This window comes from Culex pipiens, chromosome 3, assembly GCF_016801865.2.
Source record: "Culex pipiens pallens isolate TS chromosome 3, TS_CPP_V2, whole genome shotgun sequence".
Classification (NCBI taxonomy): domain Eukaryota; kingdom Metazoa; phylum Arthropoda; class Insecta; order Diptera; family Culicidae; genus Culex; species Culex pipiens.
In genome coordinates, this window is record NC_068939.1 from 24,831,999 (window position 1) to 24,976,177 (window position 144,179).

Below are 144,179 nucleotides of genomic sequence, written 5' to 3' on the forward strand. Positions count from 1 at the left end.
AGGCACCATTTTCCATTTTTGCTGAGTTGCTGAGATGTCCCACAAACATAAATGGCATCACTCTCATCAACTGGTTCTCTGCCCGTTTGCAGGCCTCCCAGACGCGGGTTGTTACAAAATCAGGTTACTTCGATGGTTTGGTTTATTTTCTTTCTACATCACGCACACACTTACGTGGAGTTTTCTTTATAGCTAACGTGTGGAGAAGATTTTCCACGATTTTCATCGCCTTAGGAGGTATGAACATTTGTTCGAGATGAGACAATAATTTTTACTATTTTTTTTTATTCTGTACACTTAAAACTAACTTTTTGCAATTCCGTCATGAAACTACTTACTTTTCCTGTCATTCTGAAACGACGAAATAGCCTACTTTTCTGTACCAAAAATAACAGAATCAAACAGCAACACTTTTCAAAATAAATGTTGAAAAGTTCTACTTTTCAGCATTTGTTTCGAAAAGTAACACTTTTCAACATTTTTTTTTTGCTCTAACGGTTTAATTACAAAATACATGAACATTTGACTTATAATTTCACTCAATGGGTGTTTTTCTGAAATGCAAAATAGTAGTTTATGCAACAAGTTGCAAAAAGAGGATTTTTTCAGCACGAGTCGTACATTTATCCAACGAGGTTCACCGAGTTGGATAAATACGAAGAGTGCTGAAAAAATCAAGTTTTGCAACGAGTTTCATACAACACTTTTTGCAATTCCAAAAAACACACACTGAGTGAAATTTTATGTCAAATTTTCATGTATTTTATCAATAAATCGTTGAAATGAAAAAAATGTTGAAAAGTGTTACTTTTCGAAACAAGTGCTGAAAAGTTCAACTTTTCAGCACCCATTTGAGTAGAACTTTTCAGCACTTATTCTGAAAAGTGATGCTATTCGATTCTGTTATTTTTGGTACAGAAAAGTAGGCTATTTCATCGTTCAAGAATGACAGGAAAAGTAAGTAGTTTCACGATGGAATTGCAAAAAAAAATGTTTTATGGAACTCGCTGCAAAACTTCATTTTTTCAGCACTCATCTTATTTATCCAGCTCGGTGAACCTCGTTGGATAAATGTACGACTCGTGCTGAAAAAATCCCCTTTTTGCAACTTGTTGCATAACCTACTATTAAAAAACATCAATCATTGAAAGACTCAATCTTAATCACTTTCGAAAGCTATTTGATTTTTCCGAATGAACTCTTTTTCGGTGTCAAGTTTCAGTCATTTTGCCATGTCCACTTAGGTTGACGACTGCTAGAACAGTCAGCAAGGTTTTTGTCTCATGCCGCTCAACGTTAGATTTATGGTGATAGGAGCTATTTTAATTGCATTTAAATTGTCACAATCTCTGTCCGTCCTGATCATATTGACTTCTGTGCGGCAGCCACATGGTTGACAACCGTAGTAAAAACTGAGTTTATTTTGATTTTTCTTCTGTAATTTGTAATTTTGTAATTTGTAATTTGTTGTTTTATTGGTTACGATAGCCTGTTAGTATAAACTGTGCATCAGGTCAAGGATTTCTGTTGGTTTTGAATTCTTTGAAGAGTAGCTTTTGCTTCCTTCGGCATTGTTTTTAGTCCTGGTTCTTCGTATTTTCGATGAGCACGCATAGAGAAGCCTAAACTATTCTAAATTAAAAAAGTTCGAATTTAAGTCCACTCACCCTAACCAAATCACCAAACGAGAAAAAAAACTCAGTATCTGCTTGACGTTGGCCACGCGATAAGTGCGCTGCTAATTAAGATATAATACGAAAACACGTGTTTGTCATTCTGTCTCGCCAAAGCGAACTCGTTTTGTGTGCCGGCATGCCAAGTCTGCGAGCACAAGCCAAAAAGGTTAGGCACAGGTTTATCTCCGATTTCAACGCCAACAACTTGGCCGGCCGAGAGAGCACTTAATGAAAAGTGAAGCGAGTAATTTTAATTTGATTTTCAACGCGCTGCCTCTTTTTTTCTGTTGTAGTTTTGTTTTTGTGTGTGTTGTGGTTGACGAAGTTCCCACCCGGGTGTCCCCACGTCGCGATCCGATTTGTCAAACGTCGCCCCGCAGGACCAGGCCAGAGCAGAGGAGCAAAAGATTTATTTGATAGCAGATCGCGTGCCAAGTCGCAAATAAACACCCGAGTTTTACTTTAAAGCCAGAAGGCACAGAGTAACCAGTAGAGTAAAGGGAAAACGACTAACAGTACTAGCGTGATAATGGTTATTTATTGGCGTAGTGTCGTAAAGCTGGGTGACACATGGTGGATTTCATTCATAAAAAGCTGGCGAAGTTGATTGTAGTATCTCTTGTTTTTGAAAGTTATTAGTAACATAATTATTGACTTTTGTATTTGAGCAATTATTTTCTCAACTGTTGCAACTTGTTTTCCTTAAATCAAGCTGATCAATTTTACAGGGCAATAAAAGCTTATTTGAGATTATTCAACATTGCATTATTTTCTTTTTTCTTTTTGCATTACAAATCAGACATTACAGTTCAGAGATATGTTTAGTCGAAAAAATACCAATCATGTAATAATTAAAAATAGCTCATTTATCCCAAAATAAACTATTTTGTGTGTCATATTAATCTGGATGATGAATAGAGAGAATGCGTAACGTGATTTTCGAATGATCCCAATTTGTTTACATATACAAAGTAGGAGACTGTCCAAACACAAGCTTGACTTTTTTCTTACTGGTAAATGAGCTGTTTTATAATAACTAGTATTATCAGTATGTTTTATTATGTTTAGTTTTTTTTACAGTTTTTGCTGGAAAATTATCGCGTTCCGATCGTTTAGAATAGATTTTTTTACGGGTGACGAAAAACTGCGGTGAGAGTGTCATTCTGCGGCTTCGCAGATACATTCTGGAATCCTGCCGCTCTTCCTGGTCTAGCGAAAAAACATCGCTAATTCTAGTGAAGCTGTTCTAACAAACAGAGAAAATTTTCACTAATCCAGGGTTTCAAACGGAGTCTTACAATAAAGACAGCTTCCGAATGGATAAAACCGCATCGACTCCATAAACAACTTCCATTCATAATTTTAAAAAATGACGATCCCGCCTTCAACTTTCTTAAGATTTCTTGACTTCAACTACAGGTCCTCAAAAGCTATACATTTTTCATTATTGCAACAAAAAAAAATTAAGGATCGATAACAATACTCTCTACTTTCGGCGAACAGTAAATTAGTTCCACTTTGACAGTTAAAAATTGAGGCCGTTTTGCGAACCACTATTCAGCACCCAGATATAAATGTAACAATGTTAACACTGGACAGCCCAACGCATGTCCAACTTATGTTGTGGATATAAATGTGCTTCTTTAAGAATTTTAAAGCATTAAAATTTGTTTTTTGACATATATCAGCATTAATTTGGCTTATCAGGGAAAATTGTTGAAATTTTAGCTAACAGGACCGCAACATGCAAAATTTGTCTGTTTAATTAACTTGGCCTTTACTTTACTTATATTCATGAACTTAAACATGAAAAAAATATCAAATTTCATTATTTCTCATCAAAACCTGGAACACATCAGGCCAAAAGTAACGAATTAAGACAAATTTTTAAGCTAAATTTTTTTTCATAATATTTTGATTTTTTTTTGTTGATTTCGGTTAAAACAAGATAAGAACAAAACAATTAGTACACCAATATCCAAATTTGTTGTTCTAAATTCTCCTGTATCCGATTTTCCCACGTTGGCGGTAGTGACTTAAATATAATTTGTTAAATATGTTTATTGTAAAACATGATATTCAAAACTTATTTAAAAAAATGTACATTGACTGGTACCATTTTATTTGTTTTGGTTTCTTGTTTTTTTTTTATACACAGGTTCAAAGCATTTTTTAGGCCCTTGTGGTCATGCCATATTGAAAAATAACAAAATAACTATATTAACTTATTGATTTTTATCGCAATGGTATAAAAAATGTGTTTCTTTTTAAATCCAAATTACAACAAGGAAGAAAATCAATTTTTAATGTTTAACAAGCTATCAAAAAACTGCTGTCCTTGTTCAGATTGAAATGTAGATTTAAACCAATCAACAGTATTGAGCGGATTTTATGATTTTAGGCCTGTAAACATAACACATAAAATGAAAATAAGGAAAAAATCAAAACCCGGGGAAAATGGACGCCCCGAAAATAATACTTGGGTCGGTCGTGTTTTTTTTTTAAATTGCCAATCTAAAGATGATCTTTGATATAAAAATGTTATTTTCTAGAACATCAATTATTTTGTAATTTTTTTCAAGTTATCACAATTCAAACCACAGTAAACAGATGAGATAGTTTTCAAGAAACGCGCAATACTCATCAGTTCACCCCCTAGCGGGCACTAGCAACACTGCTGCTATCGAAAAGTGTCTCGGCTGTTGCGTTGGTTGACGTTTGAGTCCGCTTTTAGCAAAACGGCGCTGGGGGTCACATGATGGTAGGAAGAAAATGAAATTGAAAAACCAAGCATTGGTTTGATTTTAACCCGTCCGGATGTCTGAGCAAAAAATCTTATAATTAGTTTTTCCGATAACGCAAAAATCAATTTCCTGTCAATATTTTGAATAAGGTATTGACATATTGGTACAAATATATGTAAAGAGGTCATACTGGTCAAGTTCAATTTTCATCGTTCTAAAAGAAAACTTTTGTGAAATTTTCTGTTGTCGCAATAAAAAAACCAAGCATAATATTTGAAAAAAATCCAAATAAGAATTTTTGCTACTTATATTTTATGGCTTGATTTTAGAATTATTAATGATTCTAAATAAAAACCATAAAAAACTAAAAGGAAAGTTTTTAACATTGAAAGTGAACCAATAGTTTCAGAGATATCGTTAGTTGAATTATAAGAGGAACTGAGAAAAATTATATTTCACAATACATATTTTAAATTTCAGAGGCTGTATGCAACCAGCAGTCCGATTCTATCCACCAAAAATCCTGCGCATGCTTAATTTTTAGGAAAAGTGTGAATTTAAGAAAATATATTTTTATTTATTTTTTGCATACAATCCCAAAATCGTGGTGAACCACACAAAATCTCCATTTAAACTTTGAAAAATATCCCTTTGGCCGAGTCTAAATAATTTTGAAAATTCAAGCGCATCTGTTTTGACCACCAATTCGTCACCGTCGTGCTAACTTGTAGTACATGCATTTTTGGCCAAATTGAGTTAAGAACGCCATTTTGTGCATCTCACAATGCCACATCTTTTGACCTTCACAGATCCCCAAAAATCGATTTCAATCCTGAGATATTCAATAAAAACCAAAAAAACTCCATGCATTAATGTCGCTCTTCATATGAAAGAAGTTTCAATCTTGTCGTGCTATCTTGTCACACCCTGAAAATTGATGTAAGTGCGATAAAAGGCCAAAGGGATTTCAGGTCAGGATGCGTTTGACGCACGTACAAGCTAGACTACCGTAAACATTTGTAATTATAACTTGGGACTCCTGCAACCTACTTCAACCAAACTTCGGGACAATGCACAGAATGGTCAGCCAAACAAAACGTGTTTGTTATTGTTTACATTGCGTGCTCTAGTTTTCGTTTATTCAAGGTCAAACATTAAAACGCGTTTTTCTCGGAACGTCAAAATGGCGGGTGCGACAAGATAGCACGACGACGTCGAATTGAGGTCCTTTCGATATTCCATGATGGTAGGGTGGTAGGACCCCTTTAATTTTTCCCGATTTTTACTTAGACACGTTTTCAGTGATTTGTAGCTTGAAACCATGGGAAATAAAATGTGGTGTCAATTGGGCTTTTATGTAAAATTGGACGACCGACTTGATGGCGTTCTCAAAATAAAAAAAATTAAAAAGAAGATTAAGAATCGCAGCCATTTCCCGTTACTCAACTGACAAAAATTTATTTTTCAAATCTGCAATAACCCATAGAGATTTTTCTTCATTTAGTAGAACATAATTTTTCAATTTAAAGTTACGTGTTAAAATTTGTAAGGGTTACTTTCAGTGTTTACCATTTTCACAAAATTGTAGAAAATATAAAAACAAAAAATTTCAACAAGTTTGCGACAAAGAAGTTTTTAGAAAAAGTTATGATTTTGTCCTGTTTTTAGAAGTTTAACCCCTAAAACTCAATCGTGTGCTATTAAAAGTATTTTGACAGCTTTTAGTGCCATGTTTTTACTCAATGTTTTGATCTTTTTTAATGGTGATCAAATACAAAGTAAGGCTTTGGTTATCCGCCTATCCAGATATTCTGATAACCGGATAATTAACCGTGCGAATATTCCCGAACAGACGGTAATAACTAAATACATGCCATTTTTATAACAAATACTGTTAAAATAACAAAAAGTGTTATGGAACATTCTTGCAAAATCCATTTTTGCATAAGAGTTCAATAACAGTTTATGTTATCATAACAAAATTTGTTATCGGTCTGATATGGATTGAAAGCCAGAACAACTTCTGAGTAACATTTTTTGTTATGGAAGAATACCTCAAACTTTTATTGGTATGATCGGATTAGTTGTTAAAATAACAAAAAAGAATAACAAAGATTTGTTCGAAGAATAACTAAAAATGTAATAAGTCTGTTAATACAATAACAATCCAATAACAAAAAAATCATAACGGCGAATAACAAATCTTGCTACACATAAATAACATAAAATGTTATTGGCCTAGTATTTTTAAAATATAAAAAAATGTAATTCCCAAGTTATTTCCGTCTGCTCGGGTTCGTTATCCGGATCATCGGATATCTGGATAATTATCCGCCGTATCCGAATATTTTTGAGCAATACTCCACCAAAACCGAAAATGGATTTGATTTCTATTTTTTGAATAGGCTCAATTTTTTGGCGGTCTTCCTATGACCAAAGAAACCATTATGTGTCATTGTTTGACCCATACAAGTAAAAGTAAATCTTTCCCAGTTTCTGAGGGGAACACCCTTGAAGAGTATCGGTGCCGGCATTTACAAAGCGGATTCAGTGGCAGTTTTTAACTCAACTAATGTTAACATGTTAAGGTTAACATTCCATAGGTCACCTTCCTATGGTGGTTGGTCCGAGCAGGGATTTGGACCCCGATCTACCGCTTACGAGGCGAAAGAGTTACCACTAGGCTACGTGACTCGTCACAAGAGGGGGCAGTATAGAGGGGAGAATTTCGAATGAAAAAAAAGTAAACTCTCAGAAGTATTTGAATTTAGCTTTTATTTTATTTCATGGGACCATTTTTTCATATTTCAATTATTTGTTTACGTGTCTAAATTTTTGTGTTTATTTTTCACCACTATAACTACCGATGCTTAAAACTAAAAAATCTAACCGAATAAGTTTATGTTTAAGTACTGCGAAATTAAGCTACTAATACTATTTTTTTATTTACACTGGGATTTTTGTCTGAAAGTTTTTTCTTTATTCCGTAAATATGGAATTGTTTAATTTTGATTTACCTTCAGTTTTATTCGCTCAAAATCTTACATTATGTACAATTTCTGTGGTCGCATTAAACTGTTTGTGCTATTTACAAGCTGCGGATTAAATTATTTTATTTGTAATGTTTAACTAATTAGTACTTGTGTCGACTTTCTTAGTCTGAACATTTCGTAGCTTCCACCACTTCTCTTTTTTCACTGGAGATCATTTGTGCTTAATTTTTGTGAGTTTCTTAATAGTTTGTTTATACTTTATTGTTAAACTTATCTAAGCGGGTTTACTATACCAATAGGAAACATTGTCACCATTTTGTGTGTTGCTTTCTTCTTCACATCTTTTCACCTTCTACACTATCTAACTAGCTTAATTCTAGAAAATAAAAAAAAACAACTTTCGCATAACTCTCACTATTACACCATCGTGGTCATGCCTTTGGTGATGTTCTCCAGATGCTCCTTGGCCTTGATGCGCAACGTGGCGATCGAGTTGGTCCTCATGTCGGTCGAGTGATGGTTCACGGTCATGTTGAGGGCGGCCGTTGTCGTCGTCGGACCATCCTTGCCGCCGCCACCACCACTGACCGCCTCCAGCGGACTTGAGCAGGCATCCACCTGCTGATGGAACTGACCAGCAGCGGTGGCCCCCGGCGACAGTGTCGTGTTGGACGAGGACGACGTCGACGACGAGTTGGGACTTAGCCCTGGCTGGTGGCCGTTGGCGTTAGCGTTGCTGCTACTTAAGCTTGGCGGCGATCTTAAACCAGGTGGCGTTAGTGAGAGATTTTGGGGTGATGGTGATGTTATGGGTATATTTACAGAGGCGAGCTGAGGGGCGCCGCCGGGAGATTGGGACGGAATTCCCCCGCCACTGGCGCCACCGAGCGGAGAATGTCGCGCGTTTGATCCCTGGTTGGAGTGCTGGTTCGGCGCCGCCGTTGGTGGGGGAGGTTGGGGAGCGGGTGGTGCCACCGTATGGTGCGGCCCCATCGAAAGGTTCTGGGCGTGGTTCAGGTGGTTGTTGGTGTGGTGGGGCGGAGACAGACGCATCTGGTTGTGGGCGCCCATTTGGTGGTGGTGCGGCGACATCGCGGACATGCCCTGGGGCGAGATTCGTAGGTTTTGGGGCCCGTTTGGGTGGCCCAGGCCCAGCTGGGTCATGCCCAGGTTGGACGGATTGAGGCTCAGCGGGGGCGTCAGGTAGCTCGGGTAGACGCCCTGGGGGTGCGAGAGGAAACCTGGAAGGAGAGGAAAGAGAGGTGAGGTTAGTAAAGATGAGATTTTTTTTTTATATTTAAAATATGTTTTTTTTAATTACAAAACATTTGAAAAATATAATATTTTTGAAAACTCATTGAAAATAATTTCATAACCTTGAATCAGGAGGAAGGATGTGAAAAATCCAACTTGAAATGTCTCTAATATGGATTTTTCAACCTCTTCAAATATTAGGCTTAATTTCATAATTCATGGAAGGATTGAAGGATCTTGAAATTTCATAAATGTTTCTTTTTTAAAAACATTGAAAATCTGACGAATTGTTGTCGAGTTATCATCTACTGAAAAACACACTTAGAAACAACTAATTTAACATATTTTATTCTCTGCAAAGCTGTATCTCAACATCTAATTCAGGGTGGCCACATCGGGAAAACTGGAAAACCGGGAAAAAGTCAGGAATTTGATTTCAACGGGGAGATTCGACTGACAAACTGGAAAAATGTTGTATATGTTTAGTCAAAATTTGAAAAATACTTCTCTTAAATGGATATAATCTGTTTTTTTTTTCTTTACAAAAATATTATTTTATTAATTCAAAATGAATAATTCGGGGACATTGGTTTGAAATGTGTAGCAGACTCGAGCTAATTGGCTTTGAATATTTTTTTCTGTTGAGAATTCCATAATATTTTTGTGAAATTGGTTTTAAAAGTTTTAAAATAAATTTCTAATAAGATGTAGGTTGTCTGATCAAGCTTGTGTATCAAAATTAGATTCAAATTCAAAAATGTACGTAACAACATGATTTTTTATTCAATTAGCACAGTGAACCACCGAATGAATTCTTACTTTTTGTTTAGAAAATGCATTTCAATATAAATTTATAAACTGTTTAAGAGTATCATATATGTTATTTTATTTTATATAATTGATATTTTGATTGATGATAAATTCTTAAAAAGTATTTGCAAACATTTGTTCAAATCAATAAGATTTGATAAAAAAAAGTCGTTCTTGATATAAAATTTTTGGTATTTTAAATATTTCAAAAAAGTTTTTCTTAGGATATTTGTTTTTAAGGTACCGATTTTTTTTAATATTTTAATAGCATTTTTGTATGGATACCTGTAATTTGAAAACACAATTGGTGGCCACTATGATATTATTGTTCAATTTTAAAGGGACAAAAACATTTTTTTGGGCTATTCGAAATAAATGTTTAAAAAAAAAGTTTCAAAGGATATTTAATAAAAACAAAAATATTCCATGAATTAGGCTTAAAATGGCTTTGATTCGGTTTTAAATAAAAAACTGAAGCTAAACATTTTTTTGTGTGATTTTGATTTTATTCAAAAATCATAAAATCTGAACATCCATATGGCTTTGAAATTTCGGGTTTTTATCCCTTAAAACATGTGAAAAAAATATCAAAATTTAAAGAAAGAGGTTTTAAGATTTTTTTGTGAAAAAGTTAGTTTTAAAAATCGTCAAAAATGGTGCCTATTTTTTTCAAATGCCTAAACTCATTCAACTTTGTCGAAGACACCAAATCGATAAGAAAGTTCTTTCACAGGATAGGGTTTGGAGAAATTGTTATTTTTTTGAGTCTACGGCCGAATTTCATCTTAAACAGAAGTAAATTTACACCATCAAATTTTAAATCATATGGATTTGTAAATTAAAATGACACAAAATTGATAAGAATAGAATTGAAATGCTGGTTCATTGAAAAAAAAGATTGAAATAAAAAAAATATTTTTTTGCAATTCCGTCGTGAAACTACTTACTTTTCCTGTCATTCTTGAACGACGAAATAGCCTACTTTTCTGTACCAAAAATAACAGTAACACAAACAAAATGTAACACAAATAAAAATAAATGCTGAAAAGTTCTACTTTTCAGCACTCAAATGGGTGCTTAAAAGTTGATCTTTTCAGCACTTGTTTCGAAAAGTAACACTTTTCAACTTTTTTTTGATTTAAAAGATTTATTGACAAAATACAAGAAAATTTGACATAAAATTTCACTCAGTGTGTGTTTTTTGGAATTGCAAAAAATGTTGTATGGAAGGAACTCGTTGCAAAACATGATTTTTTCAGCACTCTTCGTATTTATCCAACTCGGTGAACCTCGTTGGATAAATGTATGACTCGTGTTGAAAAAATCCTCTTTCTGCAACTACTATTGTAAATCGCTAAAAAGTCTATCGAAATAGAGAGAAAATCGATTAAAAATAAATTTTGAATGAATTAAATTTATGGTGTAAATTTAACGCTTTTGAATGTAATTTTACCTAAATTATAGGTGGACAAAAATGTAATTTTGCACTCTTTTGTAACACTAACCTGTCTAAATTATAGGTGGACAAAAATGCAATTTTGCACTCTTTTGTAACACAAAACCTGTCTATTTTTTGTTTCTCTTCATATTACTAATAATGTGTGCTAACGTTTAATTTTCTGTATGTTTTTTGTCCCAGGCAGTTTTTGAAGACAAAGATACAAAGAAAAGGAAAAAAACAGGTTAAAAAAATACAGAATATATATATATATATAAAATCCAAAATAAACTTTGAGAATTTGAATTTACTATTGAATTTACTAATCAAGTGGAAATTTCTTGAAATATTTTACTCAATAAATTAAGTTGTTAAAGCTAATTATCTCATTACTAAAGTGGTACAAGACCTGGAAACAAGCAATTGTTTTTTTTTTTGAGAAAATTAAAACAAAAATCAAAACACATCAGATTACTCACCGGGCAGCGCGGACAGCAGCGGCGGCGACAGCCACGGGTCCACCGGCAGGTTCGCTCCGTTGCAGGACAGCCGGTGGGGCAGCTGGCTAAAGTGGGACAGCCCCAGCCGCAGGCTTTCCGACTTTTCCTGGCGGCGCCACTTGGCCCGTCGGTTCTGGAACCACACCTGCAAGTAGGAGGAGAGCATGGAAAAAATAACTTAATTATTTTTCATTATTTTTTGTCGCAGAACGTTTAATTGCATTTCATAGAGCCCCGGACGAGACCTCCCTCCCTCCCTCGAAGCTCCTTTTCCAGGTCAGAGCTTTAACGGAAGTGGGAAAAGGAACGTTTTTGCTTCGTTGAGCAGAAAAAGAAAAAAGAAGAAAAAAAATCGCGGGCGCGAAGAAAACATTTAATTTTCATCTCATAATTTTTAATTAAAAAATGAAGAGCGCGACGCTCGTTGGAAATAATCAACGAAGGAGAAAAGATTAAAATGCAATTAGCCTTGTATTGTGTTGGTGGTGAGAGGAGTCCATTTTTGCTCTCCATTTTGTAGGTTAATGGTAGTACAGGACCAATTAGATCTCATCACAGTGAGCCATGAGCAATCACGAGCGCGCGCTCTCTCTCTCGCTCGGTGAGTGCTCTCACTTGAAGCGAGTTGAGAGAAATCTTCTCTCATCGCAGCAGGTGACGATAAAATCTTCGTGACGAGATGCGTTCTTCTTCTCCTTCACCAGCACGGACGTCGCCGCCTACTTTTATGCAAATTAAAAGCGTAATTAATTTCTGAATTAAATAATTAATTTAACCATTAAGTTTGCTTTTTCTTTTCAATTTCGCTCCGTCGCGACGGAAAACGGAAGCCACGGCGGCGGCGCCTCGAAGAGAAGCTTCAAGATTTTTCCGCGGAAATGCTCGCGTGAGTGTGACGCTGCTTTGGAGATGAGAAAAATGAAAACGCGATGGGAGGCACTTGATTTTCAATTAGTGCCTCGACGGATAATTGAATTTTCCTCTGCCCTCGATGGGGTAGTGAAAAAGGGGAATGGGATTTTCTATTAGGCGAATTAGAAGGTTTTTTTTTTGAGACAGGAAACTTTTCAATTCCGCAGCAATATTTTCATCATTGTTTTGAACAAAGACTCCTAAAATACAAAATGGTTTCGTCAATTTTGAAGCGCCCATCTGGGACCATCAGCGTCCAGAACGGAATGAAAAATCAATTTTGGCGTGGGAAAAAAAGGTTGCGTTGTCCATCATAAAGGACATGGCCAGCGTTGATCCGCGACGAAAATGGACGATGCTGGAAACAGTTTTGTTGAGGGGAGACAACAAAAAAAGTGGAGTGAGGGAGCAAAAATGGTTGGGCTTCCTTGATTGCTTTGTTTCAGCGTTGTCCTCAAAGTGGTGGAGAACGGTGGGTTTGAATGGATTTTTTAATATTAAAAAAGTTTTTTGAACATGGGACAAGTATTTAATTCTTACTTTTCTTCAAAAAATATTTAAAAAAAACACAAATTAAATCAAGAATATTTTTTTAAAGGATAAAACACATTTGTTTAACATTTTCAAATGTTGGTCCATATTTCTACAATTCAAAACAGTTTAATTTTTCATTTTTTTACATTAAGAATCGGACTGTTAGTTTCAAGATATCGCTAATAAAAACAAACGTAATTAGCCCTCGTTTTTCATATTTCAAAATTGTAAATACTGTGCAGAATCGATTATCCGAAGTTTTGATTATCCGAAGTTCGATTATCCAATCGAATCATGGCAAAACATTTTTTTCAAACTTTTTTGTTTTCTTACATTTAACACCAAATTCGAGTTCTGCGACCCCAATTTAGTCAAATTTGTATATTTGATTGCCTATTAAATAAAAAAAACGTATTTTTTCAATGTTTCAGCACCGCCAATTTGGCCGCCATCATGGATTTAAAAATTACAAATCATTTTAGAGTAGCGTAAACAGCGTTTCACTTTGCCCAGACTGAGTAGCCAATCAAGCTTAAAATAAAAAAAATAGAGTAGTTTATGGTTAACTTAAGCTCAACAATCAAAAATTGGACAAACATATTTTTTTCGTGATTCGATTATCCGAAGTGAAATTTTTCCAAAGTCTTCGAGTCGAGTCTGGACTGTATTGTGAACTTTTCAGTCTTTTCAATAACAAATATTCCGGCAACGCTGAGAAAATCAAAAAGCAAAATCTAGGGAGTTTTTTCAACTTTTAAATTTGTTTTTTAAAATATGGATAAACGTGGGTCCTTCATTCATAAATTTAAAAAAATTGGTTTTGTTCAAAAAAGTTACTTTAAAATGGCTTATTTGATAACGGCGACCTTTATTTAAATTTCACTCAAGTACTTTTTGATTGTAAATTTGATTTTTTCTATTAAATTAACTTTTTTTTACTTATTTACGATTTTTTTAACTTCACTTTATTTTCAAAAAATCATTACTTGGTCCATATTTTTTAAATTTAAATTATTCAAAATCTGTATGTGAAAAATATAAAATAAAAAAATCATTTATTCATCTTTAGAGTTCTGCTGCTATCAAAAAATATCTAAATATTAATAAGTCTATGAGCATTTTTTTCTTAAACTTTTACATTTTTTATCGATCTGTGGTCCCAAATAAAAATTTTGTAAAAAAATACAAAAAAAAAAACAAGCACTATACAATCAGAAAAGTATACAATTGCTTTTTTTTCATCATGTTTTTTTTTTGAAAATTCATGTTATAGTCAATTCAAATTTGCCCCCTTGTTTTCAAGGAAAATTTTAAAGCATTCGGAACAGACGAAAACTTTAAATATTTATTGCAATGGCCTTAAAAATAGAAAAAAAAATTCATTGGAAAAAACATAGTTCAAAATACATCTAAGAGTTTTTTTTATCAAGTTTTGAGAAAGATAAATAATTATAGACTTTTCAAAAATAAAATGAAAATGTGCAACTCTTTCATGCGTCAAAATGTTGAGAATTCTTTGTTATGTTTTCTTTTTTTTTAGCTTTGGTATCTACAAATTTATCCTAAATTTGTGTTTCATGTTTTTTGTAACAAACATTTAATTTTTTATAATTGAAATCAAAGAAGATCAATTCAAAGCAAATGTAATTTATTAAACTTTTATTTTGTTTTTTTAGGTACTTTTTATGATCTAATCAATATTTAAAATGATCAAAACATTATAAAATATTCTTGATATTTACAAGAAAATATCAATTTTTAGTCATAAAATATTGTTTGCCTTCTAAAGGGAATTATTTGGAAGGGTTTGAGGTGGAAAACTTAATTGTTGACTGCTAATAAATCATTTAATTTTCCTCAATTTAAAATCAATGGTGAGAAGTCTTATCAACAGCAACTTATTTAAAGAGATCAATGTCGATTGTAATTTCAAAAAATCGAAGCGGATTTTTGGATGAAGATTATTGACACTCAGTGAGAAATTCAAAAATGATTTTTTTTCTCTCTTCACTCATGCCCAAAATATCGGTAAAAATAGCAAAAATAATAATTTCAAAGTTATCTTCAATTTCACTACAACAACAGGCAACAGACGTAAATCGTTGAATTTGTTTATCAAAATCTTTCATTCTCTACTCACTAGTGCCATCTAGTTGTGAAATGCAAACGTCAAATGCGTTGAAATAAGCTGTGGTGAATTCAAATTTGCAGTGGTGAGATTTCGCATTCATAGTGACCGGTAATTGTATGATTAATGGAGTTTAAAAAAATATTTACGTGTGTTTGTCTGAGCTACTACATTTAGAGGTGAAATGACAAACGTTGACAAATGTTCGATCACATTTCTTGATTTATCGCTATTTGTAAACAAAGCGAATTAAATTGTTGCCATTTTGACGAAATTGTGTACAGAGTCAAATCGAGGAAAACAATCAGATTATTTGAGGCAAATAGGGTATTTTAACCATTAGTGGACCCCTAGTAGAGCCGAAGCACATTTTTCACAAATTTTCATTATTTTAAGCACTTTTTCATAACCCTTTGTTCAAAACAATGAAAACTGACGTCTTTTGAACGTTTTTGACTATTTGTTTCATCAGTTATTTGTTTTTGATCAGAAAAAAAGCCATTTGAAAAAAAAAATTTGCCTTGTTATGGACCCCCATTTCCTATAGCGCTCCGATTGTGGACCCGGGTCCACTATAGGCAAACTGTTATTTTGATACCAAATTTAACCGATATTTGATGTTTTGATGCATGGTGTAGGCCTAATGATAGATATAATGAATAAAAGATGGATCAAATTAAACCTTATTCCAAACCTTTTTGGAAACTTTCAAAGGTTCTTAAGAAACCTCAAAAACCCATCCCTTCTTTAAAAGATGGTGATAATATTCTATTAACTAATGGGGAAAAAGCTCAAAAACTTGCTCAGCAGTTTGAGAGTGCTCATAATTTCAACTTGAATGTTTTGAGTCCTATTGAAAATCAAATTTCAATAGAATTTCAGAATATTGTTGAACAAGAATTTTCATCAGATGAAGTTTTTAATACGGATCTGAATGAAATAAAATCTATTATCAAAAAATTTAAAAATATGAAAGCCCCTGGTGAGGATGGCATTTTTTACATTTTAATTAAAAAATTACCAGAAGCAACTTTAAGTTGCTTGGTCAACATTTTCAACAAATGTTTTGATTTGGCATATTTTCCCAGTAGTTGGAAAAATGCCAAAGTAATTCCGATTTTGAAACCGGATAAAAATCCTGCTGAAGCCTCAAGCTATCGGCCCATTAGTTTGCTTTCATCTATTAGTAAATTATTCGAAAGAATAATTCTTAATAGAATGATGACGCACATTAATGAAAATTCAATTTTCGCTGATGAGCAGTTTGGATTTCGCCTTGGGCATTCAACTACTCATCAGTTGTTGAGAGTTTCAAATTTAATTCGAAGCAACAAATCTGAGGGATATTCTACTGGCGCTGCTCTTCTAGACATAGAAAAAGCATTTGACAGTGTTTGGCATAAAGGTTTGATTGCGAAATTGAAAAGGTTTAATTTTCCGATTTATATCGTGAAAATTATTCAAAATTATTTGACGGATCGTACTCTGCAGGTATGTTATCAGAATAGCAAATCTGATCAACTACCTGTACGTGCTGGCGTCCCTCAAGGAAGCATTTTGGGTCCAATTTTATACAATATTTTTACTTCTGACTTGCCTGATTTGCCCCCAGGATGTCAGAAATCACTTTTTGCTGATGACACAAGCATCTCCGCCAAAGGCAGAAGCCTTCGTGTCATCACAAGAAGATTACAAAAAAGCTTGGATATTTTCAATTCTTATTTGAAAGAATGGAAAATTACTCCAAATGCTGCAAAAACTCAACTTATTATTTTCCCTCACAAACCAAGGGCTGATTTTCTTAAACCAAAAAGTCATCACATTATAAAGATGAATGAGGTAAATTTAAAGTGGGAGGATCAAGTGAAATATCTTGGACTTGGTTTTGACAAAAACCTTACTTACAAGGATCACATTGAAAGTATCCAGGTTAAATGTAACAAATATATTAAATGTTTGTATCCACTTATAAACAGGAATTCTAGACTTTGTCTCAAGAATAAACTGTTAATTTATAAACAAATTTTCAGACCTGCCATGCTTTATGCTGTGCCGATCTGGACAAGCTGTTGCTTAACAAGGAAGAAAAAACTTCAGAGGATTCAGAACAAAATTCTGAAAATGATTCTGAAACTTCCTCCCTGGTTCAGCACCAGTGAACTTCATCAATTAGCCGAAGTTGACACTTTGGATGTTATGTCCAATAAGATAATTGATGCATTTCGACAAAAATCATTGCAGTCTTCAGCTGCATTGATCCGCTCTTTATATAGTTTATAAGTTAGTTTTAAGGTATCCCTTTTCCCTTTTGTACATGTAGGACCTCCTACATTTGAAATCACTGAATAGCGAAAGCTACAATATTTCATGAATAAATGAAAGTTGCTAGTATTTAAAACTGAGGTGAAAAGTCATCGTTTGTGATTGGACACTCAATAATATTTTAACTGAATGAATGTACATGGAAAAAAAAAATTTGAATAAATATAAATTAAAAAAAAAAAATAAATAAAAGATGGATTTTGCTCACTTTTCATAATAAACAAATATGTTTTGTTAACAAATTTGGCTTTAAACAACAAAAAACCTAACAGACATTTAAACACATTTATTTCCGAAAAGATCAGTGAAAACGTTTCAAAACCACTATAAACATAAAAATAATTAAAAAAGTAATCTTGATGCATTTTTTTCCATATTAATTACATAAATGGTTGACCGAAACTAACTAATAGATTTGTTCACAGTTGCTGATAAAACCACGCACGTTTATTTAAAAAAAATGTTTTTTAATTGATTTATTATTATCCTATATCATTTCAAACTGCAATTATGATGCTTCAGTTAAGTACAATTAACTATAGTTTTGATTAATTATAAATTCTTACGGCTTCAGCATTTTTGGTACTTTCAACATGAAAACAGCTATATTTAGACTCATAATTGAAAAAAATGCGTTTAGGTTGATAACAACAAGCATTTATTGTATGTTTTAGGGAAACTTTTGCTTGAATACACATTTTCTTCATTTTTGAAGGTTAAATTAACAGGGGTCCACTTTTGGAAAAGTTTGGATTTCGTTGTCCTATATTGGACCCCCCTAATTTTTGCTCGAAAATGAGCAGTTCTTTGCTTTATTTTAGTAAAATTAGATTATTTCGACCTGCTGAAGTTGAATAAGCAGTCGAAAAATGATTGGATAGTTAATTCAATCATAAAATATCAATGCAGTTTCGTTGTGAAAATGCTAGTGGCCATGGCTGATTTCAGATGTCGAACTCAAAACACTTGTTTTGGTGAAAAGGACAATGCAATGTCAGTAAACATTGTTTTAAATGATGCTTAACATGCCAAATAAATGATTTGTAGACAACAGCTTGAAATTGTGATTTTATTGAATTTTTTATCAAAAACCCTTCAGAGGGTCCACTATAGGAAAGGGGTCCACTAATGGATAACGTACCCTACAAAAAAATCATCTTAAATTTGAAAAAAAATTAAGCCGAAAAAAATTGCCTAATTACAAAAGTGATTTTTTTTTAAAACTATTTTGAAACTATTGTTTTGAAAACACACTGTTCAAGAGACCACCAGTTTTTTTCAACCTCCAAAAAATCCGCCTGACCATCACCGGACACCATCACCCACGACGAAGAAAATAATAAAATCGACCGAAATTGAACGGGAATGGTTTCCTTTCAGCGGCGCTGACCTGTACCCCGAGGTCAGGAAAAAAGCGGGACTTTCCCATCCGTTGTCGTCGTTCGTGTGTAATGAATTTTCGTTCAGCGATTTTTTTTTTCTTCTCCAAACTGATGGAGGAGGCCTTTATGTTTTCCCGTGGCCAAGCCCGGCCACGCTTGATGCAATAAACATCAAACTGATGACGACGACTAAAAGCTCTCTGGCCCAGGTCAACGTCGCGAAAGGACCCACCACATAGAAAAAAAAAACGAGTGGCGATTTTTTTCCCTCAGTGTGTCGTCGCCCTCGCACAGAGGGAAAAACAAGAGTTTTCCAATCATGAAGGAACGCTCTGACGGTGCTGGGGACACGAAAAAAGAGGCGCCTTAATTGAAACCATGGCATGAAATAACTGTTTTAATTGAATTTGCCCGCAAACTGTCGAGGATTCATTTTATCCCCCCAACCCCCTCCCCTTCGTTGACGAGGAGGACGACGACGACGAGGTCGGTTGCCAAAATGGAAAATAGAAAGGACTCTCGATAAAACGAGAAACGATTGAATGGGTGAGTTGCTGTGTGTGTGAGAGAGAGAGGAGATTTGTTTGTTTGTTGCATGTGTTGGAGGGAGAAGGGTGGTGGCGCAGGGGGTCTTTGGGGTTTGAATTTTAATTAATTTTGAAACATTTGATTTCGGTTCGTTAGAACGGGTTGCAGTGCGAGACGATTCTTTCATTTTTGTGACGAAAAATTGGATTCGAGCTGTGGCTTTGATATTTTATTTGACAAATTGAAACTGAGCCTCGTTTGACTTTAGAGAAGACTTTGAACTTTAACCCTTGATTGTAGGGGTGCCTACATTTTTTGATTGAATGAACTTCATGGAGGCTTGCATGTGAATGATAAAGATATTTGTTATACTAAATTCAAAACGTTTTAATTTTTCTATTATCTTAAAACATGTTTACTTTACCAAAAATTGTATGTTTATTTGATAATTTTTTTCAACAATTTGAAAATGAATCAAAATTTTAACTGTAAAACAATTGTTTATATAACATACAAGAAAAACTAATATGAAAAAAGTATAAGGGTAAGAAAGTATCAATAATAGTTTTCGCAACGAGTCACAAAATAATGATTTTTCAGTACGAGTCTAATAATCATCCCAAAAAGGATTTGGTGAGTTAAATAAAAACAACGAGTGCAAACAAAAATCCTGGTTTTGTAAAATTTCAGTTTTTAGATGATGATCATTAAAAAAAAACTCGGAAAAAATTTGGAGGACAATGAAAGACATCTCAAAATAATTAAAAAAGGAAGGGGAAGCATGAAATAAATTAATTTTGAAAAAAAAGTTGTTTTAATTTCTTTTTATCGAAATTTTGAATTCACATTTTCAATGTATTAAATATTTACAATCTGTTTCAATTTTCGATGTTCAAATGTTCAAAATGGGCAGAAAATTCAAATTCTGTCAAAATCTGGGATAGATAATAATTAATCTCTACTCCCGCTGACTCTTGAAAATCTGGCATTCCCAGATTTATCTGGAAACCTGGCAAACCTTGCTTAAGAAGGACAGGAAAAGAAAGAAGTTTTACACCGAAGCTGCAAACATTCCACAGATAAAAAGTTGAATTTTGAAGTGTTGAAAATTTGGTTGGGTTAATATTACCTCTTTTTTAGTAAATTTAGCCTTAAAAAATGTGTAAAAATGTAAAACTGATTAAAATTCGCCAGTTTAAGGGTACACAGCAACGAAGGAAGTTGTTGCCTTCTTATTCCAAAATTGTCAAACTTACGGACCCAATCCTGCAACAACGTGATTGTAAAAATAGTCAAACTTTGTTGTAAATTACTTTGTGGGCAGTACATTAGGGGATGAATATCAAAATATTTTGACAGTACCCTTAGTTTTGAACATACTAAAATGTCTGTAACAGAAATCTGGGTGCAAAAGCTCTGGTTGATGTGCACCGTTAATGTATAATATATTTCTGTTGAACCAAAATCTGTTACAATTCTCAAATTATTATTAAGATATTTTTTTTCTTCGTTATAAAAGTTTCAAAATTTGAAAGGCAAGATAAATTCAACTAAGTTTTGATCACTTATGATATTAAAAATTGTCTTGAATTTCGCAAATTGACTTTTCATTGAATTTTTTACCTATATGAAATTTGTCCCTCGATTCCTTATGTCCAAATAAGTAATTGTGCATCATGACTTTCTTTATACAGAACTCCATACAAATTTGAGGGCTGTCCAATGTAAAGTGCTCTGCAAACCAAATGAAAAAATTCGAAAAACTATATCTCGAGAAGGGATTATCTGATTGATGTGATGTCTTCGGCTACACTCAAAAAAACATTACTTTAAAAAAACATTTAAATACACAAAACTCAATTTTGACAAACTTAATTCGGTTTTGTTTATATTCTTTTTTTCTTCATATTTTAGTACCCGAAAAGTGGCAACTTTTTAGCAACAAATTAAGACAATGTTTTGCTTTCAGCCAAGTTATATAAACATTTTTTTTTAATGTGTTTTTAGGATAGTATGAAAAATGCTCATAAAAAACAATTAAAATCAAAATTGTAAAATTGAATTGATAATCTATAAGCTATTTTGAAAAAGGGCACAGTTTTACATTTTGCCAGTTTTAAGTAAATTATTTTACAAAAGCCTTTATAAATTTAAAAAAAGTTTCATAACAAATTTTGAAAAGTCTTATAGAACTTTGAAAAAATAAATATTCGAAAAGCTAGCATTGCAAAGAATGAATATGAATTGGCCATTGTTATCCGAGCATTCGTTGGTGAAGGTTGTCTGAATCAACATGACTCGTCGCGTCCCGGCGCAAAACGCCGGCAATATTGCCCTACCTGCGGCTCAAGCAGGCAAAAAAGTGGGAATTTCCAAAAGGAAGGTTGAGGCCTCAACTGATGGCCAAAAACCGGGGATTTCCAAAAGGAAGGTGCTTTTGGAAGTGACATCGAACAGCAAAAAGACGAAAAAGAGCGACGGTACTGTACCGATGGATGAGGAGGAGGAGAACTCTTCGTCCCACGAGGAGCAGCTATTGAAGAACAACAAGTTCGCTGGACTGCCTGACGAGGACCAGGTAGCGGAAGCAAAGGAGAATGAAGTGAAACAGCGAAAGGAGAAACTGCCTCCTTTTTATGTGCGGCAATCAGCAGCAACGATCGACTTTCGAGCGGGGCTGGTTGAACTCATCAAGTCTGGGAAAGTCCTAGGCAACATTCGTCTGTGTCAGGACGGATTTAAGGTGCTGGTGCAATCCAGGCAGCACTATCAACTGGTCAAGGATTACTTGACCGAAAACGAGGCGGAGTACTTTACCCATGATGTCGCCATGGATAAGCCGTACAAAATCGTCGTCAGAGGTCTGTACGACATGCCAGTGGAGGAATTAGCTGCCGAGCTAAAAGTTTTGAAACTGGATGTGTTGGCCGTGCACAAAATGAGCCGACGCAACAAAGACATCAAGTACCGTGACCAGCTCTACCTGCTGCATTTGGCTAAGGGATCGACGACGCTTCCTGAGCTGAAGGCAATCCGAGCGGTTTTCAACATTATCGTGTCGTGGGAGCGATACCGACCAGTGCATCGTGACGTCACACAATGCTTCAATTGCCTGGGTTTCGGGCACGGAGGTAAGAACTGCCACCTGAAGCGTCGTTGCGCCAAATGTGGTACCGATGCGCACATCACATCCCAGTGCATCCAAGATTCGCTGGTGAAGTGCCTCAACTGCAACGGTGAGCACTCGTCAACCGACCGAAAGTGCCCCAAGAGAGCTGAGTTCGTGAAAATTCGGCAGCAAGCATCGACGAAGAATCAGCCTCAGCGTCGTAGAACTCCTTCAGCCCTGGTGGAGGAAAATTTTCCACCTCTTCAACCGCGACGCCAGGTCCCAAACTTGGCACCGTTGCCGTTGGATCCCAGGAAGAGAGCTGAGGTGAATCATCCACGGCCGGGTTCCAGCCAGGAGCCGAGACCGCCACCACCGGGCTTCAGCCAGGAGCCAAGACCAACCCAAGAACCAGCAGTTGAGGAAAATGGTAATGATCTTTACACCTCAACCGAACTCCTCAATATTTTCAAACAGATGTCCGCTGCACTGCGTGGATGCAAAACCAAGACCCAGCAGATTGAAGTGCTGACCTCGTTCGTCATCCAGTATGGATCGTAGGTCCCTCAAGCTGCTGAATTGGAACGCTTGCTCCATTAGGAGGAAGAATTTAGAGCTGGTGGATTTTCTTCGCGAGAAGGAGATCGACGTAGCTGCCATCACGGAAACTCATCTGAAGCCCGGTGAAAAAGTTTATCTGCAAAACTACAAGATTGCGACGCAGCTCGACAGGACCACGTCTGGAGGAGGAGGTGTGCTTGTCGCTGTTCATCGTGATCTCAAGCCACGCCGGCTGCCACACTTTAAGCTGGACATCATCGAGGCCGTTGGAGTGGAAATTCCCACTTCGGTTGGCCCAGTACTCTTCATTGCTGCATACTGTCCACGTCAGGTGAATGCCAGAGATGGTTCAGCAGCAAAACTGAAGAGCGATATCCAGAAGCTGACACGGCGGAGCGCAAAGTACATCATCGCTGGTGACCTCAACGCGAAGCATGAAGTTTGGGGCAACAGCAGGAGGAATCGGAACGGAGTGATTCTGCACAACGATCTGCAAAACGGATACTACAACGTTGTGAGTCCGGATCGTCCAACGAGGGTGGCTCGGTCTGGGAATCACTCAATCATCGACTTCTTCATTACCAATATGGCTGAGAACGTGGCTCATCCTGAGGTGTTTGAAGAGTTGAGTTCTGATCACTATCCGGTGGTTGTGGAGGTTGGAGCATCCGTTACTCCGCAGCGGCAACCAACCCGGAAAGATTACCACAACGTTGACTGGCAGCAGTTTCAGCAAGTGGTCGACAGCAACATCGACTATGATCAACACCCGGAAACTTCTGCCGATATTGATCGTTCGCTGGAGGTGATCCAGCAGGCTATCAACCAAGCAGAGGCTGCCAACGTTCGAGAGGTTCCTGTTAATTTTAAGGTAACTGATATTGACGTAGATACTAAACACTTGATTAGACTTAGGAATGTTTATAGGAGACAATATCAACGGACTGGGGACTATGACAAAAAGATTTCAGTGAACAATTTGAACAAAATCATACAAGACCGACTTGACAATATCAGAAATCAAGAATTTTCAAAACATGTAAGCCAGCTTGGGAATTATTCAAAACCATTTTGGAAACTTTCAAAAGTTCTTAAAAACAAACCAAAGCCTATTCCTCCTCTTATTGTTGAGGATTCTCCTTTGATTACATCCGAGGAAAAGGCAAATGCACTTGGGCTTCATTTTGTTAGTTCACATAATCTTGGCGCTTCCATGACCAGCCGTAAAGAAACATCAGTTGCCAATAGTATTTCAACAATCAATGACTCTACCTTTGAATTTCCTGCAGATTCCCATGTTTCTGGTGAGGAAGTCAAAGTTGCAGTTAAACAAATGAAAAATATGAAAGCTCCAGGCTTTGATAACATTTTTAATCTGGTGTTGAAAAAACAGAGTGATCAGTTCTTTCAACATCTAGCCAATATTTTCAATAAATGTTTGCAACTTGGTTACTTCCCCACCAATTGGAAGCTGGGCAAAGTCATACCAATTTTGAAGCCTCAAAAAGATCCAACATCGCCAACAAGTTATCGCCCCATTAGTCTTTTGAGTAGTCTGTCCAAACTCTTTGAGAAGGTCATCTATTCAAGGCTTTTGGATTTTACCAACGATAATAATATAATTTTGAACGAGCAGTTTGGCTTCCGAAAGGGACATAATACTGCTCATCAGCTTACGAGAGTAACCAAAATCATCAAGCAGAACAAGCTTGAGTCTAAATCAACTGCTATGGCTTTGTTGGATGTTGAGAAGGCTTTTGACAATGTTTGGCATGATGGTTTGATACATAAACTATATTTATACGGTTTTCCAATGTATCTTATCAAAATTATCCAGCACTATCTTTCGGAGAGATCGTTCAAGGTTTTTCTGAATGGGATTGCTTCTGGATTATTCAACATTGATGCTGGGGTTCCCCAAGGAAGTATTCTTGGCCCACTTCTGTACAATATTTTTACATCTGATTTGCCTACTCTTCCTGGTAATGGTGTGTTGTCACTTTTTGCTGATGACACTGCCGTTATTTATAAGGGTAAAATAACCAGATATTTAGTTGGCCGTCTTCAGAAGGGTCTTGACGTTCTTTCCGAATACTTTGGCGACTGGAAAATTCGCATAAATGCAGCCAAAACTCAAACCATCATTTTTCCACTTTCCAAATCGGCCAGATTTGTCCCAAAGGATGATGTTTTGATTAAAATGAATGATGTTTCGATACCCTGGTCAAAGGAAGTTGTCTATTTAGGTCTCATACTTGACTCGAAACTTTTGTTTCGGCAGCATGTAGATAAAATATTGAACAAGTGCAGCATTCTCATCAGGTGTTTGTATCCTTTAATTAACAGAAAATCAAAGCTATCTTTGAAAAATAAGTTAGCAGTTTACAAACAAATAATTTACCCCGTTATTGAGTATGCAGTACCTGTTTGGGAGTGTTGCGCTAGAACTCATAAATTGAAGCTCCAGCGTGTCCAAAACAAGGTACTCAAAATGGTTTTGAATGTTCCTGGCTGGACAAGATCAAGTGAGGTTCATGAATTAGCAGAAGTTAAAATGTTGGATCAGAAGATTCAAGAAAAATGTTTGAAATTCAGGGAAAAATGTGCTATATCTGAATACCCCTTGATTCAAGGATTGGTTTAGTTTATGGTAAGATTAAGTTAGTTTTAGGTTAGGTTATGTTTTCTTAACATTTTTTTTTCCCTCATTGTACCTAGTGTTACAAAAATGATAAATCATATACTTTTAAAGTTATAAAAATGAACAGTGTTTAAATCACGAAAAGCAAACTAAAGCTGAAGAGCCACAGCTGACCACTTATTATGTAAACCAAATGTAATTATTATAAGAAAGATTCAATAAAGTATATTTAATTCAAAAAAAAAAAAAAAATATGAATTGGCCCTAAATATTAAATCTACGTTATATTAGAAACCACTGCTTTTGCACCTAGAATTTTGTTAAAGACATTTTAGTATTTTCAAAACTACGGGAACTATCGATATATTTTTTATTCATCCCCTAAGATATTATTTCCATAAGGATTTACAACAAAATTTGTAATTTTTTTAAACAAATTATTTCAAAATTGGGTCCGTAAATTCAACAATTTTGGAATAAGAAGACAACAACTTCCTTGGTTGCTGTGTACCCTTAAAAAGTGAACTTTTCTCAACCTTTTGAATAAAATATTTTCAGATTTTTTAAACAAGACTAAAGAAGGTATTAGACTATGACAAACAAACAAACTAGCACTTTTTCTGTTTGATAATTTACCAAATTCGCAAACAAAGCTAAATGTATGCAGGTTGACAATTCTGCAAACAAACTGTCAAATTGCACAAAAGTACGAGTATGTTTATTTGTTTGTATGCCATAGTCTAACACCTCCTTGACATTTAAGTAGGGCAAAATACGATTTAAGCACTTTATTTTTCATGAATTCCAAATACTCGTTATTTCAAAGATACCAAAATGTTTCTCGAACTTATAGGTTTTCTTTATTTATCAGAAAAATTTACGAATTCCTATACTTATCTTTGTTTTTGTTTTCTGGAAATTGTGTTCGTCCGATTTTGAATTATTCTTTAGTAAAAATGAAAATGCCAATGATTAAAATATTTATTTCAAAATAAAGCAGCCAATTTGTTTAAAGTCACTTTGTAATGATATTTTAACTGTCAGAATTGATTAGTGCGCTGACCACGGGGACGCGCTGTCTTGTGTTTTTGCATGCTTATTTTCATTTCTTTTGTGTCGCTGTTTGTGTGCTTGGGTGAGTGGTTATTATAATTGAATAATGACATCAAAAGTGCAGTGCTTCTGGGAACGCGCAGTCCTGTTTTTTCGCGATAATTTTCGTCTTAAATGATCGTAAAAATTTATTCCAACTGGCAGTTTTAGTATTAACTCATCAAACTATCGATTTTATGAAGAGTAAAGCGTCATTTATTTACTATTTTTGAAATTTGCTCGCGTTATCTAAATTGTAAAAACAGTAAAAATATACTGATAAGTCCAGCCCATAGCACTACTGCTCGGCTGGCACGCGTTCGATTAAAAAAAAACTTTTTAAATAATCAATTTTCTATCTTTCCGCAGCCGGCTGCCTAAGATTTAAAATTTTCAACCAATAAACAAAATGCTCATGGTCACATCACTGCCACTCGTGAATCCTGACCTCATACCCATCTACTAACCCCCTCAAAACTCATGTGATACTTTGTCGGAGATGCAGTCGATTGGGCGGTCTCTATCACTCAAGTATCGGACTAACATTCCCATCCACTTCCCCGTGACCCTACCACTGGTCGTGGCCGGCGCCGGTATTGATCAGCATGATAGGGGCCTTTGAGAAGTTGCGAAGCGAGGAAAGATAGCTCCCACTTATCTTCCACGGCTCGTGGATGTAACTTCTGGAGGTCCTGGTCAATAACGGAGTAGCAACTGCGGGTGGGCACCTATGCTTATGCTTATGCTTATATTTTAACTGTCAGAATCCGTAGGTAATATCCATTTTTTAATCTATTTTTTGTCCTTTATTATTGTTCATTATTTTTATGACTCGTACACGAAGTAAATTTATTTATTATTTTGCAAAAAAGGCCGTAATATTGAATATTTGGCCCTTTTGAAATAATAGTCTTGATTTAAATTTTTTGAATGTTTCATATTTTAACATTGTAAAACGGACCATTAGCTCCTGAGATATCGACGTTAGAAAATGGTGGGTTGTTTGGATGAGACTTGGAAAACATCAATTTTCATATTTTTAAACCTTTGTTTGGCAATATTTCAGCTGCTAAGGGTCGTATCAACAAAGTTCAAAACAGCAAAACATAGAGAATTTTCTCAGCTCTTCAAAAATATTTTTTTCAAGGGTGGGCAAACATGTGCACTAATTTAAAAAAACTTAAAAACTGCGAATATTTTCAAAAAAGCGGCCTTAACACGAAAACGGTGCCTCTTATCAAAATTTCACTTCGGTACTTTTTGATTGCAAATTTGATTTTACATCGAAAAATGAAGTTTCAATTTTTTTGCGACCAATATTCCGATTTTTTTTTTAAATCAGTATTGATTTAAAAAATCATAACTCGGTCAAAGATTATTTGCACAACCTGGAAATTTCTGAAAAGTTGGCATTCGATGTAGTCTAAAACATATCAAAAAAATAAAAACATTAAAAAAAAGTGTTTTTTTTTTGCAAATCAAGTTTTAGTGACAAGAAGCCAAAAAAAAAAAATTACCAATTTTGTTTTAGCCCGTATCATTTTTTTTTCAGTGTAGTCCGTATCCATACCTACAACTTTGCCGAAGACACCAAATCGATCAAAAAATTCATTCAAAAGATACAGATTTTTGAATTTTCACATATCATTTTTGTATGGACAGCTGCCAAATTTGTATGGAAAATTATACGGACAAACTAAAGATGCAAAATGGCTTCATTGGGCATACCGAAGACACCAAAAAAAGTTTCAGTCGGATTAAAAACTACAAAAATAAAAACTCTAAAAAAAGACCGATTTCGTAGAGAATTGCTCAAGTAACAAGTTGAGCAGTAAATAAAGTTGAAAATATTTTTTTAATTTTAATTTTGACTTAAAAAATAGAATTACGATTTTTCACTTATTGAACCATTAAAACTAATATCTTGCTGGTTCATTTTCATTTAAGTTTTCGTTATAGTTTCAGATAAATTTCCTTGCACCAAAATAATGACTCACTCTATTTTAAGAGCTTCTCCCTCTAATCACCACCTTCACAACCACCACCAAAATTGCTCTTCAATTAGTGCACACCACTCTACCCTCGAACCACCAATCAGGCAGCCACTGACTGGTTTTCGAGTCAATATAAAGTGCGTAAGTGGTCGAGAGGGTCACCCATAAAGGGGAGAGGGTCAACTCAACTGCCACTTAAGAGTCCCCATAAAGGGGCCACGACAAATTCTCCCCAAATTGAAAGATATCAATTAGGGTGCCCCCCACAAACGCGTACAGGGTGATTTTCCAATCACAATTACCTCACTTCCACGCGATGTGGTGCGACTTTTCCGGAAAGTTTTTCGGAAATCAGACGGAAAGCGATTTGAAACGACTCGACCCATTATCGACCCAACAATTATAGCTCAATTCCGTCAATGTTTTTTTTTTTCGGGTGCCAAGTTAATTTGTTTCTTTGCACCTTGTTTCGTCTCTCAATTTTCCTTTTCGAAGAAGGGACACGGAAAACTTTGCCCTAAGAAGTTTTGTGCAATTTTAATTTACTTTTGCGCCGCCAGGTGGTGCGCAGCACCGTAAAGGAGAAGGGGAGGTTCAAGCCGTGGCGTGACTTTTCTTCGGGCGCGGTGACTTTTGGTTGATTTCAATTACTTTGCGACGTCTTTAACCCCTTGATTGGTGCAATTTTTTGTGTTTTGAGAAGGGAGGGAGTTGGGGGCTTGATGGCTTAATCAAATTGAGCTTGGGTCGCGAGACTGTGGAGCTGTGGTGACGAGAATGAAATTACTTTTGCAACACATTTTGGACACCCTTTGCAAGGGGTGGGGTTTGTTTGTAATTTGGAGAACAGAGAATGGTGAAGGGAGACATTACGTGATAGTCGCTAATAAAATTAAGTTTTTGATTAACGAAAAAAGTTTTGGTGGGAAAGGTGCCAAAATGTATTTTTCAAATATTTTAGCTAAAATTACCTAAGAATCCGAAGAATGTAATTTGACAAGAGAAACACGTCAACTCAAAATGATTTACAACTAAGTTCTCCAAATTTAGTTCAAATGAAATTCTAATGTTACACCAACTCAGATCCCTTCCGATTGGACTCCCCAGTCCTTTCCCCGACCATCTCATCAGTTTTCGATGATGCTTCAGCAAAGCTATTCTCCTTTTCACCACACCAGTCAGTCAGTCCCAGCATCCCAGGAAAACTCTGATTTCATTTAATTAAAGTTCTGTGTAAATACCGATCGCAAAGTTTTAATTACATTTGCATAATAGTTTACCCGAGACTAAAACCACCCACCAAACACACACTAACTCCAACGCAGCACACTCAAACCCAGTGCTTATTTAGTCGCTCTCTCTACCGTGTGTTTTGCCAGTGCCGGGATTAGAACGCACTTGGCAGGGCCTTTTGCCAAATCGGATGGAAATTAAATCAAAACGCAACTCTCTGACTAACACCGGTTGCGGTGGTTTTCTCGAGTTCCAACCGTAGTTCGATGTGTTTACCAGGGGGTTTTAGAATATATATTTTAATTAAGGTTTGCGCAGGAGAGAGCCAAAAAATAACACATCAGATTTGCCGGGGCGCTTCCTTTGATTCCGCAACGAACGTCGTCGTGCAATCAAAATCGACGACCATTAGGCAAATTTTAATTCAATCTCGACGCTAAAACTAATAAACGTGGGGCCGTTTTCCGCTGAGCTGAACTCTGTGCGAGCAAATTTGCATACCGACGAACGACGACGCGACTGTTTAGATAGTTTAGAGCCGGAAAACTATCAGAAAACTGAATTTATTCGGGCTGTTTTTATAAGCGTGGAAAGCGTGGTCCCTGGAGTGACCGCAGTACAGCCAGCAAATTCATTCAGGTCGTTGACGATGGACGATGGCAGCGCAAATCGAAATGTCGAAAATCAATTAAAACTCGGTGCACGCACAATCGCCGTTGTGGTCACAATCGAATTACGGAGGAAAATTGGAGTTTGAAATTTTGGGATTTGGGAAGATTTTGCGGTTTTGTGAGTCGAGGAGGGAAGGTTGTTTTTGGAGGTTTTTCGAATTTTTTTCAAGGATTAGTTTTTTCAAATGGTTTGTAAATCAAATTGAAAAAAATATCTTCTCAATATTAATTTCAAGACGTCATAAAAAATATCATTTAAAGCTGTTGATGAGACCAAAAAGATCAAAAAATTATTAAGTTCAATAACTATGTTTTGCAATCTAAACCTGTTTTTAAGGAGTATTTAAGAAAAACTACTTTTATTTAACTTTTTGTCACTAAAACTTGATTTGCAAAAAAACACTATTTTTAATTTTTTTATTTTTTGATATGTTTTAGAGGACATAAATGCAAACTTTTCAGAAATTTCCAGGTCATGCAAAAAATTATTGAGCGAGTTATGAATTTTTGAATCAATACTGATTTTTTCAAAAAATCGAAATATTGGTCGCAAAAAATTTTCAACTTCATTTTTAGATGTAAAATCAAATTTGCAATCAAAAAGTATTGTAGTAAAATTTTGATAAAGTGCACCGTTTTCAAGTTAAATCCATATTTAGGTGACTTTTTTGAAAAAAGTCGCAGTTTTTCATTTTTTAACATTAGTGTACATGTTTGCACACTTTGATTTTTTTTTTGAAAAGCTGAGAAAATTCTCTATATTTTACTTCTTCGGACTTTGTTGATTCGACCCATATTTGCTGAGATATTGCCATGCAAAGGTTAAAAAACAGGAAAATTGATGTTTTATAAGTCTCACCCAAACAACCCACCATTTTTCAATGTCGATATCTCAGCAACTAATGGTCCGATTTTCAATGTTAAATAATGAAACATTCGTGAAATTTTCCGATCTTTTCGAAAACAATTTTTTCAAAATTAAATTTTAAAATCGTGACTTACATTTCAAAAGGGCGAAAATTTTAAAATCATGACTTACATTTCAAAAGGGCGTAATATTAAATGTTTGGCCCTTTTGAAATGTTAGTCTTGATTTGAAAATTTTGAAAATATTGTTTTCGAAAAGATCGGAAAATCTTACTAATGAGGGGTGGGGGGATTTCAAACATGCTAACTAAGATTATAAACGTGCGAACCGAAAATGCATTTTAACTGGTTTTCAGTTGATTAAACTTTCATTTTCATAAAAAAATTGAAGTGTTTTGAAAAAAAAAAATTTTTGCCCTTGATTATTCAGGCCGACTTTAAGCTTTTGAATTTCATAAAAAATAAAAGAAAACAATTAAAAAGAAGACGATTAAAAAGAAAAAAAAATAAAATTCATGCCACATGAGAAAGAAAACAAAAATAAATTTTAAAACAGTTAAAATTTTCGTAAAACTTTGACTTTGATAGGATTGCGATTTTTCCGCAAAATGAAAAGTACAGTTAAAATACGTACGGAATAGTTTAGAATCATACTGACCGTGGTACAGAAGTGTTCAAAGTACCTCAAAAAGAACTTTTCATGAAATTTTGAAAAGTTTTAAAAGTTAGTTAACTATAGTTAGGAATATGTTGATGAAAGTCATTATTTGAAACTTCTCAAAGTGTCATGATTTTCTCAATGAACATGATTTTGAATCGAAAAATGGAATGCATTTTCGGATTCTTTGGAGAATTTTCCACTAGGAGAAGAACAACACAAAAAATCTCAAAAATGTACAGGCAATTTCAGTTGAACAAATTTCATGTAAAATGTGAAAACTTGTGCTTCGAATTCGGAATAAAATTCAGTAAAAATCGATAATTTTATAAACAAAACTAGGTTTAACAAATTTCAGGCAAATTTCCGACTTTTTACCAATTTTACCAGAAATTTATATGTATTTTGTAGAAAAGTTTATAAACTTAGTTAATTAATTATAAACATTGATTTTTTTTAAACTATATCAGCTACTTTAGTGATGGTAAATTTAACGTACAAATAAAGTTTGAAAATCTTAAATAAGATTTTAACAAGAAAAAATATGACTATCAAAGTCACCCCGGAATTTTAACAAAGAATTTTTACGTAACTATTTTTCTAAACACTAATGAAAAAACTATTTTTTCCAAAATAGTACATGAACTTTGTGTAGCCTACCCCAGTACATGGTTTAAAAATAATAATCTTGAGAAAAAATTTACCCTATGGAAAATATTCCTAAAACAAATTGAAATCCTATCAAAGTCACCCCAGTTTACGGTAACTTAATTTTAAATCTTTCTTTAACAAAATCTAAATATTTACAAAATCATACCAGAAAATTATTAATCGAGTTTCCTTTATAATTTTCTGAATATTGATATTGAAATTAATTTTGATTTAATCAATTGCCATTATTTTTATGTTTTCAATTTCATTTCAATGCAAAATCCAGTTTATAAGAATTAATGCTTTACCTCTCATGTTATGCGAATTTTTTGAATAGACAAAAAAAAAAACAAGAATTGAAAAACATATATGTACTGTCTTGATTGATTTAGTTGATCATTTAAAAATATTCTATCAAATAATCCATAGCCAAACTCAAGCTGGATGACTGCAAATATTTTTAAATATTTCAAAAAAGTGACAACATGAAATAATAAAACAAATTTAACTGGTCGAAATTAAACTGTTTTATATTTTATTTTTGTGTAGTGTTATCTTGTTCATGAAACTTATGCAAAAAAATATTTAGTTAACTCCTTTGACATTATTACACAGCTTCAATCACGGGTTAGTTTGCAATTGGCCTAATTTTCTCTTAAATAAGCTGAATTCTAGATTAAATATTCTAAAGGTCCTATCTGCAATATTCAAAAGGTCCCATCTGCATCTGTTGTTTTGAAAATTTAATCTAGAATTTTCATTATTCATGAGTAGTGAGCAGTTAAAGAACGTACAAATGAACAATTTAATGCATTATTGTAATTGTTTGATCATATCGATTTCACTCTTAAATAGATTAAAATAATGAAAGGCTTATTACATTTTAAGTCATGTTCTCAAAACAAAATGAGGGCAATTGAATTGAAAATTTAACAAACGATGACAAAACTTTTCTAAAAAATAGAAAAAAAGGTCAAGCCGGTTTACTGGAAGATCCCGACATTTACTGAGTTTTTGACAAAAAATCACAAATTCCCGGATTTTCGTGGATTGTAGTATGTTCCCGAATTGAGTGGGGACCTAGAAATATGGTTTTTGCAATTCCGTCGAGAAACTACTTACTTTTCCTGTCATTCTTGAACGACGAAATAGCCTACTTTTCTGTACCAAAAATAACAGAATCGAATAGCAACACTTTTCAAAATAAATGCTGAAAAGTTCTACTTTTCAGCACTGAAATGGATGCTGAAAAGTTGAACTTTTCAGCACTTGTTTCGAAAAGTAACACTTTTCAACATTTTTTTGATTTAAACGATTTATTGACAAAATACATGAAAGTTCGACTTAAAATTTCACTCAATGGGTGTTTTTCGAAATTGCAAAAAATGTTGTATGGAACTCGTTGCAAAACTTGATTTTTTCAGCACTCGTCGTATTTATCCAACTCGGTGAACCTCGTTGGATAAATGTACGACTCGTGTTGAAAAAATCATCTTTTTGCAACTTGTTGCATAAACTACTATTAGTAAATTACTTTTAAAAGTTTGGTTTTTAACATGTTAGACTATCTTTACAAAAAAGTATCAAAAAAGCCGTGGGTGACCTTCAAATTTTACTGATTATCCTTAAAATTAAAAATCTCGTTGAAAACAAAAAAACTGTTTTTTTCTGTGTATAAATATTATCTATTATATTCAAACGAGTTCGTAACATTTCGTATAGCATTGTATTTTACCACTTCTGGACATAATGCACATTTTATTCTCGAGAGAAATTGGCATCATAAACATAAAAGAATAACATGTCAACTAAGGTTATCGATATCAGCTCCGATGAGGCATGAAATTCGTCTATGTTTAGTTCTTCAAACTCCCAAAACCATTCGTAATAGGATCAATCATGCTAAACATGATAATATTAATGTATGTTTGCAACAACCAAAAAATCATGGTTAAACTCTACTCAACTTTTCCTTCAACTTCTCTGAGTCAGTAAAAGTGAGTTGATCAACTGGAATTGCTCTTCAAAATGCTGCATTCATACTGCCTCCCAAACAAAGTTTCCCAAAACAACAGGTCAAAATAAACAATTTCGCACAATAAAAAAATCCCTCTTTTCAAAGAAGTTTCCAAAACACTTTCTCACCAAAAGACGTCCATTTGCATGTGACAGCCTGATTCCAGTGTTTGTCCTTCTGAGCGCCGTCGCCGACGTCGTCGGCACCTTCTAGTCTCTAATTACGGCCGACATCAGAAATCAAAAAGGTGAACCGCCGCAGCGCCCCTCTTAATCTCCATCAAAATTGACTGTTTAATCTGGCACTGGCCACGAAAACTGCAAGGCTTTCTTCGATTTTCGTTCGGGGAAAAATCAACAGAAAAACAACGTTCTTTGTCTCTGTTCTTCTTTTATGTCAAGTCCCTAAACGGTGCCGCCGCCGCCTCCAGGGCATTTGGTGACATTTTTGAACTTTTTTTTTTCTTTCTTCTTGTTGTTGTGTGTTTGCTTCATGCTCAGTTGTCCCGGGGGCACACGTGGCCCGACTCACTTTCCGCCCCGAAAACAAGTCAATCTTTTGTGTACACACGTGCCAAGTGTTTAATTAACCCTCGTAATAACTATTTGATACGGAATCAATTCGCGGGTGTCGCCGGTCGCAATATGCTACCGTTCGTCGGAGGCTAATTTGGGCCCGTTTGACGGGACAAACTACGACGGCTGCGACGCCAATTTTCCTCGATTTCCCACCGAGTCAGAGAGAGAGAGAGAGTGACAAAGAGCAAGAACCAGCTAATAAGGATCGACCTCCGCTGGGAAACTGCTGCTCTAATTGCATTGTTTGCCCTTCCATCTAGTCGTGCCCATGTGTGTGTGTGTTGGCGAAAAACGGTTACACTGTGTCCTGTCAGTCCCTGTGTTGGGTCTGGGAAAGAAGGGATGCTGTGCTCGGCGGGGGGCTGGCAGGGTGACCACCCTCGGGGGATGAAAGGTGAAACCGAACGCATGCGCCTTCCGGGGATCGCCGTCAGGGCTGGGATGATGGTATTGGTACAGCAGGACTTCTGGATAAGGATATCGGGCTTATTGAAGATGTACGCAATCGGGGAGATTCTTCTGGGAGTTGGGGAGAAAAGGACGCCATTTGTAGTGGGGGTTCTGCCCCTGATGGATAGGAAGCAGATAATTGAAGTCATGTTGTGGTGAGAGTGGATTTGCTAGTTTTGCCGGGAAAAGACATGGTGTGACAGGAGTAATTAGAAATAGATTGGTTTTAATTCAACGTTATGGTAATGGTTTAAATTGAGCTGTATAGCAGCGTGTAATTTTCTGTAATCTTGTTTATTGACTTTAGTTGAAAAATGTCTCACAATATATATGTTTTTGCAAGTTTCATTGGTTTTATTTATCACAATTTTTAGAAATCAAATTGCACAAATTTCATTTTAAAAATACACTTTCTTTGTATTTGTAGATCAATTTTACATGAAATTGGGGAGAAATCTGATAATAATATCATTTGCTCACTATTTATCACAAATTTGAAATCGTTCACTTTTGATCAATTGGACTTTTGAAATTTTGTATAGGGTAATTCTCCGCCAACTCACACAGCAGTTGCCCCGACCCCTCTTCGATTTGCGTGAAACTTTGTCCTAAGGGGTAACTTTTGTCCCTGATCACGAATCCGAGGTCCGTTTTTTGATATCTCGTGACGGAGGGGCGGTACGACCCCTTCAATTTTTGAACATGCGAAAAAAGAGGTGTTTTTCAATAATTTGCAGCCTGAAATGGTGATGAGATAGAAATTTGGTGTCAAAGGGACTTTTGTGTAAAATTAGACGCCCGATTTGATGGCGTACTCAGAATTCCGAAAAAACATATTTTTCATCGAAAAAAACACTAAAAAAGATTCAAAAATTCTCCCATTTTCCGTTACTCGACTGTAAAAAATTTTGTAACATGTCATTTTATGGGAAATTTAATGTACTTTTTGAATCTACATTGTCCCAGAAGGGTCATTTTTTCATTTAGAACAAAATTTTTCATTTTAAAATTTCGTGTTTTTTCTAACTTTGCAGGGTTATTTTTTAGAATAAAACAATGTTCTACAAAGTTGTAGAGCAGACAATTACAAAAATTTTGATATACAGACATAAGGGGTTTGCTTATAAACATCACGAGTTATCGCGATTTTACGAAAAAAAGTTTTGAAAAAGTTGGTCGTCATCGATCATGGCCATTCATGGTCACCCGCGACAGACACGGACGACGAAACAAAGAGAAACGCAAAAATTAACTTTTTCAAAACTTTTTTTCGTAAAATCGCGATAACTCGTGATGTTTATAAGCAAACCCCTTATGTCTATACATCAAAATTTTTGTAATTGTCTGCTCTACAACTTTGTAGAACATTGTTACACTCTAAAAAATAACCCTGCAAAGTTAGAAAAAACACGAAATTTTAAAATGAAAAATTTTGTTCTAAATGAAAAAATGACCCTTCTGGGACAATGTAGATTCGAAAAGTACATTAAATTTCCCATAAAATGACATGTTCCAAAATTTTTTACAGTCGAGTAACGGAAAATGGGAGAATTTTTAAAACTTTTTTAGTGTTTTTTTCGATGAAAAATACGTTTTTTCGGAATTCTGAGTACGCCATCAAATCGGGCGTCTAATTTTACATAAAAGTCCCTTTGACACCAAATTTCTATCTCATCACCGTTTCAGGCTGCAAATTATTGAAAAACACCTCTTTTTTCGCATGTTCAAAAATGGAAGGGGTCGTACCGCTCCTCCGTCACGAGATATCAAAAAACGGACCTCAGATTCGTGATCAGGGACAAAAGTTACCCCTTAGGACAAAGTTTCACGAAAATCGAAGAGGGGTCGGGGCAACTTTTCCCGATTTCGTGTGAGTTGGTAGAGAATTACCCTATAGCGAAAGATTTGAAAAAAAAAAAAACATATGCTTGACATTGACCATATTATTTTTTGGTTTACAAATAAACATAAAAATGATAACAGCTTGTATTTAGTAGATAAATACTAGTGAATTGGTTAAATTTTACTGTCATTCAACCACTTACATTTGATGTTTCAATAAAGAGCAATACATACCATACCAATCAGCTTAGAACACCATACGCGGTGCCCGTGCTGTATCAAGAAGGTTGTTCCATGTTGCTCGGTTCTGGGCTGCAGCTCGCCAGTCTCCTAGGTTGCAGATCTTTCTTAGGTCCGCCTCGATCTGATTTCCCCATCGTGCACGCTGTGCTCCTGCTCTTCGGCCTGTGCCGCCATCGGGTCGCGCGCGGTCAAAGAGCATCCTGACAGGATGGTCTTCGTCCATCCTCGCGACATGGCCGGCCCACCTGAGCCTCCCGATTCTCGCCAGGGTAACGATTGTCGGTTCTCCCAGCAGCGCGTGCAGTTCGTGGTTCATGCGCCTTCGCCACTCGTTCTGAGCTGTACGTACTCCACCGTAGATCGTTCGCAGCACCTTCCGTTCGAAAACTCCAAGGGCTCGTTCGTCCTCTTGCCGCAGCGTCCAGGTCTCATGGCCATAGAGGGCAACCGGTCTAATCAGTGTCTTGTACAGGGTCAGCTTCGTGGCGCGTTGCACTCGATCAGATGTCAAGGTTTTCCGTAATCCAAAGTAGGCGCGATTCGCGGAGTGGATACGAGTCCGGATCTCTAAGCTGGTGTCGTTGTCGGCCGTTACCAGCGATCCCAAGTACACGAATTCGCTCACCTCCTCCAGCACATCACCATCCACAGCTAAAGGGGTGAGTCTTGGGGGGTCAACGTCCTTTGAGCCCCTCCCTTTCATGTACTTTGTTTTCGTCGTATTCATGGCCAATCCAATCCGTCTTGCTTGCGTCTTTAAGGCGGTGTAAACCCTTTTCACCGTCTCTAGGTCTCTTGCTATAATGTCAATGTCGTCCGCATAAGCAAGAAGTTGGACTGTCCTGTTGCAAATCGTGCCTCTCGTGTCTATACCCGCTCTTCGCACAACTCCCTCAAGTCCGATGTTAAACAGCGCATTGGATAAGCCGTCACCTTGTCGTAACCCTTGGTGCGATTGGAAGGGGTCCGCTAGCTCCCCTGCCACTCGCACGTGACACATCACACGATCCAAGGTAGCCTTGATCAGCCGAGTCAGTTTGTCCGGAAATCCGTTCTCGTGCATGATCTGCCATAGCTGTTCGCGGTCGACTGTATCGTACGCTGCCTTGAAATCGATGAAGATGTGATGTGTGGGCACGTTGTACTCACGGCATTTCTCGAGGATCTGCCGGAGCGAGAAAATTTGGTCCGTGGTGGCCCGAGCGCCAGTAAACCCCGCTTGATAGGGGCCCACGAACCTCCGTGCGTACGGTGTCAGCAGACGGCAGAGGATCTGGGAGAGGATTTTATAGGCCGCGTTGATAAGCGTGATGGCGCGGTAGTTGCCGCAGTCCAGCTTATCGCCCTTTTTGTAGATGGGACACACGACACCATCCATCCATTCTTCTGGTAGTTTCTCCTCCCTCCAGATCTTAGAAATCACCAAGTGGATCGCCCTCGCCAACTGCTCTCCTCCATATTTGAAGAGCTCACCGGGTAACCGATCTTTACCGGCGGCCCTGTTGTTCTTCAGCTGCCTGATCTCCTTCTTCACCGTCTCCAGATCAGGTGCCGGGAACTGTTGGTCAGCAGCGGGCGGTCCAAGTTGGGTTTCAAAGCCGTCTCCATGCGCTACATCGCCGTTGAGGTGCTCGTTGAAGAACTGCTGCCACCTGTTCAACACCTCGCCTTTGTCCATAAGAAGGTTTCCCTCGGCGTCCCGACAAGTGTTGGCTTGCGGCGCATAGCCTTTGCGGGACCGGTTAACCTTCTCGTAGAACTTTCGCGTCTCGTTCTGCCGGAACAGCTGCTCCATTTCGGCGCGATCGCGATCTTCCAGCTGGCGCTTCTTGAGCTTGAAGACCGTTCTCTGCTGTTTCAGCGCTTGTTTGTATCTGGCCACGTTCTCATCAGTTGCGGCTCTCAGCTTCACCGCGTAAGCTGCTTTCTTCTCGTCAAGTAGCCGCTGGCACTCCTCGTCGAACCAGCGCTGCTTTCCAACTCGGACCGTACTACCTAGCGCGGCTTCAGCGGCACTGCCGATGGCCGAGCAAATTCTGCTCCATCCATCGTTGAGCGAGGCAGCGCCGAGTTCCTCCTCCGTTGGCAGGCTCGCTTCCAGCTGCTGCACGTAGTGCTGAGCCGCAGCCGTGTCCTGCAGCCGCTCGGTGTTGAACGGCGGTGGGAGCCGGCTCCGTCGTCGGTGGTACGTCGTCGACAGTTTTGAGTGCATGCTTGCACCCACCAGGTAGTGGTCCGAGTGGATGTCCGCACCGCGGTACGTGCGGATGTTCCGTATGTCCGAGAAGAATCGGCCGTCGATGAGGACGTGGTCGATTTGTGTTTTTGTTCGTTGGTTAGGCGATGTCCAGGTGACTTTGTGGATGTCTTTCCGGGGGAAGAATGTGCTCCGTACCACCATACCGCGGGAGGCTGCGAAGTTGATGCACCGCTGGCCGTTGTCGTTGGTGACGGTGTGCAGGCTGTTCGGCCCGATCACCGGCTTGTACATCTCCTCCCTTCCTATGCGGGCGTTCATATCTCCGATGACGATCTTGACGTCCCTCTGCGGGCAGCTGTCGAACTTCTGCTCCAGCTTCGCGTAGAACGCTTCCTTCTCGGCATCGGATGATTCCTCGTGTGGGCAATGTACGTTGAAGATGTGATAGTTGAAGAAACGGCCTTTAATCCTCAACCTACACATCCGGTCGTCGATCGGCTCCCAATCTATCACACGACTCCGCATCTTGCCCAACACTATGAAGCCGGTTCCCAGCTTGTTTTCGGCTCCGCCGCTCTGGTACATGGTGAGCTCCAAAGCATCATCCTCCCACATCTTCGCTCCCTTCCAGCACATCTCCTGCAGTGCTACAACATCGAAGTTGCGGGGTTTGAGCTCGTTCAACAGAGCGTACTCATACCCATCGAAACGTAGCGATCTGCAGTTCCATGTTCCGAGTTTCCAATCGGTGTCCTTTTCGTGCCTAGGTCTATGCCGTTTGTTCCGGATCCTTATTCCTTCTTGATTGTTCGTAATGATTTTGGTTTCGGTATGCAGCCGGATTGGGGCTGCGATACCTAGTCTCGGGGTGGGGCTGCCACCTTGAAGCTACCGAGACCCAGCTCCGGTTTTCTCTCGACACCGTAACAGGGGCCTTTCTCACGAGGCCTAACGGCATAGCTACACCCTCCGAAGAGGATGGAGCCCCCCTTCCCTGTCAGCATACTACCAGAGTTCCCACCGGGGTTGGTTACCCGATCTCTCCAATGGTTACTAGTATCCCGGCTAGCGCCGCGGGGAGGCCAGGGTATCGGAGTTACTGGACAAGAGGCTAAAGGACCGCTTGGTGGGTCTATTTTATTCCTGCGGTACTCGAAGTACCTATGGTACGCCATGTCCAGTCGTTCGCTAACTAAAGAGCAATTATCTACCAAAACCGGAAATGGATTTTATTTGTATTTTTTGATTTGGTTCAAACTTTGTGGGGGCCTTCCCTATGACCAAAGAAGCTATTTTGTTTCATTGGTTGACCCATACAAGTCTCCATACAATTTTGGCAGCTGTCCATATAAAATGGTACGTAAATATTCGAATATCTGTAACTTTTGAATGAATTTTCTGATCAATTTGGTTTCTTCGGCAAAGTTTTAGGTATTTTTGAGGACTATTGAGAAATAATAGGTACACGGAAACAAAAATTTGACGATTTTTCAATAAACATTTTTTTCACTAAAACTCAATTTCCCAAAATACGTATTTTTTGATTTTCGAGATTTTTTGATATGGGTAATTTTCTACCCATTTTCTGTAAAAATATTTGGAACATGTCATTTTATGGGAAATTTAATGTACTTTTCGAATCTACATTGACCCAGAAGGGTCATTTTTTCATTTAGAACAAAATTTTTCATTTTAAAATTTCATGTTTTTTCTAACTTTGCAGGGTTATTTTTTAGAGTGTAACAATGTTCTACAAAGTTGTAGAGTAGACAATTACAAAAATTTCGATATATAGACATAAGGGGTTTGCGTATAAACATCACGAGTTATCGCGATTTTACGAAAAAAAGTTTTGAAAAAGTTACTTTTTGCGTTTCTCTTTGTTTCGTCGTCCGTGTCTGTAGCGGGTGACCATGAACGGCCATGATCGATGACGACCAACTTTTTCAAAACTTTTTTTCGTAAAATCACGATAACTCGTGATGTTTATAAGCAAACCCCTTATGTCTACATATCAAAATTTTTGTAATTGTCTGCTCTACAACTTTGTAGAACATTGTTACACTCTAAAAAATAACCCAGCAAAGTTAGAAAAAACACGAAATTTTAAAATAAAAAATTTTGTTCTAAATGAAAAAATTACCCGTCTGGGTCAATGTGGATTCAAAAAGTACATTAAATTTCCCATAAAATGACATGTTCCAAATTTTTTTACAGTCAAGTAACGGAAAATGGGAGAATTTTTAAATTTTTTTAGTGTTGTTTTTCGATGAAAAATGCGTTTTTTCGGAATTCTGAGTACGCCATCAAATTGGGCGTCTAATTTTACATAAAAGTCTCTTTGACACCAAATTTCTATCTCATCACCGTTTCAGGCTGCAAATTATTGAAAAACACCTCTTTTTTCACATGTTCAAAAATGGAAGGGGTCGTACCGCCCCTCCGTCACGAGATATCAAAAAGCGGACCTCAGATTCGTGATCAGGGACAAAAGTTACCCCTTAGGACAAAGTTTTACGCAAATCGAAGAGGGGTCGAGGCAATTGCTGTGTGAGTTGGCGGAGAATTACCCATGTAAATTTGCTCAAAACTTTTCAGAACATTCTTTGGGCCCAAAAAATCAACACTTTTTTTTATATGGGCATTAAATTGGTCCCATTCAAGGTAGGGTTGCTCCAAAAATTAGAAATTTCGAAAAAAAAATCAAAAACTTTATCTTTAAATAATTACTGATCTTTGTCGTTTCTACTGTTTTTTGCTCTTCTGTACGCAAATGCAAATGCATTTTAAAGATTCATATGGCATTTTGACATGTGATTTTTTATCGTTTTACAAGCTATTTTTTTCATAAAAGCTCAACTAATACCTTGGTGGCCAAATTCATATTAAAAATTTGAAAAATTGTGGTTGATAAAAAGATCATGTGATTTTCCATGTGAAATTTGCCCTTGGCCGTGAAATTTTGTGAATACCGCGAAATGCCGCGAAATAAGCAATTATTACTGTTAAATTGCTCCCCAACATTTTTTTTGCACAAAACTTGAGGATTTTTTCTTTGAATTAATTGATTATAAATGTTATATTTTATTCAATTGTGGTTTAAAATACAATAGATGAAAACGAATTTGTTAAGCATGTTTAGTTGTTTTACAATTTTTCGGATTTATAATAAAAATGTGAAAAAATCAATTGCAAATGGAATTGCTCCTAAACTTTTTCTAAAATACCGTCATCGTCACCCCTGATTGGGTCTAGGGGGTGAGATTGGGTCAGATAAATTCCAGCATTTTTGTATGACCCAATCGTAGGATGATGACAGTTTTCAAATTTCGCTTTTTTTAAATCATTTAAAATAATGCAAAATAATATTGAGCAATTCCAGCTCAAATCAGGATTTTTTCTGGTACTTTTGAACCCGACTCTCTACGATTTCAATGTTATCCTAGGCCTATATAAGCCATTTTTGTGTATATGGAGCCAATTGTACTCGAAAATAACATTTGAGAAGGGCGTAAGTTATTTAAATATTTTTCTATCTATGTGATTTTTTGGTTTTTAAGTTTGAAAGTCAAATTTTAAGGTGAAGTCACAAATCTTATTATCATTTTAAGATATCCTTCAAACATCAAAAGTTTACAAAAGAATCTAATTATCATGCTTTTATTTAATTGCCCTCCGATACAGTTTCCACCGCTCTAATCCGATCCACTTCAACTCCGTCAATGCGACGGGTATTTCCTCAAAATCCGAAACACCCGTTTATCCGCCACGTGTTATTTGCCGTCGGCACGGATTACATCCTGAGCGGGCCCTAACCTCCGAAAAAAAAGCGCAGCAAAAACGAGAAAAACCCCGAGAGGGTCGTCGACGGAAAAAGTTATTTCGTCTCGATTTTGTTTGTTTTTATTTTTCCAACCGACGAGGAGGGGAGGCGGAAGGGGGATCAAATTGAAATTTATTCTCTCCTTCAGCGTTGACGTCGGAATCGTTCGGGGAAGTCTGCAAATAGACCGTCGGCAAAGAGAGCAACCGCGTCACGGACCGTCGGAGTTCAAAGCGGAGGCCCCGGGCGGCGGCGGCGTCGTGACGCCGCGAGGAGGCCCACTTCCTTGTCCTTGGTGATTGCGTTTAATTTAACGAATAATTTGACAATTATGAGGCACTTTACACGGTTCGATTGACGGTTCATATTAAATTCATGGAGCGATTAATCTTGCTTCTTCATAAAAGCAGAATTTATTGATTCGCAGGATTAGGAATGATTTATGCAGGATGAATGCCTCAAGATGCCGGAAAGGTTGTTCAAAAGACAAATTACCAAACAATTAAAGCCACATCAGGGCTCTAGGCTTTGCACCCTATAATACGTTCCGTTTCGCCCATCAAAAACAGTTTGCAAATTCTCACCGTTCCAAGTGGATTCCCCTATTTTATCGACGGCGCACGATGATGTCGACAAAAAACAACCCTCAAAAACGGGGACACACAACCCAAGTCATTTATTTATAAACATAACCTCACTCGCCCCGCAAATGGTTCGGAATCGAAGATTGATGGACGGCGAGGGGTTCGACCGGAACAATAAGGGATAACTACGGGGCCGTAATTCGAGCCGTCAAAGGTCGAACGGGCGCCCGAGGGATCAGCATCGAACTGTCATCGACCGGCTTGCTCGGTTCACACCTTGCCGCGCCAAACATCTTGTGTTTGTTTAGGATGCTGGAAGGTTTCGGCGATGACAGTAATTGAACGCGGACCACGTGGCGGCGCCACCGTCGCTTGATGTCACCGACGAGTCGTCCGAGCAGCCTCGGGTTACTTGGACTAATCAGTTGGCGCAAAACATGTGCGCGCGATTCTCGACCATGTTATGCCGACTGACAGCTTGAGGAACTCTTGAGCTCGAGTACTTTAACGCACCCGTCAATTGTACAGCCGGTTAAACCCTTAACATAAAGTAAAAAACGCGCACTTTTTACCCTCTTATTCAAGGCCCCGTTGTCTATCACAAAGAGCCCATTTTTTCGGGAAACACTTTTCAAACTCATTGTACCGTAATTACCTGAATCAAGTCGGTAATAACAATAATGTATTAGAGAAGGATGAAGAGTGCAAGAGAAATCCTTTTTTTGCCCCGAAACTCCTTGTTGTCCTAATCAACACGGGTTGATCTTTATTGTTGTTCCATTATTGGGTAACAAAAAAAAGCAGCAAACACAGAAATCCATTAGGAAGTGCATTAGGGATTTGAGGGTTTTTTCGTCTACTATCTTGGAAGGATAATACGGTCCCGCAAGACGGGTTTCCTTCTTTGGGACAGAACATCCGGCCAAATGTGACAAATAGTAACACCTTGAGGGCTATTGTTCGCGTGGAGTGAGAAAAAGGAGTCCCATTCCGGCTTTGTTGAGGAATCAGAAGGGAAATTGTTCAAGGTGATATCGATATCGGTTCAGGTAATCTGTTGCTTCAAGAGTGAACAATGATTTGGAGAACATTATTCCTTTAGGGTTTATGAAGAAATTTCCATTATCTAATATAATCAGTTGATATTACAAAGAAACAAATTCAATCCATTTTCAATACCCGAAGTTCGCGTAAAAAAATAGCCCTATCAATTATTGAGATCCTGAAAGTGATCTGGAAATTTGTGATCCAAAATACTGGATAATATAGATTTGCTCCAGTAAAGATGAAATAAATTTCGTAATTTAAGTGGTAATCAACCACTTGAGTTTAACTTTGTTGACCATGGATTGATCTGAAATAGATCTCAAAAATTTCAAAAGCCGGAATCGGATTTGCTGCAAAAGCTAAGTCCCTTCGGAAAATTGGGGGTTTGAATAATACAGTGTGGACTGTGAATATTATCAATAGGATCACAAATTTTGAATTTAGGAACCAGGAAGCGATGCAAAACGTAAAAGTTAGGGAGAAAAAAAATTAAACTCAACTCGTTGTTTGTGGACTGTTGTAACGGAGATTGATCACAAATATAATAATAATGAGCAAAACCATGACCAAAACAGCAGTTCTGAATCTCCTTATGGGTCTTGACCCAATTACCGGGGTTACCAAATTCCCGAAAAACCAGTAATTTTCATCGAATTTCCCAGGAATTCCGTGGAAATTTGTCATTTTTCTGATTCTGGTATTAATAAGGATATGTTATAAAATTATATAGAATAGCAACTTAAACGGTCAAATAAGTGTGAACAATTAATACCTTCACTGTAAAAAAATAACCTCAAGAAAATACTTAAATTATTTAAATTCAAAAGCTGTCTTTTAGTTCGTACAAAATGTAAAAAGAAAAAATCAAAAGTATTTTTGGTCAAGAAGTATTCTTTTCTAATCACATTGTGACAGTAAATGAAATGAATCCATGCTTCAAAACCATAAAATTACTTTTAAATATGTCTGTTCAAAGTTTGAGAGGATTTGATAAAGAATAATATTTACACATTGGATCGAAATGAAAAAAAAAAATCATGCAGAAAGTATGTTTTTCCTGGGCAAATCCATTTTTCCGGTTTAGATAAGCATTGACTTTACCTTAAAAATCTGCTTTTTCACATTGAAATACAAATTCTATGAAATCATATAATACTAAGTTGGTTTTTATTCAAATGATTTTTAATAAAAGCAATAAAAGGAGCTTAGATTTTTTTATATATATATTTCAATCTCTTACGTCTTTGGTAGCCTTAGTGCTCTATAAATTTTCATCATTTTTTGGCAAACAAAAACGGCAAAAAAACTAAATTTTGATCTTTACGGGAAGAGGTTCTATATTTTAGAATGAAATAACAACAATTTTCGTTCGAAATCTTACCAAAATTATAGTAGTTTATTTTCATTCCATAATATTGGCAACAAACCCAACAAATAAACAAAATCTATTTCCAGTTGTTAATGCTTCAGTCATTAATCTTATTTGCAATAGCATGTCATGGTTTCAGAAGAACTGATAAGTGCAATAAGAACACTAAATTTATTGTATCACATGTATGTATTGTCTGTGATTGTATGCATTTAAATTAAAAAAAAAGTAACAAAAAGTTTAGAAAATTTATACTTCTGCTTGAATTTCAGGAATTTGTAAATTTCCCGGGAAACGGAAATTATTGTTTTTCGGGAAATCCTCGAATTTTTTTCCTGGGACAGGAAATTGGACGTTCTAGTCTCGACTATACCCAGGTGACTGTATTTGAAAACTGTGACGAATTAAAACAAAAAATCTTTTTTTTTAATTCAAAATAAATAATTTAATAGCAACCAACTGTACGGATTTTCGACCCTCCTAGTGGATTTATAGCCGGCAGGTTTTACTGGTATAGGCAATAAGGATTTGTATGGAATTTTTTGATTAAAGTGATAACTTTTGATTGATTTGCAACTCTTATTTTTTAATTCTTTTAAAACAAATGAGATTAACAGAAAACAAGTTTAAATTGATTAACTAAGCAGGTTTTTTGAAGTTCAGTGGGTTGAGATGAGTTTCTAGATGATTAAAAGAAATTATTCGTAAAAGACAATCACGGACGAACGGACATGACTCCAGGAACAAATTTTCTTAAAATTTCTGAAGCAAACTATCACTTGCGCCATCTACATTCAAGTTGGCGAAGTAGCATCGCGCAATTACGCATGATTTCTCAAAATGTCTTATGCAATAATTATTTAAAACATTTAGCATTGGTATGGTGGTAGTAACAGTTATTTTGACATTAAATTTGTCTATATGATTCTATGTAATTTATCATGGATACTAAAATTGCCAAAAAAAATTAATATAAATTCATACGACCATTTCAAAAAGTGCCCATGAATTTGCATCATCAGCTGGCGTTGTTTACGTTTTAAACCATGAGGCGCAAAGATTTTGACATAAGCGATCTCGCTTGCGCAGGTTTTCGCCAAGAAGAAGTAAAAGAAAACCTGCTTCACTTTTGAAACCCCGTGTCATGTCCGTTCGTCCGTGAGACAATTTCGTAAGGGACCATCCGTGAACCACGTGGACGCTTTAGTTTTTTTAGTCAACCCCCCGGTTTAAAATCTGCCATAAATTCGACGTTGTATACATCTCTTCAAGCAAGTATTAGACTATGACAAACAAACTCGCACTTTTTGACAGTTTGACAATTTACCTGCATATGTTTGCAGCAACGTACAATTTGCGAGTTTGCAGTACCGTAATCTGGGGTGAATCGGGACTACAGTCTGAATAGGGACAGCAGTTTTTAGAGCACTTAAAGCTTTTAAATTTGGAAATGGATGTATACATTTTGTTGGTCTGAGTCTGTTCTAACCGAAACCAACCAGAAAAATCAAAATATTGTGCTCCAACATGGTTAAAACTGCTGTCCCAATTCGCCCCATGTGTCCCGATTGACCCCAGTTTACGGTAAGTTAGTTTGCGAGTTTGGTTAACTGTCAAGACTTTTGGTATGGGAAAAGGGTCGGTACTGTTTTTTTTTTATTTTTGGCCCTTTTGCAGAATCTACTATCAAATTTATCAACCGCCTAAAAACAATGATCGTTGAACCAGCTGCCCGTCAACCAGCTCACAACAGTTCCATTCACGTGTCTCGCTGACATCACAATATTTTTGCAGCAACTCTCCTTTCCAGCAGTGCTGCCGCCTCGTGACATTGCGCTTTCGAAAAACAATGCCTGCTTGGTTTGAGCGAGGGCGTTGCTGCACACAACAACTTGACGTTTATCCAGCTAATTTGTTAATCACGCAACAAAAGGCGAAAGGGGTTTCGGCACCGGGAGCCCCCTAATTAACGGACATTCCCGCACCGAAACCTACGCCTCTCGTGACGCGAACAATACCCGAGGAGTTTAAAGAGTCCCGAGCGCGCATTGTTGCTTCGGCGGATTTATTCGGAAGAGGTCCAGAAGAGGTCTCTGTTGAAAAGCAAAACAAAAGCGTTGAAACTAATAGCGCACTCTCCGTTCCGTTCGAACCCGAGGGGGGGGAGAGGTCCGGAGCTTGGGGTCCCGGCCAGCTGGTGCGCGAGCGCAGAATCCGCGTGTTGTGCCGGGGCGCGCGCGGTCTTCTTTAATCTCGGCCTCGCGGTCTGCTGCCCCGCGCGGGCCTCCAACCTCCGCGGAGGTCCACGATCCCTGCGCCAGAAGGAAATCATATCAGAAATTATATTGATTACCCTCCTCCCGAAGAGGCAGGCTAGACGAGGGGCGCACATCGCAAGAAGGGGGCTCTCCATAAATTATCATCTTTTTTAATCGATTTCTCTCTCTGTGTGTGTGTGCCTCGCGAGGGGAAACACTTTTGCGCGAACACGTGGATAAAAGAACACGTTTTATGGTAATTTTAAATTGCTGCTAATTACACCTAGAACGAAGGTGAGCACCTCTTCTGCACTATCCCTTTGGAACCTGCGGCATGGTTGAGGGAAGGGGAAACCGGGACGGGGTACAAAATTACCCCCGGGAGGAGAAATAGAACCATCTGCTGTTTCCTGTTTTGATTCCAGCAGCAGTTGGCGAGCTCTCTCGCTTTTGTTTTAACGCGCTCGCGCGCACACCTGAAAAAGTTAATAACCTTGAACTGTCAAATTTGAGGGGGGCGCGCGCAGTGCGCAGTGCTGCCAGTTCGACCAAAATTACGCTCGGTGACGCGTCATCCTAACCTCAAAATTGAAATTGTACCAGTAAATCGTTTTTTAATTAACCCTTTGGGAATTTTTCACAATTGGATACTAAAGCCCTATGTAAATTTTTATGTACAACGGTAAAAAACACGATTAAAAACCATTTCTGATCACTTTTTTTTCATTTTAATGCAAAATTTTTTTTTGACAGGACAACATTTTTTCTATGGATCAACTATGGTCCCCTTGGAACGAGCTGTCAAGTAGGAGCTTTTCTGTCAAGAAGGACCGCGAGGTTAATTTTTCAAAATTTATTTAAAAATCAATTTTAAACTCTTTGTGGTCGTACAAAGGGTCATTGTACTCAGAAAAATAAGCTTTATCGCTGTAAACAATAATATCAGCAATCTAAGCTTCATTTTAGGACCCAATTTCCGATCCGATGTGCGTGGGGTGGGGGTTGCGGTGGCGAACGGACGCGCACCACGGCTTTATTACGAGTTAATAGAAGTCTGTGGTAGCCGGAGCGACTAGTCGTGTGGTGGTCGTGTGCTGCTGCCAGATTGATTCCCCTCGGTCCCGGAACGCGTAAGGGGTAAAAAGTGAGGGTGGTGGAAGCGCAAGTCGACCGTGAAGTTGTTGCGTTTTAGGCGGGAAATGTTTGCCGGAGGGGTGGTGCGGCGGAATAAAAAAGTGAGCAATAAAGAAACGGATGGACGGAAGTGATTTTGAACGAGGGGGATCGCTGGAGTGGGTGTTGGAATTAAACGCATTTGGGATTGTCGATTAAAAGACAGTGCCCTTTTGTGGGTGGGTCTCGTGGCGCAGGGGTAGCGGCTTCGGCTGCCGATCCCGATGATGCTATGAGACGCGGGTTCGTTTCCCGCCTTATCCACTGAGCTTCTATCGGATGGTGAAGTAAAACGTCGGTCCCGGTTTCTCCTGTCTCGTCAGAGGCGCTGGAGCAGAAATCCCACGTTAGAGGAAGGCCATGCCCCGGGGGGCGTAGTGCCAATAGTTTCGTCCTTTTGTGAATTTATGGAGCATACATGCAAAAAGAAACGTTCTTCAAATGCTGCCATGGGTGACTGTTACCTTTCTCATACTTAAATATATTTTATTCAAAAAATTTTAATTTTTCTCCTCCAACATAACCAGCTCAACGCCGAATTATGTCACATGTCACTGCCACACCTGTCAATTAGTAAGAAATATTCTTCTTTCCCATTCATCGAACAGTCGCCAATTAGCGGAACCAACTCATCTCGTCACTGATTTGGACCAACTGCCGCGCAAAAATAGCCTTTCCCCCCTAGAGATGTCCCAGCCCAGACCACAACCGCCACAACCTCATTAGTAGCACCTTAATTGCTCGACTAATCCAATAATTAATCTAATAATTTGTCGCAATTAGTCGCCCGAGCAGAGCAGGGCGAAAAATCGATTCCCGGCAGATTCCGGGAAAAAGTGTCGTGGGCGGGGATCAAACAAAATGGCGCCACGTTCAACTTTGGCTCCTTCAAGGAGATTAAAGATGAATGGCGAGAGCAGGTCGACCGCCCGCCGTGCGGGTGCTTATTTTCCCTTTCAGACAGCAATCAAAACATTTATTATGAATGTCGGCTGACTGAACTTTTCCCCCAACCTTGTTCGAAAAAAAAAAAAAAAAACTTGTCGCTTTTATATTGGATTTAAGGGGAAGCCTCCCCGGAGGAATGGCAAGATCTTTGTAACCCTAACGAAGCCAGATTGGCTGCTGGATGGCGCGGCTTGGGATCGGAGAAAATGCTTTCCCGGTACGACCTGCCGCTCGCTCTGGTGGTGACAGTTTCGTTAAAAAGAAAATTGGCTCTACCGACGATGTCGTCGGGATGCTGGAGAGGTTGAGGTTTCTTGGAAGGAAAGTTGGGTAAAAATTGTTGGGAGATTATTTGCATTCCTTGATTTTGGGAGCCCTGAGTACACCCAAATGAAGGACGTCTGACAACCGATGTCACAACCCATTAAGTTCTTGTTTAGTCACAATTCAAAGAACTTGGCATTGATTCTTAGCAGAGATTTTTTTTATTCAAACATAAGTCCAAAATTATAAATTTAGCTCAGTAATTTTCTAGCACCTACTTTAATGTTTAGGCGGGGCCAAACAATGACAAGTTTCTTCAGAATTCTGCCACTAGGTTCCCTGCCATTAACAAATGAATCATTGCAAGCGAGAGCTATCACCTTCCGATACCCGGGACTTAGATAATGTGTATCAGCATAATCCGAGTCTAATACAAAATATACTTTCTCATAATTTCGCTACCGGCCACAGGTTTTGGATTGGAAACACACATTGTTCCGTGTAAAAAAAGGATCTCCAGCTACCGGTTCGGTCACTTTCAAGACCCCGAGTGTCTCAAGGATAGCTCTGTCCGGATCTGCGGCACACAAAACAGTATCACATTACATGTTCGTATGAGATTCCTTCAAAAAAGCAGAGAAACCGCCGCCGCCTCGCCGGTGTGTGTATCTCACACATTCAATTCGGCACCGTCTTTAATCTTTATACACTGCCGGGGCAACGGCATGAATGGCTCGAAAGCATGAATGGAAAGGGGTTTTAATTGAATTACACAATTCAAATTAGCGCATGATCCTCTCGGCGCAACAATAATAATAATAACGCAGAAAGTGGATGAATGAAAACTGGCTCTCCGATTCAACTGTTGACGATTTGATTTGAAGTAATTGCATAATTGGCGGTTTCTTTTGAGGCACGAAACTTGTGCGAGTTCTTCCCCGAAAAAAAAAATCTCAAAGAAATAAAAGAAATCTGTTTTCCTTTGAGGGTACGATAAACAACATCAAAACTATTTATTTCCAGCAAATTTCGATTACCGTCAATAAACGAAGTCGGGCTTCACCGCGCCCACATTAATATTCATCAATTTGCTTTCGAAACCGAAAAGAAAAGACCAAAACTATCATCATATGTGAACGACTTGGAATAAACCCCGACATAAAACAACCGTTTTACGGCGTACCTGAACGAACCCCGTCGTCGTCGCACCATGTTCCGATAATAATCTTAATTCATAAATTGGCCCATTTTTTGCGTTTTTCCCTCAGGTTTTCCCGAAAAAAATATAAAATAACAAGCCCTATACGGTCGGCCACATATGATCACGGCACGCACGTGGTTCGTGCGTGGGGCCATCTCCTTTCGACAAGGACTCCAATTTGAATAAATCGCTCAAATTTATACGCGTTTTATTGTGTTATGAAAGGAAAACGGCGACTTGCGCCCCAACCCGCCGGGAAACGCATATCGGGAATTTATACTCGCATTAAATATGGAAATTCATAAAGATAATGTGCGTGGAAGGACGGTTAACTTTTGTGTTGTTTGGTAGCCACGATTTGCCTTTCTTTCTAATCTAAAAATGTTGCCACCATAATGAGCAAGTTGCTTTTTTAGTGTTATGGTGGTTTCACGCACAATCAAGATAGTGTTTTTTGCCAATCAAGTTTTAGTGACAAAAAGTTAAATAAAAAATCACCAACAAAATTTTTACCGTGTATCATTTTTTTTCAGTGTAGTCTATATCCATACCTACAACTTTGCCCAAGACACCAAATCGATGAAGAAATTCCTTCAAAAGATACAGATTTTTGAATTTTCATACGTCATTTTTGTATGGCCAGCTGCCAAATTTGTATGGAAAATTATATGGACAAACCAATGATGCAAAATGGCTTCTTTGGGCATACCGAAGGCACCAAAAAAGTTTCAGTCGGATTAAAAAATACAAAAATTAAAATTTAAAGAAAAAAGACCGATTTTGTAGAGAATTGCTCACCTGAGAATCCACATTCTTGGTTCCAACGCATTTGTTGTAAAGATGAGTTTAAATAGCCTAACCTATCGTAAATTTTTCCTTCAAACTCTCGGGTATGAGCCAAGAAAGAGCAGCAGGAAGTCCAAGCAGGTTTGAAAATCAAGCAATTTAATTTAATCACAACCTATTTTGGGAGGCACTTGATTAGAAGCTAAATTTTTGAACTGGTCTGTAGAATGGAATGATAAAAGAAGGCATATTTTTTGTAAACTGAGGAAATTAAAAAGCAGCGAAAATATGGGAAAGTTTAGTTTGTGTCAAACTTGAATTGTGCTGATATAGATTCCAAATTTCAGGAGATAGACAGGGATTCGATCCATGAACCTTTTAGTAATAAGAAATATTTGATCTATCGTGTCTCAAAATTCAAAAATCTACAATCAATGATCAAGGAAATTTAGATAACTTAACAAGGAGTAAGACAATTTTGTCTAAATTTTCTTGACATTTAAATGTAAAATATTTTTATTTCAAGAAATTCGACGACCGCCCACCAAAACTTTCGTTTGATTAACATTAAACATAATTCAGCGTTGTTCATTTTTTTTTATAAAATATTTATTCAGTCATTTGTAAAAGCTAATTACATGATGAATTCTAGATTTCATTTTCCAAGTGAAAATTAAGGGAATCTACATCAATCTGATTATTACATTGATTAATAAAGTTGATGTAATTGATGAAAAGTTTCATCACTTTGTGTTTCACATCTCGTCGTAATCTTCGTAGTTCTGGTTGAGCAAGGCTGTTGAAGCTGGTGGTGCCATTCATCCCCACCGCTGCAAGGTGGCGTTGGAGCGTTCTCCACGCACCGGCCACTCTGGAACAAGTGCTGAATTTGTGTTGTAGATCTTCTCGTTGCGCACCACAGTGTGCGCAGTTCGGTGTGTTGACGATGTTCATCCGATGGAGCAGCTCCCCGTGAGTGGTTTTCTTGTTCACCAGTAGGAAGTACCAGCTTCTCTCAGCTGATTTTAATTTCTTGGAGTTGATGTTGCGCCATATCAGCTTCCAGTCCAGGGTAGGATCGCTCGACATGACTTTTGGTGTTGCCACTTGCTGAAGGAGGTTCGTGTGAACACCCGTCGCAGTGGCGTTGTTGATCAGCTGTTCCGGCAGGTAGGCAATCTCCTGGCAGACTACCTTGAGACATGGGCAGTCAGTTGGTATCCTGTGCAGGTCCGGAGGGTTCTGGATGCGCTGCATGAAGGTCTTGTAGAACGGTGTGCTGTTGCTCTCCTGTAGGTGTCTGTTGGTCAGCAGTGCTCGACATTTGAAGTAAGGCAAGTGGAGCTTGAGACCGCCTCCCTCGATGGGGAGCGCCAGTTGATGCATTGGCACCCTTGCCTGGTGGCCGTGCCACAGGTAGCTGCCCATAATGGAGGTAATCTTGGCGATGTGAACTTTGTAGGGTGCAAGTACCGAGGAGAGATACCACATCGTCGATGTGAAGAAAACGTTCAGTAGCGTGACTTTTTGATGCAGTGTTAAACTGCGCATCCTGTGAAGCCAGATCAGCTGTCCCATTTTTGTGATCAAGGTGTCCCAGTTCTTGTTGATCATCTGGCGTAGAGAGTTCAGGTAGATCACTCCGAGGACCTTAACCGATTCGCTCGATTGTATCCACGGCAGCGCAAGTCTGTTTCGATCGTTTATGTGACCCACATCGATGGCCGTCGTCTTCCGTAGGTTGAGCATCGCACCGGAGCATCCTTCGAAGTCACGAAAGAGACCCCTAACTTGCTCAGCTTTGTCAGCGTTGGTGGTGATCATGCTGATGTCGTCGGCGTAGGCGACGACAAGATCGTGAGGTCCGTCACAGATACGCTCCATTCTCGCTAGCAGTGGATGCAGGTAGATAGCAAACAAGTGCATTGCGAGAGGGTCACCCTGTCTAACCGATCTCTGGATAGGAAAGGCAGCAGAGAGGTGTCCGTTGATGAGAATCCGAGAGGTGGAGCGCTCTCCGATCCTCTCTAGCAGATTCACCAAATCGGGGTTGAGACCAAGCGAGTTCATTGTGTGATAGAGGAAACCTCTATCAACACGGTCAAAGGCACTGGAGAGGTCGAACGATACCAACTTCCCAGAGAGTCGTTGGCTGCGTAGTTGTGCGATGCGGTCTTTGAGCGAGAGAGTTGCTTGGTAGATGTTTCTGTCTCCGTTCGAGCATTTCTGGACAGGGCTGATTATGTCGTGTTCGCGCAAAACACGATCGACTCTCGCTTTCAGGATTCTGGCCAGCAACTTGTAGTCGTAGTTGAGCAGCGATATAGGGCGGTATGCAGTGATGGAGTTTCCAGCTTGTTTTTTCTTCACCAGGACGATCACACCGTTCACGAACTCTTCGGGGATGTCACCACGAAGCGCCTCGTTCAGCAGCAGATTCAGCTCTCGGTGAATGATGTCGAATGTGCGTACGTAGAACTCTTTGGGAAGACCGTCGGACCCTGGGGACTTCTTCGATGAGCTGGATTTGATCGCCTCGTAAATTTCCGCTGTTGTGATTTCCTCCATGCAGGCATGATTAGAGATGCTGTCTGGTGGAACCACCCTAGCGCAGTCGAATTCGGGATTTGCTCGCGTCTCTCCTTCTGCGTACAGGTTTCGGTAGTAGTTGACCACGTGCTCTTGGATCTCATCTGAACTCTCCAGAGAGGCGCCAGCGTCGTTCGCCATGCTCTCGATGATCGTGCGTTTCCTCGTTCTCTCTCCAAGCTGGAAGGTTGACAACGGCTCGCCAGCTACGTGAGTATCGTTGATACGCACAAACAGCTGAGTGAACTGCTTCTGTAGTAGAAGCAATTGGGACTTGATGCGGTTGATGGAGGTCAGCATGTCTGGATTGTGCAGGTACGCGCGATACGCCTGGTGAAGCTGCGCGTAGAGATGCTGCTGTTTTCGAGTGAAGTCATCAAACGCCTCCTTAGACTTCCATCTAAAGAAGGACTTCATTTTTGGTTTCGCGAGGCGCAGCCACCACTGCATCCAGGAGTTGTAGCTACGGCGTTGTCGCGTCCAATAGTTCCATTTTTGTTGAAACTCCTCGATCGTTTCGTCTGTCAAGACGTACGGCCGGAGTGACCAGAAACCCATACCATGCGCTCGACCTTGGTTCGGTAAGCACAGGCGGGTTGTCAGCGACATGTGGTTTGTGAATGAGCAGGCACTCACGTAGGCTGTACGCAGCTGATCCCGCAGGTTCGAGCTCACGTACACACGATCAATGCGAGAGGCCGAGTTGTGTGTTATGTAAGTGTGTTCGACCCGAGTCCCATGTAGTGCTTCCCATACATCCTTCAGTCGAGTCTGTTGGACAGTGTTTTTGAGAGCAAGGCTGTGGTTTCCCTCTCCCGTAGCGTCTCTTGCGTTGATCACCGAGTTAAAGTCCCCGGCTAAGATAGTGTAGTTGGTTTGGTGTCGCAAGAAGTGAGCTAGTGTGGTGTTAAAGAAGGTCTCCCTGTGTGTACGTTGTTGGCTTCCAGAGGGCGCGTACACATTCACCAGTGTAACCGACCCTTGCAGGCGTAGGGCGATTACTCTGGAGTCCACGCTCTTTTCAACGTTCGTGTACTTGATGTGGTGTTTGAGAGCCACTGCTGTGCCCCTCCGATTGTGATCAACATTGCTTATGACTGTGTACCCAGGGATAATAAGCTCGTCGCTGTACACTTCTTGCAGGAAGAGTATGTCGAGATCGTGTGTGCGTGTGAAGTTGTGTAGGGCGTTAATTTTGTTTTGATTGGAGATAGTGTTGATGTTAAGTGTACCAATATTAAAGCTTTGATAATCCATTGTGTTAAGGGGAAATTAGGGGTGTGTTGGTGTTTACGTGCTGGTCTTTGGTTTCTTCGGGGGACGGCCTCTCGGACGCTTACCCGATGCAGATGACGTAGAAGATCCATCGGATTCCTCTGCGCCGTCACCGTCTTGTGGAAGTGTGAGTGGTGTCTTGAACACGCATAGTTGGTCGCCGTCGCGGATTATGGTCTCCTGCAGGATCGGTGTCGTCTTCTGGAGCATATCAGCGAGGCCGCTGCCGCCGCCGCTGCTCCCGCCGTCTTGAATGATGATCCCGGGCTTCGCAGCAGAACCGCTGCCTCCGCCACTGCTATCATCTCCTTCGGTGGTCATCTCGAAGTTCTCTGCATCGGTGTGTGTGTTGTCGCCATCACAGTCCATGCCGGTGTTGTCCTCAACGAGAACTGCCGGCACGAAACGGGGTGAAGGTTTGGTCATGAGGGCATCAGCGTAGGACGACTTGCCGGTTGGTTTCTTGGCATCTTTGAGGCGCTCGTTGACGCTCACTTTCTGCAACAACAGCTTCTTGTTCTGCGTACAGGGGATGCCACTGTGACTGTATTCGCCGCAGTGACGACAGGTGGTCTGTTGCCCGATGTAGGTGACGTATGTGTGTTGGCCCTCGATCGAGATGAATGACTTGATTTGGTGCTTCAAGATCATCTTCACCTCGCGAACGCCCGTCTTGAGTCCTGCGAGCTCATATTTCTCCTCCCACACCAGCTCGCGCACGGACAGGATCTCGCCATACGCAGACATGAATTTTTTGACCTGATCGTTGGTGATCTCTTCGGGTAGGTCGTGTAGGCGGACGTCAACGGCCCCATCTTCCATCTGGATTTTGATGGTGTACTTCTTCCCATCAATCTCGAACGCGTGCTTGTTGTTGTGCTGCAGGACAGTTTGCTGGGCTGTGGCGAGGTCCACACACTTCACAAACACACACCAAAAGTAGTGGTTGACTTGGAGACGTTCGATCTTTTCTTTGGGAATGCCCAAGGTCGTCTTGACGAAGTGATGGATTTCTTCAAAACGCGGTTTTTTCGGAAGACTAGCGAAGTCGATTTTGAACGTGTTTACGCGGCGTATTGTCGAGCTCATCTTGCTAGATGTAGCAGGTCGGTGCTTTTGCAATAAACTTAGCCCGTAGGTACGGGACAGCAAAAACCAAGCCGATTACAGTCTTTTGGAACGCACTTTTTTCTAAAGACTGTACAATGCGTCTGCTCTCTCTGAGAGGTGAACGCTGACTAATTTTAAATGTATTGTAAATAAACATAATTTGCTCTCTTTTCATAAATGTAATAAAAGGAAGATTCTATTTGGATGGACTTTAATTTTCATAATTATCTTTTATTTACATTAACATTGTCGAAGACTCCCAATCGAATAGAAAGATCCTGACGAAAAAAAACTCAACATTGAATAGAGTTTTGTTTAGACCAAGGGCATCATTGATTTTTGGACATTTCAAACGTTACTTCTTAGTCATTATAAATAAGATAAAGATTTTTCGTTTAGCAATGTCTAACAAAATTACATAAACAAAGCTTTAATCATTTTAGTGACTTTTTAAGAGGGTTGTTAGTGGATAAATTGAAGGAAACATTACATACTTTTTTAAAAATCTCATGGAATTACGTCTTATTTTAGGACATAATTAATCTGGGAAAGTTCTCTAACCTATAATCAAATCATAATCATGAAACAAAATTATCGAAAAAACAGGTATTCAAGTGAAGGGCTACAAAATTCGAACCGAACTCACAACCAGGAAGGTGCTGTGTCCTATCCCTCGCCTAAACCAGACCAAAATCCATGATAAAGCTGTCAGACCAAATCTGTCAGACCAAGACTGTCAGACCAAAGAGCAAAAAGTAAACAATCTTGGTCTTCGACGTAGGTGCACACAAATCAAGAAAAGAAAATTTGAAAAAGAATTTTAATTTTCCAATTCAATAACTGGTTTTGGGCTGCAAAATTTAATGTACGCCAGAAAATGTTAAAACAGTGCGGCGTCCTGTACACCGACAATTAAATGAGCAGTTAGACGCTTTATTCTTTCACTTTAATTTTTGATCGCGTTTTCGGTTTACACCTGAACAATCTTAAAATTATTTATGCGAATTTGTGATTCCTCTCGTTCAATCATTCCCTTGCTCACAACACAACATTAATCACCTCGGTGAGTGACCATCGCAGTGTGCGTGGAAGAATCGCCACAAACACTGCAAACGCAAGACCACGTTCATCAGCAGCGCCCTCTCTAATTAGCTGACCATCGCGGGTGCGAGAAGCCATTTTCTTCCCAGCACCATCATCATCTTTGTTTCAGCAGAGAGGCTTCAGATCCCAAGAAGAAATTATGCTATTTGGATTTTTTTGTTCAGTTTTCATGATTTAAACATATTTCAACAAAATTTGACACATTTTTAACATTTTCTATTCGCATTTCAAATTCCCAAAAAACGTGATGAAATCACATAACCACGTTTGAAAGTTAACTCAATTAATTTTTAATCCAACTTTAATTTCCTAAACAATACACCGCGACCGGCGCAAGCAACCCCACAATTACCCTCACGTCACGTGAAAAAGTGCAACTTTCCTGCACCTTGCACCAGCAATAAAACAGCAAAAAAAACATGTTGCATACATGCAGGAGGAGAAAGCGTGCTGAGAGCACGCGCAAAAAAGGGAAATTTAAATACCAAAACATAATTACGAAAATTGAAAAATGCAATATAAATACATTATTTTCCACTTTCGTCCTCCTCCTCCTCCTCCTCCTCCTCCTCCTCGTCGCTCTCCTGCCCCTGTGCCTTGTTCCAGATAAACAACATTGCACTAACAAGCGCCATGCATCAGCCAACCTGAAATGCACTTGTCTGGGTTGGGTTGGGTGGCGGAAAAAGGGTGTTTGCAGTTGCACGGAAAGTTTTTACGGGCACTGAGAAAAAAATCATTGGATATTTTTTTCACATTAAATTAAAATTAATACGATGTAAATTTTGAAAAAAAAAGTTGGTTTAAATTACGGAAAAACTTGTTTTAACAGTGCCACTCAAAACTTTCAAGTGCAGTTCCAGAGTCAGAAAATTGCACTTGACGATGATGGCTGAAAAACCGAAGCACGTCTCCTCCTGATGGTTCTTCGTGGTCGCCCCGCGTGAGATTGTTATTTACTGGCACCTTTTTCCACTTTTGACACAGTTTTATGGGAGTTTTGCACTGTGGCCTGGTTGTTTGTCACTTGTTTTTGGCTTTGTGAGTGCGGGTTGAAGGTGTTTGGGCGCAGGGGTGGTTATAATTATAATTTATAATTTAATTCGTGAAAATGACACAATAATTAAATATACATAAACAATAATCACGACTGACAGCGGCTCACCTCACGCTACTAATTCGTTGGTGCAGTGAAGCCTTTTCATTGGTGGTTTTAACAACTAGGGGCTCGTGTATGTTTGTTTTCAAACATAATATTTTGGATTTTTTTTTCTTTTTCGACTCCCAAATCTTTATTTAAGATCATTTGTATCTAGAAGACGCTTGTCAGAGTATTTGTTTTATTTGGGTTTTTAAAATCTAAAGCTTGATGTTCATCGTGAAAATAAAAAAAAACTTGACACGAAACATGAGTCAGCCTAAACATTATTTAAATTTTATGCAAAATTAAGTAATATTCTTCAACAAAAAAAAAAAATAACTTCAGACAGTGAAAATCTATTTATCATTAATCCATTACGAGTTAAATGTTAGAATAATCGTAACAATTTGTTTAACTTCAAGGAGGTTTCAATATCTGTATTTGAATTAAATATCAACAGAGCAAAATAAGTTAAGGGTTTTTAGATACAGTTTAAATAAAAATTAACACAACAATCAGACTCAAACTTCGATCCAAAGATTTTTACACGATCTTTAAATTGATGAGATAAATATATGAGAACAATTTAGGACCAAAATGTAATATTTTGAAAATCTATATCTTGAGAAGCAAATTTCTGATCAATATGGAGTCTCTAGCAAAGTTGGAATTTATAGGACATTTTAAATAAAATGGGTACACGGACAAATAAACACGAACAAGTTACTAAGCTTTTTAGCACTGAAAGTAAAATTCCCAGAACTATGTATTGTTAAACTTTATTTTGTTAAATATTTATAAGGGCATTCAAAAATATACTTTTTAAATGAAGAACACAAATTTTTTTTAAAGTAATTTATCATCACTTCAATTAAAGTTTCTTAAACACGGTTTTAGAATATCCGATTTTTTTTTTTCATTCATTAAAATATCTTTAAACTAGAAAATTTTCACGAAAAAATAGGCTTTTTGGATATAATCAAATATGTTACCTATTAAAATTGAAAAACAAAACAACTTTCTAGTTTGCAACATACAATTCAGAATCGAAAATCACTTTAGATTTTTTAAAGGGAATATGGAGAATTTCCAGCAATCTAAAAAAAAAATCACAAAGGAAAAAATATGTACAAAGAGCTGAAAAAAATTCAGCAATTTTGTTTTGGCTTTAATGATCCGAGTGTTGATTTTTTTTTAAATTTATATTTATGAAATATATGTTTTTCTCGTTGTCACCCAATAAGGCCTGTCTTTTTTTTCATCTAGTGATATTTTTTATCACAAATGACCTTAAAATTTTAATTAAAAGTCATTGATTTTGAAAGGGCTACAGAAAAGTAAAACTAGATTTTAAAAATAACCTTATTTGTAAGTAACAGAACGACAAATTTTACAAAAGATTCATTTTTCAACATTGGAAATCAAATCAACAGTTTTCTAAGATATAAATCAACTTCTCTACACAGTAAAAAATAAATGATTCTATTCCTTCTGGGAAGGGGTAAATTTTTAATGTCAAAAAAAAATGTGTAAATTTATCTCTTAAAATGTGAGTTTTTACCACTTTTCTAATGTTTTGTCCTTTTTCAGTCGTATTTGAGGGTAAATTAAATCATTAAAGAGGTAATATTTAACCTTCAACATTACACCTTTCAAATTTACACGTTTTTGTGCAAAAAAAAAAAACAATTAAAAAATGTAAAATTAAAACATTTTTAGAGGTAAAAATTTTTTGTACACATTTTTTGTGTCATAAATGACGAACTCATTACAAAACGTAATTTGACCATTTTTTTTCAGTGTGGTTGTAAAAGAAATCAATTAGAGAGAACCAGTTTGTCTATCAAATCACATGTATTTCATGCTATTAAAAAAAGTGAAAATTTGTAAAATTGAAAATTTCATGGATTAATATCTCATCATATTTGTGTAATTTTTCTTTAAAATAATGTGTCAAAAGGAAAAAATATAATGTTGGCGCAAGAGGTGGACAAACCCGCTCTGTTTTAGGAGCCACTCATTTTCGTTCGCTCATTAAAAAGAGCCGCTCTTATTAACGGCTCTTTCGCTCTTTATCAATTTTTGGATGAAAAGGTTTTTTTAAGAATCGTATGATTTCATAAGTTATTTCACATTGGACTTTTACAAATTATTTGACTAACTAAAACTTACTAAAAATGAAAACGAGAAGATGCCCTTAAAAACCATAGGTCTTGGCGGTCTCTATGTCAAGATTTCTACTCGAACCTAAACATTCGAGTAATTGAATGGTATCCAAACATAAATCGAGGTTGTTGGAAAAATTGCTATAAGTTTTAAAATTGTGTTTATTTCTGCAAGAATTGAGCTAATGTCGATAATTTATTTGAAAAAAACATTCTGTGAACTCTTTTCTATGTTCTGATTTAATCGATAAAGTCTATAAACGATTTATATCAAACAGATTAATTTTTATACAAAATCTCTTAACTATTCAGTAGATTTTTGGTAGTATTTTACAAAATATGCAATTGAAAATGCTAAAATTTGTATTCCGGAAATACTTAAATGTACAATTAGTTGCAAAGTGAAAAGTTTTTTTCATGTTGTTTTAAAAATCATTTACTTTTGGGATTAATTTTTATAAGCATTGAAATATTTGAAACTGCATTTTAAATTCACAAAACCAAATATAATATTTTTTTTTGTTGATTTTTGTGGAAATTCAATAAATGATATTTATAACAAAAATCATGCCATCTTGAGCCGGTCCTCTCAAAAGACCGAAGTTTCTTTTTTGTGAGGCACGGTTCTTTCGCTCTTTTCAGTGAACCGGCTCTTTGAGCGGCTCGCTCTTTTTTGCCCACCTCTAGTTGACACTGATCAATTCTTGATGTAAAATTACACATTTTATTAATTATAAATCTTTCAAGCATGATTTTGTGTCAAAAAATGTTAGATTTAAATGAGAAACTGGTGAAGCTTTCATAAGTTTATGTCAAATTTCACTTTATCTTATATATTCAAACTTCCTAATTTTTTTTTTGCTGTGTCAGAGTCAGAGTGCCATTTCCTAAATTCCATTTTCAATTTTTTGTGTTTTTTTTTCTAGATTGCATTTGCAAACAAAAAAAATCGTTGAAAGACCCCTCGTCACATCTGCACCACAACACCCCGATCAGAATTCGTGTCGTCAGCTTCGGTCAAGCAATTAGACCGTCGGTCTTGTTAAAACAAAGTTTCACGATACACGACAGCAAAAAAAAAGTAAAGTAACATGAACCACTTTTTAAGATAACCCTTAGCTCACCCCAAGTGCTCAACCAAAAGTTTTTTTTTACTGGCCTTTCAGCACTTCCATGCTTAGAGGCAGTTTAACGGGCACTTTGATAGGACTGCTTTATTTTCTTTTTTTTGCACCAGCTGGCGACCTTATGTACGGCGAGAGAGATACCCATCTCCAAATGGGTCACATTAGTTGAAATAATTAAATTAATTAGTGTCGCCGCCAGTTTGCGTGCTGCGTAATTCACCTCCCACCACCACCACCACCTTCCTTCCTGGCACCTGTAATTGTACTTAAACAGGTGTGAGTCAGTTGAACGCGGGTTGAGGTGCGGGGGTTTGATATGTTTATATTGCGATATACCATGACCCTTATGGCACAGCTTTTTGAGGGGTGGTGAAAATAAGCGTGCACGGAAGCAGTTTATTATTTTATCAAAACTATATTCTAACTAGAGCGCGCGCACAAACACACGTGACTAGTGGTGGTGCCTTAAAAGCGGTTTTGAGGCAATTTCTAGTCAATTGTGGAATAATGAAATCATCATTCACTATCATTCAAAATCACTCAGACAGTTTTTCCAATCAATTTCCCCCTTCAAACAGAGACTGGTAGGGAAGAAAGCAGCTGCTCACTTGGGCCCGGAACGAGGTCGAAGCTAATTACCCTGAACCCTTTTTCACGCCCCGATTGGACTGAACAGACGACCATAAAACATCACTCATCCTTCAGTTCATGCGGACGAAAGAGGGAAAAAAAGGGTGAACCCAAATCGAATCATCGCTGCTGATCCTTAATAATCATGTGAGAAAACATGTGTTCGATGGCAATTACTGTCGAAACAATCAAACCGCTTTGAGTCCTTGAGCAGCACTAGACGAGCTGTGTTGATGTTGTTACAGTTAGGTGGGATTATTTTGGAAAAATGTTTTATTATTATATTTTTACCAAAGTCTCATCACTCTACAACTTCTACAACAGTTCAACCAAGACCCTCAAACCGCACAAAATCGGCGGCAAGCTTCAAGCGTAATTTAATCTCAATCTCGTGCTTGGAATCCTTTTCGTCCTTCCTGGATCCAAATCGTGAAAAAATCGTCGAGTTTCCTCCCCCTCGTGGAGCATTCTCGGAGTTCCTCTTCGCACTAAATCGCATTTGGGATCGATCTCTTCCCTATGTAGGAAGACCGTATTATTGTCGAAGATTCCTCGAGCGAGTAAAGAATCCTTCCGCAAATTTGCGCGCAGACCACACCGCGCCACGATTTACGCGTTATTCAATTTCCCGCCAAGGGTCTGCGGAGGTTTACACTTTTCTTCAGAAAAAAAAGAAAATGGGGTTTTCTCGAATAATCAATAAATTCTAAAAAAAATGTCAAAATCCTTGACATTTAGACCAGATATTCCAAATGAAGTTTTTTTTTCATGCAACTGAGTGTTTGCCGAGCAAAAAAGTCTTTGAACCGAATTGGGCGGGGTTGGCACGACGGTAAACATCTTTTCTCCGGTAAAAGCAATCAAAATGAAATTGTGGTGAACTTTGCTGTGCGTTTCATGAGGGTGACCACAGCGTTTGTTTTTGATCTGTGTGATTGAACTTGAGGAAAATATAGTTTGTAGACAGGAAGTTTATATGATCAATATAAAAAGCTTTCAATTATATAAAAAATAGCAAATCAATATATCCAAAGCAGGAAAGTAAAAGTAAAATGGTATCTGTAAATTAATCTAAAAATTAAGCACCAAAAGGGTTAAAATATTGATCTATTCACTTAAAAATTGAAAAACAAAAGCAATTCTGTTGATGACTTTTTTCATCTCTTGAAATTTCCAGAAACTTATCGGCAATTTGCTTAATTTTGAAATTTTTGGTTCTTGTAACAATCGAGCAATTTTCCCAAGAATGAGAAAAAAATTTGCAGATTTTTTGGGGTAAAATTAATTATTTTTTTTGGACACAAAATCTGTCACCATTTCCTGATGAATATTACCATCATTTTTTTCTGTGTAACTTTTTCATGTTCAAGGAAGACATTTTGCATAAATTTTTCGTCAATTCTTACATTTTTCGCAGTTGACAATACAAAAAGGCTTTTAAAATATACAATTTCTGTATCTTGAGAACGGATGTTCTGATCAATTCTGTGTCCCCTGCAAAGTTATACATTTAAAGCAAAAAAAAAATACAATGAAATAAGTCATTTTTTAATTCTAACTTACACTCATTATTTAAAAAAAAATCATTTTTGGATGTTTTAGATCACAAAAAATTAGTTATGAAACAATTTGGTCAAATTTCATTTGACAGTGTTGCAATTTTTTCAAAAATAATGTAATTTATTAATAACTTGGATAAAAGAACCTTTCTTGATGTTATTTTAAGATGCATCATAAAATTTTTAATCAAATATTACTTTCCATTCAATATGCCACCTTTTATTTCGATAAAATGAGGATTTTTTAACATGTAAAATTTTCAGAAAGTTAGAGAATGTTCTTCAAATTTGCTTAAAATACATTGGACAATTGAACCAATGCACAGTGGGCGAAATGGAACCCAAAATCGGACTTAATTGAACGCGGCTGGTTTCCTGGTATGAAAAATAGTGTTTCTTATGTAAAAAAATCCGGGAAATCGATTGGTGATGGTTTCATCCACCGCACAAAACGGCAAAGGGTCCATTTTGCCCCAATTACCCATTTTTTACATTTTTTCTTGAAAATCGGTCTGTATTTAGAGCGGAGGCTTTAAGCGGCCATCCAAAATGCACTTAACTTATGTGAAAATGTCCCAGGAATCCAGTAAAAATAACCACTTGCACCGCAAAAATCATCTAGGGTCCATTTAACCCAAATTCCGCTATAAAAGCATTTTTGGCCATTTTCAAATGTTAGGTCAGATTTTACAAATCTGAAAATATTTTTTTCGTAAAGATCAGACAATTTGACATAAGAATGACGATTTGCACTTGATAGTTAAATACATTTATTTTGATATAGGAATTAAGCTAAATAAAAAGATTGAAGAATCAGTTTTGGCCCAATTTCCCAAACGCAGAATAAACTGCCTTTTACATAATTTTTATTTTTATCAACATAAATGTGTTAAACTATCAAGTGCAAATCGTCATTCTTATGTAAAATTGTCTGATCTTTACGATAAAATTATTTTCAGATTTGTAAAATCTGACCTAACATTTGAAAATGGCCAAAAAATGCTTTTATAGCGGAATTTGGGTTAAATGGACCCTAGATGATTTTTGCGGTGAAGTGGTTATTTTTACTGGATTCCTGGGACATTTTCACATAAGTTAAGTGCATTTTGGATGGCCGCTTAAAGCCTCCGCTCTAAATACAGACCGATTTTCAAGAAAAAATGTAAAAAAATGGGCCTTTGGGGCAAAATGGACCCTTTGCCGTTTTGTGCGGTGGATGAAACCATCACCAATCGATTTCCCGGATTTTTTTACATAAGAAACACTATTTTTCATACCAGGGAACCAGCCGCGTTCAATTAAGTCCGATTTTGGGTTCCATTTCGCCCACTGTGCAATGGTTGCTGAGATACAGCCTCTTAAAGAAAATCAAATAAGAAAAAATATTTTTTATGCGCCACAAAAATAGCGACGATTTTTTAAGTGACGATAAGGCTGGTACAAATTTTATTTAAAGTATTCAAAATTGGCCCAAAACATCAGGGGGCAAATGTATTATTTTTAAGTTAAAATTATCAATGGAAATTTAAGTGCAATCTACTCAAATATTTTAAGCATGTTTGGGTAAATTAAAAAAAAATTGAATTTCAGTGAAATTTCGATGTCCAAAACTGTTATTTTTTTTATTTAACTAATGATTGAAAAGCAACTGAACTAGGGTTAAATGCATTTCAAAAAAACTTTTTTCATTCAAATGTCGAAACAATGGCTTGTTATTAAATTTGTTATGAAAGCCAAAAATGATATTTTTTTATAAATTGTTAATTTCGGATTTCAATGTTTTGTATGAAAAGTCGAAATTAGAAATGGGTTAAATTTTTCTGAGAAGTTCTAAACGATATCTACAACTTTGAACAAGACACCAAATTGATCAGAAAAAGCGGTCATAAGATAGTGATTTTTGTACATTTAAAAAGCCTTTTTGTATGGACAGCTGCCAAAATTGTACGAAGTTGTCTGTCGAAATGAAATGCTTTTGCTTAGTAAGAATTGTACGGAATAATATAAAATTATATAAATGAAATATTTCTTATTTTATATATGATACAACATCATAAAATAAAATCCAAAATTTTGTAAATTTTTAGTTTTAATGTTTCAAATCAAATTGCAAATAATGAAAAAAATAATTATTCACTGAAATATTTAAATATTTTAAATTAAGGATTAAATTGCCAAAAAATCCTATGTTTGTGATAAATCTTAAAAATTTTGTTGTTATTATAATTGAAAAGGTTTTTTTTCAAATCTAAAAGTAACTCAAGATAAAGCTTTCATCATACTAATGCAAACAATTTTCAATTTAATTTCACTTTTTCCTTAAATAAATGCAAAAAAAGTTTTGAAACTTTTATACATTAAAGTTATCTTTAAATAATTGAAAATTAATTTTTATGATTTGTTTTTTAGAAAGTATTTGTTTGTAACGTACAACGAATAAAATGGAAATTAACCAAACTTGTTTTAAAATTTCTGTATCAGATACAGTGATTTCTTTTATTTTTAATGAGTGATTTTACCCAGCAAAAAAAAATTAAGTTTCACGGCGTGCCAATTACAAAACATAAGAATTTCACGGCAACTTTGCAATGCTCTAAACTCTGCTCAAAATAATCGTACAAATTTGTTATTTAAGCGTAGTTAAAAATAGAAAGATGTCTTAAAAAAATAACAGTAGTTTAAGATGCCAAATAAAACCCTCTGACACAATTATTTATTTAAGAAAAAAAATTGTATTGGTATTGGTTGAATTTGTGATACAGCTAGTTTAATTCTACAGAGATTTTAGAAAATTTAAGCTGCTAAAATATCTTCCAAATTGCTTATCAAAGGTACAATCAGTAAAAATGCACGTTAAAATTTTGTTTGATTTCATAAATTTCAGAAATATAGAAATTTGAGTTATCCAAAAAATAATAAATAGGCGAAACACTTTTTTTAATTTTGTTGATATACTTGAAAATTAACTTATATTTTAGCAATGTCTTAGCTAAAATATAAGTTAATTTGTATTGCATTTTCTATTTCAATAACTTAATTTATAGAGCAATTCTCTTAGATTTCGAGAGAATTGCTCTATAATCACTCTCTATAATCAAACAACTTTTTAATCTTTATTTTAATAAATTGACTAAGTTCAAATTTATTTGAGAGTTTTTAAATTATTGTGTTGAATTACTTTATTTTACATTTTTATTGGAATTTTGTAGAATAAAGAAATTTTGCTTGAAATAAACATTTTCTTTATGCATTTTGTAAAATAATATAGTTAACAATTTCTTTAAAAATTATTGTAAATCTGCCATGCATTTTTTTTAATTTGGAAACTTCTTCCAAAATGCTTGTTAAAATTTTTGTGAAGCGAAGCAAACATCAAAGCTTAAATTCACTGAGAAGCAATTTGTCATTTGACTAAATCATATTCTGCAGCATTTCACGAAATTTGCCAAATGTTAAGGCATGGGGAAATTTCCCGTTTTACACGGTTTCCAAGAATTTGATTGCCAGAAAAATTTAAAAAAATATGCAAACTGAATCAATCAAGTTTTAAAAATAACCAAAAAGATCCCCCATGGTTCCAAAAAATATTCCCACGATAAATTGATCCGCTCCATCCCCCAAATCTCCTGTAATCTTCCCAGCACCACCACCGGCAAATCCAACCCATGAAACCTGAGCGAGAGAGAGCGCGCGCGTACACGTGACAGTGACAGTTTGGCTAATTGTAATCCCCGGTTCGATAGACAAATTCCTTTCCCCCCCATCGTTTGGCCACATGGCGCACAAAAGAAAGGTCGAAATCGTCTTCTTGTTTCGTTTCTTTGACCTCCCTCTTCTGGAGGGACTGGGAACCTGTTTGACAGGCGGATTAAGATACGGTCCTCCCCATGTCGAACGGAAATGCCATTATCAATCACGCACGCGACTCCAATCGAACCACACTAATTAGGTGTCTGATGTCGGGGGTTTTCACACCCCATTTATTCCCACAGATTTTTGTTGTTTTTTTAAAGGAATAATTTTGGAAGAAGATTTGTTTTTTGAAAGTTGCACAAATGTTTCAAAAAACATGTTTACAACACATGTGCAACAAAAAAAACTTCCTCATTTTAACTAAACAGCCTGTCAGTGGTGAACCCAAATTAATTTGTTACACTGTGTGCCCCCTCGCAAGGAAGGGGGGGGGGGCACCTCGAAACCATTTTACAGGTGTCAAATTTCTCGTTATAGTTTATAGTTGCGCCCTGGTGGAAGGTGCCATTAAAGTGCCAAAATGCACGGAATGTGCCAAATCGTGTTGTTGATTTGTGGCGTTTGGTGTCTGGAGCTTGCATGTCCCGATGACATTTGTCACAAACGACGACTCGTCACAGGGCGACGCGAATTGATGGGTTGGTTTTCGGGGGCGAAATTTAAATGACTTTTTGAAAAGTTTCTCCCCCCGAAACTAACTAGAGCAAATCACCGGGGGTGCCTACACGGACGCGGCTAGTGTTAGTCAGATGATTTGATTTTGCAATGGGTTAAAAAACTAAAAACGGGTGGGGAAATTGAATTATGGCTTCACACGGCAGTAACTTTATAGTTGAACGGAATGTGGTTTTGGGAAAATTGGAATCGTTGGCATTCAATTATTTGGTGGAATGAGCATAGGGCAATACAACTGGAACGAAAATGGAAGTTGTATCGTTTAGGGAAAACGATTCGTGTGATTGAGTAATGTTTATTGATATTAATATCTGTTTAAAATATTCACAACAAACATGCCACAATTTGAAGTCACGGCTTTCACTGAATGCATGCCGATCAAACAAGCCAAACAATGCCCAATGACATCTGGTTTTGGCCATCATGATCTGAATGAGTCATTGGAATCAGGGTTTCAGCATAAATCTAGGTTTGAAACAATTTATACTTTTTTATAATTTCGTAGCCGGCCTTAAATTTAAATTCCTTTACATGCAATCGTATAAAGTTATTAATTTTTTTTGACAAATTAGGTTTTCTATTACCAATTTACTCAAAATCTATAAAATAGCACGTGTGACCATCATTTTATTGCGTGCACGACCTGCCCTCAAACACGTTGGTTTCGAATTTCCAATTTCGCAAAGTGAGCAAACTGCGATTTTCTGATTTGCGAGCAAAACACGAAACATGATGCACTTGGTGCCCGCACACACGTGTGCGACGGGGGGTGGGAGATGGAAACAATATTGACATGAAATCAATACATGCAACATATATCACTGCGTGGCTAAAGTTCGTATGCTCGGATTCGAGCCAATAACGTTCGAAAAAGTACACGAAAGGTGTACCCCCTGTGGGTGACCTTTTGCGAGCTTCGCGTTCGCGGAAAATCAATATCAATATTGGCTAACTTTTGAAAAAGGGACGAAATTGTATCAAATTTAGTCAAACTAGAAAAATCTAATAATTCAATAAAGTTGCCCAACTCAACAAAAGTCAATTCCACTCAAACAGACGATTATGAAGTCGAGAGAATTCAAAAAAAAAGAGAAAATTAGGCTGCCAAATTGAATTACGTTAAACGACAACAACTTCAAAACATTGTGTCAGTTTATTTTAAAAAGATGAAAAAAGAGGGTGAGATTGCATTGGTCGAAATATGGTGACAGATGTAAACACGGTATTTACGTGGCGGGGAAAGTGACGAATCTGACGGTCGTGATTTTTGCTCGAGGTAATGTGCTCAAAATCAATTACGGCAGACCTTTTTTGGTCGGGGTGTTTTGCGTGGACAGTGGGATTGGTTGAAGAATCAAGATTAAATGTGTGTTTAAACAAACAAGAGCAATTTTCCGATATTTTCAAATAGATTTTTTCCTCTTTGCTTACATTAAATAATCCTTTTTGTACATCCTTTTTTCGAATAGTTTTTGATTTTTAATAAAAAAAATCATTTAAATTCTTTATTTTGTAAAAGCCTAGTTAAGCAAAGATAAAAAAGTGAAAAACCCAGAAATCACTACGGTATTATTTTAACCATACTGCTTTTAAAATAGGTTAGAGACGTTTTTACGAATCCAGAACAGACAATATTAATGCTTAAATTTCATTTTGAAAGTCACGAGGCAAAAATAGAACCAATTAAATCTCTGTGTTCTTCATTATATAAAGTAATATTAGTTGTTAAACTGCTATTTGACAAAAAAAAAAGAAAATTATTTTACCATTACTAATTTCTAATTTATAACAACTTACAAACACATATTTTCAAGTTCAAGGTTATAAAATTTTTCAAATGTTGATTAACGGTGCACATCAACCAGGGCTTTTGCACCAAGATTTTTGTTAAAGAAATTTTAGTATCTTTAAAATTACGGGAACTTACGATATATTTTGTTATTTATCCCCTAAATTACTCTACAAAAGAGTTGATAAATCCTTCTAAATTTTCTGCAAGTATTTTTTTAAGTCGGTTGTCATGTTTGGATTTTGATGTCTTTGAAAAATTGTGATACGAAAACTGACCCTAAAATTTGATTTTTTATCGGTCACACCTTCGACACTTTCTCTGACCCTGGCTAAATCAGGGATACAAAACTTAAAAACCTTGCCGGTCCCATTTTTTTTTTTTTTTTTTTGGAAAACATGATATGAGATTGTAAATGGTTTTGCAGAGCCATTGTTTAGAAATTTCAGTATGTTTAAGGCCTGAATGAATTAAACAAAAAGTTGTATAGGCCAAAGTAAAAAACAATATCATTTCCCATACGAAAAAGTAAACTTTAATCCAAGCAATCGTTTCAACCGAATTGTAACTCTCTTGGACCCAAATGAATGGTAACAATGAGTTATTCTTTTGAGGAAAAATAGCTTCAAGATTGAAAAATCTGGCCTGAGTTTTGGAAAGGTCGTATCAAATAGTAAAATGCCGTTTCAATCACATGTGGATCAAATAGCATAATGTCTAGAAATAATTTAATCGATTTCCCTGAAAAACTTCGCATAATTCACATAAAAATTAGTTTTAGAAAAAAAAATAAAAAAATAACAGCGAAATTTAATAAGTTTTCACACGTCAAAAGTTTTGCTTTTTTTCATAAAGAGCATTTTGGGAACCCAAAAATGTAAAAAATATATTTAAAAAATAATTTACTGTTTTAATTAAATATTTTTTTGGATCCAAGCTAGAACCTTCCTAATTTCTAAATAAAAATACGTGTCTGACAACTTTATGTTGCAATTTTTTTAATATTGCTTGAAATTTTAACCAATGAACAGAAACTTGAGATATATTTTGTTTTAGCTTGTACAATAAGAACGTTTCAAATATTTTTGAAAGTTTATGACGACATTAACCCCCTTTAAAATCGGTCCATCAAATCTGAAAGCCAATTTTTTTAAGATTCAAAATTATAATGGAAATCAACTGAAAATAGTTGGAATTGGGTGTAAGACAAATGGCCGAATGTCAAAAGGTCGAATGTCAAAAGGTCGAAAGTGGAAAAAAGGTTGAAAGTGGACAAAAGGTCAAATTGACAAAACGTCGTAAGGACAAAATGTCGAATGTGGAAAAAGTGAAAAAAATTCTGGAGTATACTAGCGATTTTTTTTTTTCAAATAGAATAAATGTTTTTAAACATGTGTGGACATACAACCTTCTATCGGATGAGGAAGTAAAATGACGGTCCCGGCCTTGGTTGTTAGGCCGTTAAGTCATTCCAGGTGTTGGAGTCGTCTCCATGCCATAAGTACAAACAACACACCAAACCAAGCCTACTCCGGTGGAATCGCTGGCGGCGGTTGGACTCGCAATCCAAAGGTCGTCAGTTTAAACACTGGGGTGGAAGGTTCCTTGGAGTAGAAAGAGGTTTGGGTGCTCTCCCCATTCAAGCCTTCGGACTCCTAGGTTCGAGCAGAAACTTGCAATAGAGACCACAAAAGACCCGGGGGTCGTTAATGTGGATGGTTTGATTTTTTTGGACATACAAACTTCTTTCTATTTTTTTCCATTTTTTAAAATGATGAATAGTTTTTTCGAAAAACATGCTTCTAAAGTATTGTGTTAGTTTTCCATTAATTAACAATTATTAATTTCTTTATTTCTTAAAAAATAGTCCTTCATCTCAAATATTTGAAGATTTTTTTAAATTCTATAAAGAAAACTAATCTTCAAAAGAAAACGGGAAGGTTGTATTTTTAGTGTTTTTCAATTTTTAAAAACACTTATTTACAGTTATTTAAATAGGTCAATGATTAGGCCATAGAAAATATTTATCAAAGTGTTTATCACTTCCATTAATAAGTGCCTTGAAAACTCAAAAGCCAAAATCAAATTTAATAATTGTATCAAAAGTATTAATGATTGAAGGTTTAAAAAACTATCGACCTTTTCACCTTTCGACGTTTGGTCAGTTCGGCTTTTGTCTATTTTTGAACTTTTGTCCATTCGACCTTTTGGCATTCGACCTTTTGTCATACATTAGATAACAATATTATAAAATGTTGGACTCTTTTCAAAATATTTTGAAATTTTGAAAAATTGAATGAATAATTGCAAAAAATTTGATAATTTTATTCTAAACCAAATAATTCTGTCCTTTTTCACCCCCTAAAAACACCCACCGTGCAGTCCAACCCAGCGTGCAGTAATCGAAATCGGCAACTCTCGTAACAAAATATTAATAACTTCCACCGTCCGGAGCCCCGCGGCTAAACGCCAAGTTTACATCTCCAATCAACCGGTGACTTCTCGGCCGGATTGACTGGTCCCGAGATAAATGTAGGGTAAAACGGTTACTTTGATCACCTCTCCGTCAGGACGGGCGCGCCCGCGCCACCTACTACGATGTGCTCGACCTGCCGTCATTTAGAGTCATCAAGGGGGTGGAGAGGGTTGCCACAGCAGGTTCGGAGTTTGTTAATCGTATTCATATGATGGTAAATTGAAAACTCAATTACGACCATCTGAAAAACGTTCCTCCTTCCTCGTTTGGCGTTGGGTTTGAACGATAAAGTTGGGTCGAGGTGACCCGAGCAGGAGGTGATTTTGAAATGGGAGCAAAATTTGTTTTTTAAACAGAAAAGTCGATCAATATTAGAAGTGATTTTTCACATTATTCAAAAAATATATTTTTGATAAACAATGTTTGTTCTCATCTGCAATTTACGAAGAATTCCATTCTAAAATTTGAAAAAAATCCTCTAACTCAGCCCAACAAACAACCCCGTTCGGGTCGTACTCGAAGTTCATGTTGCTTCTACGAGGGTGAGTACTTGCAAGAGGGGGTTCTACATGAGCTGTGACTGACTGTTATTAAGTGTGGTCTGAAGAGGATAATTTACCCTCTTCACTGTGCGATACGGCGCGGATGATCAGTTTTGCGAGGGTGTGAGCGTGTGTCTGTGCGTGTGTGCGTTACGCACATACACGAACGGCAAAACAAACAAACCACCCTTTCGAGAGGAGGGCGAACGCCCTCGTGCAGCATCATCATTTCTCGGTTGTGACGTTCGGAAACGCCCTCCACTCTGACACACGCACACGCACTAATACCAACTGATGTGATCTTACATGAGTGTGCGTTTGTATTTTGTTGACGAGGCGAAGATTATAATTACTATTAATTTCGATTTAAATTATCTCTGGCCGGCCTATTCCAGATGACAGGAAATGAGGTTTGATCAGCGTTGATTGAATTCCTGGTCGGCGACATCGTCGTCGTCGTCGTCGACGACGTTGCGGGTGGTGGTGATGGTGACATCAACCGTTTCACGATGAACCCGGAAAGGATAGACGGATAGGCGCTTTGTGATGCAAGAGTAGAGCCGATTTTGCGAAATCAATCGAGCTTGGCGTGTGTGTTGAGAATATTTTGATAATGTGTATTACAACAATCTTGATCAACAACAAAAAATTAAATAGATTTTTTTTTCGGAAAAATATTTTTTTATAATTTACCGTATTCCAAATTACTCAAATATTCAAAATATGCAATAAACGATGCAAATTTTGAACGCTTTTTTCTCTTTATTATTTTTTTTTAAATACTGAAATTTTCACAAAATACCGTATTTTTTCGAAAACGCTTCAGGCCGTTGCAAATATTTTTCAAAGTTTATGTCCCTCGGCTCTGACCAAAGTCGAGGGGAGGGCAAAAAAATATAAAAATTGAAATTACAAGCCTAGGTTTCAACATTTGGATGAAAAAAGTGTTTTCAAATGCTTTTTACAGGCGTTCAGTTGCTTTCCAATCATTAGTTTTGAAAAAATCGAGGTATTGACGGAATTTTTTTTCCCCAAAAAATAAAAAATTGTGGGACTTGTAAAATTTAAAATGTTTTCAAAGGAGTTCAAACATGCTAAATATGATTAAAAACGCGGGAAAATGCATTTTTACTGGTTTTTAGTAGGTTAAACTTTAATTATAATTACAATTTTGAAGTTTTTTGAAAAAATATTTTTTGCCCCCTGATTTTTCAGGCCAACTTTGAAGGGGGGCGACATAAACTTTGAAAAATATTTGCAACGGCCTAAATTTTCACAAAATATCTTGAATATATTCTTGAATATATTTTTACTGGTTTTTAGTTGGTTAAACTTTAATTTTCATTATCATTTCGTCAGTTGTGTGCTATCTTGTGACAACGACCATTTAGTACATTTCGAGAAAATCGATTTTTAAAGTTTGGTAAATAATTTCAAAATTATGAATTATAGAGCCAAACTTTTTGAAACAATCGGTTCGTATACTATCGCTTAACAAACGCTCCAATTTGTTTACACCAGTTAAAAGATACAGTAAATTATGTAATCAAAAATCTGAAAAGCACGTGTCACAAATGTGTTTCGAAAGTAAAATTGTACTACGTGTCACAAGTGTGCACAGAATTCCCATAAAAAACTAAAGTATGCTTAAATCAATAGATTAACCGACTTAATCAGTATATTTTCCAAAACAAAGGATTGCATTGCCTTCAGAAAATGTGTATCAACATAAATTTGTGAAAAACAAGAAAATTTTTCCACATTTTCCAACACCATGTATGACGTGTCACAAGTGTGCACGAACATTTTGATGATAAATTGGTCTATGTCACAAGTGTGTATTGCGATATCCGGGAAACGGAAGCGAGTTTCCAAAATCGGGTTAAAGCATCTTGTAGTGTTTGTTAAGTATAGCAAAACGTCATCATTAACTCATTTTCGACCAAAATGGTCTATGTCACAAGATAGCACACAGCTGACGATTTTGAAGTTTTTCGAAAAAATATTTTTTTAGCCCCCTGATTTTTCAGGCCAACTTTGAAAGGGGGGGGCGACATAAACTTTGAAAAATATTTGCAACGGCCTAAATTTTCACAAAATATCTTGAATATATTCAAAAATCTAAAATATGCAATATGGGTTTTAAACGAAGTGAAATTTTGTATGATTTTTTCTCATTATTAGAGTTTTTAAAAATACTAAAATATTCACCATTTTTTAAACATACTCATTTTTTTTAATTTGCAATTGTTTTTCATGTTACTAGATTTTTTTTTGCAAAATATAAACAAAATTTTCACAAATTACCATTTTTTTTGAAAATACATATACAAATACAATATGGGTATTAAAAGAAGCGAAATTGTTCATGCTTAATGAATACATTTAAATTGTGTATGCTACCCCGAGCAGACGGTAATAACAACATTCATGCCATTTCAATAGCAAATATTGTTAAAATAACAGAAAGTGTTATGGAATCTTCTTGAAAAATCCATTTTTGCATAAGGTTTAAATAACAGTTTATGTTATCATCACAAAATTTGTTATTGGTCTGATATTGGTTGAAAGCTAAAACAACTTTGGAATAACATTTTTTGCTATGGAAGAATACTTTCAACTGTTATTGGGATTAGTTGTTAAAATAGCAAAAAATAATAACAAAGATTTGTTCGAAAAATAACAAAAAAAAATCATTACAACAAATAACAAATCTTGTTATAAAAAAAATTTTTATTGGCATAGTATTTTCAAATAACAAAAAATGTTATTCCCAAGTTATTTCCGTCTGCTCGGGACGTCGTTTGATACCCATATTGCAAATTTTTAAAAGTTGAGTATTTTGTTTTTTTTGCAAAAATTTTAGTATTTTACAATAAAAAACTTGAATAAAATGAAAAAGCATACAAAATTTCGCATCGCAAATTAAGTAAGTTTGAGTACTTTCGAAAAATACGGTACTTTGTGAAAATTCATCTATTTTCAAAAAAACATCTATTGGTGTGAAAAATCAAACCAAATTTCGCTTCGTTTGATACCTTTTGCATATAGTTTAGTAAAAAACAAAAGAAAAATTCGCTTTGTTTTATATTCATATCACATATTTTGATAATTTTAGGTTTTTCAAAAAATACGGTATTTCGTGAAAAGTTTTTTATTTTACATTAAAAGCTTAAATAAAGTGAACAGCATACAATATTTCGCTTCGTTTGATTTTCATAATTTGTTATATTGCAAATAATGAAAATTTGAGTACTTTCGAAAAAACGGCATTTTGTGTATTTAAAAAAAACCCTATTGATGTGAAAAATCCAACCAAATTTCGCTTCGTTCGCTCCGTAATATGAGTATATTTTGAAAATTTGAGTGTTTTTGGAAAAATACGGTAATTTGTGAATTTGTGGAATTCGAAAATTTTCATAATTTACCGTTGATTTTTTTTTGAAAGTACTCAAATATTCAAAATATGCAATATGGGTATCAAACGAAGTGAAATTTTGTATGCTTTTTTCTCATTATAAGAGTTTTTTGAAATACTAAATATCTCACAAAAACAAAATCGAAAATACTCAATTTTTTAAAATTTGCAATTGTGGTATCAAACGAATCGAAATTTCGTATGCTTTTGCATTTAATCTGTTTTCCAATATTACCGAATTTTTTTTTGCAATATGGTATTAAACGAAGCGAAATTGTGCATTTTTCTCTTTTCTAGAGTTTTTTTAAATACTGAAATTTTTACAGAATTTAGTGTTTAACAAAATCTAATAAAGTGAAAAAGCATGCAAAATTTCAGCAAGCTTAGCACAAGAGAGCACAGAGGCATTATTACATTTGGGAACAAGTAGGGGAACTATTCCCTATTTTCAGCCTATTTCTGTTATCGGCCTATCAGCACTTTGATAACAAATTACAGCTTTCATAAAGTGTTTTCGACTGTTCCAAAGTAAAAAAAAGCTCAAATAAAAGTGAGCAAGCAACATTCCAATGTTGATACATCTGAAAATGTTGATTTAATAGCGGAAAACGGCAAAAGTGATGAGAATTGGTCGAATGGCTTAGAGTGATTAAAATGGGTATTTTTCGCCTACATCTTTTAAAAAATTGACAATTTACGTCTTGTACAGTGTCTCAAATTTTTCAGTCTAAAATGAGGTAATATAACATCATTATAGAGGCAACATTTAACCTCAAAATTTATATCTTCCAATTTTATTTTTTTACCGTGTACGTTCAAATTAAAGAAATACTTTTGTTAAAATTTCATGTTCAATATAATATATAAAATTCCATTGAAAATCAAAATTTTCTAAAACCAAAACCCAGTCTCACAAAAGTCACACACTCACCCATGAATTGCAATCAAGTATGTAAATCCAAACAAACTATATTGAGAGCATCAAACCCCATTCTCCCTCCCCCAAAGCACAATAGCCTCATTTATCCTTTTCCCACCATATAAATAACCAAACATTTTGCCCACACGTCGCGTTACTGCAACTCACTCCCCTTTTCTGACTTGTAACCCCCTTATATGAAGAAGAAAAAAGCATAGTTGGCACGAGAAAAAGAGCATTTTTTGTGTCTACTTGGAGCATTCCTAAATCGAGGTTCTCCTAGGGTTACCAGTTTTGAAGTTGGTTGGTTTTGTAAAGCTTTCAATTCAAGTAATTTTGGTCACCCTACCCTCGGAATCTCACATATGTGACTGCTCATATGTGAATTTCGTTAGTCTTTTCGTGCGAAACTTCCCCCAAACCCTCCTTGAACAAACAAGAAAGCGAAAAAAAAATCAATAACTTGGCACACAATCCCCGTGCCGCATTTTCCAAATATCTCCCCCCGAAAAAACGAAACTATTGGCACTACGCCCCCCGGGGCATGGCCTTCCTCTAACGTGGGATTTCTGCTCCAGCGCCTCTGACGAGACAGGAGAAACCGGGACCGACGTTTTACTTCACCATCCGATAGAAGCTCAGTGGATAAGGCGGGAATCGAACCCGCGTCTCATAGCATCATCGGGATCGGCAGCCGAAGCCGCTACCCCTGCGCCACGAGACCCAAACCCCACAAAAAAGAATGTAACTGGGCGACTTACCTGTACGCGCACTTCCGGCAGGTTCACCTTCATCGCGAGCTCCTCCCGCGAGTACACGTCCGGGTAGTGGCTCTTCTCGAAGGCTCGCTCCAGCTCGTGCAGCTGGTAGGTGGTGAAGGTGGTCCGGTTGCGGCGGTGCTTCTTCTTCGAGCAGCCGTCCTCGCCGCCTAGTGGAAAATACAAAGAAAAATTTTGAGTTCCTCTACAAAACCCACACCGAGAAGACCAGAAGTCTCACCTTCATCATCACTTCCGGAGCCCATCTTTTCACCCTGCTCGCTGGACGTGGTCTGGTTCATCTCCTCACTGGACGCGTAATTAATACCACCATTATTACCACCGCCACCACCGCCTCCGTCATCGCCCAGCTTGTCCTGCCCATCCGACTGGTGTTGACTTCCAGGAGTGCCGGAGTTTCCCCCTCCCAGCCGGTACTCATCTCCACCGGCTGACGAGGCTTGTTGAGGAGCAGGTTGTTGTTGCTGATGAGGATGCTGCTGCTGCTGTTGATGGGCGTTGAGTTGCTGTTGCTGCTGCTGCTGCTGATGATGATGGTGCAGGGCCACTTGCTGATGGAGTTGCTGCTGCTGCTGTTGGTGGTGATGTTGCTGAAGTTGCTGTTCAGCGTCGTAGACCGCGGCTTGCCGTGCCCGCAAATCATCATAGCTCTTCATGTAATCAAACCCAGCGGCCTTAATGGACTGCTTGTCCACCGAGTCATGGCCACCGCCCAATTTGCTGTACTTGCTCATGGACCCCTCAACCTGATCGCCACCGGAACTACCTCCGTCCAACAAATGATCCTCATTGTCCGAGTACTTGCGCTTCAGCGAACCCCCCGAGTTGGCCGCCGTTGGCGAAGCCAAATCCTCCTCATAATCGTTCACAGTCGTACTGCTGCCGTCCTCACTCCCCGGACCCCCTCCAAACTTGGCATTCCCATACCCCCCTAACCGGTAATTCCGATCGATAAAGTACTTGTTGTTCTCCTTGAGCGACTTCATGTACTCCAACTCCGCGGCCGCCGCCACATGCGAAGGCAGCTGGTGTTGCTGGTGGTGTCCACCGCCGCCCTGTCCGCCCATCGGCAGTCCCGCCGGATGTTGGTGCGGCCCGAGATGATGGTGGTGCATTCCACCTCCAACGCCGGAGTCCAGCGAGGCCGCAAAGTCCAGGCTCTTCATGTGGTTCTGGTAGTTGGTGGCCAGCTGCTGGAACTTGTCCGTTGGCGAAGGGCTGCCCAGATACTGGCCGGCCGCCGCCGCCAGCGATTTCGCCATCATTTGCTGCTGGTCGCAGACTTTTATTTGGCCGAGCGGGGACGCGCTCAGGTCGGTGGCGTCGCTGGAGTCACCTGGGGGGAGGGAGAGAGGGATGGTTCAATTTGTTAGTTTGTGATTGATAAGGTTAAGTTGGGTGATTAATTTCTAAGAATCCAGTTAGTCAAAGCCTTTCGTTATTTAATTTAGTTAGTTTGAGGAAGGTACAATGTCATGCTGTTAGTCCACAGGATTTAGAACTTTGAAGATAATAATCGTATATTTTATAACAATGTATGAAAAACAGGTCGAAAATGTTTTGTCTCTAAATTGAGCTTAATTTCTCAGTGTCCGATGAAAACAGCAGCAGACGCATTTTTCTTGTGGTTTTTAAATAATCAAACAAGAGTTCATTTTGAATTGTTACAAAAGAACGTGAAATTCTTTAAATATGAGTGAATTCTGGCTCAATCCTCAAATTTTTGAAAGCCGAAAAATGTGCATTTTACTTCAACCTGATTTAAATAATTTTAAAGAAAATAAAAATAAGATTCTCCAAATCCCATTTCATTCCTAAGATCACAATAAATTGAAAACTCATAAGGCTTCATCCATAAAGTACGTCACGCTAAAATCAGTCAAAATTTACCCCCCTCCCCCCCTTTGTCACGCTTTCCCTATACTTATAACACGCAATGTCACACTTTCTCAGACCCGCAAAAAATTACAGAAACAAGAATACATTTGCGAAAGCCAATGAAATGCTTCAAAATATGGTCAAATTCAGACTTGTTTACATTAAAATATTTGCAAAAACTAACCAAAAAAATAAAGACAATTATTTTTAACTAGCTTAGTTTTAGAACACATTTTAAAAAATATAAAAACTATGTTATTAACGTTCATGTGTGGAATAATAGAAAAGCTCTCAAAAAAATACTTGAACATGAATAAATTAATAAGAAGAAACTTATACGTTGCTATAAAAAACAATTAATGATAAGACAAAAAATATTCTTTTAAATGATTTTATAATTATTGAAATTCGTTTGGATTCCGATTTTTACTTTTAACAATTTTTTCAAGGAACGCTACTAGTTGAAAGAATTGAAAACCTTATAAAATATTAAAGAATCAGAAATTAATTATGTAACGTCATGATTCGAAATCCGGACACTTAGTACCATATTATTTTTGTTATAGCTGGCAAAAAATCATGTAATAAGTTGGAAATGTAGAAATATCATTAGGATTTAGTATAAATAGTCAGTTTTAAGAGAATGCATGCAAAATATGTCTTTTCTAACAATTTTTCATCAGAATTTGAAAATTAAAATGGCTTGTTCCGAAACAACTTGTCTAGATAACTTTTAATTAGGGGAGCGGTGCCATGTTTGGGTGAAGTCAAGTTGTGTGTGTTGAGAAAGATTTTTCTATTGTTTCGGCTTAATTGAGAATGTTTGTGTGAGTGTATCTGTTTATATTTTATTAATGTTATTGCTTTGTTACAAAATGATTTCAGCTTACAGATACATAAAAAATCGAGAATGGACTTTGGGAGCGTTTCGTTGCGCGTACAAATTATTCAAACATTGCCGTCGCAAGGTTGGTTTCAGTTTGTCGCGTTTCATTGGCCGGGAAATCTGTTTCATCATTATTGCTCTCAAATAAAAAATTGAATACGAATTGCAACGCGTTTACGTCGGATCGATTTTGTTTCATCTCGCGATTTAATTTCTCGCATAATTGCAATATAGCTAATTAAATCCGAAAAACAAACAAAGAATACAAAATCACTCTTTAAATTAATACGGTGTTGGCTTTATCTTTCCACAGCCGGCTGTCTAAGATTGAGCCATCTCTTGATTAATCAAACAACAGATAAACGGGAATCTTGGAACTTTAAAAAAACGCTTAGTTGCATGTTCAATTTGTTAAGGTTTATTTTTCTTCGCTAACTCTTCTTATATTTCTCTCAAAAATATTATCTTATCGCAACTTCAGGAAAAAGTCAACATATTGAAAAATCTCGAGCATCCCAATTTCGAACGCGTAATAATTAAAAACCTTAAATCAACCAAATTTGCGAAACCGACCCTAAAACGAACCACACATTAAAATGTTGATATTTCAGCATATAATTCATTAACAAATAACATATTGATTTTTACTATGGATTAAAACACCACAAATGAACACATGATAAATCCTATTTTTGCCCTTTACAGCCGGCTGTAAAAGTTTAATGGAAGAAAAGTAACATCGATGCAAACCTTGCCAAATTACAAACAATTAAATTCTTTTCTAACTAACCCGCAATACCTCTCGAGGTGTATCCTAGGGTTTACCTTATCCTACTAACATTGAGTCCAAAACCTCCCTACAAACATCTATACCCCTAAGGTGTCGTAGGGATCCTTGCGCACTTTAGATAGGTGTTTACTAACGTTCCTTCCGTTCCCCAAAGGATAGCTTGGACCCGGCGAGGACCCCCTTATGCCCTGGGCTGTATTACACACTCATCAAAAGATGAAGACATGGTATCTCCCGTGTTGGATTATTGTTCCGGATGAGGGTCTAACACAACCAGACCAAACAGTGGGATAAGCGTTGTGGAGCCATCCGTGGATAGGGCGTCCTAAAATGCTAATGCTAATGCTAATGCTAATGCTAATTTGAAAATTAAAATGGCTTGTTGTGCTTCGAATCCCGGACACTGTTAAAAGCTGATTCGAAATCCGGACACTTTTGCTTAGAATTCCGGACACTCGATTTTGCTTATGAATCGCACAAATTTGGACTGAAATGTTAGTGAATGGCATTCTTTAGGTCTCAAATAAGCTGTTAACATCAAAACAATCGATAGTTTATATAAAAAATGGCTAGAATTTAAGAAAATCAAAAACATAAATTTCTGCTTTGCCTTCCCGGTGCTTCGGACGCCTATGAAATATTTCCGTTGAAATATTTCGCATTTTTGGTAAACTTATAATTTTATTTAATTTAATTGTTTTGGCATTAACTACAACGTTCAAAAAAACTTTAAATGAAAGTTGATGTTAGAATTCATCAAATAACACAGTTTTGACATTCATAATGCGAACTTATATCCAAATAATTGAAAAAAAAAAGTTGAAGTGTCCGGGTTTCGAAGCGTCCGGGAATTCGAATCATGACGTTATTTAAAAAATCTTTAAAATTCTTTCCCAAATCTCTTTCAAGAACTGCTCTTGTTTGATACAAAAACATACAACATTGTTAAATAATAATAAAATATATTTAAATTACAATCGATCAAAACGGTAACACGAAAGAATGGAAATCTAACAAAAATTGCAGAAACAAGAATAAATTCTTTTGGAATAATATAAAATTATTTTACTTTGTTCGAATTTTAATATTATTACTGTTTATTGTAAAAAATTTCTCATGTTCAAAAAATGGAATAAATTACAAATTATTAAAAAACTTATTTAAAATTTAAATTATTTGTAAATAATATTTAAAATAACTTTGTTTTTTACAACTTTTCCAAACATTTTGAAGAACTGTTGAAAATATATTTAAAAAAAATATTGAAATTTGCTTGATTAGATACTTTTTTTTATTTTTATTTTTATATTTGACGTTTGTCTTTTTGATTTTTGTTCGCTGCATTTCAAACCATTTTTCTCTTTTTTGAATTAAACACTTTCTACTTCCTAGTTAGATAAATTTAAATTTTATGTCAAGTTTTTCCCCCCTTCAAACATTTTTTTAAAAAATCAGGGGAAAAGCATTATGCAATGCAATGTAAAATTTAAGTTAACAAAACTCTTACAACTGATTGCAAACTTTTGAAAATACATTGTGTATCGTTTTTCATAAAATTTTGAACACTTTAAGACTTTTTCAAATTGTATTTTGAAGTTTCGGATTACAAATCAGAAAAAAGACATAAAACATCAGAAAAAAATCTAATGCAAACCTTGGACGTTTTTAAACAAGGTTACGTCCTTTTTAAAAAATACCACAGAAATGTATTTCCTTAAATATATTGATATTTTGATTTTTTTTTGGAAAATGCATAACTGTAATAATATTTTAAACATTTTGTGATTATTCTAGCTTGCCCCGGGGGGCGTAGTGCCAATAGTTTCGTTAGCTTATTTATTTAAATTTGGGCACTTAATTTTATTTTTTTGTTTTAGGCCAGCCTTCACCAGATCAAGAGTCTAGCCCTAGGTTTTGAATTTTTTCCAATGCAATGAATAATAAAAGCTCAAGAAAATTTTAATATATTTTTTTATTGTTTCGTCATTATGTGTTGCCAGATTTCCCTTAAAAGAAAACCCGTAACAACTTAATCTATTCAATTTCAATTAGATGACTGCGGAATTTTTGGAGTATTTTTGGAACTACACGAATAATGTTACTGAGAAATTCTGAATGACTGTAGAAATCTAAAAAATGTTTTACCAAAAAATATTTGTAAAATACTAGAACTCTCGAGACTTACTCCAGAATTAGTAAGAAATTCCGGAATTACAGAATTATTGAAACTCTGTGTCCACGTGGGTTTAAAAAAAATTAAAGAGTTTTTATCGGATTTTTGATTTTCTTAATAAATTATTGAAATTTCAATCATTAACATGTTGGCTTCTCATAGCGTTGACAACATTTAAGAAAACTCAATCCAATGCTTTTATAAAAATTATCAACATTTTCCGAACACGGATCAAGAACCAAATTTAGCTCGTAACAAATTTATGTTGATACCCCCAACAATTTCCCTCCCCCAAGTCCCCACACCGGCACGATAAAATTACATTTCCACACTATTTCCGCGGCATTTCCACGGCATTTCGCGTAAACAAGTTGGTAATTAATTTGTCAAAATTTTATCAACCCCGACCCCTCCACCCCGTTTCGGGAACCGGGTCGTAAAAGCAACCGGGGCTTTTCCCCAAATCTAAGGCTATTTCACGCTAATAAATAACCGCCGAAAATTATAAGGCCGCCTCGGCCACAAACACCAACCGTAGTCTGCCTGCAGGAAGGCGAAAGTTTTTAATCACTAAAATGTTCCTTTCTCATTTCTTTGCTGCGGTGGCTTCTAGGAAGGAAAATTTCCCGTTCCGTGGTGGGGGGGGGGAAGGAAAAACTTTTTCGTTCTTCCATTTGAACACGCGATTTTCTCCCCCAGCGTGAAGGGCACAAATTATGACTAATTTGAGGTTTATTATATGTTTTGTAACACATGAGTTCCACTTTGCTTCTGCAGGTTGTTGGAAAATCGCTGCTGCCCACGTTTTGTGGAGTGAAAATGGCAAGCAAATTGCAAGACACCCTCTTTCCTTGGTTCTAAACTTGCACACGTCCCTAATTAGGTAGTCAAGCCCTGTGAAATAGTAATTGGGACTAATTTTCGGTTAGTAAAACTTTGAGCTCAGTGTGGATCGAGAACTGGAACAAATTGCCGCGCCTTTTTATAGCTCAGACTTGCACTAATTCAATTATTGTAATAGCCCTCATTTGAAAGTCCACTCGCAGCTTGAATCACTCTCACTTGATAAAGTTTTATTACGAGTCGGCTTAACTCAACGGTCATGAAACATCAAAACCAGAAAAAAATATGAATAAATCAACCCCCTCCCAGCAGCAGCAACCCCCGAAATACTCACAAAACGAACATCGATTTAATGAGTCGAAAGCAAACAACTGGACACAGAGTGGAAAAAAATATAATAATTTCAATTTGTTTCTCGCGCGCTCGGCGATCACTTCACACATAATTAATAATAAAAATTATAATTTCGTTGATTTTGATTAATGCAGCCGTCGTCGTCGCAGCCCGCGCTGGCCTTATCGCGCCAGCAGAGCAAACGAGTTGCGATCGCGATAGGGGTTGAACGAGGGCAGGGCGGGTTGAATTAATTTGGAAAACCCTTAAATTCTTATCACTATTTTAAGTGCTGAAAAGTTTAACACACGGACGCCAAGCTAAAGCGGCAAAGCAAATGTATCACTTAGTTATATTTTTATATATGTTTGCAATTTGCTAAAATTTTGGTATTCCGTTGTGAAATTACATTCTTTTCACGTCAAAAGTACTAAATTGCAGAAAAAGTATTCAACTCGTTGCAAAACTTGATTTTCAGCACTCGGCATGTTTATCTTACTCGGTAAACCTCGCTTACGACTCTTGCTGAGATGATTTTTTTACTTGTTGAAAAGTCTAATATTTTGAAAAAAAAAAAAACAATTTGAATTTAGAATTCGATTGTAATTTAATAACTATTCATAGCGTCTCTTTTTTAAATTTTGGGTAGCTCGGGTAAACAAATAAAAGTTGATTTGATGGAAAAAATGCAAAAACTGCCTAAAGAGGTAGTCATAATTAGAACTGTAGAAACAATTTAGCTCATTTAATTGAATATTTGATTTCTTCGATTATCGATTACCGACGAACGATATTTTTTTAAATAAATCGAGAATGAGATGTACTCAAATTTCAACAATGTATTGTTTGTCATGTTTTTTTAATTTTATTTTCATCACTTTGGATATCAAACGATGCAATCTTTTAGTATGCATTTTAACTTTATGATCGTTTTGTAAAAAAAATCACCAAATACCGTATTTCATGAAAAAATTTTTTTTTTGCAAAATGATGTTTTTAAAAAAGCGACATTCTGTTTGGACTTTAACTTTATTTGAGTATCAATTGAAGAAAAAAGTTATTTTGTGAAATTTTAGCATTTTAATGAAATGCAGAATTCTGTAAAAAATCGAGTATTTATGAAATTTTGATATTTATATTGATACTAATAAAAATTGAAATATATTTATAAAATATGGAACTATGCGAAAATTGCATTTTTTTACAAAGAAAAAATAAATTGATTAAAACTATTAACGTTAAATCATCGTTACCGAATCTCGATCATTTTATCATGTTGATGTTGACATATTAGCAAAAATATGAATTTTGCGAAATTAATATCAACGAGAAAAATGTCATCAAAAATTGTTTCGGCAAGCAAAAATTCAAAGAGATGATGGGAAATTTTGGAGGGAGAGCAATTCCCTACCAAAACCGGGAATGGGTTTTATTTGTATTTTTTGATTTGGCTCAAACTTTGTGGGGACCTTCCCTATGACCAAAGAAGCTTTTTTTGTTATTGGTCCACCCATACAAGTCTCCATACAATTTTGGCAACTGTCCATACAAAAACGGTACGTAAATATTCAAACAGCTGTAACTTTTGAGTGAATTTTCTGATCAATTTGGTGACTTCGGCAAAGTTCGGTATTGATGAGGACTATTGAAAAAAATAGGTATATGGAAAACATTGTCGATTTTTTAATTATCTTTTTTTAACAAAAACTCAATTTGCCGAAATACGTACTTTTTGATTTTCAAGATTTTTTTATATGTTTTGGGGGACAAAATCTGCATTTTTTGAGCCATAGAGAAGAATGATCAAAAAATCTGCTGCCGGGTTATGATTTTTTGAAAAAACAGTTAGGCTGGTACAAATATTTTTAAAAGTTTTTGTCACCCCCCCCCCCCCACCCCCTTCAAAACTGGCCCGAAAAATCAGGGGGCAAAAAAAATATTTTTACAATAAACTTCAAAATTTCAATGAAAATTCAAGGGCAACCAGCTGAAATCAAATTAAAATACATTCTCCTGCGTTCAAAATCATTTTTAGCATGTTTGGGTTTATTTAAAAATCTTAAGATTTTTTGAAAATTTTCGATGCAAAATTTTTTTTTTCATTACAATTTTTGTTTTTGTCAGATCTTAGATTTTTTGAAAACTAAAAAACAACTGAACTAGTGTAAAATGCATTTTAAAACACTTTTTTTCGTTTAAATGTGAAGACTATGGCTTGTTATTTAAAATTTTATATTTTTTTGCCCCCCCTTGACCTCGGCCAGGGCCGAGGGACAAAAACTTTTTTAAATATTTGCATCGGCCTTATTTTGAAAAAAAAACCGAAATTTCATACGTAACAAAATTTAACATGATTTTTTTTTATGTTAAATTGAATTTACAATCGCAAAGTACTTTACAGATTTTTTGATAAAGGGCTCCGTTTCTTTGGTCATAGGGAAGGCCCTCACAAAGTTTGAGCCAAATAAAAAAATACAAAATATAAAAATAGCTGAAATCGGCCGATTTCGAAGAGAATTGCTCAGGAGGCTAATTTTTTTTAAATATTTTAAGGAAATGATTGGCATTTTTGAAACAACTTACCTTTTTACCCAGGCTTATATCCTTTAATTTACTTTTTTACTAATAAATCATTCGAACGAGGTATACAAATCTAATTTTCCTGGGTTTTGAATACCCCGAGATTGTCAATCAAAATAAATAAGACACTTAACATTATCACTATTTTTATTTGTTTAATAATTTTTTTATAGATAATTACAGAAATGCTTAATTTTTAGAATGCTTTAAATAATAAAAAATATCAAACAAATAAAATGATTTCCAGTCAACGTAAAATGTCAAATAACTGAGGAAATCGAAAATATTTTGCAAAATTATCCTTCAGTCACTACCGCCCACTGGTGCTTGAGGGAAATTTTTTAAATACAAAATTATAAAAAAAAATATTTCATATAACATTTTTTTCTAAAATTTTCCATAATTAGCTAAGTTAAAGCTCAAAATATGCCAAATAAAAATTTAAAATGTTTAAAATTCTTCTCGATCACTAAGTATTCAACTTTTCATTTTTTCACAACCAAATCTAAATTTTCACGCCAAAATCTGTATTATAAATTGTTTTTCAATTTCGGGAAACCCTGATATTTTTTTTTAAATCCCAGTTTTTTGGGAATTTTGTGCCGAGATGGACGCGCAATCATTTTTTTTTTAAATGTTGAATTTTAACAATATGTTTGGGTTGCGATGCTTTTTTATTGAACTTTTAATACCTTTACAGTATTAAATCATGTTTGAAAGATCGGAAATCTAAACTGATCTTTTTTGGCACATCCATATTTATCATGGCTTTTATTTCTTATTTTTATTTGTTATTTTTAAAATAACAAGTTATGATCAATTTATTGTAAAAATATTTTAAAGTTTATTTTAAGTAAATTTGCAGCAAATAGAGTTTTGCCTTCCTCACGTTACTGAGGAAAGGCTATAAAATCACTCGAAAAATGAACTTCTCAATTAGACCTCCAAGACCCACCTTCATATACACCTATCGACTCAGAATCAAATTCTGAGCAAATGTCTGTGTGTGTGGTGGGATGTTGACCAAAAAATTGTCACTCGATTATCTCGACATTGGCTGAACCGATTTTGTCCGTTTTGGCGTCATTCGAACCGTCTTGGGGTCCCATAAGTCGCTATTAAAAATTATGTGGTTTAGTTAAGTACATCAAAAGTTATGCTAAAAAAACGATTTTAGCAAAAGTCCCGAAGATTGTAAAAAGGGTGGTTTTTGTAAGAAAACCCGTCCTGCTATACATTTTCAGAAAGGTATTTAAAAGACCGTTCCAACCCGTCTAAGACATTGAAGATCTAACAAATCTATCAAAAGTTATAAGCACTTAAGTGTTATTTATACGCTTTTAAGAGGCCGGATCTCAGATATGCTGATGAAAACGTTGAAGATCTGACAACCCTATCAAAATTTATAAGCACTTAAGTGTTATTTACGCACTTTTTGCATTTTGGATAGCACCCTTTAAATGTGAGGAAGGCGCCAACCACCTAAGGGTGGATTAAGTATCGTTTTTTTTTTATTTGCATGACTGAGGTAATTTTTATTGCATTTTGTCTTAAATATTTCCTTTTAACGCAAAAAATTGCTTCAAAGCAATTAATGAAGTCTTGTTTTCTTTAAAACTATAAGTTGCAGAAAAAAACATATTCAAGTACAAAAATTGATGTTCTACTTTATGATAAATTTCTGAGAGACGTAAAGACACAGTCAATCTTAATTTAAAATATGTGTTAACTGGGCAAACTGATCAAATGGTTTTAATTTGTGCAACATAATGTAAAAACTATTTTTGCTTTGAATATTTAAACAAACAGCTTTAACAATATAGATTTAACATCCAATTAACTTTACAATGAAATCTGGATCCTTTGGCGATTTGTGGTTTCCAAGAAATCAGATTGAAAAAGTGTTTTCATTTTTTTTTTTGTTAAAAAAGGCATCATTTAGTTAGGACAAAAATACATTATTGCTTGTTTTTTTTTATCGAACTCAGCCTATTGAATATAGGTCTTATCAAATACATGTTAAGTGTAATCACATGAAATTATTTTTTCACCTACCTTTCTACAAACAGTTTTTGGTGATAAAGTAAAATGAAGATCTTTTGTGTTAAAAAAGCAAGCTGGGTAATTCTCCGCCAACTCACACAGCAGTTTTACCGACCCCTCTTCGATTTGCGTGAAACTCTGTCCTTAGGGGTAACTTTTGTCCCTGATCACAAAACCGAGGTCCGACCCCTTTCATTTTTGAACATGCGAAAAAAGAGGTGTTTTTCAGTAATTTGCAGCCTGAAACGATGATGAGATAGAAATTTGGTGTCAAAGGGACTTTTATATAAAATTAGTCGCTCGATTTGATGGCGTACTCAGAATTCCGAAAAATAAACGTATTTTTCATCGAAAAAAAAAACACTTCAAAAAGTTTTAAAAACTCTGCCATTTTCCGTTACTCAACTGTAATTTTTTTCTTAAACATGTTATTTTCAGGGAAATTTAATGTTCTTTTGGAATCTACATTGACCCAGAAGGATTATTTTTTCATTTAGAACAAAAATTTTCATGTTAAAATTTCGTGTTTCTTCTAACTTTGCAGGGTTGTTTTTAAGAGTGTAACAATGTTCTACAAAGTTGTAGAGCAGAGAATAATTGTGTAATTATTGCAAAAAAATGATTTATAAGCATAAGGGGTTTGTTGATGAACATTACGAGTTATCGTGATTTTACGAAAAAAAAGTTGAAAAAAAATGAAAGGGGTCGTACCGCCCCTCCGTCACAAGATATCAAAAATGGACCTCAGATTCGTGATCAGGGACAAAAGATACCCTTTAGGACAAAGTTTCACACAAATCGAAGAGGGGTCGGGGCTACTTTTCCCGATTTTGTGTGAGTTGGTAGAAAATTACCCATTTAAACATTTAAAAATATTTCAGTCTTAAATTGCCAACAAAAAAAAAAACGGTTATTTTTTAGCCTAGACTGTAAAAATTCCTCAACACCCCTCTTCAGGTGGCGGTGACCACTCGAGTGGGCGAAATCACGGAAAGCAAGTCAAATAAAAATATCCTCCAAAAACAATCAACCCCACCACCACCACTTCACTTTGCTTTCCGAGAGGGTGGTGGTCAATTAATCTTTTAATTACGAGCGCCAAATTAATAGAATCGTCATAATTGTATGCATATCGGTCAAGATCTGCCCACCTCCCCTCTGAGTCCTGACCGCCCAAGCAAGTGGTTAGGGTGAAGGCTAAATTAATTCATCGACGGGGCTGATTTGATAGCGATCTAAGAGTTGACGGTTGTGTTTGGTGGAACTCAGTCAGCTGGGAAATGTGCGCTGGAACGGAACCATTTGGCTGGTCAGCTTTATTAGATCATGTCGACAAATTTGTTTTCGGGAAATTAATCGATTAGTGGGGATTACGGGGTGGCGAAGGTTAACTATGGATCTTGATTTGAGTAGAGGTAATTTTTTTGATAGAATTTATGCTTTTTTTGGAAAATATCAGGGGAAATATCACATAAGCAACAATGTATCCGGCAAAGTAAAACCACTCATAAACCAAAACATTAAAGAAGAAAGGCCTTCTGCAAAACAAGAATAGGCAAAAAACTTTGCATGTCAACGCGTCATAAGGCTACGGCGTGGAAATTGTTTGCGCTTAACTTTAATAGCTCTACTTCCACCACACTGTAATTCTGCCTGCACGTGTATGGGAGTTCCACCCCACTTCGTCACCTCATTTCGTCCGGGGGGAAAAACAGCCACCAAGAAAGCCGACACGAATAATGAAAACTTGTTGTAACGCTGAGGCCCGTCTGCCATCACAAACAACTCTGGGCTGTGGAGGGGTCGTCCGGGTCTTCCGGTTCTTGCACTCACTCTAGTTGGTAACAGTCGCAAGGGAAATTCTAATCTAAATTGTGCTCAAATTCAATTTAATTGAGAGTGATTTACTGCTCATGAAATCAGTTGTCGCCGTTAATTTCTGAAATGCACACCACCGGGTAAACAGGGTGGCAGTACAATTTCTTTTTTAAACTTAATGTTTGGATGGTTGAAAAATAAATTATTCAGCTAATCAAATCAATTTATTATTTTAAAATATAAAAATCCCAACTAAATTCGCCACCCTGTCCCGCGAGGACCCTCAATTCCAGGACCTGCCACCCCACAGCAGTTGCGCCGCCGTCTGTCCACCGACTTGGCCCGCACTAATGGCTTTCAAATGATGGTGCGTGTGTGTGTGTGTTCGCACGATAATGCGCGCGGTCCCTTAACAGTATCAGGTGACTCCATTAGTCAAGTCATTAGCGGAGTTGAGTTTGTAACACGAAGAGAGCGAGCCAAACTCCGATCGATCCAAGCTTCAGCAACGGTTCCCACAGTCTTATCTTGATCGACTGTCAATATCGCTAACACCCGACCAGATCCGAAGACACGTAACTTGGAACCTTTGGGAAATCTAGGACTGGGAGATCAAATTAGGAGAGAAAAAAAACGCTCCGCTCGCGTCAGATTATCAAGTGGAAATACGAGCGCGCCGAGCGAAGGGCCGAAATTATTAAATTATCACCCCCTAAATGGAATCGGTCGGAATCAGTCTGGGAGTTACGTCAACAAACTGACGCGCGAGAGTTGCGACAGGAACATGTGCTGTTTCCATGAACTGGGAAACATGGTTGATGCTCGAACATTTGATGTAATCCTCTTGTTTTCGATGATGAGATTAGGATTATGTTTTGCCTTTTTCTATATTGAAGATTTCTTGTGGAGCCCACGCAAGATGTCTTTTACTTGGAATTGGAATCAAATCTAGATTATTACAGGCGTCTGCATAATTGATTTGTGGTGGATTAGACTCTGGAGACTATTAAAATAAACTCTCCTAGAACATAAATTTATACATATTGTTAAAATCTCTATGAATTTAAGAAAATATCAAATGATTTCTAGCTCAATACATTAAAAAATGCTTATAAGAAAAGTCAGATTACCAAAATATTTTTAATAATTTGATGTATCCTAGATCATGAAAAAGCAAAACATCGGGAAGTTATTTACGTTTCATTTTCTACTGACAAAGGAGAATAGTAGTTTATGCAACAAGATGCAAAAAGCATATTATTTCAACCCTAGTCATATATATCTGTTCCTCGGAAAGAAATCCCGGATTAACTCTGTGTTGTTGATTTCGACAGCATGGAAATGTTGTAGAATTTAAAAACACCGAGTTATCTTATGTTAAAAATAAATAAAGTCGATTTTTTTTTATATAATTTGCAAACTAAATTTTTATTTTTATCCTGGAATCGAACTTCCTCACTTTAATTTGTAAAGATTTCAAGAAAAAAATTAAATCTCATTTTAAAAGGAAAACAAGTAAACCATTGACTTAAAAAAACATGTACTTTTCATGATTTTTCACATTTTATTACCTAGGATTTGACTAAAACCAATGTTTTCAAATCAATCTTATCACCATTAAATCAATCTTTAAAATTTAAATAGAGCTTCATATTAAAAAATAAAATAAAAACATAGGGCGTCTAATTTTCCCGGGTTTTAAATTTCCCGCAAAACGGGAAACATATTTTTTGAATATAGGTAATTCCCGGGATCTCGGAAAATTTTGTTTTTCATTATATTTGTTTTGTTTTTCAAGCTTAAAATCATAGAAATCTCTTCAATCTAATTAAGGACAGCAGGATTTAAATACCAAAAATGAAACAAAATAATGTTTTTTGTTTTATTTTTTTGTGTTTTGGATTTAAAATGAACCACAATTTTTAATCCAATGTTATTGAATTTTAATGAGTCCCTTATTTAATATATTTTCCCCTCTGTTTTTTGTTATCTTGAAAATCTTGAAATGTTTCTATGGAAGTAATTTAAAAAGAAAACACAAAAAATCAAATTTTTGATAAGTTTACAACTTCATGTTTAATATTTTTTTAATTTTCCCTGATATTCTAAATTTATGCTGCCAAAAACAAATTTTCATGCTTTTAAATTCTAAACGATTACTACGTATTCAATTATTCATATATTTTCACAATCAAATCTGAATTTCCAAACCAAATTTTTGTTTTTAATTTCGGGAATTCCAGGGACAAAATATGAAAATTCCCGGAATTCGAAAACTCCCGGTTTTGAAAAAATCCCGGGATATTTGTCGCGGTAATTCCCGATATGGACGCCTTTCTCTAGAATTCTGCAATTTTTCGGAGCTTTTAATTATTTTTGCATATTCCATATGCCAAAAGAAGCCATTTTGCAGTTTTTCCGTAAAAGGCTCCAAACAATTTCACGGAATGTTTCGACAAAATAGGAATGCTCATGTTCTAAAATTTTCAATATCAGAAGAGATTTTTTGATCGATTTGGTATCTTCGAAAAAGTTGTTGGTTATGTTTAAGGCTACCAACTGTACGATTTTTTTCCTTACCATACGCATTTTCAAACCTTTTCGCGGATTTTCAACAGGCCGGAATTTTGTAGGGAATTTTACGCATAATACGGATTTGTACGGAATTTTAACAACTATTTAATAATTAAATTGCTTTTTTGATTTGGTCGAAGCTTTTGTTAACTAGAATTTTTTATTTTTCTGTGGGTTTGGCTTAAAAAGGGAGAGTTTTCCCGGGTTTTCTCAATGCAATCTTGATTATCAATTATTATAAAAAATATAAAAATTGAAATTACAAGCCTAGGTTTCAACATTTGGATGAAAAAAGTGTTTTAAAATGCATTTTACAGGCGTACAGTTGCTTTCCAATCATTAGTTTTGAAAATATCGAGGAATTGACGGGATTGTTTTTCGCAAAGAAAAACTTTTCGTGGGACTGTACATTGGTATTTTATGAGCAATTCTCTACGAAATCGGTCTTTTTTCTTCTATTTTAATTTTTGTATTTTTTAATCCGGCTGAAACTTTTTTGGTGCCTTCGGTATGCCCAAAGAAGCCATTTTGCATCATTAGTTTGTCCATATAATTTTCCATACAAATTCGGCAGCTGTCCATACAAAAATGATGTATGAAAATTCAAAAATCTGTATCTTTTGAAGGAATTTTTTGATCGATTTGGTGTCTTCGGCAAAGTTGTAGGTATGGATACGGACTACACTGGAAAAAATAATACACGGTAAAAAAAAATTTGGTGATTTTTTTATTTAACTTTTTATCACTAAAACTTGATTTACAAAAAAACACTATTTTTAATTTTTTTTATTTTTTGATATGTTTTAGAAGACATAAAATGCCAACTTTTCAGAAATTTCCAGGTTGTGCAAAAAATCACTGACCGAGTTATGAATTTTTTAATCAATACTGATTTTTTCAAAAAATCGAAATTTTGGTCGTAAAAATTTTTCAACTTCATTTTTCGATGTAAAATCAAATTTGCAATCAAAAAGTACTTTACTAAAATTTTGATAAAGTGCACCGTTTTCAAGTTATAGCCATATTTAAGTGACTTTTTTGAAAATAGTCGCAGTTTTTCATTTTTTTAAATTAGTGCACATGTTTGCCCAGTTTTGAAAAAAATATTTTTGAAAAGCTGAGAAAATTCTCTATATTTTGCTTATTCGGACTATGTTGATACGACCTTTAGTTGCTGAGATATTGCAATGCAAAGGTTTAAAAACAGGAAAATTGATGTTTTCTAAGTTTCACCCAAACAACCCACCATTTTCTATCGTCAATATCTCAGCAACTAATGGTCCGATTTTCAATGTTAATATATGAAACAATTGTGAAATTTTCCGATCTTTTCGAAAAAAATATTTTTGGAATTTTCAAATCAAGACAAACATTTTAAAAGGGCGTAATATTGAATGTTTGGCCTTTGTGAAATGTTAATCTTGATTTGAAAATTCCAAAAATATTTTTTTCGAAGAGATCGGAAAATTTCACAAATGTTTCATATATTAACATTGAAAATCGGACCATTAGTTGCTGAGATATTGACGATAGAAAATGGTGGGTTGTTTGGGTGAAACTTAGAAAACATCAATTTTCCTGTTTTTAAACCTTTGCATTGCAATATCTCAGCAACTAAAGGTCGTATCAACAAAGTCCAAATAAGCAAAATATAGAGAATTTTCTCAGCTTTTCAAAAATATTTTTTTCAAAACTGGGCAAACATGTGCACTAATTTAAAAAAATGAAAAACTGCGACTATTTTCAAAAAAGTCACTTAAATATGGCTATAACTTGAAAACGGTGCACTTTATCAAAATTTCAGTAAAGTACTTTTTGATTGCAAATTTGATTTTACATCGAAAAATGAAGTTGAAAAATTTTTACGACCAAAATTTCGATTTTTTGAAAAAATCAGTATTGATTAAAAAATTCATAACTCGGTCAGTGATTTTTTGCACAACCTGGAAATTTCTGAAAAGTTGGCATTTTATGCCTTCTAAAACATATCAAAAAATAAAAAAAATTAAAAATAGTGTTTTTTTGTAAATCAAGTTTTAGTGATAAAAAGTTAAATAAAAAAATCACCAAATTTTTTTTACCGTGTATTATTTTTTTCTAGTGTAGTCCGTATCCATACCTACAACTTTGCCGAAGACACCAAATCGATCAAAAAATTCCTTCAAAAGATACAGATTTTTGAATTTTCATACATCATTTTTGTATGGACAGCTGCCGAATTTGTATGGAAAATTATATGGACAAACTAATGATGCAAAATGGCTTCTTTGGGCATACCGAAGGCACCAAAAAAGTTTCAGTCGGATTAAAAAATACAAAAAAAAATCGAATGACCGAAATCCTAGAGAACTGCTCTTATGAAAATTTAAAATGTTTTTCAAGGGAGTTCAAACATGCTAATTATGGTTATAAACTCGGGAAAAAGCATTTTAGTTGGTTTTCAGTTGATAAAACTTTAATTTTCATTAAAATTTTGAAGTTTTTCGAAAAAGTATTTTTTTTGCCCCTCGATTTTTCAGGCCAAGCAATATTTGAAATTTTTAAAATGGGGGACTAACACGATCATTTTCGCTATAGGATATTGTAAAAAATGATTCCAAAGAAAAACGTTGTTGGAAGAAAATGTTATTGTTGAAAAAATCGATCATTTACACGGAGAAAATTTTTTTTTCCAAAATCGTGAGCAAGCGTTTATGAAAATTGGAACCACAAACAAAGTGTTCAAATCCTATGGTACGATTTCCAAAAACGTTCGTGGTTCTCATTTTCATGAACGCTTTTTTACGATTTTGGGAACTCATTTTTCTCCGTGTAGCACCACAAAATATTACAACTCACTTTTAGATGCAAAATAAAGTCTGTATTTTTTTATAAAGGGCCCATCCATAAACCACGTGGACACTTTTTGGAAAATCGAAATTAGACAAATTTGATCAAACTTGAAAAAAACATTGATATCCATTATATCCATAATTTGCAAGTGATAAAAAGGAAAAAGTAAAAACACCAAAAAATAGGTAAATCATTGAAATTATGGAAAAAACCTGTGTTTTTACATTCCACATTTTCTTATTCCGCCCAAAGTATTCGTCCACAACTAATGAATGTTCATCAATCATATTGAAAATCAGTCAATATTTTTAACGGAAATCGAGTTTCTAAGAGGGGAAAAAACATAATAAAATGGACTAAAATGTAAATAACTTTTTTTTCGTTAATTAAAACAATCATAACTAAATTTTTAAAGAATCTTTTCTTAAATAATTTCTGTTGAATAAAATTAAAAAAAAAATGCTCGCCGATTGTTTTTTACGGATAGGTAAGTAAAACAGGACCATATATTCAACACTTAATTTATTCTCAAGAACAAACATTACAAAACATAAAACAAAAGTAATTGCTTTTCAAAATGTTGTAAAACATAATTCAAACTAAAAAAATCAGTGGGACTTAAAAACATGAGAATGACATTTGATTACATTTTGTAAGTATTATGATATTTATAAAATAAATTTTAGATTATTTTAAGACCGCAATCAAGCTTATTCGAAACATTCCCCCAAAAGAAACAAGGAAGCGATCCCAAAATCACTTTGCCTGTCGGCTTAAAGTACAAGTCAGGGTGTAATTTCGTACTGATAAAATCTCTCCTGTAGCGTCAAATTCGAGACACCACTCTTCCCATTCCAGGGCCTGAGCTTCTTCGACGAGGAACAGTTTTCCAATGTTTTCTCAGGCTCCTTTCTCGTCGCCGCCGTTGAACGAGAGAGAGGATCCTTTCTTTGTTATGCTTGCACGTTTTGCCTAAAGGACCTTTTAAAATCACGATTCCCGCCCAACCGGACTAATTGTTTGATTAAATCCCAGTTTCGGCCACAGTCGATCTGCAGATTTAGAAGAAAAGAATCGATTCAGAAGCAGAAGTTGATGGAGCAGCGCTGCTGAACTCGTGCTACCAATTTCCAACTGTCATTTCCGCTACCACACACACACAGGCCACGACGGTAGTCATTCCGTTAAAAAGTGATCAATTTTCGTACCTTTTATCGCTCAACAACACGAATTAGCCGCGCGCGAGAGAGCTCCCCCCTGGTCTAGCCCAAGTCTGCCAGAAATCTTTTTTGAATAACGAGCGAAAAAAAAGCAAGGCTCCCCATCGGGGAGTTTGAAAATAACAGTGATTATCGCCGCAGCCATTCATAAAACCTGAAGTCTAATGCATCCATGGCACCAGGTCGATAAAAGCAGGAAAACCGATTGATCTTTACTTAATCGATACCTGCGTGGCGTGTAGAACCGAAGCGAAGAAACTTGCCAGAAAAGGCAGTGCCCGCTAATACGGGTGGGGGCCAGCTTTGGTTGATGTACGAGCCGTGACTTGGAGCTGAACCGAACTTCTGCTGCTTTCAACGCGAGTGAGTGGTGGAAGTTGGATCGAGTTTTGAACCGTCAGCCAGCCGTACAAAAGGGTAATTATTTTATTAAATAATTATCATCACATTTACGACGCGAAGTAGAGCTCCGGAGATTCGGATCGTGCCCCTTCCTTAAGGGGTTTCTGGCCCGGGCCGTCGTTGGAGTTCTTGATCGTACGCGTACTATGATGTTGGTTTTGTCGGACAGCAGCGGAAATCAGGTTGGGTTGAGATTTCTGGACGGAGCAGTGTTGCCAGTTCGCCATCTCAAATTACCAATTTTCCAACGTAAAGTCATCCCCCTTTTAACAGCAAAACTCAATCACCCACTCAATAAAGCTTACAACTCATTATCGCTGCCGACAAAAACAAACAAACACAACTCGTCAAGACCCAAACAAGTCTCGAAAAACCATCAAAGTGGAAAACCAGAAGAGACAACAAACAAAGTCATCAGGGTGAAAGAGAGAGAGAGCGCGCGAACACAAGCTGGTATTAAATATCACTCAAGTCCGGTGTCCAACAAAAGACGAAACCCATTCTCGGTCCAATTATCCGTCTTCAGACGCACGAAATTAGATAAATTAAGCGCCAGCAGAAGATACAACAATTAGTCGCCCGCAAAAAGGGACGGAGACAGTGACGGGACAGAATCGGATGCGAAAAGGATGGTGGCGGCCAGCTTCTTTTGGTGGTGCCGACCGATGAAGACCATGAACAAGATGACAGCAGCCAGCTCTGAGAAGGAAAGTGGTGTAGAAGCTGAGCCAAATGGGAAACTAACTCGATAATGATCCCTGAATAAGAGTATTGAGGTGAAGTTGTGGTTTTTGCTGGGCACATAGAAAACAAGAACGAAGGAGTGCTTGATGTGACTTAATTTATTGGGATACAATAGCCTGAGTAGAATATCTCGAATAATTAGTTTAGTATCTGACGTAGCATAAGTCATATTATGTACTTTTGTTGAGAGAGGATTCGGAAAGGTAATCAGACAGCTGTTTAAACAGAATTTAAAGGAATTATCAAAATTTCTTAAATACCTTTATTTGAATTCCGATTTTGCTTGAACTAATACAAAATGTTTGAAAAATACTTTCAAACATCGATCATTGAAATATTTTAATAACTTTCTTGGTTTTATCACAAATTTTCGATTTCAAATGTTTGGTTAGAATTTTTTTAGCATATTTTGACTGCTTAAACTTGTTTATATATATATATATATATATGAAGGAAAAAATGTACCATAACTATAGCCATTCAAATCTTTTTATTTTATGTTAAAATGGTTGATAAAATAACGAATAAGTGCTTCAAGATTGTTTGCAAATAATTTTAACAATCCGAAAAAATTTAAAACGAAATATGAAAAATTCCTTTGATTACATTTTACAGTTGATTTATTTATTTTTATTTTATTTTTTTTTTTTTCATTAAGAATGCAAAGGTGACAATCTCTATCAATAAAATATTTGTTGAATTTTGAAAAAAAAATTAAAAAAAACTAAAAGAATACGGACTCGGATCGTTTTGCGGTCTTCGACAAAGTTGTTTGGCATAAAATTTTACACTTGACACTCACATTTGACAATGGCCCGACTCATTTGACGCCACCTTTTGGCAAAGTTTGGAAATTTTTGATTTCCCCATACATTTTTTCGAATTTTTCCATACAATCTCCAACGATAAAAAGCGACCCTTTTCTCCTAACCGATTTGGCTCAAATTTGGCACAGTTATTTTTTTTTTCTAAATAATCAAGCCAGGGTTATCTTTTACAATTTTGTTAATTTTTTTTTTGACGCTCTAATCTGTACGAATTTGCCGGTTGCCTAGACTTTGAATTTTTAAACCATTTTGAATCATTACATAACAACGCTTCATACAATTTTTTTTTATAACTATCCAACGTTATACATTATGATAATTTATGAAAATTTATGATTAGGTCTTTTTAGAAAAAAAATACTGATTTTTTATATCACTAAAAGTTGTAAATCGAAAAAGTTATTTTTTAATTTCGGCGATTTAAAAAAAACTAAGGCCGATGCAAATATTTAAAAAAGTTTTTGTCCCTCGGCCCTGGCCGAGGTCAAGGGGGGGGAGGGGGGCAAAAAAATAAAAAAATATAAAAATTTAAATAACAAGCCATAGTCTTCACATTTAAATGAAAAAAGTGTTTAAAAATGCATTTTACACTAGTTCAGTTGTTTTGCAATGATTAGTTTTCAAAAAATCTAAGATTAAGATCTGACAAAAACATAAATTGTATCGAAAAAAAAGATTTTGCATCGAAAATTTTCAAAAATATTAAGATTTTTTAATAAACCCAAACATGCTATAAATGATTTTAAACGCAGAAGAATGTATTTTAATTTGATTTCAGCTGGTTGCAGTTGAATTTTCATTGAAATTTTGAAGTTTATTGTAAAAATATTTTTTCTGTCCCCCTGATTTTTCGGGCCAATTTTGAAGGGGGGGCGGGGGGGGTGACAAAAACTTTTAAAAATATTTGTACCAGCCTAAAATATTTCAAACAAAATTTCACAAATTATTATTAGATGCCAAATCAAATTAGCTAGCAAAAATTACATTACTTTTTTTTGAAAAAGTGCACCGTTTCAAGTAATAGGCATTTTAGGGCGATATGTTTCCAAAAATGCGAAAAAATTAAAAATAGTTCATGGAGGAAAAGCACCTGGGTAATTCTCTACCAACTCACACGAAATCGGGAAAAGTTGCCCCGACCCCTCTTCGATTTGCGTGAAACTTTGTCCTAAGGGGTAACTTTTGTCCCTGATCACGAATCCGAGGTCCGTTTTTTGATATCTCGTGACGGAGGGGCGGTACGACCCCTTCCATTTTTGAACATGCGAAAAAAGAGGTGTTTTTCAATAATTTGCAGCCTGAAACGGTGATGAGATAGAAATTTGGTGTCAAAGGGACTTTTATGTAAAATTAGACGCCCAACTTGATGGCGTACTCAGAATTGCGAAAAAACGTATTTTTCATCGAAAAAAACACTAAAAAAGTTTTAAAAATTCTCCCATTTTCCGTTACTCGACTGTAAAACATTTTTGAACATGTCATTATATGGGAAATTTAATGTTCTTTTGGAATCTACATTGACCCAGAAGGGTCATTTTTTCATTTAGAACAATTTTTTTCATTTTAAAATTTCGTGTTTTTTCTAACTTTGCAGGGTTATTTTTTAGAGTGAAACAATGTTCTACAAAGTTGTAGAGCAGACAATTACAAAAATTTTGATATATAGACATAAGGGGTTTGCTTATAAACATCACGAGTTATCGCGATTTAACGAAAAAAAGTTTTGAAAAAGTTACTTTTTGCGTTTTTTTTCGTTTCGTCGTCCGTGTCTGTCGCGGGTGACTATGAACGGCCATGATCGATGACGACCAACTTTTTCAAAACTTTTTTCGTAAAATCGCGATAACTCGTGATGTTTATAAGCAAACCCCTTATGTCTATATATATATCAAAATTTTTGTAATTGTATGCTCTACAACTTTGTAGAACTTTGTTACACTCTAAAAAATAACCCTGCAAAGTTAGAAAAAACACGAAACTTTTTTAGTGTTTTTTTCGATGAAAAATACGAAATCGGAATTCTGAGTACGCCATCAAATCGGGCGTCTAATTTTACATAAAAGTCCCTTTGACACCAAATTTCTATCTCATCACCGTTTCAGGCTGCAAATTATTGAAAAACACCTCTTTTTTCGCATGTTCAAAAATGGAAGGGGTCGTACCGCCCCTCCGTCACGAGATATCAAAAAACGGACCTCGGATTCATGATCAGGGACAAAAGTTACCCCTCAGGACAAAGTTTCACGCAAATCGAAGAGGGGTCGGGGCAACTGCTGTGTGAGTTGGCGGAGAATTACCCACCTCTGCAAAAAAATTGTTTTAAATTTGCAAATCGGCCTGTTTATAGATGAGATAGAAAACTCTTAAAGATAAAATTTTGCCAAAAAATAGATTTTTTCCTCTGCATCTTCTACTGGGCGTAATTTTTCCACACGTGGCATCTCAATTGGATACAATCGGTTTAATTTTTAGTGTAAAAAAATACTTTTGAAAAATGTATGGAAAAAATATCCGAAATAAGTTTTTAAAACCCTTTTGAACGAAACCCTGAAGAAAAATGCAGGATTGTTCTTCAAGAAATATTTTAAAAATGAAAAAAATTGTATTTTTCGAAAAAGTTTCAGCATAATTATAACATGAAAACGACGAACTTTATAAAAAATGTGGAAATTTATTCTCGATTGCAGCTTTAATTGTGATTTGAATTTTTTTTTTGAAATTAAGAATATTTTTTTTCTAAATCCCTTTTTGTTCATTATAAATCATGTTTTTTTCCGTGTATCTATTCTCTATAAACTGTTACAATATTAAACAACAACTTTGCTGAAGATACCAAATCGATAAAAAAAAATCCCTTCTGAAGATAGGCACCATTCGTAAACCACGTCGATACTTTTTGCCTTCCTCACCTCAATGAGGGAAGGCTATAAAATCACTCGAAAAATGCACTTCTTTATTGGACTTCGTAGACCCACCTTCACGTATACCTATCGACTCGAATCAAATTCTGAACAAATGTCTGTGCGTGTGTATGTCTGTAAGTCCGTGCACCGATAAATATACACACGATTATCTCCAGACTGGCTGAACCGATTTGGACCGTTTGGGTCCCATTCGATCCATCTTGGGGTCCCACAAGACCCTAATTAATATTATGAAGTTTAGAAAAGTACTTCAAAAGTTATGCTAAAAAAACTATTTAAGCCAATCTTTGGAAGATTGTAAAAAGGGTGTTTTTTGTAAGAAAAACCGCCATGCTATATATTTTTAGAAAGGTATTTTAAAGACTTTTCCAACACGTTCAAATTGATTGAAGATCTGACAACCCCATCAAAAGTTATTAGCACTTAAGTGTTATTTATAAACTTGTTTGGGGCCGGATCTCAAATATTTTGAAAGAGAAGTTGTCCGAATCAATTTTCGACCCATTGTTGAACAGGTAATCAAAAGACCTTTCCAATGAGCCCAAGAGGTTGAAGATCTGACAACCCTATCAAAAGTTATAAATAATTTAGTGTTTTCAATACACTTTTTTTTGGCCGGTGTGTTTTTATACACTTTTTCAGGCTGTGTAGTGTAATCACTTTATGAATGCGAGGAAGGCACCAACCACCTAAAGGTGGATTAAGTAACGTTTTTTACTTTGTTTTAAAGAAGTGATAACATTTATGTACCTTTGCTTTTTTTTAAGTAACGTTATTCTCTGCTTTTTTTTCATTTACTACCCCCTATTTTCACACACTAACTCTCGATCTTTGCCCAAACTTCTACAAAACAAACTCAACACAACTGAAACGCTCCCAGCATCCTAATCAACAACGCCAAACAGCTGTATTGTAAAGCCGTGCCAATTTGAGCACCACTTTCCCTCAAGTATCTCACCCTACAAAGGTAAACTGCCTACTGATGACTATCGGCACAAACACTCACACACAACTCACTCAATGCTCGTCTCATTTCGCACACGTAACAAAAGGGTGGTTGTTGTGCCTCTCGTGCCGATTCTCGTTCGGAAGTCGAGTGCGATATTCGCTCCGGTTTCTGAGATGCCAATTGTTGAACAACTCCACTCCACTCGTGTGTCGTGCAGACAGCTGCCCGACGATGATGAGCTTGAGCCCTTAGATCGAATCCGAGCGATAAGCGCTGCGCTCAAGTGGCCCGGGATTCGGGATTGCTTCGGTCAAAGCGTTGCGTTTCTTTGTGCGTTTACGAACCTCTCAATCAAGGCCGGACGAGAGTTGGCATAATTAAATTTAAATTCCTTTTCACCAGATTAACTCCATTAAAGAACACTGATCAAAACGGGGGGCAGGCTTCTTTAATCCAGACGGCCGATGCAGTTGGGTTCAACGCGATCGAATGGTGGGGTGGTTGTTGGAAGTCCTTTCAGAGTCATGCTTTCTGAAGCAAATTTTCTGAGTTTCAAAATTTTATATTGTTCCGAAGGCAAAGGACAACCCTAGCTCTCCCACTCAAGAAGGTGGGCCCCCCTCGGCAAAAGGGAAAAAGTGTTTTTATTGACTGCTAATGAAAATCTTCCGCGCCGATCAAAACGCTGCGTTGTTCTTTAACGCTCCACTGACTGTGCACGTTCAGCCTGTCCAGCTGTCATGTCTAGAGTCACTTGTGCCGAGTGAACCCCTAACAGATCGTCGAAGGAGAGGGGGCGAGCGGGAGGACGACCTGCTTAAAAATAAATTAATCAATTTTGCTTGATTGATTTATTAATGCCCGGTATTTACGGTGAACCGGCACGGCTGGCCGATGTGTGAAAGGGATTCCACGGGGTTGAGCTTCTGCTCTTTCAGCCTTCTTTCCGCTCGGAGCGGATCTTTAGGTTGACGTATAACAATACCGTTCCTTTTGAAGGTAGCTTAAAAGGTGAGCTACCAACCTCCTCCTCTCATTTTAGCACTTAATTAATCATTAGAAGGGTGCACGGCAAAAGGATGAGAACACAGTCGACAGCGTCCATTAGTGGTGCGGTTAGTGACGGTGGTCGATGGAGGTCACTCGGTGAGCTGCTGGTTGATGGCAGTTAAATGAGTGAAACTGAAAATGGAGGTGCGCGGGGCTTAATTTTATTATGTGGTGAAGGGTTTGGTAAATTTGATATTGAATAAACATCGTTTTAAAATCTTTCTAGTGTTGAGCTTATTTCTTTAACAAAATAATAACGTTATGCACCTACGCGGTTCATGTGTTCCCTACACCCAGAACTGGGCATCGGCATACGAGAGGATAAAGAGCACGATTCGGTAGTAAAATGGTACTGTGTGCGGACGGAGAGGATAAATCCTGAAATTACCGAGAGTACTTTACTCATGGTTCATTTTCCAAAAAAGTTCATCTATCAAAAAAAAAATGTGCCGGTACCGAGACTCGAACCCAAGACCTTCGGCATATTGAACCGTGCCTTTGCCGTATGGGCCACCATGGTTCGGTGACTAAGTGGCGGTCGTTTGTCCATATAAGCCACTCATAGGATGAACTGTTCCAATGAACGAATGAACACGCGAGAGGACTATACTCTCGCAAAATAGCACTTTCCTCACGTTTCTTTTCGTGAGGACTATCCCCTCGTTCTTTAACTTTGGGTGTACTGTTAACTTGTAATAAGTATACTAAGGTAAACATAAAGGTGCCCAGAAAATATCACCCCCTGGTCCATAAGCGGAAAACGTTTTTTTTTATTATTATTATTTTAAGCATCTCTGCAAATTTTGAGCGAAATTGGTTGAGATTAACTCATTGGTACCCGAGACTAAAGCTGTCAAAAAAAAATTTTTCATACAAAAATGAGTTTTTTAAATCGCTAATAACTTACCAAAATTTTCGTAATTAAAAGCAATTTTTGGTACCATCACATCTATAGGTCATCGCTAAAATTTTAAAGTTATCGCAGTTTTAGTGAAAAAGACGATTTTTTCCCGTTCTCGTCATTTTCCCATTTTTGGGCGTGGCGCGTCGAAAAATCCAGTTTTCATTTTCAAAAAATCGTATCTCAGAGTATCAAAAACATAACTTCACCATTTTTTGATATGTTATGTGAAATTTTCCGAGGAATCCTTCAAAACAGCATTTTAAGTTTTCATACGACCTTTTCAAATGTTAAGCTAGATTTTTGAAACTTCTTACTATTTTTTTCCAAATAGCCAAACTAATCACCTTTCTTCTGCGTCTAGGACAGCTAAAATCGGATGAAATGGCGCGGAGATATGACTTTTTGAAAATTGCCATTTTTCGAACCACCCTAACACGGCGTAGGTCACCCTAATGGCCAAACAAAAAAATACGAGTTTAATTATTTCGGCCAAGGATCCCCCAGAAAAAATTGAGCTCGATCGGAGAACTTTTTTTCGAATCATGCTGTTTTCCTGGGGAATTGCTGTATATGTCAAATTCTTTGGATTCTTCGGTCCCTTCAAATAGCTTACTCCAGAGAAAGCCGGCTGGAACCAAATGTTGGCATTAAACGAATTATTAAAAGTTTCTTACAATGTTTTCTAGTTTATTTGGAAAAAAAGCGATCTTTTATAAACTAATCACAATATAAATGTCAAATTAAAATTGTTTTGATTTAAAAACATTTAAATCAGCAAACAAGCACAAATTTATTATCGATAGCATTTTTTCAATCAACCAATTTTTGGTGTAAAGATGACCGCATATTTGAACATAATTTATATTAAATGTTGTATTTTATTTTGTTCTAATGTTGGGTTTCCTTCACGTTCTTTTATCCTCTTGTGAATATTTGCAAAAGTAAAAAAAATCTACATGCTTTTTCATAAAATAAAATAAAACAATTATCAACCGTGTAAATTGTATTGGTGTACATGTTTGTTAATGTAAATTTACATTTTCTTTGATATAATTTTACCTCACTGTTTATCACAGTAGAAAAAGATTGTAAATTTGGAAGGTGTAATTTGGGAAGTTTGAATATTACCTTTTTAAATGTTTTAATTTTATCTGAATTTTTACTGAAAAAGTGACAATACACCAGAAAAGTGGTAAAAGCACACATTTTCAGAGGTTTTTTTTCATGAAATTATTTTTATTAGGTCCTTTTCGGTGCTGGGACCTGGTTAGGACCGAGTCGGCTTTTGTAATTACATTCTACTTAAAGCTAAGAGTAATTATAGAGAATCTTGTGTGTAAATGTTAGTGGGAGCATTTCCAGAGGTAAATTTACACATATTTTTCTAGCATGTACCCCTTCCTAGATGTAATATTTAAATGATTTTTTTTGCTGTGTATTATTCGCTCCCATATCGAGATTAATCCCTAGTAACATTTTTAACCTTACAGGTTTTATCATGGTTCGGAAAATTCTCATACGGCCTGAATGAGCTTTTATGGCCTACTTAAAACCTCAAATGTTACTAGCGATTTACAATGATGAAAAACCAAGTATAACATTTGGAAATTGGTACACATTTTATGTCAGAAAAAATGAGAAATTTACTTCTTAAAAAATCAAAATCACACCTATCAGTGTTTTTTCTACATTTTATTCTAAATTAAGGTAATATTACATCATAAATGAAGTAATATTATACCTCACAAATTAAAAAAAAATACTGTGAAAAAGCGTGTGAAATTGAAAATGATATCATTTCACAAAAGGTTGGTGCAAATATTTTTGAAAGTTTCTTAAAGCAATTTATTATTATTTTTTTCAAAAAAATTATAAATTTGAATGAAAATATAAGAGCAATCTCCTGAAATTAATTACCCGGCATTTAAAATCATTTTTCAAATGTTTGGGTTTGTTTAAAAATGTTTAGAATTTTTCAAAATTGTCGCAAACAAAAGTTTTGTTTTCGCTATTCTTTTTTGTTTTCGTCAAATCTTACATTTTTGGAAAACTAATGATTGCAGAACTACTGAACTAGAGTAAAATGCATTTCAAAACACTTTTCTGATTCAAATGTTGAGACTATGGCTTGTTATTTAAATTTTTATAGTTAATTATTTTTTATTAACGGTTCAAACAAATATTTGAAAAAAAGATTATTGCTAATGCAAAAAAAAATACATGCTATTATTACTTAAAAAATATCCCCTTTTTAACTGAAAAAAGCAATCCAAATAAATTGTAAGAGGAGCAAATCTGGAGTTTTTTTTTTCTTGAAAAGGTCCAATAAACCAAATTTACAGTTTTTGCATTTTGGGTGTTTTTCAAAAACAACCAAAAAGCAAAAACTGGAAATTTGGTTTATTGGACCTTTAAAAAAAAAACTCCAGAAATAAACCATTTATTTATTTATTTATTTGTTTGATAAGTAGGATTATTTAAATAACTTCAAAGTATCATTTATTTAAATCAAAAATTAGTTCAAATCGAAAAACGGAATGCATTATCGGACTCTTTGGGCAATTTATACTTAAAAAAAATGGAATAAGTTTCTAAGATAAGTATTAAGCGTTACTAAAACAGAATTCAAAAAAATCTTCAGATTTATAGCCATTTTCAGTTAAACGATTTTTTTAGTATATTTGGAAAATTTATTAATCATGCTAGAAAGAAGATATGAGGGATCAAAATTTGATATAATATGAAAAAAATATTTTTTTTTTATCTCCTAATTAATTTTTTATCAAACTTGGACCTTTTTTAACATAACGGTATATATCAAGCAGAGATTTTGCACCAAGATTTATGTAACATACATTTTAGTTTCTCAAAATTACGGGAAGTTTGTTTATTTTTACAATCAGATGGTTGCAGGATTGGGATCGTAAGTATGACCATTTTTGAATAAGAAGACAGCAACTTCCTTGGTTGCTATCCTAAAACTCAAATTTGTATGCATTTTATTGAAAGTTAATAAACTTAGTTAAATAAATATTTAATAATGATTATTTTTTCAAATAAAATAATAAAATAACCTTTCTAATGGTAATTTTGGCGAAACACATGCAATTTGCACACATTAAGATTGCAATTTTTAAGAATCACAGTTACTATCAAAATTACCCCGTTTTTTAAATATCAAATTTCAACAAAACTAGTTTTCAAAGCACCATTCAAGGGATTTTTTTGACGAATCGTGCATGAACAATGTATGGTAACCTCAGTACATGTTTTAAAAATATAAATCTTCAGTCAAGTTTGACCGTAAAGAATATCAATTTACGGTACATGACTTAATACATAAAATCACATACATATGAAATTGAAAAATATGTTATAATGACGTCATCCATAACTGTAATTATTTTCGTTTGAAGACATAAACTTTGCTTTACTAGCAATATTATTCACAAATTTTTCTACAATTTTTAGGACTTGTTCTGTTCTGTGGTGCAAGTAGTGATTAAATTTTTCTTACTAAGTAGGAAATACATTGACTGATGAATTTTTGAAACCAAAAAATCCGTATAAAAACTGTTTAGTAGATTCTAAATTCTTCTTTATTTTAAAATTATTGCTTCTGTTTCTTATACAATCAATAATCCGCTTGAAAAATATATTAAAGTTGGCAATCTGCACAAAACATTGCAAAATATTAAAGTTTGGAAATCTTTCATGTGATGAGCATTGGCAAATTCCCCGTTAGTTAATCTTAACGAGAGAATCAAGTCGTGCTAAAAATGCACTCAAGTTTCCATCCCCCAAAGCAAAGCGGACCTCAGTTTCATTAGTATTCTCAAAGCGCGCGCGGGGGCCTACCTCCATTTTCACAATTATTCAAACCTAGTATCGCGTCGATGGTGTGCCGCGGGGTCAGCGTTTGGCCGCCGGGTCCGAACTTTTTCGCCGTGTCTTTGAGGAAAAATCCGTTCTCTGCAAAGAAGAAGACAAAACCACGAAGGGGGAGTTTGTTATCCGTTTCTAAACTCGGTTTCTCGGGGAAGTCTGGCGGAAGCATCACCTTCGCGAAAGTTCTCCTCGATGTCCAGGTCCAGCTGGCCGCACTCCTTCAGCTTTTCCATGATTTTGTGGAAGTTTTTCGCGTCCCGGACATTCTCCAGCAGCTTCTGGACATCCTCGGCCTCCGACGGCGGGAATTTGTTCCGCGCGATCAGCTTCTCGACCAGATTTTGAAAGATCTGCTTCTGCACGTCCGACAGCGCCTTGATGTCCATTCTAAGGGCTCTGGGAACACTGGTTTTTAATATCACTATGACAAGCTCTTCCTCTCTTTTATCACTGATCCAACGTGGGGTCACACTACTTCACCGGATCCATTTGGTCTCACTTCAAGTGCACTTTGGATTCACTGAGCTTTTCCTTGCGGGAGCTTACTTCCGGTTCGCTGCCGGATCTTTGTTCACAAACCGCTTCGGTTTTCATCCAATTTCGGGAAATTCCACAACACCAGTCACAATCTACCCAGCGAACACGTGTCACCAGTATCCGGAAAACCCGGGAAACCTCAATCCCATCCAGCTAGCCACAACTTGTTCGAAAAACCGCGCCAAAAACAAGTCACGCGATGAAGTGCACTTCCCGCGTCGGCACGCGAAAAAAAAGCTCCGCCGAGGAACACGACGAAAGCACGCGAAAGAGAACAACGACGGCGACGACGACGGAAAGCCTACACAACTGGACGCACGAAAGGTAAATCAACATCTAGTTATCCTTGGGTTTTGCTGGCCGTGCCATGCTGGCTCGACGTCGAATCGATGGGAGGCGTTTTCGTCGTCGAGCGCTGTCTCACTCTGGTGAGCACGAGATGCCGACCGTCTCGCTCTGGCACGTGAGCTTTGGGCGAGCGCTCACGCACATCTCACTCGCTCTCTCTGTTTTATTGGCGGTAACTCACCAACACTCGCAATCTCAGCGCCGTGGTAAGCTCGTGTTAGTGAAAAGCTCATCGTTTTTGAGATTTTTATTCATTGAATTTCATCAACAGACTGATGTAAACTAGTATTGGTGAATCGAATTATACCGCGCGAAGGAAGTATGGCCGCTCGATCCCGCAATGAGAAGCACTTTTGATGAATGAAAATTGTGTGTAATTGGGCCTGGCTGGTTGGCTCGTTCGGAGAGGGAAGGGATGTATACGGTGATGATGATGATGATGGGAAGAGGAGTTTTGGTGAGCAAACGCTCTTCATAGAGTGCTGGATAATCTTGGTTGGTAAACGACGGCACGCTTTAGTTCTTGGGGCGACAGTTCTAATGAAATCAGCGACCTTGTTAGGGCCTTAATTGAAAAGTGTCAATGGACGGTTCATTAGCTTGTCTGAACAATTTTGAGCGTGTTTGTAAAAATAATTAACAATTAATTTAAATTGTTACTTAAGCGCCACGCACAAATCGACGAGCTTATGTTATCTTGTCGATTGTCACTTTTAGACGTTCTGTGCATTGTCTAGTCGTTTGGTAGAATTTGATTTCCAAAGTCCCGAGTAATAATTAAAAATATATTCAGTAGTTGAGCAGTTACATGTCAAAAAACGTCCTCTGCCTCAATTCCCTTTGTCCAGTTGTCGCACTTGCAAGGTGTGTCGAGGTGTATCGCGATCAGATCGGAATCTTTTTTTAATGTAGAGTGACAACATTGCACGGGGTTTTAACGATTTTTGTTGAACATCTTAGAAATGAAATCGGTTTTTTTATAGCTTTGCACCCTTAAAGTAATTGTCTTCTTATTTCAAAATTGTTTTACTTGCGGACCCAATCATAAAACAATAATTGTAAAAATAGTAAAACTATGTCGCAAATATTTTATTATACAGTACTTCAGGGGATGAATCCAAAATTACATCAGTACCCCCCGGTGGTTGGTCACTTTTTCGTTTGACACTTTTTAAGTTCGTACCCCTTTGGTTGGTCAAAGTCAAATTAAAAAGTGACAAACTGTCACTTTTTACACGGCGCTAACGCACACAATCAAAACGAACGTTTGTGTGAACTCCGTGTAAAAAGAGTGTCAAACTAAAAAAATACCCCGTTCTTTTGACAACAGTTGGTGTCAAACCATCGGGGTTTGAGTGTAGTTCCCGTAATTTTGAATATGCTAAAATTTGTGTTACACAAATATCGGTGCAAAAAAAATCGAGTTGATGGGCACCGTTGAGGATCAATCATGTAGTTTGAATTGTCAATGTTAAATTTTGAAATTATTCATGCAATTTATGAAAAAAAAATGCATTTGGTAGCAAATTAGTGACTGTCATAATCTATAACAATCTTTGCAGAAGTGTTTAAATATGGAACACGATTCAAAGTGATAGAATCGATTAAGTTTCATGGTAGATAAACTGTAGATAAAATATAGATCATACATACATACGGAAATAATCATTCAAAAATATAATTTAAGCCAATTTCCAAAAAAATGTCTTTTATTCATGTAAATTATTCGTGCTTGACATTTTCATTTGATTTATCAATATTAATTTTCTGATAGAAAAATACTCAGAAAAAAAAATCTGAAATTAAGTTTGAAGAATTACTTATAAATAAAAAATGTATTTGTGCCAATTTTGCTTCCTTTTTAAAAATTATAATAATAATATTATGTCACTTTTGTGACATCCTAGAAAATCGCATTAAATAACATGTAAAAAAAAGAAAAATTGAGAAGATTTTCTTTATTTTAATAACACTCCAAAATGAGAATCAATAAAATTCACCGAATTAAAAACTTTTAAAAAAATAATTTTCAAAAATCATTTGAAAGATGAATTTCCACTTTTTTTTTTTGAATTTTTGATTTTTTTAGCCGTAATTTTGTTAACTATTACCCCTAATATAACAAAAAAATAAATATATTTTTATTCCAGTATCTAGAACTTAGAATTCGATTTCATATCCCCGGTTTTATTCCGCGACCAAAATGTTTTTTTTTTCAGATAATTTTTACATGAAATTATTGTAGGGAAAAATGCAAAAAAATGTAACGGGCTTAAAAATAGCCCTTTTTTTAAATGGACCATAATTTCGCAAATTTTTAATTTTTTGATGAATAAAGTGGGTTAAAAATAAAATCATGATTACTGAAAAAACCGGCAACGATTTCTAAATCTTCAGCAAATGATCTGCAAAACAGACAACAGAATGTTATTGAATTTTTGGCATAACAAACTGTAATTTTTTGCTGAATTTAGGTTGTTTTGACGAAAATTTAACTAAAATTTGTGTCAATCATCTGTCAATTGTCAAATATCAATTAACTATGAATTCAGTAAAATCTAAACTTCTGACTCCATTGCCTTAATTTCAGTTTGTGAAAATTCAGTGAAACTTTCCAAAATTCAGTGAAAATTAATTTTGTGAATCAAATAATAACACAAGATGAATAAAATTGATTTGACAGTGCTACTATTTTTGAAACAATCGTATTTTTCCGAAAACGTCTAAAATACAGCCAAAAAATTTAAAATTAAAATAAAGCCAAAAAAAACATATTGTTCACAAAATATCGGAATATTTTCAATAATTTTTCTTAAATGTTTTTATTAGAATTTAACATTCCAATTCAGAGATTTGGAGAACCTTTCAACTTAGATCAATTCATAAGCCTTTGCACGAGGGTACATATTTCTAAGTTTAGATTTTGCTAGCCGAGTGCTCTTAAAGGGATTTTTTTAGATAGAATTCTAGATCTATTTTATAAATTTTATATTTATAATAAATCGTCTGTAAAATGTTTTAAAAGAAAAAATAAACTTAATTTTTCAACTCAAATTACTTTTCCAACATCAGTATATCATCATCATCATCAAAATGGAAAAAAATGAAATGACAAGCCAAAGTCTTAACATTTGAATGAAAGGGAGTTTAAAAACGCATTTAACACTAGTTCAGTTGTTTGTTTCATTACTTTTCAAAAACATGCTGAAAATGATTCTAAACGCAAGGATAAACTTTTTAAATTGATATCAGCTGATTGCACTTGATTTTCCATTTAAATTTCAAAGGTTTTTGAACATTTTTTTGGGCAGATATTTCTTTGGGTGGATTTTGTAGGGAGGCGACAAAATCTTTTTAAAACACGTGTACCAGTCTAATATAAACATTTAAAAATAACTTGTAAGAAAAATAGGTATAAGTATTCACTATAAATCAAACAAAAAGTTGTCATTTATTAAATCAAAAGTTTATATTGGCTATAAACTCTTTAAAAGCCTTGCATTTTTTTTAATTCAAGTTCATTCAAAAGTTTAATTTCAGATCAAACCCCTCAATACTTCTACAGTTGAGTTCTCCCACCAAACAGATTGAGAACCAATAAAGCACAAACACCATCAACGACCTCTCACTGGGTTCCCTCAAGGGGTGGGCCGAATCGTTTCGCCCATCATCATCATCCATCATGGGGAGGGGTTGGCAGATGGAAGGGGGGAGAGGGATGCTGCCACGAGAAGGGAACAAGAGACTCGGGCTCATTCTGCGGGTAATGTAATTATTTGAAGTTTATTAATATTGAAGCGGGGAGTTGTGAAGGGTGAGCGAGCGAGCGAGCAAAAAGAACGCTGCCAGCGAGAGAGTGAGCAGGAGAAACGAGATTTTATCGACGACAACAAAACCATTAGAGAGCATTAGCGCAGGATTCGAGGTCGGGAGAGGACGCGTCGCCGTCGTGAGGACGCAAAAAAAGGGACGCCGACGTTGATGACGATGTTGTTGTTGTTTGGGGATGTGGTTAAAAGTTTAATTTTGTGATGATAAAGGTTCATTGAAATTACGGTAGGGGTTTTTGTGTGTGTGTACGCAATTTTTTCATTCTCATTATTATTATTTATTACTCTCGCTGAGCTTTTGGGTTAAGTGGTGTGGTATAATATGTGTGTGTGTGTTTGAGCTAGCTTAGAGGACCCCCCGTTTATGAAATACTTTTAATTTAATAAGTTTAATTAATTAAATTAATTAGCATGTAATTCAGCGAGCGGTTTTGGTGTTGGTGGCAACCCAAACCTCGGGGACATTATGTGTGTGTGTATATTGAGTGGGTGGCACTGGCAGGCAGTGGACGTGAATGTCCTGAAAGTCACATGAAGGGACTCGCGTAATTTGTGGACAATTATAGCGTTTGCAAACGTGATTATGAATGTTTTATTTGCGGTTTGGTCGAGCGGCTGAGGTTGAAATTGATTGTGACATTTGTAAATTGGTTAATTCGAGGTGGGATTATGAGATAAAACAAACCGACGGGATCATTTTATTTTCACTCTGTACATAATGCTAGAGTTTTCAAGTTCCAAAGCATTTGTAAGATTTTTAATTTGTATAATTTATAATAATTCACAAATACTTTTAATGGTTTCTTTCTGTGCTACGAGGTTTTCGAATATTTTTTCAGTTAGTTTTGTAAAATTCCTATAGAAAATATATTATATGTAAGGGGAAAGAAGTGCTGATGTAGGTGTTTACATCAAATTCGGCTTAGCTCGTCGATTTTTATTAAATCAACAGAAATGTTATACGTGGACAAATTTTTGGTTTAAAGCATGATACTGTAAAGTTTCTAAAAGTATCATCGGATATTTTTAAATGTAGATCAACTTATTACGATTACTCATTTTTCAAATATGAGCAAATGTCCCAGAAGTTAGCCTTTTTGAAACTTTGTTTTGGCTTTCCCTTTGACCGAATATTCCATTTTGCGTTATTGGTTCGTCCATGCATGTTTCCATATCAATTTGACAGCTGTTTTTACAAAATCGGTGTATACAAATTCTTGAATCTGTATCTTAAGAACCTAAAACCTAATCAACTTGGAGTCTTTAGCAAAGTTGCAGTTATGGGCAAGGATAAATAGGGTCAGGGTCAAATAGGTAAACTTTGACAAAATTACAAAAATATTCAATTTTTTTTTAAATTAAAGACGTTTGCAAATTAGATTTATAGTTTTTGACCACTTTAAAAATTCTCCAAATATCCTACGGGGCATAAAAACCTATTGTTGAAATTAAAAATTAATCTTGAAAAAACATGTACAATTGTATCTATATAATTTAAAATACATTGTATAACGCTTATTCTTGTATTTTTATAGAATCAATCAAATCAAACCATCCACATTAACGACCCCCGGGTCTTTTGTGGTCTCTATTGCAAGTTTATGCTCGAAAATGACCATGAGTCCGAAGACTTGAATGGGGAGAACACCCAAACCTCTTTTTACTCCAAGGAACCTTCCACCCCAGTGTTTGAACTGACGACCTTTGGATTGCGAGTCCAACCGCCGCCAGCGATTCCACCGGAGTAGGCTTGGTTTGGTGTGTTGTTTGTACTTATGGCATGGAGACGACTCCTACACCTGGAATGACTTAACGGCCTAACAACCAAGGCCGGGACCGACATTTTACTTCATCATCCGATGGAAGGTTGCAGCAGAACACCAAAAAAGCTATTCTATAATTACTAGATTTTAATGTGTTGTGATTGTAACTGAACTTATGTGTTGTCACATGATATATTTGCCTAAAATTTCAAAAAAAAAAGTACTTTAAACGGGTGAGTATTCAAAAAGCCGTAAGAGCCACCATGACCTCCGACACTAATTTCCATTTTTCTTCAAAATGCAACAATATTTCATTTGATTTTAGTTTAGGGCACTTGAAGCGCGTGTAGATGAACAATCTCAAGCATTTTTGAAATTGGTTTTTTGTAAGTAGGTCGATTGCCGATGTAAACAGGGCTTTGTTTACCAATGGCTCTTACAGCTTTTTGAAAACTCACCCGAGTTTTCATTGATAGGAGGTTCTCAGCAATATCATTTTACCATCTATAAAGATGTTAAAACTTGGTCAAATTTATAAGTGTTACCATGCAATACAAAATTTGTAAATTTGGAGTTTGATAGACACACTTTAATGTGGAATAAAGTTTCGTTTTTCTTAAAATTCATACAAAAAAAAATAATTTCTCAATGCCGACCTGAACCACAAAAAAAACAATTTCTTTTGATGTCGATCCGCAAATACCAACCAGCCGCTGCTGCTGGTAGCCGTCTAATCAAACCAACCCAAACTTACGGCCATCATCATTACCCTCGGGTGGGGTGCAAACGGACACCAAAGATTTTCTTTCTCCACTCCAATTTGCTTGCACCAATTTCCGAGCGTCGGACGTGCCAGCCAGCGCGGCGTTGCTCGCGGGAAAATGCTGTTTTTTTTTCATTGTTGCGATGGATAGTGGGAGCATTTTTTATTAAGTTTGTGGATTTTTGTATTAATGATTTATCGAGGAAAACGGCGAAAAATGTCAAAATTTCCCACTGTGAAAATCGTGGTCCGGTTATGACGAAAAATGTGGATACAGTTTCATTTAACAATTTGACCACGGTCGGCTTTCCGTTACGGTTTATTCGAAAATTGATTTGATTACACCGACTTTGTTTATACCAGCTATGCATTTTCCATATCCTGCAATTTTTGCTGCTCGTGTTGTTCGCCGAGCAAAATTAATTCATCATTATCAGCAACAAAGTAACACGAAAAAATCACCCGCAGAAAAAAGTGGTTACACCGCAAGATGGCGTTGTTGATAATTGATTGGCTTCAATGAAGCGAAAAACACCCCGAATGAAGGATAATTACCAGATGGGAAGCCCAACTCGGCCAGCTCAGGCCAGCAGCGCACATTCAAGTTCAAAGCTTCACGAGCAGAAAAGCTCGCCTCACAGTGATTTGCAATCGAGGTGTAATTATAGACGCACACAAATTGGTGGCAAAATGGCCGACACCGAAGAGCTAGGCTCAAATTCAAGAAAATAATTAGCCTGCGTTGCTGGGCCAAAACGCGAACGATTCGAGTTTTGAGCCTTTTTTGGGAGGGGGATGCCGCGCTCAATTAGTGGCTTTAAATGCTCGGTGGAATGTTTGACTGACCAAAGTGAGAGTGGCCAATTGACAGTAATTTGTATTTTTTATTTTTGGTTTAGACCGCTTCGCGCGTGCCTTTGAGTAAGCAATACGATTGCCCAATTTTGTTGGCACAGGAAAATGGCTCACTTAAGGCTAATGGTGCAGGAAAAAAGTAGTTTTTAGGCAAAGTGTTTCTCTTATAACTAAAGTTTGAATGCATTTAAGGGCGCGACTCAAATTATTCTCCTGAAAAACCGAAAGTGAATTTTGTTTGCTAAATGTTATTGAAAGGCTTTTGACCAAGAAAAGCATTTTGAATCTTTGAATTGTCTATACAAGTCTTTTATATTTTTGGCAGCTGAACCTTTGAAAAAAAAAAATCTAACAGTTCTCTACCGGCTGATTTCATATTTTTTTTATTTTTTTTCAATTTGGCTCAAACTGTGTAGGGGCCTTTCCTATGACCGAAGAAACCGTTTTGAAAAATGGAAATTTTACACAATATTTTTTACTTGAGTTTTAAATGTAAAATGAAATTTGCATTCGAAAAGTACAACAGATTTTTTTATAAATTCCGTTTTCAAGACACAGTAACTTTCAGTTTGATTTTACCGAAAAACAAAATTACGGGTTTTTAATATAACGTCATTTTTTTTTTAATTTTCAAGTTTTTCGAAAAAGTTTAGAAAATTTCCTATAAAGTTGTCCCAAAAACATTGAAATTTGACTTCTGATCGCTAAGATACAGAGGATAAAAGATACTTTAACAGGAAAATTGTTGAAAAATTAACGCTTTCCAAGTATCACACGAAGAGCAACACTTTTTCTAGTGCGATCATCTCAACGACTAATGGGCCAATTTTCTATGTAAAAAATAATGAACATTTGTGAATTTTTATGATCTCTTTTCAACAAGTTTCTGGAAATTTTGAATTTAGGACATAACATTTCAAAAGGTCGTATTATTGATTGTTTGGTCCTTTTGAATTATCTGGAAGTAAGCGTGGTTAATGCAAATTTCTGTAAAGTACTTTTTGATTGCAAATTTAATTTTACATTGAAAACTGAAGTATAAATAATGTTTATTTGAATCTTGAAATGTTGATAAATGTTGATGAATAAAAAAATAAATAAAAATGTTTTAATTTTTGGTCTTATAAAATCTTGCAAAAAGTTGCTGTGGTAGAGAATTTCAAGACCGGCTTATGTTTTTTTTTTAAATTGGGTTAATCAAAAGATAGGAAACTTTTACTAAGATTTTTTTGTTAACATAAAAAAACCAGACCTAAAGTTGATTTCAGTTTAATATAATAGCTAGTTTTCACACTTCGAAAATTTTTTTTACTCAATTTTATTTCATTGCAAAGAAAAAAAATTGCAAATTATTTCTAAGAGCAATTCCAGCTCAAATCAGGATTTTTTCTGGTACTTTTGTACCCGACCCTCTCCGATTTCAATGAATCTTTGTAGACATGTTATCCTAGGTCTATATAAGCCGTTTTTGTGTATATGGAGCCTATAGTACTCGAAAATAACATTTGAGAATGGCGTAAGGTATTTAAATATTTTTGTATTTTGTAATTTAAAAATAACTGTATCTCGAAGCCGTTGCGTCGTATCAAAAATGGTCAAAAACAAACTTATAGGAAATTGGACGGACTTTCTGAAAAAATACACTGAAACAAAAATACACGCCACATCTATGAGATTTTTTGATTTTTAAGTCTAAAACTTAAATTTAAAGTTGATGTCACGATTTTTTTTCGTTCAAATTTTTTGAGGAAATAGCCTAAAATGTTACCAAAAGACTGACAAAAAATGCAGGATGGTATGCCGCTCCTGAAAAATACAAAAATCATTTACTAAAACTGTTTTTTCGAAAAGTGGTCTTCAAAATTTTTGAAAACCGGTGATGGGAATCGATTCTCCAGACAATTTTACATTAAAGTCTCTATATTGACCATTCACACTAAAAAATAATTTATATTACACTTAACTGAATTTCTAATCCGATGTAAAAATCATAGATGTACTTCAGAAAATAACGTAAAATTATGTTTGATTTGATACAGATTCCCAAATCCCTGCTTGAATCATGAAACAAATCATTATATCAAATATCGTGTAAATTTAATTTATGTTTGACTTGATTCTGCGTCAAATTTGATGCACATGGTTGGAGCGTGTTTTTAGATGTAGTTTTAAGTCTCAGCTGACTGAATTTTAAGTTAATTTGAGTGCTTTCTCTTGACAGTGTAAACCAAACGTCAGCCATCTTTGTGTTGTGCAAATCAGCGGAGGTCGAGATTTTTACCGTCATCTGGAAACCGGAAAATGCATCGAAAATCTAGGGAGTTTCCTTTCAAATGATTAAGGTAAGTTCAATTAACCATCAGCTGCGACAGAGGACAATATGTTTGCAAAAAGAAAACAAATGTCTGCTTTTTTCACAGCTGTTCGTGACGACCAGAGCAGAACCAGAAGTCGATTGCAGCAATCAAATTGGCCACCGCCTGCAATGGAGTGGCCTGTCCGGGGCCAGACCGTTAAACGCCTGAATCGGAAAAAGAAGCCGACCACAACGCTTGCAGATTTTAAGTGTTTGAATTTCTACAAATTCTCCCGAAAATCGTGATTCGCAGGACTGAACATGAACCGGTGATTTTAGTGCTGTTTAGTGTCAACAAGAATGTTTGGGTTAAGTAAAAAGAGTGTTCTGCTAGTTCTTTTGTTAGGTGAGGAAAACAGTGTTCTGAGATACAAGTTCAGGCCAAGAACATTGACCAGGAAAATATGATAAAATGTATTGTGTTTTAGTGAAAGTTTTTGATGAATAAACGCACAGATAGCTGTGTTTGCAGTATGAAAAATATTTGTATTTTATTCCAATAAGAATTCCAATTGGAACTGAACAGCGACGACCAATTACGAATTACATCAATGTAATTTTCAAAGACGTAAAATTACATTGCTGCTGTCCAATTTTTGGAATCGTGTAATTTTCAAATCTAACGTAATATTATGTTTTATTAGACGCTCCAGTTATGTGCATCTATTTGACAGAATATTACACGTTTTTTTCGAAGTGTGTTGTCCTATGTCCAATCCTTGGGAAGATACAGCGTTTTTAAAAATGAAAATGTTGAAAAAACGGGTTTTTTTGGTGATTTTTAGCAATTTCCATATGACAGACTTGGTTTTTCAGTCTCTTAAATATTTTTACCGGAAAGCTCGTCCAATTTCCCACAGTTTGCCTTAGACAGCATTTCAATTGGATGTAAGGGCTTACAGATATAAGCTTAATTACATTGCTTATAACTGAAAATAGAATATTTTTTTCAGTGTGGTAGAAACCAGGAAAGTAAATTTGATTACGTAAATATAAAAACGATATAAATCAAAAAGCTGTCAAAGGCAAACTAATGGGAAATTGGACGAGCTTTCCGGTAAAAATATTTACGAGACTGAAAAACCAAGTCTGTCATATAGAAATTGCTAAAAATCACCAAAAAAAACCGCTGTATCTTCACGAGGATTGGACATAGGACAATGGTCAATATAGAGACTTTTATGTAAAATTGTCTGGAAAATCGATTCCCACTACCGGTTTTCAAACATTTTGACGTTTAGACCACTTTTTGAAAAAAAAACAGTTTTAGTAAATGATTTTTGTATTTTTTTAGGAGCGACATACCATCCTACATTTTTCGTCAGTCTTTTGGTAACATTTCAAGCTATTTCCTCAAAAATTTTGAACGAAAAAAAAAATTATGACATCACCTTTAAATTTAAGTTTTAGACTTAAAAATCAAAAAATCTTATATATGTGGCGTGTATTTTTGTTTCAGTGTATTTTTTTCAGAAAGCCCGTCCAATTTCCTATAAGTTTGTCTTTGACCATTTTTTGATACGACGCAACGGCTTCGAGATACAGTAATTTTTAAATTACAAGATACAAAAATATTTAAATACCTTACGCCCTTCTGAAATGTTATTTTCGAGTACTATAGGCTCCATATACACAAAAATGGCTTATATAAGCCTAGGATAACATGTCTACAAAGTTTCATTGAAATCGGAGAGGGTCGGGTACAAAAGTACCAGAAAAATCCTGATTTGAGCTAGAATTGCTCCTAAGCAGCTAGAGAAAAATGTTTACTTTGCCGATTTTTTATTTTGTTTCTACTTAATAAAATTGTTTTTTGAAAAAAAGTACAGTAAATTTTAAATATAAAAAAAAAAACATTTTTTGTATCTCAATATTTTTTCATACTTCTCTGTGATTTAATAGTAGTTTGAAAAGTATTACGTTTCGATACAAGTGCTAAAACGTAAAATTTTCTAGCACCCATTTTAGTTTGCTTTATAGCCCTTCAACTTTTCGATTCTGTTTTTTTGGTATAGAAAAGCAGGCCGTTTCGTCGTTGATAAAATGACAACTTGAATTAATGAAAAAAAAAAAAAATTAAGAAGTTTGACGTAATTGTAAATGTTGTTTTCAGTACTTTTATTTTTAGCGATGAAAAGTTTTCAAAACATTTTTGCAAAAAATCTTGAAAAGTTAAAAATAACCCTACAAAGCTACAAAAACATGTATTGAAAAAATGAAAAAAAGTTCTATATGTGAAAGTGACTCTTTTGTGGTATTACGATTCGAAAATTTTAGTATCAAGAAATGGTAGAGGCCTTCATTTTTTTTGTATGTTTTTCGATGAGAAAAACATTTGTTTTTTCGGAATGTTGAGTACGCCATCAAATTGGGCGTTCAATTTAACATGCAAATTATTGAAAAACTCGTTCTTTTCGAATGTTCGAAAATGAAAGTGGTTGTATAGCACAGATTCGTAATACAAAGTTTCATTCTAATCGATGAAAATAATAACACTTAATGAAGAAAACATTTTCATTCATGAAAACCCTTTTGTTCTCTCTTTGTTAACCTTTGCTTCTTTTTTAGCATTCCCCAGCCATCAGTTTCATTCATATTTTCTCTTCATCCAGCACCATTTTTGAGCTACACTCAACTGCCAAATGTTCAATGGATCTTCATACTTGCAATTAAATAAGTGGCGTGGTGCGTGTGCTGCCGTTGCGCCTTTTTGCCATTGTTTGATCGCTCACCCCACCCAAATCCCCAACCCCACCCTCTTGTACCACCCACTAGACCCAAGATCCATTAGCATGTTGATGCTGGCTGGTAGCATAGCCCAAGAGCCCAAGCGTGCACACACGTGGCTTGAGTTTTTCTTATACCCCAATCTCCCCTCTCCCCTTGGTCCAGCAAAATTGAGTAATTGAAATATTATTGCAGGCAATTATGTTGAGCAATTTGATCAATAAAATGAAGGATGTCGATGATTTATTTTAATTGCACTTTTCTCGTTCGCTTCGGCCCGATCGATCTCCGCTTGTGCCTCCACTCTACTCGACTGGGTGCTCAATTTTGATCCCCCCCACCTCCTTTCGTCTAGCTCACCACTTCTTGCCCCAACATTTCTTTAATTTTCAAACCGATCAAATTTTATGTAGGCTCTGCTCTGTCTGGTGCGGAATTTGAAGTTTGCTTGCTTTTCTTAAGGAAAATATTTCATTTTTTTAATAAGAATTTCCAAAAATACGACATTTTAGCCAACTGTTTTTCAAATGATCAAAATCAAACTAATCAATCTACTTAGAAAGCTCATCTGACACCATTCGGTGGATTAATCCTTTTTTCTACTCTGCCTATCATTTCTTCTTCACCAAAAGCTTGAACGGTGCCTGTGCTTTGGATCTAAATTGCTGAAGCGCATGGATTGGCCAAAGACGCGAGCCTCGCAGACTCCTCCAGATTTGAACACCGGTAGGCTCATTGGTTCCATCTAGGGTTACCAGATTAAATGTTGTGAACCCCGATAAAACCTTAACCAAAATAAATTCGAAGAAAACAATCTGGCCGCCCTATCGACCACCTCGTCTATCAGTCTGCCGGTTTTGCACCGGTGCTCTGTTCCGAGGCCTCCTCTGGCTTCACGGATCCAGATCCAGGTCCAGAGTTCAGGTGGAGCAGCCGTTGCTTCCTCATCCAGACCCCATCCAGCTAGATAGTGTGTTATTGTGCGCATTAATGCATTAATTTAAATTAGATTTGTGCAATTATAAAGCTTTTTCCTGCCTCGGCACTAGCTTTAGCACCGGCACAGCAGCTAACTTGCTGAGGTTTGCTTTATCTGTCTGCCTCTCTGCCTTTCTATATGTTTGTTTTACGCGTGCTTCTATACGTTACGACCGGACTCAACGCTTATTAACATATTTGTTCATGTTCCCGGTCAGGAGGAAGAGATTTTAACTCTTGCTCTGGTTGTATCTTTGATTGTGGATCAATAAAGAGGAAACTGTTGAATTGAAAATGTGCAAGTAATGAATGAAAATAAATTTCTTTTTGTCCAAGTTTTTTATGCAAACCAACATCGCAAATATTTTGAGTTTTGAGTTTTTGGTCTATCAAAACTTTACAACCAGCGCAACTCTCCAAATCGTTAGTCGTCGATCATTTTTTGTATATTTTATTTGATCAAATGTTGTCACAAATGTCAGAAAATGAAACATAATTGAATTTGATAATTTTTCTAATAAACAAATAGATTTAGGCATCACTTGGTGTTTCAATTCTTAAGCACAAATATTCGTCTTAAACTTAAAAAATAGATAATATTTAGATGAAACAGATCAAAAAAGTTAACGAAAATTCCTTTTTTGCAATTCCGTCGTGAAACTACTTACTTTTCCTGTCATTCTTGAACGACGAAATAGCCTACTTTTCTGTACCAAAAATAACAGAATCGAATAGCAACACTTTTCAAAATAAATGCTGAAAAGTTCTACTTTTCAGCTCTCAAATGGGTGCTGAAAAGTTGAACTTTTCAGCACTTGTTTCGAAAAGTAACACTTTTCTACATTTTTTGATTTAAACGATTTATTGGCAAAATACATGAAAATTTGACATAAAATTTCACTCAGTGTGTGTTTTTTGGAATTGCAAAAAATGTTGTATGGAACTCGTTGCAAAACTTGATTTTTTCAACACTCTTCGTATTTATCCAACTCGGTGAACCTCGTTGGATAAATGTACGACTCGTGCTGAAAAAATCTTCTTTTTGCAACTTGTTGCATAAACTACTATTTTGACATTAAAAGTCGAATCAATAGTTCGATGCCTCTGTGATCTATAGTACAAAGCTTGCTTGAATTCCTATCTTATTAGCACAAAATTGGCATTTAAAGTTCAGTTGTATTTCAGGATCTAGAGGTTCAGTCTTAACATTTTTTTAAACAAAATTACAGGCAACTTTCCTAAATTAAAAAAAAAATAGATGTGTACAACCATGAACATTGTTTGACCTTTTTTGAAAAATATTGAAAATGTGCATAATAACCTCAAACGTTGTGTATCAAAAATAATTCCAATTTGAAATTTAATTTAAAAATTGAAGTAAAATCAGATCTGGCCATGTTTACGTAATTTTCCAAAAATCTTCTCCCAAGCTTGAAAACCCTTGATCTTTTTAAACATTTCCAAAAATGGAAAATTTAGAGAAATTTTGTTTCGGCACAAATTTATTTATTTGATGTTTTGAAAGTTTGTAATGTACGCTTCCTTCAGGCCCGAAACACCAAATTAATCAAAAATTCGGTTTTCAAGATACGGATTTTTGAAAATTTTGTTTTGTATTATTTTTCTGGGAGCAGCTATAAAATTTGCATGGAAGCTTGTTTAAAATTAAAGGTTTTTTTATATTTATTCAAATTTTCTTTTTCATGTAAATTCATTCAGTTAAAATTTTATTGAGTGTCCATTAACTATCGATTTCACTTCAATTATAAATACTAGCAATTTTCATTTATTCATGAAATTTTGTAGCTTTCGCTATTCAGTGATTTCAAATGTAGGAGATCCTACATGTACAAAGGGAAAAGGGATACCTTAAAACTAAATAAACTATTTAAAGAGCGGATCAATGCAGCTGAAGACTGCAATGATTTTTGTCGAAATGCATCAATTATCTTATTGGGCATAACATCCAAAGTGTCAACTTCGGCTAATTGATGAAGTTCACAGGTGCTGAACCAGAGAGGAAGTTTCAGAATCATTTTCAGATTTTTTTTTTTTCTGAATCCTCTTAAGTTTTTTCTTCCTGGTTAAGCAACAGCTTGTCCAGATCGGTACATTTAAAATTAAAGGTGTAGAATTGCTTTCTATGCGTAGCAAATAGTCCCACAAAGTTTCAACGAAATGAAAAAAATAAAAAGGGCAAATTCTACACATTTTATATCAATCATCCATTGCATTTTGACCGTGATACTTGCCGTAATACCAAAATATTATTTGTTTAAATGATCTACCGTAATCTGGGGTGAATCGGGACTACGGTCTGAATAGGGACAGCAGTTTTTACAGCACTTAAAGCTTTTAAATTCGGAAATGGATGTACACATTTTGTTGGCTAGAGTCTGTTCTAACCGAAACCAACAAGAAAAATCAAAATATTGTGCTCCAACATGGTTGAAACTGCTGTCCCAATTCGCCCCATGTGTCCCGATTGACCCCAGTTTGCGGTACTTTTTTCAGTCATGTAGGATTTAAAAAATGTGAGAGTTGTTAGACAAATTTTTCAGGCATTGTTGTGCAGTTTTTGTTGAATTAAAAATATGTATTTAAATGTTAAATAAAAAAAAATTGCATTTTAGAATTAATTGAATTAAAAGAAACAAAATGAGGTTCAATACTCTTGTCATGTCAAAATGCCTTAAGTAGCTTAAAATCAAAGCATTGTTTATTCTTTAGATCATTACATTATTCTAAGTTATAATCCCCTTTCCAAAAATTCGGTAAAACCTAATCAAGGAGATAAAAAATTAACCATTATCAAAATCTTGAAAGTTTTATTGAAAAACTTCTACGAACAATTGTTTACTGGTTTTTGCAATTCTTTCGTGAAACTATTTAATTTTCCTGTCGAGCGATGAAACGGCCTACTTTTCTCTACCAAATATACAGCAATTCCCCACGAAAACAGCATGGAAATAAATAAACAAAAGTCCTCGGATGGGGCTCAAATTTTTTCTGAGGTTCCCTGGCTGAAATAATTAGACCCGTATTTTTTTGTTTGGCCATTAGGGTGACCTACGCCGTGTTAGGGTGGTCTGAAAAATGGCAATTTTCGTCGATTTTCGCAAAAACCACTTTTTTTTCGAAAAATCATAACTCCTCGCCATTTTAACCGATTTCAATTGTCTTATACGCAAATGAAAGGTGATAAGTTGGCCTTTCAAAGAAAAATAGTAAGAAGTTTCAAAAATCTAGCCTAATATATGAAAAGGGCGTATGAAACTTAAAAATGTCGTTTTGACGGTGTCTGGACCAAAGAGCCAAAAAATCAACTTTTTTTCACTAAAACTGCGATAACTTCAAAATTTCAGCGATGACCTATACATGTCTGGGTACCAAAATTTTCGTAATTGAACGACGCAACTGACGAAAAACATATTTGTTGCAAAAAAAAAAATGTTTGTAACACTATTTCAAACTAGATTAAAATGAATATCATCAAAGAAAATGCATTAAAAATGGTGTTTATTTTATTTCACATGTAAACTAATAGAAATTCTGAAGCTTGAAAAAAAAAACATGTATTTGCCCCAAGAAACTTAAAAAAAATCTATTGGCAACATGTTGCATAAACTGCAATCCGGAAAAATGATGAAAAATATTTGTAGAACGTAGAACGTTAATGAAATAAACATACAACATGTTTTCAAACTGTATGCGTATCATTGATTTAGATTTTTCAATTTCTTTTCGGAACTTAACGGATAAAATATTTCAAAATGTGGATGCATAATATATGTAAAATTTCACGGAATTTCACGTTCTGTAAAAACATTCACGGAGCTTAAGCGATCCGTAAAATCATTACAATTTGCTAACCCTTCTGATTATCACTTAGGAATAACACGAATGAATTTTTTTTTTGAATGAAAAATAACCAATCAGGGTTATTGCAGATTCGAAAAGTACAATAAATTTCCGATAAAATGACATGTCCCAAAAAAATGTACAGTCGAGTAATGAAAATAGCAGAATATTTGAAACAATTTTTGTTTTTTTTTTTATGAAAAATACGTTTTTTTTAAATTATGTATACGCCATCAAATCTTGCGTCCAGTTTTCATTTCAGGCTGCAAATTATTAAAAACACATGTCTTTCTTAAATGTTAAAAAATTGAAGTGGTCGAACCACCCTGCGTCACGAGATATCGAAAAATGGAGCTCGGATTCGTGATCAGGGATAAAAAATACCTCTCAGGACAAAGTTTCACGCAAATCTAAGAGGGGTCGGGGCAACTTTTTCCGATTTCGTGTGAGTTGGGGAAGAAGAATCAATGATATTTTTATCAAATTCAAGTACCGTTTTTTAATCTTGCATATTTAATTTTTTTTAAATGTAATTAGGTTATTCATATGTAGGATCAACAGTCGTCAAAGGTTTTATTTCTAGCAAATTAATCAATGAAAAAAAAAATGCTGCATCGAAATCAACCAAAGGAAAAACAAGTAAAAACAGTTTGATTTCAAAAGCGTGCCATTCGAAGCATGCAGGCACCATCCTACATGGAAATATGCTTCTGCTAAAATTAAGTCACGTTAAGAGGCATTTTGGAGCTGAACTTTTAATGTGTTTTGATTCATTTCCTTTCCGCAGTGCCCAACCACCCATTCGGTGGGCTTCCTCCTCCTTACCTGCCGTGCTCTCCACACGGCGCTCCATCCGGTAATTCTGCCTTTTCTTTGCTTGATTGTTAACATTTCAGCGGTTGAATCAAACTCGATTCCTTTCTTATGAACGCTCGATTTTAGGATCAACCTGATGACATTCGTAGTTTGAAATAAAATAACAGAATCATTTTTTAAATGTTTAATTTTCTTTAAAAAAAAAACCTAACTTTATTTTCCTGATTTTTGTCTTCGATTAACCGATCCAGCATGCAACCAGTTCATCACACTTACCTAACCTGCTTATTTTCTTATGTAAAGTAAGCCGACCCGAGACGCACGGAGGCTCTACGCACTTCAACTGCGCGCATTACACCGGCAATTATGGGGAAATAATGGAATTGGGCACGGGCTGAAGCTTTTACGTGGTGGTAATTAACAGCGCACCCACGAACATACCTGCTCACTTTGTTGGGGCCCCTTCGAGAGTGAGCCGAAGTTCAGCGCTTTGGTCGAAGGTCCGCACGTAACCAATAAGTAGACAAAGATGCAACAGACGGAATGCAGAGTTGTGTTGGCAACACCAGCGCCACCAAGCGGTTGATCCGAAGACTATCAAAATCTGAGGAAATGACTAACTGTCAAATGGCGCTGCTCGCAGCGGTGAGACCGAGAACTAACCGAATCTTCAAAATGACGGTTCAATTCTTAGGGTCTTTTTCGTCTGTGCCCTGTAACTCGACGGAAAAAATGAACAAATGTAGGAATGCTGTGGCAAGAAGAATACAAAATAATAATAATAAAATACACACATTGATCCGAACGCGCAGAAAGGAGGTATAATTACGTATAATCGGTTGAGCAACCAGGTCAATCACACCGCAGCCGCAGCCATCACTGTTGGGCCTCTGGGTGTGTAATTGTCTGATGGAGCTGTGTGTGTGTATTTCGATGTACGTATGCCTGAGTCCTACGGTTAAGGCTCGCTCGCGCAAAGATATGGATTTTCACTTGTTGATTGATTGTTGAGCTCTTAATGGAGCTGAAAATTGGTTTTGAATTGGAGGAGCAAACCATCAATCACGGTATTTCATACAGATTTTTTCGAACTGAAATAATTATTGAACTTCAGCTGGAAATCATTTAGACGGTGTCTACCCCCTTGACTTTTAGTATTGATTAAGCGTTACAAAAAAGCAACTGACAACTTTTTTCATAGCTCAAATCAGCACAAATTTCCCAACCGAACAGGGTCCCATTGACTTACAAACGGGATTGACTTTTCCAATAAACCAATCAATCAGCGGCAAGTGTGCAGGTTCCTGATTGCATTGCACAGCATTTGTGTCGCCCAATTAAGTCAATTTTCGTGACGAAAACATTCGATAATGGACTGCGGTTATTTTCTTTACTGTCGTCATCATTAAGCCATTATTCAGCTTCGCCGAGCCGTGTACAAAAAGTCAACTTCCCCTGGCCGGTAATCACCCCACTCCCACTTTTCCTCCTCCCAACCCAGGCTAACATCATTACCACGTGGCACGATGGTGGTGTCTCTTCCAATATAATAACGATTCGTCATCCATCGGCGCAAAATTCAATTATGACTCTTCGTCGCTGCGTCCGAAGAAATGATGATAAGTAAACAATCTCGAATTGGATTCAAGAGATGTTTTTGTTATTATTATTATTTTAACAAAATTGAAAATGGTTGCAATCTAGGTTGTAGCTCTATAAAACAGCGGAGTGCATATCGTAAACATAAAGTACCAGAGTGGTTTTCATAAGAACCCAGAATGCTGATAAACTTGAGTAATCGAAAATGTGGAAATATAGAAACATCTTTTTTCGGCGTAGTTGAGAAATTTTGATAACAGATAAGCCTTTTGTGGAACATATGCCGCTTATTTATTCATTTTAAATCAAATAAATACCTTTAATTATTTTACAAATTTTGAAACCAAAGATTAAAATAAGATGAAATTTCGAAATTTCGAAAAGTGGGCTTGTAATTTAATTTTTATTTTAACTTGTTTGCCTCTTTCTCAACCGTGGAGCAAAAGAATCAAAGTTAAAAAAATGCAAATCTGCTGATTTCGAATAAAAAAATTACAAGCCTTTACACCAGGGATACTCAAAGTTTTTGGAGGCCGGGCCAAATTTGAGGCTCAAATGAGCTTGCGGGCCAAACATACAAAATAAGATTTTATAAACAAAAATTGAAGTTTTTTAGACTACAAAATACATTGATAAGCTGACATTTGTTTTTTTTTATTTCTGTTATTTTTTCAGTATTTCCCTTAACTAAAAAAAAAAAACGAAAAAACAAAGTGGCCGTTTTATAAAGGTGTTGATTTTATTGAAAAAAAAACAAAAAGTTTTTAGCTGAATATACATTAGCGTGGTTCACGTTTCTATGAAAAAGACAAAAGTTGTTATTTTGTCTTGCATCAACCGGAATTTCGTTCTTTTATGTCCCCAGAAGCACTCCTGAAAATTTGAGCCCATTTGGTAAGGTCTAGGAGCTCCAGTTTTAATTTGAAATTTATATGGGATTTTGATTTATTTTCCATGGGAAACTATCTTTTTTTACATTGTATTAGGACTTTTTTTTTTATAAATCGATGAAATGACTTGATTCTTATAGTAGGAGATAGGGTTTGAACTGGGGAACAACTTTGTAGAACATACCAACATGCTAGGAAGTGACCCTTTAAAGATACAGATACTTTTAGATGGTGGCTGGCCCCTTCAAAAGCCACCATCTAAAAGTATCTGTATCTTTAAAGGGTCACTTCCTAGCATGTTGGTATGTTCTACAAAGTTGTTCCCCAGTTCAAACCCTATCTCCTACTATAAGAATCAAGTCATTTCATCGATTTATAAAAAAAAAGTCCTAATACAATGTAAAAAAGATAGTTTCCCATGGAAAATAAATCAAAATCCCATATAAATTTCAAATTAAAACTGGAGCTCCTAGACCTTACCAAATGGGCTCAAATTTTCAGGAGTGCTTCTGGGGACATAAAAGAACGAAATTCCGGTTGATGCAAGACAAAATAACAACTTTTGTCTTTTTCATAGAAACGTGAACCACGCTAATATACATGTGTTTTCAATATTTTTTTTTATATTTTGAAACTGGTGACATGTAATCTGCATAATTTTTCTAACGGCGTAATTTGTTTCATTAAATTAAGTGTGACTAATAAAATATCGTTGATAGCCAGAATTTCAACTAAAAAAATCTTTAAAAAATGTTTTGAGCAGCCGTAAATTTGAATTGCAATCATTATTTTTAAAATGTAAAATTCAACAAAAAATCATTTTAGCAAAAAACATATATTCATCGAAAGTTACTAAAATTCAAATGCTCAAAATGATTCTAAACGCCGAAAAAACCCATTTTTAATTGATTTGAGCTGATTGCACTTAAATTTCCGTTGATATTTTGAAGTTAAAAAAAAATGTCCATGATTTTTCGAGCCAATTTTTAATAAAAGGAGGGATGTTGAAAAAGGCTTTGTAAAATACTTGCAAAAGCCTTATTCCTCCGATTTCAACATTTTGTCTGCCTTAATTCTGAAAACCAGAATTTCCAAAAATGTTTGATGAAAGTTTTGACGATATTTACTAGCTTCAATCACATTAAAATTTGTGAAACTGTATCCTAAAATGGGGATAAAAACATTATTAAATCATTTGTTTTTTTGTCAGCAAAAAATAAAAAAGATTCGCCTAATAAAATCACTTTATAAGCGATTAACGGGCCATTTTACATGATTATTCAAAACGGGTCCGCGGGCCGCAACAAATCACCTCGCGGGCCACGTTTGGCCCGCGGGCCATACTTTGGTCACCCCTGCTTTACACTAAAGTTGTAGCTCTTATAGCATCGTTGCCAAATCATCAACAAGAAAAGTGTTATTTAAGTTTAAACTAGGTTTTTTTAAAGATTTAGATAACATTCTTGATCTTCAACATATTTTCAGAATGAAAATGTCTTGTTTAGATTTAAAAAAACTTATTATGAAAGAAAGCGGAACTTAAATGCTTTATACTGCCCATGTTCGCATAAATGTCCCATATGCAAAAACAGCAAGCTGAGAAAAACGTATTTGAAGTTTGTTCCATACATTAGGCTACGTGTTAAGTTTTCGCGAAAACACTGGATTCCCTCCTGATTTCTAGAACAAAGTACTGGATGTTATAGGCTCTTTCGAAAGAGCACACAATTTAGAATCAAACTGCATCAATAACTCGAAATCGATGAAAATGCATATGGGACATTTATGCGATCAGGGGCAGTATAGATGATATAGTTTCAGGAATTTTAGAACTAACTTTAGAATAATTTAAATAATTCAATACAAAAGGTCGAAAGGACAATAACATCAATTGATAAAAGGTTGAAGGGAGGCTGATTTAAAACTTATTCCCAATTATATTTTTTTAAATTTTATTTGGACTTGTTTACAAAATATTTCTGTAAGCTTTTTTCCATTCTATCATTATATTTTATCTTTGTTTCAGACTCGATTATCCGAAGTTTCGATTAACCGAAGTTCGATTATCTCAAGGTTTGTATAGGACTTCGAATAATCGAATCATGACCAAAAAAAATTGTTTTTCGTATTTTTTTATTTTCTTGCTTTATGCATAAAATTCGAATTCTCCGACCCCGAGGAGCGGCCGTGGCTGAATGGTTACGGTGTTCGCTTTGTAAGCGAATGGTTCTGGGTTCGATTCCCATCTGCTCCAATCGAGAAAGTTAAGGACTTAGAAATACTTGAAATGCTACGAAATGAACGAAAAATCAAAGTCGCTGGAGGCGGGGTTCGAACCCCCGTCCTTTGGATTGGTAAGCAAAAATGCTAACCACTAGGCCATGGCGACTTGGTGTATCCTAAGGTTCTACCTCTCCTAGTAACATTGAATCCAAAATTTCCCTACAAACATCTATACCACTAAGGTGACGTAGGGGTCATTGCGCACTTTAGATAGGTGTTTACTAACGATCCTTCCCATCCCTGAGGATAGCTTGGACCCGGCCTGGACCCCCTTATGCCCTGGGTTGTATTACACAGTCATCAAAAGATGATGACATGGTATCTCCTGTGTTGGATTATTGTTCCGGATGAGGGTCTAACACAACCACACCAAAACAGTGGGATAAGCGTTGTGGAGCCTTCCGGTGGTGGGGCGTCCTCCAAATGCTAATGCTAATACTAATGCTAAAATTCGAATTCTCCGACCCCATTTTAGTCAAATTTGAATCGTTGACTGTCTTAAAAACTAATAAATGTATTTTTTAAATATTTCATCACCGCCATTTAAGCCGCCATCTTGGATATGAAAAAATCTAAATCACTTTAGAGTAGTTTATTGGTATACCGAAGTGATTTTTTTTCTGAGGCCTGGACTGTATTTGAAAAGATATTTTTTCCCCGGTTTCATTGATATTTTGGTAAATTTTACCATTTAAGTTAAAATTTGAGCAAGTCTTTCAAAACATTTTAGCGAAAAAGTCTTTACTTGAACTTATATAATAGTAGTTTATATTTTTTCAATAGAAGTCACTTGTAATAGTTATATTCTTAAAAAATTTCTATCAAAAATAAGAAGTTTAATTTTTTTCATTTACCTAAGTTAAATGTTTTTTTTTTATTATCTTTTAAAATTAATTGATTCGTGGTCCTGTAATATTTCTGGGAGTTGTTTAAGTCTTTCAAAACATTAATTATCCTTTTTCAATGATATTTTGCAAGCTTTTTTTCAACCCTGAACAGTGCTTAAAAACCTTGATTCCAACTTATTTCAAAGTATTCTTTCAATATATTTTGTGTTTTCATTTTATCAACATATTTTATTCTGGTTTCAGTAATTGTTTTCTGTGTTTGTTTTTAACTTCAGTTCTTAAATAACTGAAGTAATTTTCAAGTTATCACAATTTCAATAAAAATGTAGATTGTTCTAGTTTTCACCGATTTCGAAAAAAATGTAAAATCCTCTAAAAATATTTTAGGTTTTTATGTTTTCATGCGACCTTTAAATATAAAGCTGAATTTTTGAGAGTTTATGCTACTTCTTCTTAAAAACCTATCGAATTACATTGCATTTGCGTCCGATAGAGCAAATATCGGTTCAAATGGCGCAACGTTATGATTTTTTTTTTAAAATGCGTTTTTTGCAAAAATCACATAAACAAACATAAAAATATGTTCATTCGTTAATTGGAACAGTTCATCTTTTTTAGAGGTTTTTGTCGGGGAATGACCGTCAATCATTCATCGAAACGTGGTATCCGATATAGTAAAGGCACAGATTCAAAATATAAAAAGGCAATAAAAAGGTTTCAGTTCAACTTTCGATAATTGATGGTGAAATTTTGAAAATGTATCTCAGAAAGCATTGCACTACTGTGGATGTATCTGTAAGCCCATACATCCAATTGAAATGTGGTCAAAGACAAACTTATGGTAAATTGGACGAGCTTTCCGGTAAGAATATTTTTGAGACTGAAAAATCAAGTCATCATAAATAAATTGCCATAAACTATCAAAAAAACATTTTTTTCAACATTTTTATTTTTAAAACTGCTGTAACCTCACCAGGATTGGACTTATGTCAATGGTCAATATGGAGACTTATATGTAAAATTGTCTGGAGAATCGATTCCCATTATCGGTTTTTGAAAATTTTGACGTTTAGAGTACTTTTGAAAAAAAAACAGTTTAAGTAATTGATTTTTGTATTTTTTAGGTGAGTTGCTCCATCCTGTATTTTTCGTGAGTCTTTTTGTAACATCTTAGGCTATTTTTCACAAAAAATTTGAACGAAAAAAAATCGCGGGCTCACCTTTAAATTTGACTTTTAAACTTAAAAATCAAAAAATCTCATAAAAGTGGAGTGTTTTTTTGTTTCAGTGTATTTTTTTCGGAAAGCCCGTCAAATTTTCTACAAGTTTGTCTTTGACCACTTTTTGATACGAAGCAGCAATATTTAAATTACGAAATACAAAAACATTTAAAACACTTACGCCCTTCTCAAATGTCATTATCGAGTGAAACTGGCTCCATTTGCACAAAAATGGCTTATATAAGCGTAGGATAACATGTCTACAAAGTTTCATTGAAATCGGAGAGGGTCGGGTACAACCGATTCCCTATTTGACATGGAATTGCTCCTTTATAATATAAACAAAATAAATTAAAAATGTTTTGCCAAATCAGTACATTATTTTGCTTATAACATTTTAAGCAGATTTGATGTTTATTTCCATCTCAGAAAATAGAAAGTTTAAATAAATTCATATCTTCATAACAAAATCCCGTCGGTAAAGTTTTCCCACATTTCCACTATATTCTACCGACGGTTTTTCATTTCAATTTCCAGCGCGCATCGATGCTCAGAAAACTCACACCAATACTTTCAACAGGAAAAACATTCAGCACCACCACCACCACCGCCACCTACCAACACTCGTAAACACACACAAAAAAAATACGAACGAACCCTCCCAAATTGCACTTCATTTCCTTAATCAAAACGTCAGCCAGCATCCATCAGCCGAAAACTTTTCCTCCAACCACCCACTCAAACCGCCAGGGCCAAGCAGGCAGGCTCGCTCTCTCGTCTATTTTAATAGCTTCATTCATTTTGCAGAACTTTGGCGTGCGGAGGCCCCAACCCCCCCAATTAGAGAGACCACAACATCAAACCCTCACCCTCCACGTTGCTTGGGCGTTGGGTTGGAAATTTTCTTGCCAAAACCAGCAATTTTCGGAGCAAGAAGATGGCACGGGCAGAATTTGAAGAAGAGAGAAAAAGAGGCACCAAGTCTGCCATTTTCAGCGAAAGAAATTACTCCAAGTGGGTGTATTTTTTTACGTCTTTTTTGGGGATTTTTGTTTGTATACTTGAGTGAGACGAAGATTTTTCTTCTTTTTTTAATTTGATTTTCTTCACTTAGAAGAAGTACGTGTCCTTGGAGGGTAGATGCTGAACAGGGTGGAAAATCAATCTTTTAAAGTTTTTGAAGGAAAAGTGGCCCTTATGAAATTGGATAATGAAAAATAAAACTGAAAGAAGAAGAAACAATAAAGAACTGAACAAGGGAAAACCCAAGGAACAGCGCACATAATTAAATTGAAAATAAAACGAACTCCGCTTTTTGCTTCGTGCTTCCACGCATGGTGCGAGAGAAGAAAATTGATCAGTTTTTCCTCCGTAATTACCGACGGAGGCTGGCTGTCTGGTTGGCAACCATCACTGTTGGCAGATAATGATGAAATTGGGGCGTGGTGTAATATACACTATTTTTTTGAAATTTTTAGAGAATGCTAAGAGCTTAAAAAAATTGTTTATTAATATCTATAGAGACTTATTTCTTCATATTTGTTTAAAAAGTTCTATAAAAATAGAAAAAGCTACAAATTGGTTGAATTATATCTGATTACATTATTAAATGAGTTGAGAAATTCTCCCAAGAATAAGTATTTTGTTTTTGCAAATTTAATTTATGTATTTCTTGATTTGGATAGATTTTGTGAGCAAATTTTCTATGACCAAAAAAGATATTTTGAATCCGAAAAAAAACATTTTGTCCACACAAGGCTTCATCACCCAAAGGAAAAATATATCTCAAAATCTGTACCAGTGGATTTGCTGCAGAAAATGTCACATTTTATAACATTTTTTGCAGCAACCCCGTAGATCATTTTTGCCCGCGTGTAAATATTTCAGCGATCTGCAGTTCTCACCAACACATATAAAGCTGGCCCGTCCCCGAGCAACAATCCAAAGAGAAGAATATGTTGGTGCTCTTTCACTTACATTTCATCAAGCGTCCATGGCGCGGTGGTAGCGTGTCGGATCAATAACCAAATTGTTGGTGGTTTAATCCTCGTTCAATTAAGGAGTTTTTTTTAGTAAAATACAACCAAAAAGCCGTCGGTAATGTCGATAATTGTCGGTAACGGGCAAAAATGTCAAACCCCTATATCGCAAAAAATGCATGAGGACAGTTTTATAAAAACCTTATTTTTGGATATGTTTTTTTTTCAGATGGCAAAATTTGTATCATATTAGTTATGGCATAAGATTGTCAAAATTCTTTTGGCAAAAAACGTGGAAAATTAAAAAAAAAAACTTTTTCAGGCTCAAAATCCAGTTTGGACCATGTCAATTGTTAGGGTTGATTTAAAGATCTTGAATGTGTTTTTTTCGATGGAACTTAATATTTTAAACTAGTTAAAATGTTTGACAGGTTTCGTCATTTAAGAAATCGCTACTTTTTTTGGTGATGCATAGAAAACTTGATTTTTCCTGTTTGCTTTTTTTTCAATCAAAAAAAGGTTTTCTTTGTGTTGTTTGTAGAAGCATTTCACATATCGTGATTATTGTTTTCATTTTAATTAACTATTTCTTTACCCTGAATACAGAACCATCATTGACAGTCATTGCCCCAAAAGTGAAGGACACCATCTACCACCTTAAATTACAAGCAAACAAGTTTTTAAAATTGTCCCCAATGGCAACACTGCCAAATGCATTTTGCTCAAAAAACATTTTTTTCGTCTTGGTTATACTCAAAAAATCTGAAATGGCCATTTTGCGCAATATATGTTAACAACGAACTAGAGAAATAGGTAGTATTTTAAGCGTATGACGTTTTATTCTGAGAAATCCTATCGAAAATTTTGCCAAAGATACGAAATTCATCCGAAATTTGTTTGGGACCATTCATAAACTACTTGGCTCTTTTTTAAAAACCCAGAGGAAAAAAAATTCATTGCGTAATAATTGGAAATATAATTGGAAAAAAAATTCTTGCAGTTTTAATTAGGTTTACTACATTTTTTTTCTTTTTTTGAGGAAATTAATTGAAAAAAGTTTTTTATTGACGAGTAGGCAAAAAATAATGTATTATTCAAACTAAAATCACTGCAAATATTTTTAAAATATTTAAAATGTCTCAAAATGAGTCAAGAAATCAAAGGGCAAAAACTATTTTTTTAAAAAACTTCGAAGTTTGAAGAATAACGAAACTATTAATTTTTTTTAAATTTTTTTAATTTGCGTGTGTTTAAAATCATTTAAAATATTTTGTAAAATATATTAATAAAAATGATTTTTTTGTAAAGGATATTCGAATCCAAATTTCGTTTGAATAAATTGTATCATGTCTCGTTATTTTTTTTATTGTTGTATTGAGGAAATTAAGTATAAACAAATTGCAACGACCAATGAAATTATTTTTTTTTAATTAAAAATTATATCAGGATATTTAATTGCAATCGACAAAAACAATAACAATACAATTTAAAACAGAATTTTTTTTGCATGTTTGCTTTTTTTCATTCTTAATATCCAGATATATGAGTCTTATTTGCAACACAAGTTCATTTATTTGTTTACTTTTTCAACTTATAACAAACATTAGTTCCGGCCCACCACTGCCGCAGAAAAATCAGATACGTTTCGCAGGGCCAAAAGATTGGGCTCCTCTGCCCAAAGGTGTCCACTTGGATTATGGATGGTCCCTTTCTCAAGATGTATTTTTTTATTTCAAGAACCTTCTATGAAGCGGGAAATAAAAAAAAAGAAATAGTCACCAGAACCACTAAATCTCAAGGAATCAGCCAATCACACAAGCTGTTAAATTGTTTTTACGGTTAATAAAATGAATTGGATTTAAATTTGATAACCATTCTGTATGGACAGCTGCCAAAATATCTTCTATGGTAATAGAAAAAGTACTCACAAAGTTTCATCCAAGTCAAAAGATAAATCAAAATTGTGAAGAGTCAGAGTATTGCTCACTTATATTTTTTTTTTCAAATTATAGAAGAATTCTGAAGAGATTGTTTATTTTTTTATTTATCGAAAAAGTTTAAAAAAAAGCCAAAAAACAACAAAATGTATTTTTTTCACTTTATTTAGACTCATATAAAATTATTTAGAGTTTTATAAAACCAGCTATCTCTTAAAATTTTCAAGAAAACGTATTCCTGAAGATTTTTATGGGGAAATCCCCGTTATTTTTTTTTTATTTTCTGTTGGAATTTAAAAATTTTATATAATATAACTATAAACATATTTTACATTTTTAACTGTCAAATCAATATAAATTCATTGTAAATATAATTAAGATTATTAAAATCATTAGAAACTTATTGAAGATACGTAGGCCATTTTAACCGCCATCTTTGGTATAAAAAAAAGAAATGAATTCACCGTAGTTTAGAGGTCATACTTTAGCTTGACAAAAAAAAAATACAACGAAACAATTCCAAGTAAAATACCATAAAATCATACCAAGGTCTTGTTTTTGGAAGGGCACAACAATACCAAACCATGTTATTCCAAGGGTAAAATAATACCTCAAAATAAAACCATTTCAATACCAAGTTGAGGTCTTCTGGATTTTTGAACACTGCTTGAATACCAAAACTTGGTATTGCCATGGTTTTATTTCAAGGTATTCCCGCACCCTTGGAAAATCATATTTTGGTATTCCTGTGGTCTTCCACACACAAAATTTTGGTATGATTTCATGGTATTTTACCATCTACTGGGCAACCAAGAGCACATTTTGGTCGCTGGTATTTGCACAAGAAATACCAAAACTTGGTATTTTCATACTATTTTTAGTGCATCATTTACAGTTAGTGAAAAAACGGAAATGATCCAAATGCAACAGCCAAATCTACTCACCTGATGATTCCATGTTGTTCTTAGTGATATTCTTCACCACATCGAATGCATTTGTCATTGATGAACGGCCTGTGCTTGAAGTTCTTGAAGCTTCTGAAAAATAACAATATTGAAAAATAAGTGTTATTTGAATGAAACTGGAAGTTCACCAAAATTCAATAACCTGTTGATTGACTCGTTTTTCAAAGTATGTGGTTATCCCGATTTATAGAAATTTCAACGATTTAAAAAATATATTAGTGAGTATATAAAAAAATTAAAATCAGCTTTAACATTTTTTGGTTTCAAGTCATTTTTGCGCAAAATTGATAACCTCGTCAAATTAAAAAAAAAATCTCATAGTTTCAGAGGAATTTGATGAAACACTTCAATACCAAAATAATACCACAATGTGGCATCCTGACTTAGACAATTTTCCACAATTTCATATGATTTCTTTAGGGGGTATATCAAAAATGTTTAAAATCAAGTTTGAAATTTCCGGTTTTCAATGAAAGCATTCGCTTTGAGACATCATTTTAGCGCAAAATTAATTATTTTGTCAAAATTGGTCAAAATTTTCTCATAGTTTCAGAGGAATTTGATAAAACACTGTAATACCAAAAGAATACCAAAATGTGGTGTTCGACCATTGACAAATTCTGCAATTTTGCAATATCAAAACAATACTTTAAATTGGTATGATACCACATTTTGCTCTTGCATAATCCTAAAGACAAATTTTAAAGGGTCCAGGAATAGCAAAATTTGGTATTGATACCAGAGAAAGGTATTATTACGCATTTCCCTTGTTATTTACCCATGCTCGGGAATTGTTTTTCTTGATTCGATTATCCGGAGTGAATTTTTTTCGTGGCCTTCGGATAACCGGTCTGGACTGTAAATTCGATAGATAAAACGAAACCTTTTTCTTGTTTAGATAATAAGACATCTTCTTCAATCTTCAAAAATATACTTCGCAGCAATTACCCAAAAGGTAACGTTTGAACATATCCAGAACCCTCCCCTTTCCGCAAATTAGATGTTTTTCCTTCCATGATCCATCGATGTTCCGCGCCCGGAAGTGATGCCGCAGATTTAAACAACCACTTTGGCAGAAGGATGCTCGTTCTCTTCTAGGCGATACCCATAACCTGATCAATCTCCAGCAGAGCGGGAAAATAGCTCCATCGACCTGCGCTTGATTACCATCACGGACACACCCCCGCCAGCACCCCATCATCATCTGGCGTCGTCAACCGAACCAGAAAACCAATAAAGATCTATGAATCGGGCGGGAAATAGAAGAAGCACAAAATAATCACCCACACTCTCGTGGAGGAAAAAAAGGCACCCACACACACACGCCTCCAACCGCTCAGATTCTCCAACCGTCGCCGTCGTCGTCTCTTCCAAAGCTATAATTAAATTTATGAAATTAAATTATATGTTTATGCCAACAGACGCAACCAGCTC

General features: G+C 35.7%; 1 protein-coding gene across 3 annotated transcripts; it reads right to left on the minus strand.

Annotated features, from left to right (window-relative positions):
- Nucleotides 1–7,207: 7,207 nt before the first annotated feature.
- Nucleotides 7,208–113,043, minus strand: LOC120420700 (retinal homeobox protein Rx). 3 transcript variants are annotated; one of them, XM_039583799.2, is made up of 7 exons: nt 112,363–113,043; nt 112,161–112,274; nt 80,753–81,868; nt 80,515–80,681; nt 11,395–11,560; nt 8,236–8,654; nt 8,003–8,173 (listed from the first exon to the last, which is right to left on the minus strand). In XM_039583799.2, exons 1-7 carry the CDS (start codon nt 112,574–112,576, stop codon nt 8,153–8,155), a joined length of 2,217 nt encoding a protein of 738 aa, XP_039439733.1. In that variant the 5' UTR covers nt 112,577–113,043; the 3' UTR covers nt 8,003–8,152. The 3 variants fall into 3 exon arrangements, with proteins under 3 accessions (XP_039439732.1, XP_039439731.1, XP_039439733.1); XM_039583798.2 differs by having other exon boundaries at nt 7,208–8,654; nt 112,185–112,274; XM_039583797.2 differs by having other exon boundaries at nt 7,208–8,654.
- Between the last annotated feature and the right edge of the window lie 31,136 nt (nt 113,044–144,179).

Bases quoted from the DNA above. Each gene is read 5' to 3' on its own strand.
- LOC120420700 (XM_039583797.2), bottom strand. From the start codon at position 112,576: ATGGACATCAAGGCGCTGTCGGACGTGCAGAAGCAGATCTTTCAAAAT. The intron at 112,275-112,362 runs GTGATGCTTCCG...TCTTCTTTGCAG, and splicing joins CGAGGAGAACTTTCGCGAAG to AGAACGGATTTTTCCTCAAA. The intron at 11,561-80,514 runs GTAAGTCGCCCA...TCCTACTTGCAG, and splicing joins TGCCGGAAGTGCGCGTACAG to GTGTGGTTCCAGAACCGACG.